The sequence below is a fragment of the Tyto alba genome, unplaced genomic scaffold, assembly GCF_018691265.1.
Source record: "Tyto alba isolate M040663 unplaced genomic scaffold, T.alba_DEE_v4.0 Super-Scaffold_33, whole genome shotgun sequence".
Classification (NCBI taxonomy): domain Eukaryota; kingdom Metazoa; phylum Chordata; class Aves; order Strigiformes; family Tytonidae; genus Tyto; species Tyto alba.
This window is the reverse complement of record NW_024881308.1, coordinates 2,794,514-2,915,343: the sequence shown is the minus strand read 5'-3', so window position 1 is coordinate 2,915,343 and position 120,830 is coordinate 2,794,514. Positions and strand designations below refer to the sequence as shown.

General features: G+C 52.6%; 3 protein-coding genes across 5 annotated transcripts; 2 read left to right on the top strand and 1 right to left on the bottom strand.

The window, feature by feature from the left end:
* The first annotated feature begins 22,270 nt into the window (after window positions 1–22,270).
* CBFA2T2 (CBFA2/RUNX1 partner transcriptional co-repressor 2) lies at window positions 22,271–84,410 on the top strand. Of its 3 annotated transcripts, none has more exons than XM_042800891.1 (11): window positions 22,271–22,352; window positions 69,165–69,308; window positions 73,120–73,361; window positions 75,492–75,581; window positions 76,236–76,417; window positions 77,050–77,303; window positions 78,006–78,091; window positions 79,155–79,350; window positions 81,279–81,347; window positions 81,706–81,893; window positions 84,029–84,410. In XM_042800891.1, exons 1-11 carry the CDS (start codon window positions 22,325–22,327, stop codon window positions 84,317–84,319), a joined length of 1,770 nt encoding a protein of 589 aa, XP_042656825.1. In that variant the 5' UTR covers window positions 22,271–22,324; the 3' UTR covers window positions 84,320–84,410. The 3 variants fall into 3 exon arrangements, with proteins under 3 accessions (XP_042656825.1, XP_042656824.1, XP_032859526.2); XM_042800890.1 differs by having other exon boundaries at window positions 81,703–81,893; XM_033003635.2 differs by lacking the exon at window positions 22,271–22,352 and adding an exon at window positions 44,937–45,245 and having other exon boundaries at window positions 81,703–81,893.
* Window positions 84,411–88,857: 4,447 nt separating this feature from the next.
* On the bottom strand, window positions 88,858–116,667 carry NECAB3 (N-terminal EF-hand calcium binding protein 3). Its single transcript, XM_042800894.1, has 13 exons — window positions 116,244–116,667; window positions 111,280–111,304; window positions 110,137–110,245; window positions 103,217–103,242; window positions 102,786–102,883; window positions 93,592–93,728; window positions 93,313–93,434; window positions 92,929–93,008; window positions 92,433–92,486; window positions 91,666–91,778; window positions 90,242–90,319; window positions 89,887–89,978; window positions 88,858–89,085 (listed from the first exon to the last, which is right to left on the bottom strand). The coding sequence occupies exons 1-13, from the start codon at window positions 116,334–116,336 to the stop codon at window positions 89,057–89,059; spliced, it is 1,056 nt and encodes a 351-aa protein (XP_042656828.1). The 5' UTR covers window positions 116,337–116,667; the 3' UTR covers window positions 88,858–89,056.
* On the top strand, window positions 94,078–96,595 carry ACTL10 (actin like 10). The gene has a single exon (XM_042800893.1). It carries the CDS (start codon window positions 95,157–95,159, stop codon window positions 96,591–96,593), a length of 1,437 nt encoding a protein of 478 aa, XP_042656827.1. The 5' UTR covers window positions 94,078–95,156; the 3' UTR covers window positions 96,594–96,595.
* Window positions 116,668–120,830: the final 4,163 nt, after the last annotated feature.

Below are 120,830 nucleotides of genomic sequence, written 5' to 3'. Positions count from 1 at the left end.
GGGATGGAGAAAACACCACAGTCCCCGGAGCCAGGGCACGGCACGCCGACTTCACCTCCCTCGGAGAAACGGCCTCAGCCCTCCGGCGCAGCGAGGCCGGCACACAGGCACGGTGGAAAGCTCGTCCCACGGCCACCGCTCCCGGACGGCTGCGGGACCGCCTGCTCTCCCCTTCCTCAGCAATTGATATTCCTTTGGCAATTGCATCAATTACTTATGTGGGATGGAGACGCAAGGCGAGTATTGCAGGCGTTGGTTTCTTCTAATTGCAAACCGGGAATCCAAAGTGCCCTTAAGACCCTGGTCCCAAATTGGGAGGCTCAGCTTGGGCAGGGGGTACGCCAGGAGGGGTGCGAGAGGGCTCGGCAGAGTGGCGCAGCGTTGGGGGGCTTGGCTCCAGGCACTGGGGGGACTTGGCTCAAGGCTTTAAGCAAAGACAAAAATCTGCTGGCTCCTCTGCACAGCTGGGTCAGGCAAGAGCGGCGGCCTGGGCAAGTTGGGTACTCCAGGACATTTTTGGGGGTCCTGGTGCCCCCCAAGCAGAGGTGCTGCTGTTTTGAGGACTATTCTGGCAGGCTTGGCTCCCCCAGCCAGGCTCTCAAGCCTGCTTTTGCTCAGGCTCCTTCGCCTCCTAGGAGCTCCTTCATGTCCCAGGCCACACGGTGAGTGCTGGGAGCCCAGCACATGGGGTGCTCCCAGCTCAATTTGACTCTCTTCAAGATGCTGTGAGCGTAATTCCCGTGCCGTGGTGCTGCAGGACAGACTGCGGGATGGGAGGGAGGAGGACGAAGGCTCAGGCCGGGGCTGGCACGCAGGAGTGAGTCGCAGCTTCCAGGCATGCCAGTGGCGTTCGTCAGGGAACCGCTGAAGGGAAGCAGGCGGGGGGGGGAGTTGCTTGAAAAATTGCTATTCACAGAAATAGAAACTTCCCGCAGAAACACGTGTGCGTCGGTGACAAAAGCCCAGCTGGGAATTTCTCCCTGGCAGCAGGAGTGCTGGGAGGGGAAGGGGCTGGGGAGTGCAGGAGGCTGCAGTGCAGGGCCTGGGGGGGGGGGGGGGGGGGGGGGCTGCCAGGACCCTGACCCTGGCCCTGGGGGGGAAATCGCTGCTTTTTAGCTGGAAAGAGCATCGCTTGCCTCCAGCTGTCCTCCAAAGGGTCCCCAGGAGGAGGGCCTGGCGGTGCGGGCAGCGGTGGGCTCCGTGCCCCCCACGCCGAGCGGGTCCCTCCAGCCGCGCTTTCTCAGCCGCCTGCTCAGAGCTCCCCCGCAGCCGATCGCCATCGCAGGGCTGAGCCCATCCTGGCTTTTTCTTTGCACAGTCTCTCCAGCCCCCTGAACTTCGTCGTTAAGCAGCTATTATTAGACTCGTTTCTTGGCATAGCCAGGAGCTGTGTCAGAGCCCACCAGCCTATTTATAGAGTGCCGTGAGATGTTTGGTTACTTGTGTTAATTAAATTAATCCCTTCTGAAGCAAAATAAAAGACCTTAAGAACTCGTGTTCAGTCCCTGGGACAACATTCCCGAACTGTGGGGATCCAGGTAGCATCTCAAGCTGCTGGCGGTGCTCAGGATGTTCCGATGGTCCTGAGCCCTCAGCACCAAGGAAATGCTGCTCTGCTTAGTGTCCCCTGGGAATTCCTGGGGGGACACAGCACCAACCCTGCCCTGCAGCACTGAGCCCATGAAAACCCTGCAAGTGATGGAAGGGAAATAAAGTAGCTTTTATTATATAGATAGATATTCACATAAATAGATAGATTTTAATATAGATAGATTTTAATATAGGTATTAATATATTTAGATATGCAATCTTTATTTAACAGATGGATTAATCCTTTGTTATGCAGGAAATGCAGTAAAATGGCATTGTCTGTCTTTAAAATCACTGTAATCTCCGAGTCCTTTAACTTGAGAGCACTTTCTGCTTGCTTTGGGACATAATTAGTCCCTACAATGTTTCCTCCGTCTCAGTCCAGGCTCTTCTCTTACCGGATGCCTGTAAGATAGCCACAATCAGCTGGGTTCTCATGGTGTGAAAATACTTTCACTACCACCTGGCAGATCTTATGTTATCAGGGCAGGATCATTTCTATCAAAGAACAAGGGACTGGATGGCAAAAAGCAGCATTCAGGAGCTAAAATAGCTTTGGGAAAGGTGAAAGTTGTCACACAATAAAGCCCAATATTCACTGCCTGCTGCAGTCTCTGGTTTTCCGACACTCTAAGATCAAGAGGCATCAGTGGCAGGGACTTCAATCTGCCCCTAGGGTAATTTAACGGACATAAATTAATCATAAAAGTCAGCACGTGAACTGCATATTGTAAAATCTAACCATCACATTTGCAGTTTCAGTTTGCCTGCTTTGCCCCACTGGCCTCTTCCGTAGGGAATGGGGCAAATGCCTTGTGTTTCGGTTAATTTGCAGCTTGCAAATGAAAATGCTGTTTCGTCCCTGCCGGACATCGGGGAAGAGGCATCTCTTGGACTGCAGAGTTGGTGGGATACACCACTGGAGACACCAGCGTATGTCCCCTGGCACTGTGACTGTGGTATCAGTGGCACCGGAGCTCATGGGGAAACTGAGGCATGTGGGCAGGTCCTAGCTCAGACCAGGCCTGCAAGACGCGCTGGGAGCATCGCTGCCGTGTTTCCTGGCTGCACAGGTGATGCACGGTGGCTCAGAGATGTTGTCTGCTGGCCAACACTGGTGACTTGGGCTCTGCCACGGGCATGGGCAGCATCTCCCCTCTGGGCAGCATGTGCCCAGGCAGTACAGCCCGCTGGGGCGTTTGACCTCCAGGTGATTTTTTTTTTAGTGATATCAAACCTTTCCCTGCTCCCCAGCTGCTCTAGTCCCGCTTTAGTTGCATCCCATACGTTTGCTAGAGGGGGTTGCTAAAATCCTGGGGTGGGCTGTGAATTCAGGGAAGCAACGCACAGACGGACAAACACACTTGCAAGCAAAACCCTCCTCCCTGGCAAATGCAGTCCCACACATGGAGAGGGCTTCTGGATACGGCCATGCAGCCAGGGACCCCCGCACACCCCTCCCGGTGCCTCCGTGCCCGCCCAGACACCGCTGCCCCCCAGCAAAGCCATGGGCTGAAAGCCCCGGCCCCTCCTGGCTGCTCCCATCGCGCCGGGATGCCCGTGGGAAATGTCAGCTCCCCCAGCCCCAGGGACCTGACAGCGTCCCGGCACTTGCAGCTCCCCTGGGCTTTTTTTAACTCAACCAACAGAGCTTCAATAAATGTCACTTCTTTCCACTGCTGTCATTTCTCTCTGATGGCCTGTCAACATGACAACACTGAGGTTGTCCAGAGCACCGTGATGGATGTTGATTTGTTCCCTGGCTCAGGGGATGCTGCAGGAAGAGCCTCCTGTCCCAAGCAAAGTGCAGAGGCACAGGAGGGATGGGAAGAGCCCTGTGTCCCAGGAAAAGGCTGTTTATGAGCCCCAAGGGATGTTTTACCACTCCTAGGTGGAAAGCCACCTTCAGCATCAGGTTTTTAAGTGTATCTTTCTACTGGATCTTCACCTTCCTTGCAAGCGCCACATCCCCGCAGGGCACTGCTGGCCCTGCAGATGCTTGCCGGATGACAGACCCATCCTCCCAGGGACAGTTTCTCCTTCCCACGAGTGGGGTGAGGAACAGCTCGGGGCCGGGTTTCAGGATCGCTCGGTGGAAAAAGGCAGCTGCAGGACTTCAAACTGACAGCAGATGCCAGCAAAGAGCCGCTCTGCAGCCAGCCGGGGCCTGTCGTAGGCGGGGGGGGGGGGTGGGGGGGTGGGGGTGGCTGGAGCCCCCCCCCCACTGGGTGCTGGGGCACCTTCTGCCCAAACCTACCCATCTGGCTGGGTGCTGCCTGATGGAGGGCAAACCCCTCCTGGGACCCCGAGGAGTACAGGCGGTGCTTTGCAGCCAGCTGAGAACCCCCACGCTCAGCTCCTGGATTGTAGCATCTGCCCTGACCCCCCTTCCAGCTGTGGGGAGCGAGTGGAGACAGAGCTGCTGCAAAACTGGTGGCACTGGTGAGAGAAGCAGGAGACATTGCTCCCTTGGGCTCATCTCACCAAAAATTACTTTGTGCCCCAGAGCCCCAGGCCAGCACCCCCTGGGGACAGGGGACCCGCTTCCCTTGGGCCAGTCACTGCCTGCTAGGCCTGTTGGTTATCACAGAGTCACAGACTGGGTTGGGTTGGGTTGGGTGGGACTTTCAAGGACCATCCAGTCCGACTCCCTGCCATGGGCAGGGACATCTTCCACTAGATCGTGTTGCTCAAAGTCCTATCCAACCTGACCTTGACATCCCAACAATGGGGCATCCACAGCTTCTCTGGACAACATGGCCCCATGTCTAACCACCCTCCTGGGTAAAAAAATTCCTTCCTTATCTGGGCTAAGGGGGCACTGGAGAGGGATTCTCACCACTTCTCACTGCTCAGTGAGTCTGGGCTCTGGCTTAGCCCCAGCTCAGGTTTTTGTGGGGTGGTGGCAAGCAGGGTCCCCCTGCACATCCTGACTTTCTGTTCAGCACCATGGGCCCAAAACCCACCCTCCCCTTCCTTACCAAATTCCTTTCATAAGGACTCGGGAGGCACCTCATGCTCCCTCCCTGCTTGGCAGGCGTCCGCAACGCTCCTGCTCCACAACAAGAGCTATTTTTACCCCCTAACTGCATGCCCGCCCCCACGGCTCAGCCTCCTGCCCTCCCCGTGCCCAGTACCATCCCCAGTTCCCAGCTGAGACCCCGCTGCAGCTGGGACCACGCTCTGCTTGCATCCCCAAGCACCCTGCAGCGATGCAGGAGGGGCCCCTTCGTTTGCGGGCATCATTTCTGCAGGCCCCATCCACTGACCTGTGCAAAGTTCTTTTTTCAGCCTGACAGGTAGCTGGAGCTTGTTTTATAGGATGTATACATATATACATGGCCCTTGCTATTTCTGCATTCCCAATGGTCTTCTCAGGTCCCTGGCCCAGATCTCTCAAGTGAGCTCAGATCTCCCTGGGGGATCAGTGCTAGGAGCTTTACCAGGTCTTTTTGACAGTCAGGGAAGACTGTTGGACATAGAAAAGCCCCAGCCTCTTGGGTTTGAGGGGTAAACAGGGTCTGTGAGCATTCCCTGTCCTTCCCTGGGCTGCTGGACCCCACGTGCCTCAAGGGGACCTGCCACAGCCCTGAGCCCCCCGGCTGCTGCTGGCCACGGGATGTACGCTGCCCACCTCAGTGCCGCTTTTAAAGGCTACCTAAACCAAGCATCAGGGCAGCAGTTTGAACCCACATGGCTCAGGGAAGGCTGAGCAGGGGGATCCATCTGCATTCCAGGGTGGATGCTCCAGGCGTGAACCCTGAGGGGTCTTGTGCAGGGGCTGGAGGGGCTGCAGCAAGAGGATGGGGGGGCATCACCCCTGCTGCGAGCTCCCCATCCAGCCCATGGCATCTCCAAAGGAGCCACCCAGCATGAGAGGGGACCCAGGGACAGTAGCAGTGGCCCCCCGGGAAAGGACACCCTGAACATCACCCACTGCCCTCGGCTGGCCCCTGCTCACCTCTGATGCAGCCCTTTTCTCCTTTCCTAAGAGAGGTTTTAATTTACCCTCCTGACTGGCGAAATCCTATCCCAAGCAATTCCCCAGCCATTCCTCCGAATCACAGTAATTACCTCATTACTTTGATATTAATAGAATTCATATGGCCTGGAGAAGATAATTGAAATTTGCCCCGCACTGCTGGCAAGGGGAGCAGGGGGAGGGTGGGGGCCTGAGCTGGGTGAGGGGCACAGAGCTGGGCTGGGGGGTGAGTTCTGACCTCCAGCTGGATCCTGGCACCCACTGTGTACTGCCCACCGTGGGTTGTGGGGCCAGCAGTGCCCGCGGGGCTGCAGCTCTGCCAGTCCCAGCTCCAGGGCTGAATTACTGCCTGGAGTTTGCCCAATGGTACCAGAGTGAGTAGGCAGGATGGACGCCCACCCCAGTCCCTGCAAGGCTCCTGCAAGTCAGACAGGGAGGATGCTCAGCCAGACCTGGACTCTGCTCTCAAGCTGCTGACCCTCTTGTTGTCCCCTGCCTTGTCCCCTGCTCTGGACTGGGGCACCCAGGGCCCCTGCCATGGGGCCATTCCCATTCTTTTTGGGGAAAAAAATAAAAGAGGGGTTAAAAAAAAAAAAAAAAAAAAGATCCATTATCTGGAAGAGCAACAAAGGCAGCGCGGGGCTGAATAGCTCTTGCGGGCGATGCCGTGGCCCCGCAGCCGGCCGCTGCCTGGCGGGGCCGTGATGGAGCCACCCCGCCGCCCCTCCGGCCCCGGGCGCGGGCAGCTCCCGCCCCACCTGCTCCCCGTCAGATGGGAGGTGACCCCCAACAAAGGCCGGGGCCACGTCTGCCACCCTTGGGCTTTGCCCCGACACGTGTCTCCTTAACCTCTTCCTTGGGACCAGCTGCTACCAGGGGACCCTCCTTTGTGGCCCCGGCGAGCGGCAGACGAGTCTCCCCATCTGGCCAGCGAGGCCTCGCCTGTTGGAGACCCCCTGCCCCAGCTTATAACGGCATTAACCTCCCCCGCTGCGCCCTGCCCCCCGTCAACTGTCACCGAGAGCCCTGGGTCTCCACGGGGCCATCGGGCTGGGGACAGCCTGCATCCTGGGTTTATCGCGCTGCTCACCCACCGCCCAGCCGGGCATCCCTGGCTGCCCCTCTAGCACTGCCCCCCCGCGCTAACCCGGGCTAACCCGTGCCCAGAGCGGGGCTGGAAACCTCCTCCCTTCTCCCCTCCTAACATCATGGTGAAAAGACTGCATGTAAATGTTGCGTGTCAACGTTGCATGCAAATGCTATGCGTAAACACGGCATGTAAGTGCAGCGCGTCACTGCTGCATGGGGCAAGCACTGCCTGCAAATGTTGCACCATACAAATGCCGCGCACAAATTCTGCTTATTGGTGCTGCATACTGAAAGGCAGGGGCTTGGAGCCATAGGGGCCGGGGGGAGCGGGGGGCAGCCGAGGGGGGTGCCAGGGCTTGCAGCAGCCGCCGTGCACCCAGCGGGATGGCAGGCAGGCAGAGCTGGCTGGCTGACCCCTCGGGAGGGCGCAGGAGATGGGTGTCAGGAGCGATGCCTGGGCAGGGACCAGGCAGGACGAGGCAGGAGGGGAATTTGCCTCCAGGGGCTTGAAAAGTTCCCGCACTCCTGTGGCTGCAGGTGGGGTGAGTCTGGCTCCCACAGTGCTGGGGCTCAGGACCAGGACTCCCAGCATGGGGGCTCCATCCCAACCCCACTGCCACCAAGCCACTTGCCCTTGCTCCTTGCTTGGTCTGGCACTGAGCTCCCCAAGGGACCTGGGGGGATGCTGGGGCCCCCCGGGATTCCCAGCAGGCAGGGGACCGTCAGCAATGGGATGCAAGGACCAGCAGTGTGCAGGGTCAGACCCTTGAGCCCGTTGGGAAAAGGAGCCGAGGAGGAGGCTGGCATCCCCTGGCTGGCAGAGGCCTCGCAAGCTCCTCTGCCTGGTCAGCGGAGTCAACAGGCCAGGGACAAAAAAAAAGCAAGACTCTGTCACTGCCATCTCCCTCGCCAGACATCCATCCCCGAGGAGGCCTTATCTGCTGCTAATGCTTCGCAGCAGCCTCCCCAAAGCTTGTGGGCTTGGCAAGATGCTCCAAGACTGCATTTGCTCCAAATGGATTGTATCAAGGGGAGAACAAAGCACTGGAGAGTTTTCAAAGCAAAGTTGCGATCGCAGCCCGCGGGAGAGGCAGTTGGTCCCCTCCAGCAGCATCTCGCTGGGGACTCGGCAGGGTCCAGGCTCAGCCCCAAAATTCACTGGGCAGTGGGCTGGTGCCCCTCACCTTTCCCTTTCTGGTCCCAGCTCCACTGTCCCATGGTGGTGACTGGGCAGCAGCCGTTCAACGGATGCTGGCCAGAAGACAACAACTCCATTTTCACCAAAAAAATATCTTGCTGCAAAATCTGGCCTCACTCCAGCTGCAAATGAAAAAATAAGGTTGAGGTTTTGTTTTTTTCCTGCTCCAAAGTTTCTTGGAAAGCTGGTGTGGGCCAGGCTCTGGAGCAAACACTGACCTCAGCATCATGCCATGGGGCTGGGGGCGTTTCATGGGTGCTTGTGCTGCCCACTTCGCTCCTCATCCCTTGTTCAGGCAGTTCCAGGCAGCAGCCCTCAGGGCAGAGCAGCTGCCAGAGTGGACTTTTTTTCCTTCACCACCCTGAAGGGCTTGGGGGGAAAAAAAGGGAAAATATTCTCTCCTCACTCGATCTTATCATAAATTGCAATTGCAGTGCCAGGAGGGTTGTTAACACGGAGGCTGCCCCTAGCCAGTCTGTGCTCCGAGCCCTGGGAGCATGGCAGAGATGGCTGTGGGCGATGCCAGGACTCACCCAGAGCACAATGGCCACGTGTGGCATGAAGCAAGGTGTGTACCATGCCCATGGTGACGTGTCCCCGAGGAAGCGATGGCATGCGGGGAGCCATGCGTGGCAGGAGGGGCTGGAGGAGAAGAAGGGACCATGTAGGCAGAGGAAGGAATAAGACCAGAAAGTCATGTTGGCTTGGCTTCCCCTCCAATACACAGAGAAGTTGGTGTCAGCAGTGAGTCAGCTCTGGGAGGTATGTGAAATCATAATTGAAGAATGCTGAGAAAACAGCAAAATCCCACAAAAAAAAAAAAAAATGTGGGGAAAAAAATCCAACAACCCTCAAGCAAAAGCAACAGTGATGGTGCAGATCCCAGAGCCTTGGCACTGGGCAGAGACATGAAAGAGGACGGGTTTAGCAACTGGACACTCTTCCGGGCACAATGGGATAACTGCAAAATTGCATCAGGGCCAGAGAAAAAGGAAAACAAACCCAAGAGCAGCGACTTTCTGCTGCGGGACAGTCAAAGGGCACCACATGGCCCTGCAGCATCTGGCCCTGCAGTGGTGGGCTGGAAGGACCCACGTGAAATCCCGGAGACTCTCCCGATGCATTCCCAACCCACGAGAAATGTTGCGGCTGCAAGGGCTCCTTTGAACAAGTGTCATCGAGAATCTGGGGAAACAATAGAGCTGCACAACGCCAGGCTCTGCAAAACGCCTGACTCACAGCACTATCGCATGTTTAACGACAAACTCGTTTGTGCCAGATTAGCAAGAGGGAGAGGAGCAGGGCTGCTCCGGAGAGGCTCAGACATCCCCTGGCCACAGCAAGAAAGACACAGAGCAAGCGAGCAGCCTTCTGCAGAAGGGTTGGGTTGGTTCACCGAGAGCCAGAGGGGGAAAGACACAGGAAAATCAAACAAAGTGTCACAAATTCAGAAACTCATAAAAAAAGGTGGAACCAGAGGGGCAAAGGGAGGTCTGTGTGCCCTGCAGGGAGAGGCTGTGAGTGGAAGAGCTTTGCTGGGGGCTGTGGGCAGCATGGAGGGGACAGTGCTAGGCGGTGGTGGGATGGGGAAAGGAGAGGTCCTGCCCATTGGTGGGGGTTGTACCCCACTCTGGCCCTCCAGCCCTCCTGGAAAGCCCCAGACACCCAGCCAAGGAGGGGAGCAGGGACTCGAAGGATGGGGTGTTGCACAGTCCTGGTGCAAATGCAGCACAAAGCAGGGAAAACATCAGTGCTAAACTCAGAGCAGCAGCGAAGTGGCAGGAGAGTGAGCTTCAGCTGGGTGTCCATGCCAAAAAGGGCTGTGAAACCTTCTTCATCTGCAGACTGGAGTGGGCCAGAGGGGTAGGGGAAACCCAGATGAAAATTCAGCGGTGACAAAAGCCCAGCCGTGGCCCACAAGTACCAGGAAGGGCTTCAGTCTGCTGCCTCAGCTCTGCAGCACCGCCACGATGGGCTACGTCAGGTGAGATCAGGTCACACACGGCACTCAGCTTGGGACAGGAACTCATCTGTGGGGACACAAGCCACCCCCACCGACCGAGAGAGCACCCGTGCCCTGCAGCATCCCCATGGGTGCGCGAACTGGACACTAAACCACAGCTGAAGAGTCCCAGGTGGGGACCACGGCTCAGTGCTGGGAGCCAAGTGTGAAACAGCAACAAAAGATGGTCTTTTGTTATCATAAATAAATCAAACAATCCACCCAGTTCAATGTACCCTTCAAAGTGTGTCCACTGGATAAGACAAAAATGATGTCAGTAAGGAATAACTATGTGAAAAGGGCTCCCAGCCCATGCTGAGGAGCATGAGTGGGTAGGAGCACCATAAACTGCACTTTTCATGGGCATCTTCAGCTGTGAATGTTGCACACTAGCAAACAGCCAGCATTGAAGAGATGCTACTTGAGATGGCTGACATATTCCCAGCACTTCCCTCCCGAGGTGGACATTGGCCGTGGCTCTGGAGTGAGCAAAGTCCCTGGCAGAGCTGGGCTAGACTATAGCTTGGTGCTGGGTCCTCACTGGGCTCCCCAAGGTTGGGACCTGCCTCCAAAGAGCTAAAAGCAATACGGGAAATGCCCATAGGGGCTGGAGGACAGTCAGGCAAGGGACGTCCTCCTCCAGTGGCTGGAGCCCCAGTGTCACCATCTGTGTGGCTGCAGATTCACACACACACACACACATACATCCCCCCCCCCCAAACTGCCCTGGCCCCACAGAGCTCTTTGCCCTCAACGGAGAGGATGAACAAAGAGGTTTGACATAATCCCATGCAATCTGCATAATGCACAGCCCCCAAAATGTGCCACTCTCACCCGCCACATCGCACAGAGCTCCTGGATGTTATTCTCTCTTCTCAGCCTGCTTCCTATTTCCCTGGCCAAGTATTGCAGCTGGGAGTGAAACCATGCGCCGAGCAGCTCTGCCAGCCCCTCCAGGCACGGGTACCCGCAGCCCAGCACGCTGGGGGGTGCTGCCGGAGGCACCCGTAGCCTGGCAGGCACCTTTTGGTCCCACACATAAGCACCTCAGGGTCAGCTGGGGAGAGACCAAACATGAAAGCGTGTTGAGACATTTTCAGAGGGACACTTTGAGGATGCCACGCTGCTCGTGGCTCATCCTGAAAGGTCCCTTTCTCTGCTCCCCCCCCCATCACTTCTATCCCAGCCCCAGAGAGGGAAACTCCTGCTGGAGCTCGGGTGCTGAGCTTCAGTTGGGGCTGAGCATTTCAGAACCACAAAATCCAGCCCCCTCGAGAGCCCAGAAAAGAAACCATCCCTTGGCGATTGCTTGCTTTGCTTTAAAATACAGAAGCAAAGCAAAAAATAAGCCCCACTGGTCCCTGCAGCCAGCTGCTGTGAATGCAGAAGATGTAATGCCTGGTCACTACAACCTGATGTGTTTTCAGGGCTGGAAGTGGCCACATCCAGCGCCTTCCCCCGTGCTAGATGCAACCCTTGGTCTTAGTGCTAGCTGCAGTGACACAGCGACAAATACCCAACCCACCCCGCTGCAACCGTGCCATGGGGGAGCAGCCCAGCACAAAAGTGGTCCTTTCCCCATAAATCACCTCAAAGGAAGGGGCCACCTGACAGCAGCAGCTCAGACTCCGTCAGGTAGCACCTGAGGACGTGCCCGGGCGCCCGCTTGCCGCAGGACAGCCACGGGCAGAGCCGGCAGCATCTCAGCATCTGCAACCGTCTCCAATAATACCACCCGGAGGCTCCAAAATGTTGGGGAAAAATAAATATAGCTCAAAGGAGACTAAGAGATCGAAGGGAAATGGCCATTAGCAACCCTCCATCTGCAGTAAAAAAGCCAGCCATGTCCGGCACTCCGGATCTAATGGGTTTTTAATATTCTCGTGGCACGCACAGTGGTATATATGGTAAGAGACACTTGGAGGTCTTGCATGAGCACCATTACTCGGGGGGCTGCTTGCAGGGTTCAGGCTCTTCCTTTCCCTGCCAGCTGCCTTGTAGATGTAGATGTTTCAATTATTCTGTCAAGCTGCATATTCCAAATTAAGGCCAGAGAAGTGTCTCTGTCTTATATAGAAAGGAAAAAAAAAAAATATATCCCTAAAAGGAAAAGAAATGAACTCAGAAATTAATAAGGCTGATTGACAATGCTGCTTTGGAAACTCTGGTACCATATGGCATCCTTGAATGGCTGCAGTGCTGTTAGGATGGAGCTGACCAGCTGGAGAGTTACTGTGGGTTGTTTGTAATTGTAATAATGGATATCAGATGGCTGGTGTGGAGCAGTTTATAAATGAGAACAGACAATGAGCCGCACTGTTTGTCAGGAAATCATTGCTGATATGGGCTTTGCGCTACCCACCGCTCCCCGTTTGAGCTGGCTGCTCCCAGGGCACCCTGGGCGGCCGGCTGGTCCGGCTCCGGCCAGGAGAGGCACGATCCTGGGGCAGGTACCGCATCGACAGCCAGGGCGGGCGGTCCAGCCGTGAGCAAAACTGCCAGAAAAACCCCCTCACCCCGCCGGTCCTCTGGGCAGAGCCCCAGGTGCCACCCGGAGATGCCGGCGAGGCTGACGTCCTCATGCAAAAATCGTGGTGCCTCTAAGGAAGCCGAAGCAAAGAGGGATCAGGCCAGGGATCCACCAAAGCCTTGGGAGCCATCCAGGCTTGCAGGGCTGATGGGGGCTCAGATGCTGAGACTTCCAGATTGCTTTTTGTGTGGAACAGCTGGAAAAATCATGATATTTCAGAATTTTCCTTTTAATGGATAATTTTTTTAAAGTTGGTAACAGTGAAATTCATTATCTCAATTTCTGTGGATCTCCAGCTCTGTGGCTTATCACATAAAACAAAGCCTGAGTTTGGAACGAAAACATCACGTGCTTGTTCCCTCATCTTTTCCAAAATCAAATTCCATCCAAATTAACACAGGGCATTGCCCAGCTGATATTTCCCCCCTGCTCCAGCAGAAACCACCCTGTGCCACATCGCCTGGCAGCCGAGGGCATCGAGCCCCAGCCCGGGGGGACCAGGACAGGAGATGGCTGGGAGAGAAGGCTCCATTCGAGGCTTAGATGTTTCGCCGCTTTTAATTCCCAAGTGTTCCTGGATTGGTTTGGTTTTTTGTGTTTTTTTGTTTGTTTGTTTGGGTTTTTGTTTGTTTTTTGTTTTTTTTGTTTGTTTTTTTTTGTTTGTTTGTTTGGGGTTTTTTTGTTTTGTTTTGTTTTTGGGTTTTTTTTTCCCTAAAACTTACAATAAAAAAAAGCCATAACCAAATTGGATTAAGCACCCTCCCACCGACACCTGGAGCCCCTTTGCTGGGGCCAGGCGATGTGGCAGGGTAGGAGGAGCACACCCATGTGTCCTTTCACACCCACACCCGCACACCCACAAACCCAAACACAGCTGGTTGCTCCGGCAGGTCTTATTCTGGGCTTGGCAGCCCCGGCACAGGGATGGAAGGGGTCCCGGCACTGCTGGTTTTCCTCCCGGCACGGCTTCAGGCTGATGGCATCTCTGGTGTCGGGGCCAGGGAGCGGTGGGTGCTTCGGGACCAGCCGGCCGGCAGCCGGGAGAGCTTTCTAGGAAAGCAAGCTCTGTGGGAAGGTGGCCAGGACTGGAGCTGCGGCCACGGCATGTGCCAAGCACTGGGCAGAGCACCCACGAGCCAACATGCCCCTCTGAGCCTCTCTGCAGGGCATCTCCATGGCCAAGAAACACCCCTACCTTGCTGTATAGAATATAATCAAATATTTCTTACATTTTGTAGGTATATATTATACATATTTATATTTTATATATTTATTTATATTTGTATGTTTTGTATGTATTCTTATATAAATATTCCTTTTCTATTATTCTTATACATCATATAAATATTTCTTAGAAACACCAGGGTATGCAAATCCTTAGGCAAAACTCACTGTCAAGCTGGAAACGGGCAGGGCAGAGCGATTAAAATCTGTGATCGAAATCAGCTGGCAGGAAAAATTGCTCTAAACAATCATCCCTAACTAAGCTCTGTGGTTATTTCCCTGAAGAAAGACTGACTCCTGTTCCCAGCTCTGAAAACGTGCCCATTTATACTGGAGCATGGCTCTTCCTCAAAACTCCTGTATTTCTTTTTTTTTTCCAGTTTGGAGAGGATTATTTGGGTCTGCTTATTTGGAGCCTTGGTTTCTAGGCTTTCACATAAAATGCAAGTAAACCATTCACTCTAATAGCAGACAATTCAGGGTTTGTCTTATTTATATCAACCACTATTTAGGGAAAATTGGCATTTGATTACCGTGCACCAAACATCACAACCAATTGGTTTTAATTAGTAAGAAGACACTGAGATGTGGTGCAGACATGAGACATGAGCACGCTTTGGACACCCACTCCAGAGCTGGAGCTGGCCCAGGAAGCAGGAGAGCTGATGGCATCCCCCAGACCCAGACGACTCGTCCCCCATCCCCACAGACCTCCGGGCGACCCGATCGCATCCTCCCGGCTTTAGCCTGAAGTTGTCACTCGATAGGAAAACTCCCCCGCTTTCTCCAGCTCAACTTTGGCTGACCTCATCAGCGAACCGAACTAATTGAAGGAAGCAAAGTCAGAAAATAGCCCAACGGCTCTTCCTGACGAGGTGATCGCTGTCAAAGCTTGTTCGCCGCATCACCCAGCCCTGGCCCCCTGCAATGAGCTGCAGGTTCCCTGTTCGACTTTGGCATCGCAGATGCATTGCTTACTGCTCGCTATCACATTTTAAATCACTGTAACTGCAAGCCCTGACACACATTGTCAGCAGTTTAAATGCAAAGAGGTTTAGATTTCAAAAGAAAGAGGTATTCAACATGAATTCTTACTCAAATACACTATTTCTTCCAGCACAGGCACTCTGGAAACACTGAGCACCCCAGGCTGGGTGCAGTCCTTCTCTGGCACCCCAGCATCCTATAGCTCGTGCGGTTTGGTGTGCTCAGCTTGGCTTGACATCACTCGTGGAGTGTCATCTGCTTAATTGGTCCCCATCACCCCCCCATTGCTCACGGAGGGGCCCCACTCGCAGCCGTGCCGGCGTCGTTGTTGGTTTTTATTTTACAGGGGTAATAGAGCCTACCCACATCCTCCCGGCCCCGGCCCGCCCCAGCTCCCACCCACGCGCTGTCGGCGTTAATGGGTTTACTTTGCCATGCCTGGCAGGTAACGGCCTCCGAAAGTGGGTGTCAGTTTGTCCTCCCAGGCCGGCAGCTGCGTGGCGGGTGAGTAGCAGGTGGCAGCCCCACATCCCCTCGCACGGGGCACGATGCTCGTGGGATTAGTGTGTCCTGGAGGGCCGGATTTGGGATCCCCAGCTCTGCTCCAAGCCCTGACACACGCCCAGCCCCGCTGGCTTCCTGTGCCCCTTCTTTCCTCTTCCAAGGGAGGTTGAAAAATGCACTCAGAATCTGCTGGGGGGAGTGGAAAATCCAAGGTAGGAGCCAGCTGAGTACCAGGACGGGCACGTGGTGGCTGTGAGCAGGACCCTCGCGCAGCCACGCCAGCCCGAAACCCTCAGGGAGCTGCCAGGCAGGACAAGTGCACCCACAGCCAGACACGGGATGCGGGAAGGGATGGACACCACAGCTGACTGGGAAGAGCCATCCCCAGCTGGGAGGAAGAGGATGAAAGCACGGTGCCAGGGATGAAGCCAAGGAGGTGTATTAGCTGCACAGAGGTGAAGTCCAACAGTGGGTGATAGCAGAAGTGGCGAGCTGCAAGACGAGCCTGAACTTCCTTCTGCTTCAGACATCTGCAAAAAATATCCTACAAAAACTGAAATCGGGCTCCTACCCCTGCCTCCACTCAGCCCCTATTTACTGAGATCCCGAACATCTCCAGGGTGACAGCTGACTTTTGCTTTGTGTCTGTGTTGGGCGTACATGTCCCATTGCTGGAAAACTATAAAAAATTATAAAAACACAGTAGCAAATCCCAGAAAAGTGCTGGGTGTTCGCATGAGGATGGGGATGGCCACAAGATCTCTTCATGGAGGAGCAGCAGAAGCCAGGGGCACTCCGGGGGTGTGCAGAGCGCTCCAATCCCTGAGCCTGGTTGAGATTTGCAAAATGATCATCCCTCAGAGAAATTATGAGATTTACCCCAGAGGTGCAGGTCTGGCTGGAAATGGAGCACAGCAGCCGGGCTGGTGGCAATGCTGTCACCCAAGCAGCATCTCCCACCACAGGACAGGCCTTCTGCTTCCCCAGAGCCCCTCCAGACAGGGGTCTGCTCCGAGCATCCCCAAACCCTTCATCCTCCAGCCCATCTGCCGCTTGAAACCCCGCTCCCCGGCTGCGACATCGGGGAGGCTCCCAGTCCTCATTAGAGGTCGCAGCCCCTGAGCAAAGATTAATCTGGTGCTTGTGTGAATTTATCTGCTTGAATAGAGAGGGACCAGCTCTGACCTCACAGTCTGGAGACTGGTGGGGATTTTACTGTCCCCTGAGCTGTCAAGCCAATTCCCTGCAGTACCAAGCTGTTGTTCTTGGCATCTGCTAGGCAGAAAAACTATGAAACACCCCAAATATCTGTTTGTTTTAAAAGGTAAATATTAATTTCAGGATGCTGTTTACATAACCAGACTCTTCGAGCTTGAAGGCATTGACTTTTGCTAGTTGTCACATGGTATTAGTGTGTATTTAACATTTATTTAACTCTACTTGGTCCTGCTTGTGCCAGATGGCAGGCAGCCTGCACGGCTAGTCACAGGCTTAGCTGCATGCTGCTCTGAAGCAAGAAAAGGGGGTTGTTTGAGACTGCAAAGTTAAAAGTTTGAGCAGTTTTGTGGCTGCAGGTCCCTGAATGACACCGAAGCACACTGTGGCACTGGTGTCCCCGAGGCTGAGTGGTGTGCCTGCACCCAAGAGCGCGGCAGAAGCCAGAAGCAAGACAACCTGGGAAACATCATCCTCTGATAAGTCCAAACCAGTGCAAAGGCTGGGCCTTCCTCAGCTCTTGCCATGCATCGGAGCCAGGGCAGGGTCTGACAACTTGCCTTTGACACACTGGCTTTGCATCACCTTGGCCTGATCCTGCCTGGCACTGAGCTCTCTCACTGCGTTCGGGGAGCAGGTCTGTGGCCCTGGCAGGGAGCCGGCGCTGCAGGGGCCATCACGGTTTGCATGCACCAGCTGGGAAACCCAGAGTTGAAACCTTGAGCTGCAGAAACGTGTGGGTGCCCAGCCAGCTGGTGATTTGGAGGAGCAGAAGACATGGGAGAGGACCTGCTTGCTGTCTCCTGAGATCCTGAATGGCAAGTTTCTTCATCTCGGTGAAGGGCTGAGAGATCTTGCAAAGTGATGCACAGCCCCAACACACAGCCCTGACTACTGAATGCTCACGTGTCTCTTTTCCACCCCTTCAGTCATTTACTCTCCCAGCACAGGGCATTTTGGGGGGAACACAGCACTGCTGGTGTCACTGCTTTTTCAAACAATAAAGAAATGCAGCCAGATGGCCTTTAGAAAACAAATATGATATTCAAGACAGTATCACCATCTTTATGGCTGCAGCAGGCACCCATCAGCTTGAATATACAAACAAAGAAGATCTGAGATGGCTTCAGGGATGGGATTACTGTTTCTAAGGTGGGCTGGACACTCTCAGGTTCATTCATGTCTAAAGAAAGGGACCTGTGTGATAAATAACGTCCCCAGATTTTATCACAGAATTATTGCCTGCTCCGGTTTGACAGCCGTTGTGCGCTCTGCCTCCCACCTGGTGAACAGGTCTCATCCCACCACTCCTCTCCTCCAGCGGTTCTTGCTCGATGAGATCCCATCCTCCTCCCACCGGGCACGCCTGCCTCTCTCCGGGCAATGCTGCCCGGCCTCTGTGCACTCGCATCGTGCCAAGAGAAAAGCTGACCAGACACCAGAACTGACCTTGGGAAACTCCACCAAGCTCCAGACCTGCCCTTTTGGCACCATCTGACCTGCTCTCCTTTCACTCAGTTCTCACCCATCTTAACAATGCTTGTACTAAATTTTCCATTTTGCCTTGCTTTGAAAACCAGTTCCCAGTGAAGGAAGCAGACAGGTTACACTGCCATGACCTGCCCCGTGAGATAAACCCTTTATCACATTTCCCACTCATTTTTATGACAGTAATTACTCTTTCTTCAGCATTTTTAGAGTTACACATGCCTGTGAGATGAGAGATTTCCAAATAACGTTCCCTCTTGCTCCTATGTTTGCTGTTCTTTGATCAGACGTGTTAATCCTTGCCACCAGATTTGCCTCCCCTGTAGAGGAAATGGGAGGACTGAGCTGGTGTGGGATCCGGGAGGGGAGAGCAAAGAGGTGGGGAAAAGACAGGACAAAGCCAAAGGAGCTGAGCTGTGGGTGTCAAGACATGGGCACATGTCTTTGCCCAAGAGAACTTGTTCTAGCCTAGGGCCATCAGCTGAGACCTCCCTCCTTTTAACACACATCCCCAGAGTGGGGAACAACCTTCAGCTGCCCTCAGATCCCTCACCAGCTGCAGGGACAGGGTCTGGGAGAGATACCTAAGCACCTCAGACCTGCTGGTGACCCACCTCACTCCATACCCTGCTTGGAAGGGCCTCCCTTGAGGTGGGGACTCACACAAACCCACACTGTGGAAGAACAGGAGCAAGGTTACAAATTTCTGCTCCCAGAGACCGAGCTTCCCACCTGCAGCCACCTTTGTCACGTCAGTGGACAGGCTTTATTCAGAGGGGGACTCAAGGTGATGCAATGAGGGAGGTGTCCTTTGGAAGGACCTCTGCAGGAGCTGGAGCAGAAGCTGGAAGGAGCACAGTGAGTGAAAGAGGATCAAACCTGGAAGGGTGCTTTATATCGGTGCTCGGGTACAGGTGAGGATGTGGCAGGACAGCAAACAGAACTGAAAAAACCTGTCTTCAGAGCACAGCTTGCTCAGCATGGCACAAGCTGTGATATGGGATGCCAGCAAATAATCAGAGCCGACACCAAGTACCTGCTCATACAGCAAGCACCGTTCCCCCATGCACCAAATAGAGAAATACACCATGGAAAAACAGTCCATGGCTTGACTGTTTGTCTGATATGCAATTAAATGTGTTAAAGATGGTGGGAGCATTTCTTGACTTGAGGAGTGCATGTATGAATATTTTAAGGGGTTTTGCGTTTTACTGGCCATAGATACACAACGTATATAGTGGCTGTGTATTTATAGACCTAAAAATGTTGTTTGCAAAACTGTGGATGCTCCGTCGGGTGTGATAAATGTATATATATTTAGACATATATATCTACCTCTCTGGGTTGTGTGTGCCTGCATACTGTACTGGGCTGAGAAGTCATCTTGTTCTTGTCCCGAATACATCACATTTAAATGATAAAAAGAAAAGGGTTCCAAATAAAGACCATGTGCCCATAGACCTTCTTCTCTAATACACAATCCTATTTCAAGGACATATAGAAATATCAGCTAACTGAGCAGGTGTTGCTCGGTTGGACACAGAACATAAATCCATACTCATAAAGGCTGGGTGGGTTTTTTTCTCTTAGAGCAAATAAACCCTGCTCTGTGCTCCAACGTACCAACAGAGAAAAATTGCAACTGGCCCCTTTGATTGATGGCTGTTGATATTTCCCAACCTCTACCCCAGCTCCAGAGGGCACGAGACAAGCTCAGCTCACTGTATGGCTTAAAACCTTTACCCTGAGCAACAGCAAAGCTGTTGAACAGAAAGGAAGATGAAAATACATTAGCTCCTCCTTTGAAGCTTTCCTCAGCATATTTCAGTGCTCTGCTTTATAGTCCCAGCTCTTCTCGCCTCTTCCGTATTCCGAGCAGTGACATGTCACACGAGGGCATGTCCTCCCAAGGTCATGGTGCCCTGGAGGGATGGGACACGGAGCAGGGCAGCAACGGCCCCACGCCACCAGCACAGCAGTTGCCACCTCCTCCTCTACGCTCAGGCACACGGAGGGCTCCAGAGTGGGTGAGCCTTGGGAAGATGCCAGGCTGCAGCTGGGGAGCACAGCCAGGTGGCTTGGGGAGCTGCGTCCATCACGCTGGTGAAGCCTCTGATGGAGCCCAGGCTGCTGCTCTCCTAAGCTTTTTCGAGACCAACTAAATTAAAACAAAGCCCTTATCAGCATCCCACACAACAGCCCTTTCAGCTTCACCAGTGTAAATTTGGCCACAGCGAGGCTGTAGATGACACTGAAATGAAGTGGTGGTAAACACAGGCCAGAGCCAAGCTGCAGCCAGAGCGGCAGGAGATAAGAGCCATGCGGGGGATGTAGGCTCAGGCCGACAGGCTGGTCCAGGGAAGCGCTGGTGCCTTGCGAGGGGAGGAGGCAAAGCCACAAAGTTAAAACAAGGATGATTGAATTAGATAGATACTCCTGTCGTTTTAGTGCAAATTTGGATCTGCTCCATCATGGGATGTCCGGGCCCAAGAGGTGCTTGTTGCTGGCCAGCAACCTCAAAATGAGCCTGTAGCTCCCTGAGCATCTTGACCTAACTGCTGCCAAGCTCACCCATAGCTGGGCTTTCAACAGGCTACTGGCCAGCAACCACCAGCTCAGAACTGGGGGAGTTCAAACCCAGTTTGTTGAGAGCATGGTCCTGCTGGGAAACAGCAGCACTGACCTGTGTGCCCTCTGCTCACCACCTGATGACTGATGCCCAGCCCGTTCCCAGCTAACAATCCCAGAGGAGAGAAGATCCCCAAACCAAAACCCCAGAAGAGAGAGAGAGAGGTTCCCAGCCAACCCTCATCTTTATATACTGAGCATGACGTTGGATGATATGGAATATTCCACTGGCCAGCTTGGGTCCATTGCTCTGGCCGTGCTTCCCCCTTACTTCTTGTGCACCTGTGCATGGGTAGGACATATGAAGTTGAAAAGTCCTTGATTTCTTAGCAACAACTGAAAACATCAGTATATTTTCAACATTCTTCTCATACCAAATCCCGTACTGAATCCAAAACACAGTGCCATTCTAGCTACTAAGAAGAAAAATTAACTCCATCCCAGCCAAAACCAGGACACAAGGACAGGAGACTGGGTCCTGGCCCTGCTACCAGGACCACAGATATATATTTTATTACTGGGAACAGAAACTCCAGCTATAACCCAATTTGCAGACACATGATCTTCCTCCTACAGCTACTTTCAAGTCTTTCAGGAAGTCCCTGACCCAGCTGGCCTACTTGAAGTTTCCCTAGCTAACATCTATCATGCCAAATCCCTCCAGGAGGGAGCAAAGTTGTGCTTAGTTTTCAGATGCTAGTTGGACTTCAGCACGAGGCTGCAGCCTCAACAAGCCACAGGCAGGACTCTGAGGCTCTCGGTGAAGCTCTCATGATCACAAACTCTGGCATTTCTGGGCTTTGAGGTACCTGCCAACGGTAAATGGCACACAAGCTTTGGACTTTGACAGAGTCAAAACATATCTCAGCTCTGACATGGATATTTGACTTAATTTCTGTTTTGTTTTTTTTTTTTTTTTTTTTTTTTTTCCATGTAAATCTAAATGTGTTTTCCTGTGGCCAGACTCCCTGGGGAATTTGTGGAAAGGCAGCAGCCCATGGGAGATCTCCTGACACACAAAGCTCCCCCTTTCCACAGGAGGACCATGGAGTTCGCTGGTCCTTGGGAAGAGCCTCATTCTTCCTTATTGCAGCCTTTCAATACATAAAGGCTTATAAGAAAGATGGAGAGACTTTTTACCAAGGCTTGTAGCAAGAAAAAATGGGGCAGTGGTTTTAAACAGAAAGGTCAGTTTAGGTTGGATATAAGGAAGGAAGTTTTTATGATGAAGGTAGTGAGACACCAGTTGCACAGAGAAGTTGTGGATGCCCGGTCACTGGGGTGTGAGGGTTGGATGAGCCTTTGAGCAGCCTCATCTAGTGCAAGATGTCCCTGGAGTTTGACTAGACGATCTCCAGAGGTCCCTTCCAACCCAAACCACTCCACGATTCTTCATCATACTTGTCCTGCAACCCTTGGAACCATCACCTCCAGGACCTGGTGTCCCTCTGGGACAACCCGGCCACCTAATTGAAACCACCCCCTCGGGGCACGGGGCTGCGGTTGGGCTGTGGGAAGTGCCAGGAGGCAGCTCAGGCACTTGGGTTACAATACCTGAGCCCGCAGCCCGGCACCTGGGCCTCAGGTACTGTAACACCGCTGGGTTGGCGGGGAGGCTTCAGCGCAGAGGGGGGAAGAAGGCGAGATTGTTTGGGGGAGGCCATAATGCACAGTTAGGCTAAAATTCATAATCGAATTCATCTGTAAAGCGGCGCCTTCGCCCAAACGGGGTCCAACTGCTGCGCTACCCGGCAGCAGCTCGGGCCTCCCGCGGCCTTGCCGGGGCGGGCCGGGTAGGCCGCGCCCCCGGTATCGTCACGGCGAAGGGCCGGGCCGGGCCGGCGGGGCCGCGGCGGGGAGCGGGAGGAGGCGCCGAGGAGCCGGGCGATGGTGGGGATCCCGGGCGGCTGCCAGTGTAAGAGCCGCGGCGCGGGGAGCGGGGGAGGCGCCGAGCCGCTCGGCGCCGGTCGGACGGGGGCGAAGGGCCTACCGGGGCCGCGGGCGGGCGGCGGCGGGGCCGCCTCGGCCTGGCCGGGCCGCGGGCGGCGGGGGGCAGCGCCGGTGCCGGCCCCGCCGCCGGGCTCGGCCCCCCCGGGGCTGCCCTGCCCGGCCGGGGGGTGCCGGGAGGAGGGCTGCGCCCCGCTCGGCTGTTACAGCCGCACGCGTTGATACGGAAAAATGTGTGATCGGCGTCTCCGGTCAGCGTGTGTTTCTCAAAATGCGCTTGGTTGCCCTCAGAGTGCCGGACAGCCGGGCCGGGAGCGGCCTGGGGGCCCCCGCCTGCAGAACCAGCCGGGGGGTTCGGCAGTGCCAAACCCGTACCGAGCGCTGCGGCGGGCAGCGACCGCGGCATGTGTGCGTACGTGAAGCCTGCCTGTGGCAGCATCCTCTGCTGCTTGGGCTTGGGAAGGCGAATAACTGGAGATCTGTTTTCATTAATTTCTCAAAACAGGAGGTTCATTTCCAGAAGAGTTGCACTCTCTCTGACAGCAATGAGGTCGGCAGGAGAGCAGGGAAGCCCGTTGCTGCTGCCAAGGAGCAGGGTAGATGGTTAGCCAGTGCCTCTCACTGTTCTAACCTCCTGATCATTTTTCTCATCTGTGCTTGTGTGCACAGCATTTGTTTGTCCAGGAATGGATCCTGAGCCATCCCAGGCTGAGGAGCGAGGTGCCGGACAAAGCGACCATGTCTGTGGGTAACGGATTTCTAGGCTGACAGCCTGGATGGGCCACTTACTCACAGGCTGGATCATGGCCTTGAGGCAACTGCATTGATAAGTCATAGTTCAGTGAAGGGAGAAAAGCTGTTAAAAGCAGATCCCAAAGCTTGGAGGAAATTTTAAAATGAAATGTGTGCTCATAGGGAAGCGATGTAAAGATAGATGCTGATGCTAATGTGGAAACTGTGCTGAAAGCTACGTTCCCGATGTGGAGAAGCAATTACCAAGTGACAGAAATTGCAGAGGGTGGGTGAATACTTTATCATGCTGCTTAGTGCAAAATGTGTGGAGATGATCGGAGTGAGGTTGTTATCCCTTCAGGCAGTTACAAATATTAGTCTGTTAAAGCATGCAGACTTGAAGAATCTGGTGGCCCAGGCAGTAGTAGGAGGAGGGCACAGCGGTGAGCAAGCTGTGTTAACATCCCTGTGGGTTTGCAAAACGCTGGTACCTGGTTGACAGGCTCCTAACCTTGCTGCTAGGGAGGGCTCTTCATTTTGTCTGCCTTGAAGAAAAGGCCCCACAGAAGGAGCTCAGGTGAAATCATCTGCTTTAACCTTGCTGCCCAAAAGTCAGCCCTCTGTGCCTGATCTCCTTTCTCCAAGCTCCCTTTGCAGTCACAGTGGAGAAGCAGGCGCTTCCGAGCCTATTCATCTCACCAGTCTTGGACACCTCTCTCTGGATGAGAGAAATTATGCACTGGAGGTGCCTGGGCTTTTTTATTGACTGCAAGGGGAGTCCAGACTTTGGCAAGAAGGAGTTAGATGAAACAAATCCCACCCAGTGTGTCTGATCATGATACAGCTTGATGGTGTATGCAGAGACTGGTCAGATTCCCCATTTCTCTTAAACTAAGCATTGGGAGGAGAGACAGGCCTTTGAAATCCTGCTTAAAAATAAGAGAAGCTAAGGGAGACAGCAATCTTGTGTCTAAAGCCACAGCTTCAGGGTGGGTACATGAAACCAGTTCCTCTCTCAGCTGTGAGACACTTACTGCAACCTTGGGCACGTTGTTTGAATGTTTTTCTGGATCGTGGCAGGACCATATAAATGTATATGGAGCTTCTCAGTTTTGCAATATTAAACCATGAGGTTAGGGATTTTTATCTGAGTCCTGTTTGACAGAACCAAGTTAGGAAGCGATTGCACTGACCTCACGCCAGCAGGTACAGCAAGGCTGTAACCCCTGGCAAGAGAGGGTGGCAGGCACCTGGGCTGCTTCGGATGACTCGGTGGCAGCTAAAGCATCATACACACCTTTAATATGCCTGTGGCTCAGCATCCATTGATGAAATGCTAATGATAATCCTGGTAAGCCATACAGGTGTTTTATAAGGAGAAGCACATAAATACGTGTTTCAGCCTGCGACAGCGTTCTAAATAGAACAAGTAACGATGTCCTGTTACTGCCAGTTATTAAGGAGAGTGAAGACTGGCACAAGACATCACTTAGTTCTTGGGCCTAGTATCTGCCCAAGAACACTGTTGGATTTTATCTTTGGTCTCAAGAAAGTGAATAATCAGCTATAGACTCCTAATTTTTATAAGCACAAATTATATCCATTGCCTTGGTTATCAGCCCAGTGATTTCTGCTGAATTATAAATAGAGTTACTGGCAACGTCAGGAGGTTGCTTGATTTCTTTGAGTATGTATTACAGAGAAGTGGTTCAGTGCTCAGTATGAAACAATGATCCATAAAGAAGAAATGTGAGACTGCTTTGAAACTTTGGGATGTTCCATATTAGTTTAAGGCACATACTGACTCTCATGAACATGTTTTTCTTGTTTATTTCCAACGAACAGAAATTTAATGGACTTAGTCTTGTTTCTCATAAGCTGTAAAATAAGCTTAAGGTGTTACTCTTCCTTTGCACTAGTGTTTGGGAGAGTGAAATAAACTGACTTTTAAAAGCAGTTAGAGAAAAGAAAAAGAGTTTTTGCAGTTTCTTTGAGGATAGAAAAGAGCCTGTACTTCAGGTAGAGCTCATGTAGTTGACTCTCTTAAAAGCAGGACTGGAGTGGAATAGGGAGCTGAGTACAGTTTCCATTGGCCTGAGCTGCCAAGTCTTTGCAGCTACCTGGAGATGTTGCCATAAACTGCTGGAGAGGGGAGGAGGACTGCTCCAATTTCCCTTTTGCTGGCAAGAATCAGAGGTAAACTCTTTGATTTTAGAAGGAGGAGGTGGCTGTAAAACTCACAAAGGTCTCTCCCCCTCTGTTGTAGAAGCTCCCAGAGGCAGTGCTTCCACCCAGACAGGCTGTTTACCTGGAATTCTTCCAGACTGAAAACCACCTTCCTGAAGGCACTTGTCCAGCCAAAGTCTGGAGCAAAAAACTTTTCGTGTGTCCCTGTCACCTTTCCATCCCTCCCTGCCACATCCTACATGTGCACACCCACGTTTGATTCAGCTATGAAGGTGTCATGGACATTATTTTGGCTGTATTTGTGCAGTCTAGGTTGATCAACGCTGACCTTAAAGGTCAGATAAAACATTCTGTACTCCACTTCATGTTCTTCTAGAGAGAACTTCTACAGGTAGTAACTTATCTGGCAATTGGACTTTGAGGTCAAAATCTGCACATATGTTTTCCACAAAGATGTGCTTTGCAGCCTTGGAATAATTTAAAGGATCAGACTATTCAGGCAGGGATTTTCTCCAGTGTAGATTTATGTTGGTATTTAAGATAATAGTTGATAATATCCCTCAACCTTGAGTTGTAAGGATATTTTCAGAAGATAAATGGCATGCTGTTGTCTTGACTTTGGGTCCATAGGTGACCCAAATTTGAAATATTACAGAGTATTACAGGTATGATTTTGAATGGAAAGTGTAGCATTAGCGAATTTTTCCTGTGGATGTCTTAAAATAATAAGATGAATACTTAGTGAAATCTTGCAAAATTACTGCTGTTTTTTTCTGAGTGGACTCAACAGACACCAGTTTGTTAACATCAATACCAGCTTCTCCCTGAACTAAATACATCAGTATTTTTTTAATCCTCGTGATCTCTTGGGAGTTGGTCTGTCACTTCTTAATAGTGCACCTACTTGCTGTAGCAGCAAGTTCCTCCAAATATGTCATCTGGGATGCTCCCAGCTGGCTTTTGTATGCATTTTATCATGCCATTTCTGACAGGAAGCAACAGGAGAGGAAGGAGGTATAACATCCAAAAGGAAGTAAAACAGGGAGTCTGTATGTGGTTGGTGTATGTGGGAGTAGGCTGGTCTGGCCAAGGACTGGTGAGGGATGGCTGGTTCGAGCAGTCACTGGCACTGGTGGTACTGGGCTGGTGGCAGACAGTGGCTCAGCAGCACTGGGAAGCTCATCCAGGGACCTTCCCTGATGCCCTCCTGGCCAGCAAAGACTCTTCAGATGCCTTATCAGGAGCAGTGAGCACACAAATGCTTAGCCTAATAACTCATTACATCCTGGCTATCTTTTATGTCTGTTAGCCAACAAATATTTGCTTTATACTTCAAAGTTGTAGTGCGTCCTGCCTGCAGAGCCTCTTTGCATCTGGCTGGAGGTGCCTCAACAAATGGAGATGGAAGAGGGGCTGTAGTGTGGGGTACATCTGTACAGTCACACCTGGTCCTGGGCAGGCAGACAGTCACGGTTGTCTGCTTAGAGCACGGTCTTTTCTTACATGAGGATTTTGGGATGCAATATTTTGTGGCTGTGTTCTTGGGAGCAAACATTTCCGTGGGTCTTGGTTAAGCAGAAATGTAATTTAACACTTTTTAAAAGGATGGGGATATCTCAGCTTGTGGCATTTCCAGGTGCAGATGAGATTAATTTGCTTATCTGAGGTGATGGCAGGTAATTGCATGTGCAGGGGAGGTACTGTAGTCAGGATGTTAAAACACAAAGAAGTTAAATGGCTCCCATGTTCCTCCCCCACTGTGCAAGCTCTTTAGCATTAAAACACCCCGTCTAGCAGATCTGCAGGCAGGAGTCTTCCCTCCTCCTCCTCGCTGATTAGGTTTGGTGGGGGCCAAGAAGCCGCTGATGAATTGTGACTGTAAAGTGCTGAACTTTGAGGGTGGATGAAAAAAACCTTCGAAATGTTTGCCGCCCTGGCAATGCGTACGCGGGTCGGTAATGGGGTTTATCTTCTGACATCATTAGGATCTCTGACATTTCTAGCTTAGAAACAATAACTTGCCTTATCCGTCGTCATGTTTTTCTAATTAAAGACAAAGCTTGGTAAATATTTTTTAAATGATTGAATTTCCCAAGTATGGAAAACACATGTTGGGAGTCAGGCTGGCTGCATCCAATGCGTATTTTCCCATAGCGTCCCTTGGAGCACGCGAGTGCAAATACAGATTTAGAGCTATGGGTGACAGGTTTATCTGGGATGATTGGCAAGGATTTATAAACCAGAGGGGATTTACTTCACTCTCCCTCCCTCTTCTTCCCCATTCTCTCCCCCCTTCCCCGACCCCCGTCTCAGAAATAGGAAATTGGGATCACATTAAACCCTAATTGGTTTGGCTCCAGCGCTAGTTCAGTGGCTGCCAAATAGTTAATTTATTGCGTGAGAGTTTGGCCATGTGTTGAGAGGCAAATTTGCTTGAAGCAAGGGATCTTTGTAAACTGTACATCCATTCATGTGCCAGGTCCTGTTTACAGCGGCACCGGAGCGGGGTGCAGGAGGTGCTTTCCATGCCCATCCCAGCAGGACGGCGAGGGGGGGACCCTGCTGCGGGGCTGCTGTTCTGCCTGCCTTGCTCCCCAGCTGAAATGCTTTCAGGAATAGTTGCTTAAAAGAGCTTAAAGTGGTTTTAGCTGGACTTGGCGATCAACGTTTGGAAACTGCCAACTAGATAAGACGTGGGAGGCTCTCAAGAGAATAAATGCATCTGTTTGGGAGATAACAGCAGGCCTGGGCTGTCACCACGGAGCGGGGCCAGGTGGGGAGTCCCTGGGGGTGGCAAGATGTCTTTTCCTGGATGATGTGAGGAGGGGCAAACGGGAAGCAGGAATATCTGGCTGGCTTCCCGTGGCCCTGCAGAAGTCCTCCTTGTTCCTGCCCTTCTCCAGGAGGTCGGTGTCTGTTGGACATCCCAGATTTGTCATTGCTTGCTGTTGGATCCCAGGCATCTAGTTGCGTTTGGCTCCCGTGAAGGTTTCTGGAGGTTGGGCTCCAGCAGAAGGGCTTGCACAGGTTTGAAGGCCAAGCAGCCCTCACTTAGGCCATCATTGTGCTCACTGGCACTTGAAAGGGAGTTATTTGGATTAAAGAGGATGCTGCAGCCTGAGTTAGACTCTTACTGCTAGTGTGGCTCCAGTTTTGCAGTATGATTTGAAAGAGGCTGTGTAACGAATAAATCCTCGGCTGTGGCATTTTCTTTCACTTCTCGCTGAGTTAAATAACAAACTTTGTGTTAGGGAGCTGCTTCCAGCTCCAAGGCAGCAGAATTATTACCGCCGTGCTCAGCAGCGCCCTTTCTGTGTCAGCTGCTGTTTCCATTGTGAACTTGATACCTGAAGGCTCAATATTGTGACCCTTTAATTTTCAGCTGCTAAACCGTACCATGCGAGTTGGCTAAAAGGGAAGTGCTCAGAGGGGAATTTGACATAGTTATGCTGTGGGAGCAGTGTGTTTCTTTGGGTATTTCTTAAGTGCTGAATGTTTAGGAGGAATTGATAGGTAGTAGCAATGCACTCTTAGCAATACTTTTCTTTCTGTAGCTCTTGCTTCCTGGGTTGTAATAAAATCCATTAAGTTCTATTTATGATCTAAGGCCCAATATAGTAATAGTTTTATTTGGGTAATTGTGGCTGTTCTACTAATAATCAGAATACTGAACACTTCCAGGTGTACTGCACAACCCAGGCTGTGTACTTAGGCCAGTACAGGGTTAGCAAGTTTTTCTGAGGAAATAGGTTCAGAAAGAAAAAAAAAAAAAGCCTGGATCAAGCCGAGCATCTTCGTAGGAAGGCAGCTCCTACCCGTGGCTGCCGTGCTGCGGCCATGCTGCCCTGGATTTCTCAGCCGTAGCATGGAGGTACTAGCAGGGTTAGGCAGGCAAAATGGAGACAGATTGAACAGGTATTGGAAGCAGACAGCAATGGTTTGTTTTGGAGAGCATCTTTTCATCCCGAGGTCTGAAGGCAGGTTAAACATTCATCAGGGAGCCACTCCCCACTTGTGCATCTCCTGGTTAGTTTGAAATGCTGCCATTTCTGGGATGAGCTCCTGTAATTACTTGAAAGTACATCGTACTTCCACCACTTTTGGCAGGGAAGAAGGAGGAATGCTGTGCTCCACCGCCAGACGAAATAGAAATCAACAATTGAGATTTTTCTCAACGAGCAGATCTATCTTCTCTGCCATTAAATCCAAGTTGGATGGAAGCCTTGTGCCCATTTTGCTATCGCAATGCGAGCGTGGTGTTCTGCAGCATGCAGCCCATGTTCATGCGAAGATTTAAAGCAGGAAATTCTAGCCAGAAATTCTTTCTAGCTCTTTGCTTTCCTTCTGCTGTTTGCTTCCCTCTTCACACTACAGATGCTAATGGATCACCTTCCCGTGGTGAGTAACGATACAAGCCGTACTTTATGTTGTGCTGAGAAACTCTGTCATCTTCAGGGATGTTCTTTCAGAGATGCATTCCCACTCCTAAACCATCACAGATCAGGCAGTACTGACAAACCTTCAAGCCTAGTTTGAGATTACTTGTGTCAGCCTAAACACCTACCTCCTGTTTGAGCCTGGGCACGTACTTGAGGCTGTAACAGGCTTGAGCCACGGTTGGGTGCATGTACAAGCAGAGGCATCCAGGTTTCTGTGCATTCTCTGCTTTCTTCTTCCTCCCTCTTCATAGATGGAAGTTGTATTAAACTTGATGTCCTCATTTTGGAGCCATCCACTTCCCAGGACCAAACTTTTTTGCCAGGAGGTCTGCTTAGATGGAGAGAAAAGGCAGCAATCTGGAGGATGGTTTCCAGAAAAAAAAAAAAAAAAAAAAACAGCAGATTTGTGGCAACCAGGAAGTAAACTAGTTTAGCAGATCTGGGAAAGCATCCCAGGGATCTTCATGGAGATGAAACCATTCAGGGCTGTGGGGTTGAGAAGCACAGAAGCAGAAACAGATCCTTAACCTGGTCTCTGCTGTCATCTGTGCATCCATTTTTCCAGCCAAGCTATGAAGCCTCAGCTATAAAGGTGTACAAAGAAAGGAGGGATGAGAATTTAGACACAGGCAGTGGCTTGTTCATAGAGCTTGTAAATCTGACCATGGGGTAAGAGGGACCACAAGTCAGCATCATTCAAAATTTAATTTTTGGTGGATCATCTGCATCCATTTACTACTGTTCATTTACTCTGCTGCAAAATCTCTGGCTACAGATTACAGCTCTTAGTCCACACAAGTCTCTACATTTCAAAATATACTGGTCGGTGCCTTTTTACCCCCCAGGGAATGATTTTTCTGAGAAAGTGTGGTCTGCTCTCTGTATCTAGGCATGCGGAGCACCTAGAATTTAATTTGATGGAATCTCCTTAGGAAGAATCTTGGACAGCAGCAGATACCCCTCTTTTGGAAAGCCTATGGATGAAGCTCTTGCAAAGAGAGCAACAGAGGCAACTTGCGCCCACTTTGATTTTAGTATTGCCATCCCTGCCGCCCATATCTAAGAGCACCCACTTAGCTTTGCATGGTTTTGCACGGCGGTACTCCAGAAATGTTCACAGGCACTTGTCCATCCTTTTTTTTCCTGGAATATACTTGTCTGATTGAACAAATATTTTTCTTTTTTTTCCCTGTGTAGTACTGATTTTAGGAAGAGCAAAAATAAAACCTCTTTTTGCATGTGAATGGGTAAACAACAGAGCACACAGACTGTTGAGCAGGTAGTTTTTAGATGTTTCTTGATTTGCCTGCTATCAGTTTTATTGAAATGTTAAGTCTTCAGTCACTGCAGCTACCATGGGTTTCATCAGGGTTTATTTCTCATTTAATAATTACAGCAGTTTCCCTTGAGCCCCATACCTCTAATTAAGAAGGCTAAGTTTGATAGAAAGTTAATAGCATGAAATTTGTTATATTTTTATGGTAAAATATGCTCACACAAATAACATTTGTAGATTCAGGCATGACTCCTGAACATGGTTTACCACATCTCCTTTTTTCCTTGACCTGCTGTCACTCCTGATGACTTTTCTAATGGTCAGAGACCAGGATCTGGTCTGTGCAGAAATTCTTGCCTTCAGTCTCACAGACAACTTGTACAGTAGTTCGGTTGGCATCGATTCTCTGCTTTCCCTTTTGCTTGTGTCGATAAGGATCGCCTCAGTTCCCACCAGCACTGCACTTGTACTGTCCTGCTGGTGCTCTCGGTGTGTACAGGAAGCCCTGGAGAACCTGGCAGCACCACACGGAGCTGGTCCTGCTTCAGGTTGACTCTGGGCAGATGTGACCCAGCCACCATCCAGGCTCAGAAAGCCCCATTTGGTGAAAGCCCGATGCTATTTCAGGAATATTTCCTATGCTCAGTGATCTGTGAGTGAGCTCTGTTAGGAAGAGCTGCCGGAGGGGCACGTCCCCGTGCTGTGGCACTGGGCTGCAGTGGTGCCTAGGTGCTTCCCCAAACACACCAACACCCTACTTTGCTCTGCACAAAGCCTCCCTTGGCAGAATTTTGCAGCAACTTGCTTTTTCCACTCCCCTTGGGCAGGATTTCTACAGCTGTTGCTGCCAGTCTGAAGGCCAGGGCAATGCCAGTTCTCCAGATAGCCTCAAAGAAAAGCAGAAAAACCCAGGTGGGATGAGAAGTGGTGGCATGCGTGGGCTTGTTCAGGTGACCACATGCAGTAGCCTTCTCTCTTCTGACTTTGCTTCTCCAGCATGGGGTGAGTGTGTAGGTTAGCAGGAACAAGTGAGGTGAGGATGGGCCAATGGACAGATCTGCCTGCGCACACGCAGCACACCAGGAACTTAATCTGTCACCAACAGCACTGTCCAAATGGCTGTGCTTCTCCGAGTGGAGATGCACCTCATTCACACCTGTTTTATAACACAGAAGCAAAATATTCAGGGCATCCAAATAGTTTATATCCCGACAAACAAATTCTGGCAGTGGGAGCGTGAGTTTCCATCTCATTAAGCTGTTGGCAAAGCTCTGGTAATTCCAGTCACTGATACAGCACAGGAATTATCCCTTGACACGACTGGTTGTGTCAGGTCAGAGCATCGCTGTTTTTTCTCAGCAGTTGCATGTTTATACTTAAGGGTAAAAGAAAGTGTTGAAATGTCAATTCATTGGGTTCTACACTGGTGCTGGAGCAAGGTCTCGTGAGGTCAGAAAACAAGTGTCTGAGGATTTCTATACAATGAACATAAAGTGGATTTCAACACCTAAGTTGTAATGAGGAATTTTTTTCAAATTAATTTTTTTTTAATGGAAAACCTAGCACTGGTTCTCAGTTTTGCAGAGTCTTGAAGGTTCAGCCTGGAGGTCGCCAGCTCAACTGCAGCCCACATTGGCTTTGACAAAGTTCCTGCTGTCTCACAGCTGGCTGTTGGTCTGTATGAAATCAGCTGGCAGTTTTGGTCCGCTTTCTTGGGGACAGGTCAGCTCTACCACGGCTGGTCCCATTTTTGGCATTCAGGAGGTGTGCCAGGAGTTGGAGAGATGCAGTTGGAGGAGCTGGAGATTGTGGTGTCTTCTGGCTCTTCCAGCAGGCAGAGGATGAGGCATTTTGTTGAAGGGGTGGCACGCAGATGTCAATAGGCATGGGAAATTTGCCTCCAGTGCTGTTACAGATTTTACGGTGTCTTGCAAACAAGAAAGAGCGGTCTGCTCTCTCAGCCTCGTGTTACGTTACACAGCTTGAGACAGGCGCATACAAAATTCATTTTAGAGGTCCGTTGTCCAGTCCCAGAAACTAAGGAATGTTTTAGTTGGGCTTTTATAAAATTTATATGGTTTATCAAAGGTCCTATTGTTTCCTCATTAAAGCAGGATTGTCCCTCTGGGATTAGCTGTTCTGCATGGGTCAAGAGGACAGCTACACTCCATTTTCATAGTAAACTTCTCCTGCCGGCAGAGATGTACTGTGAAACGGCTGAGGCAAGTGGGAGGCTGCGTACTCAGGAGACACAAGGATGCAGGTGCTTGGAAACAGGGCCCGGGAGGAGCTCTTACCAACATCGGTTTGATTGGACTTGACTCTTGAACACATGGAAGAATTTTAGTGGGCTGCACCTCCAGCACTTCTTATCGTTCAGACATCCCATCTCTGAGACTCCTGGCGATGAACAGCCTCTGTCATTGGTGTGAACCTTAGGGGGTGAATTTGCAGCTTTTCCATCTGCTGAAACAAGTAGGCAGGAAGACCTTTTAATTTGCACAAAGATCTTCTATAGTCAAGGAAAGTTGACCCTGCAGGCTTTCTTGAACTAATTCCTGTCAGTTTGGCTTTGCGAGATCTAATTTTTGCCCTCAAATTGTCTCCTTTCTTCCAAAAGTTTATTAAATTTCAGGGATGTTTTTTCCCCATATGACTATGATTCTGAGATATGTTTGAGTCATCTAAAAATCACTGCTAAGTAACAGATAGCTTCTTTTACTGATGCTGTAGTGACCAGAAGTTTGAAGCCTATTGGGAAGTGATTTTGTTTTTTGTTTTTTGTTTTTTTTTTTAAAGGAACTGTCTCTGCAACGTATAGTTGCATATGCTTGTGTTCCTAATATAAATATTGTCATCACTGAACAAGGACTTGCAGGGAAATGGTGAAAAGAAATGCTGAAGCAGCACTGCTAATCAGGTAGATGTATTACACTGCTGTTTAGCTGTAAAAAGTCTCCAAGAAGAATGAACTCTTGGACTAGAAGCCTCCTCAGACTGCAATATTAACTTGAAGAGATGCGTTATTTGAAATGGCTGCTGTAAAAATCCCTCAGAAAACTGTTTTAGTGCTTCTCTTGCTCTGCTCATGATGTTCCCTATAAGATACGCTATTTTTCTAGACGTACAGAGAAGTAAAATTCAGAGTACTCATGCTATAGCTTGGAGCATCAGGTCACATGTGAGCAACTAACAGCACGCATGCTCTGCCTTCCTCCCCATCTCTGGTGCTGAGTCCCACCAGCAGCCCTGGTTGGGCTGGTGCAACCCAAGCCTCTTGTGCAAGGGGTGCAACTAGTTGTAAGTGTACAGTCAGTGGGGCAGCCACTGGTGGTCTACAGCTCTGAGCAGGGCCCGTGGTGTATCTGTCACTCATCTCTTCCACACCTTCAGGGGTTTTTTTGGTGGCCAGTCAGTGGAAATCTGACTGTGGTCCTTAACTGTACAATATATGAGCCATGCTGAACTCAAAACTCAGCGTGCAGCATTTCGAGTTACTTGGGCTCAAAGCAGCTAGGTTATTAGCCACAAACACAGCATTTATAATCCAAATACTGATACAGCCTTAAGTAGGGCAGGAGCTGCTGTAACTGTGCTTTCCCCCCGCCCGCGGCAGCCCAGGTGTTTGCCTTTAACTGCAGCTGCTCCATCTGCAGAAGCAGGTGGAGGCGTTCAGGACTGTCAGCAAAACACAGCTGGGAGAAGTTAAGAGCAGCCCCACAACGTGCAATTTCACCTGGGCAGAGCACACCCTGAAGCAATCGCCTGCAATAACCATGGCTTCACCTCAGGGATGGCTCTGGGTAGGGTTAATGAAATGAAGAGAAAGTGAATGTATGCTTGAGCTGGTTCTTTTTTTTTTTTTTTTTCCCCTCTTTCTTTTTTCCTCAGTAGCAACACAGCCAAATCAAACGAACTATTTCCAGAATGCTGTCTTTTAACTGCCTGTGCCATCAAATCCAACCCCACTTTGGAGAAGCTTTGCTGATGATGCTGATGAACATCTCTTTTTCATCTCCTACCCCAGGTTTTTATTATTGTTTTTTAGATTAAGGGGTTTCCTTCTTATTCTTTTCCCTGAAATCTTTTTTTTTTTTTTTTTTAATAATTTGTGGTGTAGAATATCAGAATTTTGACAGCTGTTAAAGTTTCAAGATTAGGATATTTGAGTTTTAGATTGAAGGTAATTTTTGGCATCTTCCTTTTTCCCTTATATGCATGTTAATTAACTTCAACATACAGACCTTTGTTTCTAGCTTTTGGAACTCGTCTGAATGCATATATCCGGTGTGTGAGTTGGAGGACCTCTGACTTACTTGTTATGATGCTCTTGCCAGATGCTCCTTTCAGTCTATTGAAAGATCTTCTCTTTGGACCATCTCAGGTGTTTTCCAGCGTTCTGCTTACCAGGTCTGTGGGAGCAGGCAGAAGCAGGGGGTGCTGGGCACACACGAGGCAGAGCGCAAAGCTCCCTCTGCTCACTCCACTGCCGCAGGAAGCTTGCCATGAGGAGCACAAAGCACGAGCAGGTCCCTCTTTCCCCTACGTAAAAATGATAAGGGACCTGATGGCTCCTGTCCCCTTGCGTAGGGATGGTGTCACCTGGACGTAAAATGCTTGGATCCAGGGCAGACAGCTCATCGGTAACGGTGTGTTTCCTCCTAAGCACTTAGGATGGAAAAATAAGTTTTGGGAACTTTGCATGACTCTCCTCCCCATCTCTCTGACTCTGTCAGGAATTTTGTTGTTAGTGCTGCTGGATTGATACGGAAAGAGCTTGAATGCCCAGGGAGTGAGTATAAACGTGCACCTCTGGGTGAGATCGGTCACCCTAAATCTGTGCTGGGAACAGCTATGGCTGAAAGTGTTGGGTACAGACATGGTGGTGTCAGAGGGAGCTGATGCCTTCAGCAATTACAGGCTTCTTTAGCTGGGCTGGTCTTGAGCTTCTGCATGTTAAGTCCTGAAAGTTTTTAAGGATGGGTGGGTTGTGTGCTTTGTCTGCCTGGTTTTCTTCAACTGTTCTCTAGGGAGAAGCAAGCTGTATTTTTTTGAGACTTGATTTTCTGTACCTGTTGTTTTGTTGAATGGGTTTGTTTCAGAAGAATCTTGTGTTTGAATCATTCTTCTGTTGGAAACATCCATTTTTCAAGACAGAAACTTTCCCTGGGACCAGTATGTGCTCAGGAGATCAGAAACCACCCTAGGTGCTCTATAATTGTATTTACTAAACTGTACAATATGGCCTAAATAAATATCTACTGATTTGAATATGGTTCTTTGGCATCCTGGTAGATGTCTCCTTGTTTTGCGTAATTTTTGAAAGAGGGTTGGGTTTTTTGTTTGGTTTGGGGTTGTTTTAATAACCATATGGAAGGAGAAGATTTTAAGTCCAGGTTTCGCAGGATGGGGCTCTTTCTACCCAGGCCTCCTGCTTGCGAAAGGCAAATGGTGTCCTCAGCTTGAGATTTCGCATTTGAAGTTTTACTCTGGCAATGTGGCTTTTCTGCACGGGGAAGTTCCTGCGAAGTTTGGGTGTGAATTTGCAGCGTACCAGCTGCTGCGCTAACGCCGTCTGCAGGGATACGCAGGGTGCTGGAGCTCCTTCTTGCAAACCAGCTTTCTGCGCTTCCCGTTTCAGGAAGGCTTCAAGGGAGCACTGCTGCCGGAGCTCTGCTCTGCTGCCGGAGCTCTGCTCTGCTGCCGGCACGGCCCTGCTTCGGGGTTAAAGCAAGCTGCCACTGCCTACACTTTCTGGTTATGGGATGTGCTTTCACCATCACTCAGACCTCTCTGGTCACTGGTGGCTGCAGAGAAGAGGGGGCTTGATCTTGAGCTTGTGGGGAGGATGGATCCTGGTGGATCCAGCAGCACCCCCAGACACCACTATGGTCCCATGCATGTGCTTGTTGGGAGGGAAGGGACCACTCCAGTGCGACCGTGGGCCAAGCTTGGCTGCTAACCCTTGGAGGAACAGTGTAATGGGAATGACAAGGGGTTTGGACCAGCGGAGAAAAATTCATGTTAGAGCCTGAATATGATTTTTCATCCTCTTAAAATTCTTCTGTTTCTTTGAAGTGTGAATCCCAGATGCTACAAAAGTGTTTTTCCAGACATGGCTATGCTGTCTTGCTGTGTATTTTCCACCAAATTGCTGAATTACTGTTTTCCTTCTGGCCTTCGATTTTTTTCATAGCTTTATCTTTTTGTCTGGATGTTTTACATGGCTAAAACTCATTCCTGTCTAGCATACCAATCTGAGAACTCCCACGTGAGCCAGCGTTCCCACCAAACTTGCATAGGACAGGAATGCTGGCTTTTTTTCCTGGAACCTTGTAAACATGAACTTCCTGTTGACAGGAGCTGTAAATCTGCAAATAGGCTCTGCTTCCGGCAGAAGATGAAGGTAATAAAATTTCAGGTCCTGTTCCCTGTGCCTGGTCCTCTTTGAGCTGCATCCAAGCACCCCAGAGGCAGTGGAAGCGCAGAGGCACAGGAGGGAACCTGCTGATTGTTCCACACCTGGAAGCAAGTCCTTCCCTTTATTTTTTTCCCTGTTTTCTTTAGGCACCCAAATACCGACGCAATCCTAATAAAAGCCAGTTGGAGAATCTCAAAACCCTAATGACTCTAAAATGATGCTTCATTACTTGTTTTTTCCTTTCCTTGCTCCTCTGCCTCTCCCACCACAGAACTAATTTTCAGTTTTGGGGAGTTAACTCTATCCTACATCCAAAACTGCCTGTTTACTACCCATGCCACTTAATCTTGCTGTTGTTTCCACCTCCAAGAGGAGATCTGCTGGGACACATAACCCACACTAGTTGTTGGTTTTCCCTTTCTACACTTAACACTTTGCTCTTCTGCATTTCGTGCGGCCGCAGCTCATAAGCCTCATCCTGGTGGGGCTGGGGGCTCCCGGCAGCCACTGGCTGATCTCTGCCTTTTAATGAATGCCTCTGCAACGTGAAGCTGCAGCTAGCAAGCCGTATGCGTTACCTTCCTTCTCCTGATGCCAAGACAAGCACGCCCACAGCTCGCTGGGGGGAAGAGGCAGCAGCGCACAGAGAAGAGCTGCCTGGTTCCCTACGCTGGGTGGTTTTTGGAGGCTTTATTTCTGGGTAGGCAGCAGACGCCCAGCAGGTGCTCGAGCTCGGCAGATGCTGGGGGCTTGTAATGGTTGGGCATTGACCATGTTGATCTTCAGGATTGACAGTAGGGGATGCTGAGGCTTCCCTGTGCTGTCAGGGAAGGGATGGAGGCAGGTGAGGGGCTGGGAGATGGTGGAAGCAGAAAAGGTGAAAAAAGACATTAAAAACATGGTAGTGGAAAGGGAAGAAGGATATAGAAAGGGAAGAAGAGTGGTTACAGGACATGGAAATGAGGAGCAATGGGCAGGATAAAGGGAAGATCTGGATGGAGGCTGAACTCTCTTAATAAGCATCCCATTAATTAATACTTTCTCATGTGGCAGCACTGGGGTGTGGATGAAATCCAGCCCTGCTCAGCCTGACCTCGGCACTCTCCTCTCTCGCCGCTGTGTTGGTTTCTCCTTGGCTTCCCGCCCTTAGCAAAACCGCAACCTTTCCCACTTCTCCGGGCAGAATGAAAGGCACATGGCCGCGGTGTAAGAGGAGCCTCTCGCAGTCGTCTGCGCTTGGGTGGGCGTGCTGGTTCTTTCGTAAACTAATAGCTCCCAGCAGTGCTACTAAATCAGACTTGGTGGAGCCGGGAGCGGAGAGTTGGAATGCCGGGCCAGGCGCAAAGGGCTGCACTGGGTTGTTTCTCATTTTTTTTTTTTTTTTTTCTCCCCCGAAACCCACTATTTGTTAGGTCCAAAGGGCCAGCTGATAGCAGAAGAGGGAGCTGGCAAGGTTGGGCTTTGCAAAGAAAAATGTTTAGAAACTAAAAATAGCCCCCCCAAAACCCCCCGTTTAAAATAGAATTTGTTGTTGTTCGATGAGGCTGAAAGGGAGGGATCCCTGTTCAGTACTAAACCTGCAAAACCAACAAACTGGGGTGCTACTGGAAAGCCCTGCTTAAAATCCTGAATTGATGGTTTTACTGGGTAACAACTGAGGATTTTTTTAATTTAAGTGTCTTAAAGAGAGGCTGTGGTTCGGGTGAGAAATTTGGATGTTTCTAATCAAGGTTACCAGGTTAGTGGCAACTAATTAACAAGAAAATAAGCCTCCTTTGATGGCTGTCCAATGCCAAAATGTGGGAAGGTACCACCTCCTCCAAAGGGCCGGGCGAGGACCAGAGCTGCAGCAGCACTCCCAGATGTGGCAGTCCCAGGGACTGGAGGGGAGGGAAGCTCAGGATGAAGTGGGGGAAAAGGCTTCTGTTAAAAGAGCCCAAGATAAAGAAGGAAAAGCCATTATCATGGGGAAAAGCCACAGCCTGCAGGAGGGCAGTCACCAGTGGAAGGAGGTGCAGGAAACAAGCTGGGGCGTAATGACCCTGCTGTAGGAAAGGGGCTTGAGATCCATCACATGCATTTTATTGCTCATGCTTTTGATTGTAAATGTTGTCCTTTCTGGGACAAGACCAAAACCACAAGTTCTGCTGACAAGTCCTGCTTTGATAAGCTTTAACATGTGCTTTCTTAATTGTTAGAAAATTGTGAGAGAACTTCTATAGGGTAGGTGGTAGGGGGTACTGGGAGCCGAGTAGGGTGTCTGATCCAGGACACAGCTCTCAAAGCACATCATCTCACCTGCAAAAGGGAGGATTTCTGCTTCCAGAGCTTGTCTGCACCATAAACACATGCTAAAGGGGTTGGTCCTGTAAGAACTTGAGCAAAAATATCAGATCTACGCAGGTAACTGGGTTTTCTAAAGTAGGAGGGAAGTACCCGAGTCAGCTGCAGCAGAGTGCTCCATCGGCACAGCTTCCCAAGCCAGAAATGTTCCTGATGCCCCACCTGGGGTGCTGGGCAATTGATGACAAGCATCACCAAAATTACAATTGGAGGAGAGTGGGTGTATGTGTTTTAACAACTCTCTGTAATCAAACAGCGCTGCTATTGATCTGGAAAATATTGTCAAACTGCAATTGGACTAGACTTAATCCTCTTCAGGCTAGGTTTTGCTCTCTCCAAATATGATTACTCATTTTTTCCATATTTCTGTGTTTGGTTTAAATACCCATGACAGCTACAGAGGCTTGGATTTCTAATCAGAGCAAGGGTGTTAGATTTAGGAATTGATGTGTTGTTTTGGAGGGGATTTTCTGGATAAGACATCAGTTCCTGGGTGTTTTTTCTTTACGTATGCAGTCACATACCAGGAATAAGACAGATTTTGCTTAGGTGTCCCATCTCTGCCCCCCACCCTAAATCGGTGGGCAGAAGTAAAGTTTCAGTAACTTCCTTAGGTTGTGCTTAATTCCTTGTTGCACCTTTGCTCTCACTGTTTTTTTTTGCAATGTCTGGTCGTAGTTGTTCTGGGTGTAAATTCTGCCAGCTCAGTTAAGTCTAACTTTTAATACATTTTTTCCCCTCTCTGGGCAGTATCAAAATGGCACAAAAGGCAAAAAGTACTCACATTCACTCCTGAAGGAGGCAATATGATTAGATTTACTTGACAAATTAAGCTTGTTAACATAATCTGCAGTGTGCTAATTTAAATAATGGATGTACTGAAAAGAGGATGTTTGTTAAATGTGATAAATTTGCTAGGAATGGAGAGGTCTAATCTCTGTTTGGGGGGGATGCATGCCTCTCTGAGCCTGAACTCAAGTCAGCGAGCCTCCCCTGCAACCCCACCAGCATCGCTTCAAAGGGAGCAGTCCCTTCTTGGCTCCGCTGACTTGTAAGGAAGGCATAAAGAAGGCAATAAAATGTTTGCCTTTCCTGCCAGACCTGAGCCTGGAGGAGGAGGAGGATCCCAATTGGTTTCCATCAGATTCCAGTTAGCATGAATTTACGGTTTCCACTTAGCCTGATAAATGACTTTGGCTGCCCTGGTGCATTTGGATTTATTTTTCTGTGCGATGGAAAGTAGTCAGCTTAAAAAGGCAAAGGCTTTCCAGGGTTGCCGTGAATACAAGTGAAGCATCTTTCTGAGGTAAGAACACAGCAGGCAAAAAAATAAAGCTGTGACATGTCATGAAATATGGGTGAAATAGAAGAGAAATCAGAAGTAGTTTGGGTCTCTTGTGCTTGCTGTGGCAATGGGCTGTGATAGGCATAAAAATTCCACTGGAAACTGGAAAAATTCTTCAGATTTCCTCGCTTTCCTCAGAAACCACACTTAGCAGCAGGTATCAATAGCTCCCAGTGTTCAGACTTTGCATCGTTCTTTCCATGGAACATTCCCAGGAGAAGAAAGCAGAAGCAGATTAACGCGGTGAGCTGGGGAAAGCAGTTTCCCCCGTGCTGCCTGCAGTCCTTCTTCCTTCCACAGTGGTGGTGATGTCTGGGTTACAAAATCTGTTTTAACGCAGGGGAGGAGGCTAGCCTGTTGGTTACGTGGAGGTGCTGCTTGAGGCTGGTAGATGCCTTAGCTCGGTGTCTTCTGTTAGTGCATGGCCTCTGCCTCCCCCTGCTCCGTTTGCAGGGGCAGAGCAGGGCATGGCATGCCCGATGCTTTCTCCTGCCTTGCAGTAGCGGAGCTGCTGCGTTGGCGCTGCTGGAGAGAGGGGCTGGCAGGGGCATGCTTGCCTGTGGCTCCACAAACCCACCTCTGCCAGCGGGGAGCTTAGGGATGGGTCATGGTTTGGGTGAGCTTAGGCACACGGTCATGTTTAAGATACAATCCACAGGCCTTTTAAAAGAGTCTTTGCAATGGCTCCTACTCAGGGTGCCCAAGTGTCTCTACCTTTAGTGTTTCTGCCTTGAGAGCCCAAAAACACATGTGCATCTTCCTTACTCTGAGGCCAAGCTGTGAGGTCTGGCATATTCCTGCCTCTCTAGCCAGAAGTGGGAATGTCTTCCCTGAGGATATTGGATTTTTGGTAAGAAGTTGGCCTGTGCGTGCCATGGCAAAGAGTATGTACATTTTTGTAAAGGTTTATAAAGTCAAATCATTGTAACTATACTTAAAATGCTCGAAGTGGCCTGAGTTTTTGATGTTTCAAACAACTTTGGTTTGTAAAAATGAGGAAAAGATTTATTCTACCATGGGTTGACAAATGATACTTACAACCTGGTTGTCATAGTTGGGGACTGCTTTTGTTTATGCAAAGTGAAATGTTCACAATCTGTTGAGGTCTTTAGGTTAAAATGTGTTTAAAAAAGAAGGTGAGAGAACATCTAGTGCTAGTTACCCATTTAAAATAAAACCCCCAAACCCCAGGCCATCCCATGTACCTTGTAAGAGGGCTTTCTCTGATGACTTTGACCCAGAAACCTGGCAGCTCCCAGGCTGCATCTCTTGAGCATCTTCTGTTCGTCATACAGCATCCCCCTCCTCTCTTGTGCTCAGACTAATTTCAGCTTTTGAATTCACTGGCTGGTTTCAGGCTGGTTTGGTGATGTCGGGACAGGGGTGGACGAGGAACAGTGGTTTCTGATGCGAAATGCTTAATGCCTTAAGCACAAGGCTGCATCCATCTGCCTGGTACCATCTCCACTGGGAGCAAAGCTGCAACATGAGCTCGCTCCTTACAAGACATCAGAGAATCCACATGAGAGCCACCACTGTCGGCGTGACCCTGGCCGGGGAGGGCTCCCGTTGGGGACCTCACAGTGCGAGGCGCCAGGGAGCAAATCATGAGACACAAGTCCATAGGAAAATAACTTTATTAATTCTGGTGCTCGTGGAGCTGCTTGTTTTTTGTCTCTCTTCATTGTCTGTATAATTTAGAGATGATTTTTCCATCTCAGTTTATGAAATATTGGAGCTTCGGTATTTTGCGCAACCTTCATCAGAAGTGTCAGAAGCCCCAGCGAGCTAAACTTTCTGAAATTAAGTGTTTTATTGCCAGCAGCCCTACCAGCGGGGACTGGGGTGCAGAAAGATGTGGCACTGGCAGATCTGCCTGCAGTGTCTGCCGGTTCCCAACCCACTTTGCTGCCCAAGCATCGCTTCACAGGCTGCTCCGGGTATCTGTGCGCTGACACTTGACTGTGATTCACTTTTTTTTTTTTTTAACTGAAGCATATGAAATTGCAGTTCTTAGTTGAGGTTTGGAGGTGGGAGAGTAGCTGTAAATCTGTGCCCTTCTCGGAGAGCTGTGCTCACCCAGCCAAGGCTGCAGCAGCTTCATGTGCTCCTACAACAGCTCAAAGTCTCCTGCCCAGATGCCTCCCTCCAGTTACCCACCACCCTGCCTATGCTGGGGGGCCTGTCCTCCATGGGAGGAGATCGTGGCCCATGTTTCCATGAATGCATGCCGTGCCTGCTCGCAGAGTGCTTTTTAATACTTCCTTTAAAGTGCTTTTTTTCCCTCCCTTTACAGCCTTTTCCCCTCCCAAAGGGAAGCAGAGGTACCTTAAACTAATTGGGAATAAGAGGCAGAGAAGCCGGGGGGGAAGCGTTAGGGTGGGATGCTGGAGGGGCACTATTTTTAGGAGGTTTATGGACATGGCTTGGCAGTTAGCAATAGCCAACCAAAGCACTGGGAATTTCATAAAAAGAAGCATTTTGCTGTCTGTGAGCAAGTAATTATCCCGCCACTCTTATACCAATTGTGGAGAATGCAACTCGTGATTTCTGGGCTTTTTTAAAAAAAAAAAAAAAACCAAACAGCATCCCTCGGCTTGGGCAATGGCAGGCTTTGAGTTTGCTGTCCTGGCAAGGTATGTAGGTCTCTGGTTCTCAAAAAAGTAGCTGGGGGGAGAGTTAGTGTTGCCTGCAGAGATTTGGAAAGGATTATATGGAGACCTGAAGCCCCTCAGCTCAGAGGAATATGGACTAGAGTGGTGAATCCCTCCTGAGATCTTAAAATGTGCCCGTGCATGGTCTGCAAGCAAAATGCAAACGTCGCTTCTCCTCCTCAAGCGGTTTGATGGGAGCGGGGAGGAGGATGGCGCGGGGGAGGCTGGTTTGGGCCGTAACCGGAGGGGTGGCCGCCTCTGCTCCGAGGCAGTTGCGCAGGCAGCCGGGGACGCCCGGCTGCGCGGTGAGGAACGCTGTGTGTAAAGCCGCGTTTCCCCAGCGCCCGGCTTGCGGTGAATGGTGCTGGGCTGATGGGATTAGTCAGGGGCCTCCAGTTAATATCTGTTTGTTCGCACCACGTATCGGGGAGCCGCTGTTCAAAGTCACCGGGAGGTTTGTAGGTGGCAGAGCTGCCATGTCTGCAGGGGGAAAATGGTCAAATGTCATTGTGTCCAGTGCGTTTCTGTTAGGAGCCTCCCTTGCTGCTGTGAGATCCCTGGCTGAGTTTACTCCCAGCATAAAACGTTTCGGATTTACATTTTCCCTTAACACTTCCTCTTCGATCCGAGTAATATGTTACACATTTAATTGATCTTCCTTTGAATTTTCCAGTCCTCGTTTGGTACCCTTGCAACATCAGTATCTTGTTATCTTGTTGTTGCTCCTAATTGCTAACACATGCCAGCTTTCCAGCGCTGCAAACTCTGGCGCTGGGGCTTGGAGGGGAGTTTACAGGGAAGATTTACGTGCATGGGGAAGCCTTCAGAAAATTAATTCACTAGTTTACCCAACAGCTTATCCAGATTTCAAAATAGAGGGCTGAGATGAAGGCTGATTTACACCCGGTACTGCGTAAAGCAGAGCAGATTTCGGGAGGGTTGCTCTGCTGGAAACGACCCGCAGCGCCTATGTCGCGAAGCCCTCCTTTCCTCTCGCCGCCCCGCCGCCGTCTCGCTGTTATTGCCGGCCATAAACAAATTACGTGTATTTAACAAGTTAATGTCAGCCCGGCTGCGAGGCGCTGGTAGGTGTGTGCTTGGTGACATCAGCTGGCGAGCAGCCTGGCAGCAGCGCGGCGCAGGCAGGGAGCAGGCAGGGAGCCGAGGGTGTGTGCCTCTAAGCTGGGTATTCTGGCAAGGTGGAGAGCTGGTCTGTTTGGCAGGACCTTCCCATCTGGGATCCATCTGTGTTTCCCTGGAATCGGACAGGCGGCTCCAGGCAGTGAGAAATCGCAGATGTGCGGGACCTGACACATGTCCAGCTAATGAAAGGAGAAGGCAGGCTGGGCTCCGGCTGCGCTCGAAGATCAGGAGCGGAGGAGGAGGAAGAGCGCTTTTATTTGTATTTCAAAGAAACTAGGTGTATTCAACAGCAGCTGGATTGTTGCAACCTTGCTGTTTAGGGTAAGCCGTAGATGGGTCTATTTTTAAACGGGACTGGGTAGGGCGCAGCATATCTAGGGGCAGGGGGGGGATGCTCGGGGGGGGATGCTTAGCTTCTGTGCCGCCAAGTGGGTTTGAAGAGCGACGTGGGTTTTGCCGGCAGTCTGGGGAGAGCCTCAACCTTGAGCGCAGGTAGAGGGAGAGGGTGGGAGCGGCGTCCGCAGCGCTTCGCCACCCAGCCTGCCTCCGGTCGACTGCAGTGGCTCTGCCGGGGGAAAACTTCAATAGAGGAGCGGGCTGCATGCGTGGATTCTGCAGCTGAAAAAATACCAAACTCTCTGAGGAGAGCTGCATTAGAGCTCTCTCTATGTTGCTATGGAATGATTTTTTTTTTTTTTTTTCTTATTTTTATTTCCCCCCCCCCATGAGCAGAAGGCTGGGATTCAGCATTTTCTGGGGAAATGGAAAAGCAGGAAGGTTTTTGTGTATTTTAGCAGAATGTGGTTTTCTGCTGTGGCTAGCCTTACTCTCATTTCTGCATGCTGATATTGAAGCCAGGGGGGCAAATCTGCAGAGGTGGATTTCTTCCATCGGCTCCCAAATTTCCTTAATTTTGTCTGTGCTTTCAGTGCTTCTCTGCATTGTGGCAGAGGCTGCTCCCTTTTTGTCTTTGCACTCCTCAAGCAGCAACTGATGATACCAGCATCTAAATCTCTCGGATAATTTTGTGATACTGGAAAAGACCTCCCTGCCCTATATATTTTTGCTGTCAGGCTGCAGACTGCTGTATTTTCTCTTATTCCATTGTAATTCCTGATCCTGCGTATGTATTTTAAACCTGTACTTTCCTTCCTGCCCCCCCCCCCCCTCCATTTTTTGGGAAGGTTCAGCAGTTGAAATTGCTCCTCTGACCTTCTGGGGTAGCTTGTTGTAAAGATCCCTCTGTTGCATGTTTGCTGAGCCACTGCCCCAGGTGTGAGCTCTGCAAAATATTACTGGCTTTTTCTCCCTCCGCAGCACTCGGCTCCGGTGCGACAGTACTTGCAGTCCATTTTATGTACCGGAGGAATCCTGCCCAGCCAGGGGAGATGCACCAAAATCAGCACTCAAAGTTTGGGAAGCTAAAATGTGGCTGAGGGCTGTTTGCTGTGGAGCTGGAAAAAGAGAGAGGAATATTTGCTAGGCTGTCTGGTGCAGGAGGATTCCCTTTGGGGCACTTTGGTGTTGCTTTGTCTGGGTTAGTTTTAAGCGTGCCAAATGACAGGGTTTCCCCAGGGAGAACGTGATGCAGCCTGGCCGGGCTCCCTGGCAGGGTGCTGTGCTGCTCCATGGGCTGCAGCTCCGTGCTCGTCCGGCTCGGCCGCTGCACGTGCCACCTTAAGGTTTTCCTTCTTTCTCAGTATGCAAGCATTTGCATATGGGCTTTAAAAAATATATATATTATAAGTCTGTTCCTACAGACATGCCGAACACTTTCCTATGTGTCCCTCGCAGTCCCCAGAGAGGAGGCAGAAGGAGCGTGTGCTGCCTAATGCTCTGCGACTTCAACATCTTAAAGTGCTCCAGCACAAAGGAGGAATGAAAACCAGAAAATCTCCAGCAAAGCTGTACAGGGTGTGATGATATCTGAACGGAAAGAGCCGTGCTCCTCTGCTGCGGCTCTCCCAAAGACTCCCCGAATTCGTGAACGCAGCGCAGCGTGTTGGAGCATCTGCTCCTGCAGTCTCTTTGCAGGTCGGGCTCTGATTAAGCAAACGGAAGTTTTGCCGGCATCAGGGGGGCATGATTTGGCCGTTAAACAACTAATTTGCTGGTGTCTTGCTCAAGCCCTGCGGGAAACTTTTTTTTTTTTTTTTTCTTCTCAGGTTCCTTTATTTTTGGAAAGGATTTGGGGTGTCTGATGAGATAAGCGCTTAGGTGAGGGAGGTGGTTGTATTTTGGGGAAGGGGGTAGCTTGAAACCCAATGGCGAGTTGGATGTGCTGCCCCATTTCTACAAAATTATTATAAGGGAAGTCTTGTTTTCTCAGAATTGTCTGCTGGATAATCTGATTTTCATTATTAATATGGAGAAGATGTTTAATCTGATTTTGGGGACTACCTAGGCTTCACCTAAATGACTGTGGGCCTTCCCCAGCCGGGTATCCCTACCCCGGCACATCCACCAGTTAGAGAAATCTGCAAATAATGCAAAACTAAGAGACCTCAGTGTTAAGAAACAAGGTAAAAGGGGTAAAGCACAGGTAGTTTGAACAAATATTGCCAACAAGAAAGTGCAGTAAGCCGATTGAATGATTTGAAGGGTCTGAGGAAGGAGCAGAATTGCTAAAGGCAAGGAGAATAAATCGTTAATCAGAGAAGTCTGTTACACAGGGAATGCCCTGAGGAAAAGAGCAGAGACTCCATTTAATAGTGAAAAGGCCAAAACAGTGCTGCCAAGTCGGGTTCTGCTCTGCCCGGGGACTGGAGCCATGGCCCCTGCTTACTTCCAAGATGCTGCTATTTTTGCAAGTTGCATCTGCTGGTTTTTGCAGAGGCTTGTTTAAACCCGCTGAAGCCAAAAACGAAGGGAGCTTTTCTTACGTGAACTGTGGGTCAGGCTTTTGTTGTAGTTTTTGGTTTGGGTTTGTTTTTTTTTTTTTCCTTCTGTTCTATTCCTCTTAGTCTTACAGGACCAGTGTCCCCAAGAGAGCAGGGTTTCACTTCTTAATGCTGCCTTGTCTGTCAGATCGAATGGGAGTCCCAAATTATTTTACTGTTGCTTTACAGAGCTTTGTCCTGTGTCGCTCATGGTGGATTTTGGCTTGTAGAGGTTATCACTGGGGGACAGTAGGCAAGAAGGAAAGAGCGTGGTTTGACTTCAGGAGCTGAGTTTTAAAGGCAGCTAGCTGCCTGGTGCACAAATTGACCCATAAACGCAGTAACCATCAGCAGCATTTTGCGGGAGGCAGTGCTCTCCCACGGTTATGTGCTGGGATGGGCGAGCCAGGTGGCCTCTTGTTTTTTCCAGCTCTGTTTTTTTAGGGTTTGGACAAAAAACAAGATTTGTTTGACATGCATGTGCAATGTTTATAGTATAACTGGATAGCTGAATAAAGTCGTTTGAGGACTTGGGCATATGTAGCAGATTTAAGGCAGTGCTGGCGAGTTCTTAAATCTGACTGGGACATGGTCGTAATCTGTTGCCTACTGGGTTTTTTCCCATTATAAGGTTTGGCTTATCTGCACTTGTTCTGGGCTAGATTGTAAGCTTGCCTTTATCCTAGCATCTAGTGACTATTTCCATATCCGATTGCTTGTTAGATGCTGGGTATGAAATGTGTTTCGACAGACACTCCAGAGCAGTCCCTGAGGGCAGCATCACTGCAGGTCTCCGGGAGCCTGTTCAACTTTTATTTTTATGATGGAGACTGTCTTAATTCATGCAGCATTCAGGGAATGGCTGGAAAAACCTTTGTTTAGAGCAAGAGCAGAAGCTGGGAAGAACTGGCAAGCGATGATCCCGCAGTTGAAGCGGAGTACCTAGAGGCTTGGGTTCAGTTCCTGGGTCTGCAAGCAATCTTCTGAGGCAAGACCTTGACCTTAGTGCCGCTTTGTGTGTTGGCGGCTTATGTCCAAAAGGACAATAGCAATTTCAGAGGTTTCAAAGCATTTTAAAGTGTAACTATCATGCCTTTTATTGGGCTGGGCAGTGGCATTTTTATAAGCCAAGCTTAAGGTTTTAGAATAATGTGTATTGAATTTCCTTGGTGCGCTCCCGGCTGCAGGAGTCCTGTCTTTTGTGTCCGCGGCAGGACTTGTGCTGCTGAAGGAGGACAGTTGCAGGTGGCCAGAAGACTATTTGGAAGAACCAGGACTGTTGCAGGTCTGCTGCTCGGTTACTCTCCAGTCCTATGGAAACTACAAAGCGAAGAGTCCGTTTTCCTTCCAGCAACAGGACGCCACACCCTGATGGGATGCTGCACAGCCATCCCTTTCAAAGGCATCTCTCACCCAAAAAAAAAAAAAAAAAACCAAGAAAGCCCCAAAACTATTGATAACCATCATTGAGCTTGCCCCAAGTGAGGGGAGGAGGAGGAAGAGCACGCTGCAGCCCCGAAACAGCTCAAACCTGTTGCTCCGCAGCAAGCTGTGAATGTTTAAAGACCCGGTATTACTTAGGATGCTGGAGGAGCGCTGGGGGGAGCGGGTTATTGTGCGGGGAACAGATGTGCCGTGCGCTGTTGCCGCGTGCCGGCTCTGTGCCGCTGCTCCCGGCACCAGGTGCAGCCATTGTTCCGGCTGGTCCCTATTCATCCGCCCTCGGCTGCCGCTCCGAGCCCGCTCCCTCATTGTTTCTCCAGGAAATTAGCATTAAAAACCCATCCGAAACCCCCATGTCCCTCAACTGCAGGTGACTGTTATTGGCCCCAGCTGCCACCCTTGTGCTTGATTACTTCCATATGGGGTTGTGGCAAGAAGTAGGATCCACTTACTGATTTTTGTTTAATATTTTTTTCCCCTTTTTTATTCCCCCCCACCCCACACAGACACCTCAGCACTTGCAAGGCACAAAACCCTGAAATCTATTAAGCCCCCGATAGGCTCCAGTTGCTATTACAACTGGGATGAACATTTTACAAGCAAAGCTAATTACACCCTCGCCCTGCTTTCTTCCTTTCTTCAGCCCCCACCCCATAAATGTAAAATAACCAGAGGGCACTTGGTAGTAAATTAAACCTTTGCAGTGTCCTGAGAGGAGGCTTTCTTGCTAGCAGGAAGAAGTCTGCTGGGCTTTAGATGTTTGGTTATTTGGTTTTGGTGTTTTTTTGTTTTTTTTTTTTTTTACTAGAAAATGGGAAGCTGTGATGTCTGGCATATTGCTGTGGCACACCTATTAAAGGGACATATAGATCCCAACCTGGGTCTGGATAAAAAAGAAAAAAATAATTGACTAACTGGGTTGTTAATTTGTAAGTGTAGTCAGCTGTTGAGAGGAACCAAAGAGAAACTGCCCGCCAACTGAGGTTACAAAATTCTAGGAACAATGTGATTTTCTCCTGGTATGATTCATCTGCAGGGTAGCAGGTTGCATGAAACCCCAGACCCCTGAAATCTCTTCTGGGTTTCGTGCTGGCAGAGTGGCAACGGAGCAGCCTGGGTTTGCCTGCAGGCGAGACGTGCCACAGTTGGTAACGGGTGGGGGGGCACATCTCTTGCTGCCCTAGCTAGGGCTTGAAAATGAGCCTGTTCTGCAGAGGCACGGAGCATCAGCGGCGAGGAGTGCAGGTGGGTCCTGCCCTGTGAGGGGGGGACCAGCACACGCAGCCCTGACCTACTTTGTGCCCAGCAGGAAGGGAGGAGAGCCGAAGCTTGTCTCCACGCTGGAGGCATCGCTTTCCTTTGCTTCTGTCCAGGCAATTTGGGTGACAAAGCCCTGTCCAGGTCTGGAGGTCAGTCAGCTGGAGTGTATACCTCTATGAAGAAATGTTGGGGTTTCCCTTATGACGCATGGGGCCTCCCAAAAGGTCTCTGGTTATGCTGCAGCATTGCAGCTGATGAGGTCTGTGCTGGTGGCTCCTGACGGAGCAGCTTGCTGGGGGATGAGGAGCCTCGAAGCACCATGACCGAGGTGTTGCATGCTGCTGTCTGGGCCTGAGCAGGCTGCTTGAAGATTAAAACCCATCAAAGCCCCATAACCCTCAGCCGTTACGGCTTGTGAGGCTATTTCATAGATAATCTGTAGGTTTGGTGTCTTTGCATTCTTGGTGGTGCCCCAGCAGCCACTTCCATGGGATCTGTCTTGTTCCCTTGCTGGTGATGCGCTGGGAAGCCCTGGGCAGCTCGTGCTGAGACCTGGCAGGGTGCTCCGGTGTGACAGTGGTGCTGCAGTCTCATGTTGCAGTGCAGATACACGTATGCAAACCTCTAGCTAGAAAAGATCCCAGATGTGCTTCTCTCTCCTCACAGCAAGACATGGAAGACACATTCAAAATGAAGAATTGCTTTTTATTCAGATAACACAGTCCCTTAGGGCAAAGAGTCCTTCTTGCTAATCTGGAAATAGATGCTGCAGTGAGTCTTTGCTCAGATAGAGAAGCCGCTGGGAACGGCTGGGGCTTCGTTTGTTGACCTCAAGATTACAAATGCAAACTTACTTACAGATGGGGAATGGATGTGTCCTGAGACTTTGTGTCTCAGCATTGGCTCTTTGGCATTTGTCAGGTTGACTTCCACTTTGAGGTCTATCCTGCCTTGATGGGTGGGACCTGCCAATGTAGTTTGTGAGGAGGAATTAAAATAAAAATTCTCGTTGGTATCTGAGATGATGGGTTTAACTGAAGTACTTGGGTTACTTACTGCATGTACCTCCTTCCTGATACAGACCTGTCCCGTCTTGGCTGTCCAGTGTGGACCACCCAGATCTTCCTGGGGAGCAACGGTGTAGGTTGTGCACATCTGGTAGTTGACTTCTTTTTTTTTTTTTAAAAAAAAAAAGGGATAAAAAAAAAGAAAGAAAATCAGCCCCTTAGAGGTGGTGTGCAGTGTGGGGAGGGCCACCAGCTAAATCGGGTCAGAAGGATGGATGAAGGCAGCAAGACAGCCTAATAGAGTATCTTGAGCAATTTTCCTGATACTTGTTTTAAACCCTTCAAAGTCAAATCTCAAACTTAAGGGGTTTCTTCTCCCTAATTAAATTAACAGGCCATATGGTGTTTACTGTGAGCGCCTGCAATATGGAAGGAGCTACCTCCTGGATCACTTTCTTTTTTCAAAAGAAGCTGCTTTACCTGATGTCACTGTTCTGAAATGTTCTTTTCAGCAGCGGGTGCAAGGGGTTATTTCAGCCACGTTGCTGCTGCTGGTGTCACCTTCTGATCCGGGGGATGAGCTGTATCATAACCTTTTCTGTTTCTGTAGCCTTCTTTTGTCTTCTCCCGGCTTTTATAATGCCATTTTGCTGCTCAGTGGGAGTACATACAGGTCAGGAGTTTTTCATGCTTTTTCACAGGCAGGTAATGATTCTTATTCTTGGAGCTAAGGAGCATAGAAAACAACTCAGGGTTGGTGGTGGTGTTATTTTTAACAACTACTAGTGATTTTTTTGTTGAGGGTAACATTACCATCTCAGGGATGTGTGAAGCTGAAAGTTTTGTAGAGTTTTGTTCTTTATTAATGGGCTGTTAAAAAAAAAAAAAAAGTTATTTTACATGTACTTCTTTTATCTTTACATGAAATCTGGAGGAGGAAATTAAGACCTTGAGGAAGAAAACCATTGGTTTATTAATCAGACCCTTGCATTTAGATGAACAGGAAAGTAGGGTAAGAATCTAAGCTTGTAGAAGAAATGAAGGAATGAGAAGTCTCGGATTTTTCTGTTTTCAGAAAAAATTTTTCTAACTCACTTAGAAGGGCTTTTTGTAAGCATACTTCTTGTGTGTGAGTGGACTTTGCTGTGAGCTCATTCTGTATCTCTCCAGGGGTGTACGTTAACCTTTCTCTGCAATCTTAACTTATTGACGCATCTTTTCTGTAGGGCTTGGTGTTAAAAGGGAAGCTGGATGACCCTTCATCTTCAGCCAGGCTCAGCTTGCTCTGGGGTATCCGAGCTCCCAGAAACAGATACATTTGCGACCGCTGAAAACACCCTGCCACATTAGCATATTCCCTCTAACGTATGCTCGAAGGGTGTTTCTTTGCAGAGAAGCCTCTCTAAAGATAGCATCGTGAAGTTCTGTGTTGTCAACCAGGGACACTTGATCTAAAAAACAACATTTGATACACAGACAAGGTTTGCAAGTGCCATCTGGATTCTGGGAGATGAGCTAGGTTGTCTCTGTTTTGCATACACTTACCAGGAAAAAAAAGTATGTGCAGGCAGAGTAATTCTTCAGGATCACCTGAGCAGAACCGTTTAGTCCACACAAATGTCCTCCGTGACATGGGACACCAGTGTAATGCCACACCACTGGGCACCATGTGCCGGTGCACCTTCTTAGGGTGCTGGAAATAATTCTGTAGTTTACTGGTGTATTTTTTTGAAACCCAGGTGGAATCAATTTAAATTCCCTGGGGCCAGTAATACTTTAATCTACTATCAAGCATGCTGCAAGGCAGAACCTACAAATGATGCAAAGGCCCCCAGAAATGGGCATATTTTTAGGGAGGTGGGGATGCAGAGCATGCAGATGTCTTTGTCTGGCGTTAGTTCTGCAGGCTGGAGAGACCATCTTCATAAATACGCCAGTGCCAAGAGCAGAAACCTGGAGAACATGAACATCAGACACAGCCATGGGTTGAATAGCAAACTTACTGTCCACATCTTCCCAGGGATATGTAGGTTATAAAACGTATTTTACTTCAGGGCTTATTTCTTGACTTTCTAGTTATCCTCCCGTATGCAAATCTAATTTGCCTAATGGGCTGGTGAGTGTAATTGAAAGGCAGCCTGCACTTACATGATAGTGAAAAGTCTCACCTGTGCTGAAGCACAGATGGGTCTCTGCCTCGCTGCTGCATCATTAGAGGAAATTTATAGGCACTGTGTCACAGGCTTTGCTGTGACCGGGGGAAGAAAATAGCAGTTTAAAACAAACTTGGGGGTTTGCTGGGGTTCTTTTGTTTGCGGGGCGAGCTTTCTATTTCCTGGTGTTGCAATTTTGGTGGTTATGCTTCTTGGTTAACGTAGTCTTTGTCTTTCCCTTGTGCTCCAGTTGAAGGTGAGCAGGCAAATGCAGGTTACTAGTAACTAGTTTAGGACAACCCTAAGAATTACGAGCTGGAAAGTGTTTTCTATGCTGTGTTGCAGCATGATGCTTTGAAAGCAAGTGCATCAGCAGCTGAGCCAACACCTTCACTCTGTGGTCCCTGTGCATCACTAAATCTCCAGAGGTTATCCATGGAAAATCTCCAGAGGTTATCCATGGAAAATCTCCAGAGGTTATCCATGGAAAATCTCCACCTCTGCTGCCTGTGAGAGAGAGAGAAACGAGGCACAGCAAAGACAGTTACTGCTCTGCGTCCTTCTCTGCTGGAGTCATTCCCTGAAGACACCAAGAAGTAGTGAGTTTTAATGGCTCTCCTGCCCACCCCCACCTCTCCATGCCTGGGCTCTGCAGGAGATGCTGGCACGTGGTGCTCCAGCATGGCACCAGTGGCCCCACTCCTAAGGGTGTGTAGGTACCATCTACATCATCGGGCTCCTAATGCACTGCTCCAGTGCTTCCAGCTCTGTGGGACGGTGGAAGGCTTTCCACATGCTGATTGGGTTTGGGGTGAAGGGGAAGAGCCATTTGTGTAGTGATGTGAGGAATGTTTTTAAGAGGCAGGATTGTCATCTTGGCAGGGCTCCTCAGTGTGTCATTGATCGGGAGTGAATATTAGCTGGGCAGCAGTTAATGTACTTAGCGCCCAAGTGGATGAAGCTCACTCTGTAAAGAGAGCCAGTGTGAGTTACGGTGTGCTTAGCAAGTCTTGGCTGCCTTAGGTACGTCGATGGGGTAGCAAGAGGGGTGTTAGTGCCTGCAGCACTGCCAGCATCGCTGCAAGGGCTGCAGTAGTAAAGCCACAGTGGGCTGTGGGGTGAGGGACACCTGTGGTGCTCAGTTCAGACTTTAGCACTTGTAGGAAGTTGTAAATAAGGGGGATGAAAAAGACTTCCCAGGTCTTTTCCAAGTTCCTCCTTGATTTCTTGGATAACTTGCCTAGTTTTGGATAAAGTTGGGTGGAACTTTAGCCTTGGAACTGGCTGGCAGTGAGTGAGCTCCTGCTCTTCAGTCTCTATCCAGAGACAGGAGACTCCCTAATGGATTCTGTTTTATCTTTGGAAAAGAGAGCAAACAGTATGACTTCAGGAACCCAAGGAGGATTCTTTCTCTGTAGTCTTTCTTAATTGTTTCATTTTGGGTTTGTGATATAACTTAGTGGTTTGTTTGGAGTTGGAATTTTGTTCTTTCTCCAAAAGTTATCATTGTGTATGAGCTTCTGGACCGCTTTCTTGTCCAGATGGTCAGGACTTGTACCTGTTCTGTGCTTAACAGTTTTGTTTTTTCTAGTTTAATTTAGGCTTTTGGTAATAGCTTTGGGTGCCCTTGGTATTATTTGTGCCTCTTTGTGGTCTAATTGGTTGTTATGGGTTAAATGTGGCGTTCTGCCTTGAGATCCCACTCCTTTACTAAATGGCCTTGCTTTTTTTCCGTGACGTTATTTACCAGTTACTGGTAGTGATACTTGGGCTGCTGGTGCTGGTACTTTGGGTCTGCCTTGGGTATACATCGACTTTTTTATCTCAGTTCCTGTATTAGTTTGAGTATTTTCTACTCACCAGATATCCTCACCCCTTAGATGTCAGATCTGCTGTACCAGTTCTCATTAGCTTCAGACCTCCATGTGCTCAGTGACATTCATGATGCTATAAGAAATCCAGATTTGCTCTGTATTGGCTATGTTTTGAGGTCAGGGGTGTTTTTTCAGGTTGATTTATAGTGTTGGGAACCAAATCATCAAGAAGCAGGGCTTGGAAGATGGAGGTCTGAGAGAGGGATGTATTCTTAAATTGTTTTAAAGCTTCTGACTTAAACCTCTTCCTTGTACGTCTTTAGTAACCAGGTTTAAAATTCTTAAACCTTCAATTACTGGATGATTTTAAGGGGAATTTGTGGTGGTTTTGAATCCATTCTCTTATTTTAAATGAGACTATTTCCTCCTTTAATGATTTTCAGGCTCTTCCCCTTTTACCTTGGGTTTGTATGAACTTCCAAGGTGCTCTGGGATGGCTCTGCCCTACGTAGGCCTATATAAGTCTGCGAGGTGTGTCTATACTCGCCTCTCTGGTCAGGCTGAGTAGTGCAGGACTGAGAACTTTTCCAAGTCATGGACAATGCTCGTGTTTGTTGTACCCAGCAAGGCAAGTCAGGCAGGATGGCTGTGAAGGTGCAGTCTAATCTTACGGATGCTCAGGTAAAAAGACAAGCTTATATAGACAAGGGCTGTCTCTCCCGAAGGAGACTTGTGTTTTCCTCATACTGCTGTGGCTGAAGCATTTCTGGGTTCTCTGACAACACAAAACGCCAGTAAACTTTGCTGTCAGCAGCTTTCTGCCAGCCCAGGCCATGCCATGGTTCGTCACCCGTGGGTGCTCTTCCCACTGCCCCGCAGAGTTCTGACGGGGCTGCCTGGGCAGCAGCGCCCGCACCAGCTCTGTCCACTGCAGGAGTTGCTCGTGGTGATTTTTGGTGCCCCTCTTGGTTCGTGTGGGCTCTGAAAGGCAGCAGAAAGCCTTCAGTCTTGATCCCCAAAGCTTAATGTTTATGAGCTACATGGAAGTTCCCCCGTGGCGTGCTGGAGAGCAGATGGGTGTTGAACTGACAGTCTGCAGCCAGGAGCCTCTGGTTTGGGGCACAGGGATATTTTCTTTTTTTTTTTTTTTTACCTGAGATCTACTGGTCTGAAAGATCCTCTTAACAATCTAGGAGCTTCTGTACAAACAAGACAACCTGTACGCATCCCAGCAGGAACTGGTGCTGTGTGTGACCAAACTGGCTCCCAGCAGCTAACAGGGAGCAGAGGTGCAGCGGTGAGTGGGACGCGGAGACCCAAGAGCTGTGGCGTTGGGATCTGAGCTCCCCTGGTACTGTGGACTGGGGCTTTACACCATCACTTAGCTGCTTGGAGTTAGGGGTTACAGATGCATCAGGAGGTGAAATGGCCCCTGCTTGATGTGATGCTTTTCTCAAAGGAAACTCCCTAAATGATTGCCTCCAAACAGGCAGGGATTCATCCTGCCGTGAGCAGAGGAGCACCGCTGGTGGAAGCGTTTAAGCAAAGGGTCTTGCTGTGGTGACCCAGAAACAACATCCGCTAAATTTCTTACAGAATTGCCTAGAGAATTACCTCTTTTTCCACAACTTTATTTCTCCTACTGAAACTAAGAGCTGGGATAGGTGGTGAAAAAGAAGGATCGCTAGCCTGGTATCTCAGAACAGACCATCACTTTTTTTTTTTTTTCCCCCCAGCTTCCAGGAATGAACCAAACTCGCAGGATGGAAGCTGCAGGACCCAGCAAAAATCCCCCAAGGGGCTCGGGTTGGAAATGCAGCTCCCCCGGGGAAGCCATGGGAATGCTGGAGCCGCAGCTCTCGCTTGGGCTTTTTGCAGCAGCACAGCAGGGAGAAGGGGGCTGCATCGCTGGTGAGCGCCGCTGCAGTGTCGTAGCTGTGGCCTTGCTGTGGGTGCAGCCGACTGTGAGCAGAACGGCGCAGCAAAATCACAGCGCTGCTCCTGCAGAAATGCTCCTTGCAGATTCCCCGTTTCTGAACTGTTTTGCTAAAGACTAAAGTAGGGCAGCTGAGGAGGCATGGGGTCCCAGATTCTCAAAGGGAGTTTGTTGAGCGGTGGTGAGATGAATTTGTGGCTTAAATATCTTCTGTCGATGACTTGCTGATGGATTTTAAGCAACGAGCACTGCGGATGTTGTGCCTCCTTGGACACCTCTAATTGCAGCGCCTGTGCAAGAGGTTCTTGTGCAGGACTTGCTGCAGGGAAGCTGCATAACAGCCAAAACCCTCTGGGAACACTTCCCCTGGGTGAGATAACCCTTTTGCCTCCCCGAGGCTCCTCCGTGCCTGCAACCGCAGAGGCCCAGCGAGGGCTGCAGCGGCGATTGCCCCGTGCTGGCTCCTTCACGGGGAGCTGTGGTGGTGGCCTGGGTTCCCCTGGCTGCAGCGGGGTCATTCCTGGAAGCACTGGGGGTATGCTCCAGCATCTCAGCTGCTCCAAAGCCTGCTTAAATCAGTGGATGCATTTCTATTGACCATTACAAGCTGTGGAGTGCCCCTCAGAGCTAATTAGTAATAAGAGGCTGCCAATTAAACACTGCTCCCTGGGCTCTACTCCTGCTTTTCTGATACTGCTGGGTTGGAGAGGAAGGTAACAAAATGGAGCCTAGTGCGTATGTGTTTCATCTGGAGAGCAGGAGAAGGGTGGAGCTGCTTGTTAAATGGCCAGCAATACAAGTTTTAAAAGGATTTATGAGTGCTAGATAAAATCATATCCTAAAGGTTGTCTCGAAGCCTTTGTTAAGGTGGAAAATGCTTTCAAAAGTTAGAGCTTGCTTCACTGTGTTTTCCTCCTTTTGGGTCGCCCAGAATTTTACAAGTACAAAAGTTGCAGCTTTATTTACTCTGAGGTGTTTAGCCTAAGCAGGAGGAAAAAAAAAAATTCCACTCCCAAAGTCATAGCGCTCAGTTGTTCTTCTATATAGCCTATGGGATTTTTGGTAACAAATTATTTTCTTTATACCTCCGCAGAGTTTAGCAGCACTTTGGTTTAAAACCACTACTTGCAAAAGTCTAAAGTTTTAAAGGCAGTTGTGTCTGTTCTGAAGTTTTCTTTTTTCAACACTTGGGTCCTGATTCAGGATGGATTGCATTTAATGTTACCCTGTACAACAGGCTGGTGGCCTTCTAGGGAGGGCTTACACCAGGTAAAGCTGGTGGGTATTGAATAGACATCAAGGCCTAGGCCACTAATTAGGAAGAGTTTGAGTTGCTATAGTGGCTACCTCTACAGTCCAAAAGTGCTGCTGAGGAACGTTGGAAGGCAGAGGAAAGCTGTGATAAGCCAGTGCTGGGTGCGGAGTGGTAGCAAAGCTGGTGGCTTTGGCGCTGAAGTGCAGAGGATGGCTTGCGCGTCTTGCACGTGCGCTGCATGCTGAGCTGTGGCAGAAGGGAGCGTCGGTGTCCGACGCTTGGTTTGGGCAGCAATGTGTGTGCACGGGTGGCTGGAGAGGATGGAGCCTGGCCAAAACGCCTGCCTGCCTCCGTCAATGCAGTCCCTAAACTGTGGCAGAGAATGCTAATAAGAGAAATGGACTCTTGGTGCTAGCATTGCTGGGGGAGGCTGGGTTAGCATGCCCTTCAATCGTGAGTTTCCTGTGTGTAGGGTTGCTTTTTATTTTCAGGAGTAAACTTGGTGTTTACTCTCTGGACCCCAGAGGAGCACATCGTCCCATCCATGGGCTTGCTGTTTTGGGCAGTGAATAACTTCAGACCTTTTGGGGGTAACCCCCTAAAGCCAACTCTTTTAATGACTTTTCATCTCCTAAAAAGTAGCTGAGATGGTAAAAGTGCCGTATACCATTCATATAAGCATGGTTAATTCAGTTCTTGCTTTCGGTATACATAGCATTTACTGTAAGTGCAACTCAAGCTCTTTTTTTTTTTTTTTTCCCTGACACAACATTTCTCTGTATGTAGAAGGCCCAGAAGATAATCATTGAAAAAGAAAAAATGTTTGATACCAAGCTGTTGCTTCAAGTTTCTTTCTAAATGGCATCCCTTTTGTACGTGTTGTGTCTGGGCTCCGCCGGACTTGAGAGCCGTTAATCTTCCTGGTGTTTTCTTCCCTGCGGCAAATGAGAGACAGATGTTCCCATCTGGAAAGTTTGCTCCCGCCACCGTTGTTTCACTTGGAGTCGGAGGGTTTGGAGAGCAATGCATCAGGCTGAGACTTTTAAGAACTAATTTTTCCATGATTGTGATAATTGCCTGTTTGATAACTGCAACTGCTTTCATTTTTCATTCGGAGTGCTTTAGCCTAATAAGTAAATAGTGTGGAGGAGTAAATATTTCTTAATATTGTAATAGGAGTGGATGATTTTAAAAAAAAGTCTTGGTTCTGTAACTTTAAATGGAACCATGGCCTAATGAAAAATTACCAAGATACTTTAGCGGTAACTAATCAAATGAATTAGTGAGCATCTCTGGCTTTGCTTGAACACAGCTGCCCTGCCCAGCCCCTGCCCACGTGCAGGTTATAACCCCAGACAAAGAGGTCTGAGCAACCAGAGGGGGTGGCTTTGGGGAGGGAGGAGTGCTCCCCCCGATCCCCCAAAGCACTTCCCATCCTAAAACTGAAGTGCTGGCTCCTCTGTAGGCTTTGGTTTCCAGGAATGTATTCTGCTGGGATATATTCCAGGAGTATATCCCTGCCTTCGGGGTGGCTGTCTCCGGGGGCAGAGCGAGCGGCTGGCGAGGGTGGGGTGGGTTCCCTGCCCGGGGGCATCGCGAGCCCCCCAGCAGAGCTCACTGCAAACCTCTGAGACAGACGATGAGCAAAAGCTGTTGGCAGGGACATCAAGAAATGAACTTGGGTCCCCAAAACTTATTTGCGTGGGCACTAGTAGCGTGGGAAGGGAATTGCTATGGCATGTTGGTAAGAGCAGCAACAGCTCCCAGGTGGCTGCCGTGCTGTGTGTAAATGTTTTTTAGGGCAGCTTTCATGGTCTGAGTAACTATTCCCTCGCTTCTTCATGGGAAAGAGAGAAGGAGAGTGGGGAGTACCATGCTAAAGAGGCCAGACGACCAGAATTTGGGGGGCTTGATGTATACCCCCACTCTGGGGGCTGTTGAATGGACTAGTTTGTGGGGTGGATCGTGCAGCCGTGGGTTTGCGCTGCTGGCCTTGGTATGAGTTTGTGGACCAAGAGGAAACCAGAGCTAAGGAGGCAGAGATGCTGTGCAGGTGGGTTTGTGCTGATGGGTCCGACATGGCCAAGGCGAGAGCAGAGCCAGAGCTGCAACTGTCTTGTCTGGGTGGGAACGCAGCAGAAGAGAACTGCTGTGAAGTCCAACCTGTGCTACTGATGAGTTTGTAGCGCCAGGCACATTAATAGGTTTTTATAAAAATCACCGAAGGGCAGGACGGATAAAGATCTGCAGTCTGCCTTCAGAAATAAATTATTAATCTTATTTCCCTTATTAACTGCTTTCTGGACTGGTTGAGAGCGATAACATACTTTGCTCTTTCAAGTTCTTCTATCTGAGTTTCACATTGAATTGAGATTTAAAGTGAAACAGCTGTGTGTGGGAGAGGAATAGATGGCAATGGAGATACACGCGTTTATTTTTGATTTATAAAATGCCTGTCCCAGGCTCAGCAGCTCCCTCCTGTGTGATGCAAGGCTCTCCTGCGAGGTGCCGAGTCCTCTCCACTCCCACAGCATCTTTCAGCTCAGGAGCCTAGATGTGCTATAAAACCAAGCTAAACAGGGTAAAAATAGGCTGACTGCATTTAGTGGAGGAAGTAGCCGTTCAGTAACATAAGTTACCCACTGCAACAGATGCTATAGTATCATCTTAGCCAACTCTGTGCTTTGGCGTAGGGGGAGGAGGACGGAGAAGGACCTCACTTGACCAGCATTTGCTGCTGACCTGTTTATGTGGCACACTGGTGTCTCCCAGTTCTGATTGTAAATTATCATTTATGATTTGAGCAAAGGGAGACCTCTGGAAACCACCCTATGTGCAAATAAATGTCAATATTTGTATAGAAATGTAATCTTGACTGCAAACCTCTTAATGTCTCCCTCTCACCAAATTGGGACTAACCCAATCATCCTTTTTTTTCTTAAGGCTGCTGTATAGGCTGCCTTGTTTCCGATGCTTATCTTCAGTCTTCCCCCTCCATCACTTTTTGATGCAGTGATGCTGCAAAAAGATAAAATATTGGCTCTTTCCTTGACTGTGGTTTCAGTTTGAGCTTGGAGGGAAGCTGTCTGGAAGCAAGTGATGGAGGGATTGCAGTGGAGTAGCAGTAAATGGCATCTTCTGGATGTCTGAGTAATGATACTCTTGCTTTGCATGTAGATAACCTCTCATCTGCATGCCTTGGAGAACTGCAAAGGTGCTCTACAGATGGCTTAGAGCCGTCAAGGGGAGGGAAAGGCAACCTTAGAGCGGAGGAAGGATGTTAATAACATTTAAATGTAATTCTTCCCATTTCTCAGTTCCTAAATGTGAAAAATATTAGCTTGGTGGAGACTGAAAACAGATGGTGAGCAGTTGGAGCAGATAAGCATGTTATTCAAAATAAACATTCGCCAAAGCTGGGGAGGTGGCGAACCATATTTCATTTCACCCTATTTACATTATCAGGTCAGGTTACACTGATGCTGCCTCTCGTTTGCATTCAGACTATCAACAGGGAACCCTGCGACGCAACCAACTGCAGTGTGTCCTTTTCATCGTAGATGTGTTTGGGCTGGAATGGATGGGTTTGGGCCATTTCCCTGGCTTTTTCTCCAGGATGATATATTGAGCTTGTTATTTTAAAACAGCTCTCCTAGGCTGTAGACAGGGTCCTGCCAGCCAACAGAGAGGGCACTGAGGTGTGTCCTGCCTTTGTCTCCCTCTTTCAAATGGTCTCTTTATCCCTTTAGACAAGCTTTGTGGTGCTTTGTCTTAAACCAGACTCTTACCCATGAAAATGGTGGGGAAACAAGCCTCTGGTTCAAAGGACTGTTTCTAGGAAGGGTTTGTTTTGCTGAGTTATAGGAGATGTAGAATTCATGCCTCTGGTCGGAGTGGTCATCTGAGGTGGTAGGGACAGTGGAAAGAGAGGTGTGTCTGGAGCGTGGCTTATCCCCTTGCTTTTCAGGATGGGCTGAATCTTCTTTGGGAGTGTCTGTCTGTCCACTGACTCCAGAACAAGCACGGGCCCGGCTCCTGGGTGACCAAAGAATTTCTCCTGCCAGACTTAACCTCGGTTGCTGCTACCAGGTCGATTCTCCAGTCCCTTGCTCTCAAGAGGCAGGTATGAATTTGGGGCTTTTAACTTTGCAAGGTGAGGAGTGGCTTTTTAGGTTATAAGCATATTCTGCCTGTTCTAGATGAAAGTCGAAAACATCTGCTCTGATTGAAACACTTCTTTCTGTATGAAACCGTTACGTGCTCTCACCCCTGAGACTCTGAACCACTGGGCAAACCCTTGTAAACAGTCTTTTGTTCAAAAGACATCAACTAAAACCAAAAGTCTGTTAATTTACAGACTTTCAATCTAACCACTTAGTGGTCAAAGCCTTGTTGCAAGGTCTGATTTTGAGTCTGCTCTCTGTCCTGCAAACTGCAAAAGGGAAAAGGAGCAAACCCTTACCTGTGCAGAGCTGCTAGTTACGCAGTGCTGTCCCATGTTTTATGTGGGTTTCTCTTATTTCTTCCAATATGTTTCATCTTTTGACTTCTACATAAAGCTACAGTGCTCGACTCTGGCAAATGGGTTGCAAGAAGCAGTTCAGACCGTGCAGCTTATTTATAAATGGGATCTACAAAATCACTCCCAGACCAGGCAGGTTCCTCCTTCCTCCTTAACTCTCGTGACAGTGAATCAAGGGGAATCCTACACCTGCGTCAAGAATGGCTTGAAAATATTGATGTTCATGATGTACGTGCCCTCCAAACACCCAGCCACAAACTTTAAATCCATTTCCCATGAGGGAGGAGGAAAGGCTTTACTGTCTTGAGCTGACAGTAGGGTTTAGGAGCCTGCACATAGTCCATGTGCTCACTCATAGAAGTTTCTGGATGGTGTTAAATTGTGCCCATGCAGATGCTATGGTGTAAATTCATAGAAAGCATCCACGTTTTCTGCACCCATAGCAGTGGCTCTTTCTCTCCTCCCTTGCTCTCAGCAAGCTCACGGGTTCACCGTCGCAGCTAGATGAAGGCTTTCTCTTGAGCATCATCCCGCGAAGCGGAGCACTGCCAGCCTTGGGCACCTCATAACTGCCAGTTATCCTCTTTGAAATGTGGCCGTGCGTATGGGAGACGCAACCCGGGAGTCGTAGCCCCAGCCCGGATGTGAGACAGGTTCATGATCTGCTTTTTGTTAATAAATATAAATTGTCCATTCTGATAGTATTCTGCCATCTGTCAGAACTATGTTTTGAACTTTGGGGAGCTGATGGGGAGGAGACCGATTGTGTCTGTCTGCCCCCCAGGGTCATTCCTGGCTCTCTTCTTTGGTTCCTTATCTTGCTTTTTGGGGGAAGGTAACATCTGGTTTTCTTCATGCAGTGTTTTTATTTCTTTTTCATCGCTGAGTTTGTTCTCTAATTGTCAAAGGCATTTAAGGATTAATTTAAATTCCAGTGTACTTGAGATACTCCCTAACTTGTCACTATTTTTTTAATTCTGTCTTTTCCCTTTTCTGAAGCCCACAGGCATGATTAATAAAGCAGCTTCTTTATACAATTTATAACATGAGTAAATGCTAGCCATACTTTAGAGGTTACTTATCACAGTAACACCCTCCTTGTACTAAACACCATAGGTGGAAGACTTCTTTAAAGAAAATAAATATGATGACATCTGTCTCGACTGGGTGTTGAAACTGTCCCTTCCAACACGTGCTGTTGTGTTGGAGAGCTGGAGCCTCAGTCCCCTGGGAGTGCAGGAGTGGGACTTCTCTGAGGACCAGTCAAGACCCCAGGTTTTCTCCTGACATGCTCTCCCGTTGCCTCACGTAGCTCCTTCTCCTCTCCAGAAAGGAAAATCATCAGCTGCACTTAATCTTGACATATGCTCCTTTTTAATTTGTTACACTAGGATGAGAACTGGAGCAGAAAAGGAAATAAGGTGCACACTGGCAGTCAGTGCGGAGAGTCAAAGAAAACTGGGGCCTTTCGGCGTGTCGCTAGAGAGCGGAGGGATGGAGGGTTTCAGGTATACTCAAAGCTCTGGGGCTTTCTAGTCTCTTGCACACCTGGGCTCCTTAAATGGGACACGAGAATATATAGGGCACGCAGCATAAACTGATATGTGCCTACAGCTGTCCTTGCCCAGACAGCAGCTTTGCAGCATCTGAAATCTGTAACTCCAATCGCTGTGAAATCTGGTCTTCAGGCTTCATCGGCTTTTGGAGAAGATGAAATTCTTGCATCAAGCCAAGACTAAAACAGCATCCTCGTGATCAGGTTTCATTTTACTCGCAGTGAATCGTCTTCCCATGTGAAACTCCAGCACATTCAAGGCCAGGAAGGCAGCTCTCCCACCTGGCTCTGTGGCCGTGTCACTGATGCCTCTTTCCCTGGTTAACCTTTGCAGGTCCTGGGTGCAAAGTTGAACGTGTGTCACTGCAAAATTTTGGCATTTGGCAGCTTTACAGCAAAAGCATTGTGCCACAAATGTGTTCAACCTCTGTCCTGCAGGTACTGCTTGAAAAATAGTGACATACTTGTAAATGTTTCTAAGTCCAGATAGGATTTGGAAGAAGTTTTTGAAGGAAAACAACCCAGTGTTTCCAGTTTAGGTAGGTGTCCTGCTCTGACGGTTGGAGTATTCAGTCATTGACAAGAATTATTATTCTTAGAGCATCATCCAAAAATTTATTATGACATTTGACTCTTCAGCATGATTTCAGATGACTGATACAGTGGAGGGACTTGCAGGCATTTGGAGGAGCATCTCAGCATCCTCTCTGTGCATCTGGAGGCAGCGCTGAAATGTTGCCATTGGTGAGCCAGTAAATATTTCTGAACAGTGAAATGCAGAAGAAAGAGGCCGGGAAGGCGGCGTTTCTCTGGGGACCATCTCACTGGCTCATTTTTAGCCCCAGGTCAACTCAGGGCTGACTCAAGTCCTCGTTCGCTGTCTGGTTTGCTCACATGATTCTCATTAAATGGATGTGTTTCGGCTAAAAATGAGGAGTTTTAGAAAGATGGTTTTTATCTGCATTTATAGATGCCCCAGGTCATTAGCAGGAAGCTTTTAAATTTAACAGTCCTGTTTGCTTCTTGTCTGTCAGAGTGAGCTCGGAAAAGAAGGTGTTGGCTTCTCGTGGGCTTTGGTTTTGGTGTCTCATGCAGTAACCAACCCAGCAGTAGCTGGTTTTATTTTGGAGTTATAAATTCCATGTGACTTCCCCCCCCCTCCACTCCCCCCATAAATTAACCAAATCAGTTCTGCTTTCTTACTGTGCCCTAGGAGTGCTTTAGGAGGAAAGAGGAGAAACCTTAAGGCTTGGTTTCATGCTCTGTTTCTCTAGAGCATGGCAGTATCAGGTCAGTCATATGCGCTTGGGGAAGAGGGTTTCACAGAAAGGGGTGAAGAAGGTCCAGCGAGGCGGGCGGGGGGGCAGCGCGTTGGTATTTGGGGTGCACGGTGAGAAAGGGCTGGCAGCAGGCAGGGAGGGATGCGACGCTCTCCTCGGCGTGCCTGCAGCGGGGCAGGCACAGAGGTGGGCAGAGAGCTTGCAGAGAAGAGCATGACCCACATCTCGCGTCTCTGGCTGCGGGCGATGTGCAAACAGGTCGTGGTCCTCGTGTATTAGCTCACGGTTTTGCAATTATTCCCGTATTCTGAGCAAACATGTTTCTGTCCCCTGATGGCCATCAAGCAGCTGGCACCGAGTGGTGGATAGGCACAATTAGTGCTGTTTTGACTGAAAAATTTAGGTTGTTTAGCAACATTTCCCTTCCCTGCCTGGGTGAGTGAACTCAGACTTTTTATGCTAGAAACGCCTCTAACTTCATGCATGAACCTTGCTCTTTGACTATTTTGCTGCATTTATTTTGTGTTGAAGGAAAGGCAGGGGTTTGCCTTCTCCTGCTCTCGCCAATAAACTCACCTGCTGGAATAGGTACCTACGTGCATGAATGATGTCCTATTCCTACATCAACGTATTGTTATTCATCTGAACGTCACATTCACGTGTGGATGTGACAGGGGGAGTCTGCACATCAGTACTAAACCATAAGAAAGTTGGACCAAATGTATGCGAATAGTAGTTCTCAATATTGTATTAATATGGTTATTATATGTTAAATTAATAGAGCATTTGGTGGGTCCTCGCTTTGTTTATGAAAGCAAAGCCTAGAATTTTTTTTTTCTTTTTTTGAATTCAGGTTTAAATGAATAAAGACACAAACTTTCTGCCATGGAAGTATTATGGACACGGGTTCTATAGCGATTCCAGCCCCATCACCTCAGTTATTCCAGCTGCACTGAAATGGCAGGAGAACACTGGTTTTCACACGTATTCATCTTTGCTTCCCCTTCCACAAATCATCCTGCAAACAGCAGAAAAAATGCTAGGAATAATACACTTCATTTGTTACCTTGCTGATGTTAACGATGACTTGTCATAAGGAAAATAAATGAGCCAGCTCGTGCCTGGTGCGTGGTGGCAGAGCAGGTGCTGGTGGCTCACAGAGCAGATTCCAGGCCAGCGGCACGAAGGGTTTGGGTGCCAGTTTGTGTCTTCTCTGCTCTCAAAAGCCGCATTTTTGTTGTCAGTAGTTGCAAAGTAGCAGGTTTTGTGGTTGTATTTCAGTGCAAAACTTTGCCGTCTATTCAGTGCTTCTTAGCTTCTTGGGAATACAGCCTTTAATTGCTTTGCCAGAATTTGAAAGCTGAATTTCTTACAGTTGATAGATACTGGTAAAAACTGTGGATTGCAGATTAGATTGTAATCTGATTTGGTTAGATTACAGCATACCCTTTAATACCTTTCCTTGGTGGCTTCAAGTGGCATCAGGACTGATCCCAGGGGACACGGAGCCCCTGTGCACGTGTCGTTTTTTGGCCAAGCCCTCCTCGGCCGCCTCTCCTTGCAGCGATGCTCGTTTCCATGCGAGCTCCCGCATCCAAAGCGGTGCGCTTGGCTGCTGCCCTGAAGCTCCGGCGGGCTTTTCTGCTCGCCAAAAAGCCAACAGCTGCCTGAGAAAATTCACCGGTCCGAAGCCTGGCTGGCTTGCACCAGAGAGAGGTGAAAGACGGGTGCCTGCACCTCCCTCGCCCCCCCGAGCCGGGGTGCAGATGGGTGCCCCGGGAACCCGGCGGTGTTCCTGCGTGGGGACGCGCTGGAGCGCGGTCACAACTCGTTAGCGAGCTAATGGAGCGAGGCGGGCAGCGGCTGGGGGAGCAGGGAGCAGTCACCGCGGTCTTGGAGGGGCAATTTGCCGGGGGCCGTGAGCTCCGCAGGCAGGTGGGTGCTGGAGCCACCGGCCGTGCGGCCTGGAGCACCCGGGGGGGGCTTGAGCGGCGCTTTTGGAGAGGCTTAAGCTTAATCTGCTGAGATGGCTGTTTTTTAAAAAAAAAAAAAAAAAAAAAAACCAAACACAGCCCCCCCCAAAAAAATCCCCAACACCTTCCCCCCCCCCCCGTAAGGCTTTCATAAACGTATATTTCCTCCTTTTCTTTCACTTCTCCCCAAGGATGCCCTTGGAGGCTGGTTTCAGCCACACTAGAGCGGTTCAGCTGAGCTGGGACATCCCACCTGACCTTGGGTCCTCAGGAGGGACTCTCAGAGGCTGAAAAAGAACCTGTGGTGTGAGCTGGTGCTGCGTTAGACACTAGAGACTCCACGCAGGAGAGAGAGAGAGGGTGTGAATAGCCAACGTTGGCTCATTTTTACAATATTGTGACTATTTTGGGCGCTTCCAGCACAGCTGCTGCCAACCTTGCGCTGATGGTGCCCGCACAGCGGGCTGGCACCCACCTAAAATCCAGGTTGCCTGTTGCGTGGCTCCGAGCTGGCAGTTCCTCTGGGGAAGGGGTCTCAGGGCCAGGCAGTGCGGCCGTGGGGTGCGCGCAGCCATGGGGAGGCTGTGCCAGGCACCGAGGAACACACCCCAGTGCAAGGGGGAGGAGGTGCAGGAACATTTTAACTTGGGAGTTTCTTTTAAAAAGCAAACCACACGAAGCTGGTCAGAGAGCTGTTTGCCAAAGCAGCTGCTTCGAAGCGTGGTTTTGCTGGTTGGGGAGCAGGGCTGGCGGTGGGACCTCGGCACCCCTTGCCAGTGCCAGCCCCTGTGCGCCTGAGGAGTGCCGAGGGGATCTTAAGTGGTGGGGGGGAAGGAAAGCAAACAGGCAGAAATACCGTGAGGAGGCATCTTTGGGTACAAGACGTGAGAAGATGCAGTTGGGAGACTGGGAAGGTGAACTTGGGTGTCCTGAGCCTGCCCAGCAGCCTTTCGGGACACCCGCTGCACCCCGGGTGCCTGCCCGGGGCCGTACCCGGCCTCTTCCCCGGGGCAGCTCGGGGCCATGCCGAGCAGCGTGGGAGCCTCGTGTGACTTCCACACCCCACACCCCCATCTTCACCCTTGCAACTGCGCTTCACGTGCTGGGTGGGGAAATGCTTGTCCGTGACTGTCACTTAGCGTTACCACCTTCTCTTCGTACAGTTGCTGGTGAGAAGAGGGTGCCAGTGATGCCCGGATCGCCCGTGGAAGTGAAGATACAGTCCAGGTCCTCTCCTCCCAACATGCCGCCGCTGCCCCCTGTGAATCCTGGCGGCCCCCGGCCGGTGTCCTTCACCCCGACTGCACGTAAGACCCCAGTAACGCTGCTTTTCCCTGGGTCCAGCTCTGGCCAGGAGGAAAGGTTCTGCTTGCAGAAGTCACCGGGGATGTTTCAGCCGTGGGCTGGGGCCGCTCGCCAGCACGGCGAGGGTTAGCCATGCTGCGGGGCTGCAAGATGGGGGGACTGGGGCTTTCCTGCTGTTGTGCGGGATGTATAACAGGGTCTGTAATCTCCCCCTGCCCTGCCTGCTCTTGAGCCCTTTTCCTTGCAGGTGCAGCCTTGATTTCCACCATAAACTCCTTAAGAAATTGAAGTCTTTTATCAGGTCGACTTCAAACAAGCCAAGTGCCGGGCTTTTCACTGTATCTTTTGGAGGAGTTAATTCCTGCTCTTCTGTATCTCATTTTGCAGATAGTGTTTCTGCAGCTGAGATTAGAAAGCTTTTTTTTCATTTCCTAGCCTTGGAAATTCCTTGCTGACCATCCAGCTTCTCTTTTCTCCTTCTTTACTTTATAATCTTGGCTATTAAGCCGCAGTATATCCTGGCCCTGCCCAGCCACAGCACAGCCTCACACCCACTTCTAGCAGGCTGTTTCACAGAGGTGACTCTGTGAATGGGATGGACGTACAGCCATTTCTCACAGCCTCACAGCCTAGAAAGAGCACAGACTTTTTTTTTTTCCTCCCTTAACTGACATTTAGGCCATTTAATGTCTTCTAAAAAGCATAACTCTGGACCAAAATACTTTATTTTGTTGGCCATGGAGTTATCTGACCCCTGGACATGGCACGTACATACTTCCCAAGCTCTCCTCACCCCTTTTCCCCTGCACTGAGCATCTCCCTGGCTGGTTCTGCATTGCTTTGCTGTCCACAGTGGTGTCTGGGATATCTCACAGTTTCACACTGGCAATGGATTTCGGAGATTTACAGTCCAGCCTCTTTCAGGACACACACTGATGTATTACATGATGCTGACAATAGCACTAATCGCCGGGTTATCCCGCCAGACATGTTGTCCCCAGCTTTATGCACTGCAGGGTTTTTAATGGCTCTCCTTTTGCTCAGGCAGAAAAAGATCATTAGCAAAGTGACAGAAATTAATTTTTCCAATGAGGTTCCTTGGCACACTATTAACGGCCAAGGAGCCTGAATCTGCTGATTGCAGTTGACTTGATTGCTTCTCTCCAAGAGGCATGAGAGATGCAACCCGTGGTGGAGTTTATTCTTGCTTTTTACTTCTGAGTTGCACTAAAGGGTCTTTATCAGAGCCAGTGGGTGTGTCCCCTGCTCTGTAAAAGCTCATGGCTTGGGCAGGAGTGGAGGAGCACACCGGAGTAAGGCCGTGCCTGCCTGCAGATCCGTAACAGAAGGGTTGGAGAAGCAGGGAAGCCTTCAAGCACTGAGGACCTAGAACAGAATTTAACAGAGTAGCCGTAGGTGATGACTTTTATGTTCCCAAGAATTTAGCATCCTCCTCTCCCCACAGCTGTAATCCCACTGGTCTCGGTACACCACCTCACTTGCTTCATCACCGTCTTCTCACCTGGAACTAGAGGTCCCAGCCTGGCTCTGTGGTCTGTGGTGGGGCAGATCCTGGCAAGGCGCAGGATCAGATAACTGCCAGCCGCCCTGCGGTAACACCGTTTGCAGGAGGGGGGTCAGGCAGGTTCAGCCTGAAAACGCAGAGAGCGGTTACGTGGGCTGCCTCCAACGGCTGCCCCGGGCTACCCCAGCTCGCCCCGCTTCCGCGGCACCACCCAAGTCCATCAGCGTCCACTGCTCCCATCCTTGGCAGCCTCCCCCGAGGGTCCCCCGCAGCCCCCTGGCCCCAGGTGGGTCGCACAGCCCCTACTTCTCCTGGGGTATAAATAGAGCATGTTGCTCTCCCTTTTATTTCATTTGAAAGAATAAGAGGAAGCGAAACAGAGAAGGGGGCAAAAGCACCACGGTTGCGGCCGCCAGAAAGCGCGGAGTTGCGCAGTCCTCCTCTGAGAGCAGCTTCTCTGGGTGGCTTTCCCCCTGTTTATAAACACATTTATCATTAAATAAATGTCGTTTAGGAGTAATTGCCAGAAGCCTTGCCGTTTGCCAGTACTCCACGATAGCTAACCCTGCGAGTACGTGCCATCTCCACAGGACATCTCAGCTCCTTTGCTGCTCTGGGGAAGCCAGCGTGGACAGGAGCTTTTCAGGTTGTATTGCAACAAAAGACATGAGCTCGCTTTGTCTTTGCACCTTCATCCTCTCAATCTTGGCCTTCACCTTCATTTCATCATCCCTCTGTCTATGAAGGGACACATCTTTGTTATGTTCCAGAAGAAACCATCACCCTCTGGTTAGGAGGAACCACCTTTGATGGTCTCTTTAGCCTTATCTTTCCCTTCCATCTTAACTGACTCTGGTTAATCTCCTTGGGGTGCTCACCAGGGCAGGTCCAGGTGTGTGGAGCCTTTCCAGCCTTAACCCCAGCGTGCCCCAAGAGCGGTTTAACTGTTCAGGTACCTCCTGCCTTCTCCAAAACACCCTCACTGGGGTTGTGAGGATTCGGTACGATCCTTGCAAAGCTGCAGTGGAAATTTTGGCCCCTTTTTTTGCAAGCTGCTGCTCCACCACAGCACGTGCCTTCCCCACCCTGCATGCAAGGGGCAGCTCTGCCAAGCAGCTTCAGTGCTTCTGCTCTGAACGCTGTCATTTGAAGTGTTTTTTATAGCTTGTAGCCTTCTCTTCAGTGCTTGCATCCGTAAAGGATTCAGGGCTGGGCTTTCAAGGATAACCCAGTGGATCAGCTAAAATTATATTTATGATGATGTACTTTTCACCTCTCAAATTCTGGGTTTACTGAGTTGGGGCCCCAAGCGCACAGCTGCTCTTCAGACAGGGCTGCAGATTGCACAACAGCGGCACAGGGATGTCAACAATTTATTCTAATCCCTTGCCGAGTTCCCAAACTTCCAGCCTTTCAGTTTGTTTCGACATGCTCACCGCTTACAGGAGGCAAACTGGCAGATGGGACCAGGTTGGAAAAAACAACCATGTTTGCGAAACTGTCTGTAAATCCCCAGGGAGGTACAGCGGGCGGGCGCCACGGGGCGGGATGCTGTCAGCCGTCCTCGGGGCGAGGGGGAGGCACCTGATCTGCTAGTGGGACCCTGGCTGTAATGAGCACTGATGACTTGCTGTAAATGCTGGGGCTGGGAAGGACCCTTGGATCATCTGGTGTAATTTTCAGCCTGACACAGACCAGAAAACGCTGCTCGGTAATTCTGGCAGAGGACTGTAAACTTTGAGCTAAAGCACATTTAATTCCTCGGGCAGAGCATGCAGCACGACTCAGTCTGCCGCAGCATTGGCTTTATGCAGCCTGACCCCATGTCCTCCCGGGCTGCCTCACATGCGAACGGAGGTGTGCCTGCTCTGCTGAGCCCTAATCCTGCCATGTTTGATGGCCCTGGAAATGAAGCTGGCGGAGGGGAACGCTGGGAAGTCACTGACTGTGGTGTAAATCACACCTGAGCAAGCCCGTATGGAAAACTCCTGCCGATGCCTTGGCCGGGTGCGTGGTTCTTACGTGCTGGCAGCTGCAGAGCATCCCCACGAGCTCGGGGGAAGGTTGAGGAGAAGGCATACACGCTGCCTGTGACCAGCTGGGGGCCCTCCAGCGTGGCATGCAGGCTCTGCTCTGGCCGTAGCCCCTCTTCTGGCTCTTGCCCCGTTTGCTAGTGGCAGTTAACCATCGGCAGAGCGCTCTGGGGTGGAAGATGGATCCTCTTAAACACCAGACCACAGAGACATGCCCATCTGATGCTCAGTAACGCTTCTGTCTCCCGTTTGCAGTGCCCAATGGAATAAACCATTCCCCTCCGACGCTGAATGGGGCACCGTCCCCGCCCCAGAGATTTAGCAACGGTCCTTCGTCCTCCTCCTCCTCCTCGCTGACGAACCAGCAGCTCCCAGCCACGTGCGGCGCCCGGCAGCTCAGCAAGCTGAAGCGCTTCCTCACTACCCTGCAGCAGTTTGGCAACGACATTTCTCCAGAGATCGGGGAGAAGGTCCGGACCCTGGTCCTGGCACTAGTGGTAAGCCCCACGCACCGGCCCGCGCCGCCCTGCTTTTGCCAGAGCCCTTCGGCCGTGGGATCCCGGCAGCCAGCACGTGCCCATGATACACAGTATTATCTGTCTGCGTCTCTACGAGCAGAGCTGTTGATGAGCAAGGCTCCTAATGCTTATGCTTTCTGGTAAACTTGCTGGCTTCTTTTTTTCTTGTCTTCGGTGGGTTTCAAAAAACTGTTTGTCCAGTGGCTTTGGCATGAGCTTAGGTGCAGCTGAACTTATGAAAACTTGGAAGGAATTGGACTAAGCTTTTCTAGAAAGGCCACAGGTCTGGTGCCATGGGCTGCGTGGAAGCCACGGGCTATGCTGGGCTTCTCCATTTCCCCTCGTAAACGAAACTTTTCACACAATTCAGAGGAGCCTGTAGTTTTGAAGTGTTTTCTTGCTCAGGTACATTTATGATTGCCTGACCCTGATTGTGGATCAGTTTACCCCTGATCTGCTTCCACACAGAGAAATACCAGTTCCAGCCACCGCTTTGTTAGTGCTGCCCTGGCTTCAGAGTGCTCAAACTCAAGGCTGCTTTGCTCGGCAGGGCAGGTGGGTGTAATGGCAAAAGCAGGGGTGCCAGTGGGGAGCTGGGTCCTGGCGCTAGCAGGGACTTGCTCCAGAAAGCTGGTAGTGCTTCTCTGCTCTTGAGTGCGTAGAAAATACCCTGACACTTCAAAGATTTCATTTATGATACACAGCGATGTATTCATTGGGATTGGTTTTTGTCTTTATGGGCTGCTCCTGCATGTTTTAAGGCCTCTGGCACAGCAAGGTTGACTGTTGCCAAGGTCTGCAGAGGATGGGAAGGCTGCTGTTGCAAAACAGGAGGTCTGGGCTTCTGGCGTGCTGCTGCTTTGCTGATTTTCTATTTGCCCGCATTACCGAAGGTGCTGATTCTTTGCTTGTGACAGTCTGAAGGTGCAGCTACAGGAAGAAGCTTGATAAATAACCTGGATGCATCTTCTGCCCTTCTTCTGCACTCCTACCCTTAGATTTGTGAGAGCTGGGGTTGGTGGCAGTGCGTGCCTGCATAAACAGTGCGTGTGTGCCCTCATGCCCTTTTGCAGCTGTGGACAGCTGGAAACACCCTTCAGAAAACCAAGCGAACAGGTCTTGCTGAGGAATTGTGAATAATATTTGCAGGTATACAAACTGACTGGTAGAAGTGCTGTGCAAGCCAATACCCTGGAACACAGCATCACGCCGCCTGCCTGGCTGCAGCCTGGTGCAGCACCCAGCGCTGCTCCCAAGCTGCTCTCTGCTTTTTGGCAGGTTTCTTTTGAGGCTCAGCACACAGCAAAGGTACCTAGACTGCAGGCAGCCTGGAGTATTTCTGCTTCCAAGGTTGGCATGGGCAGAGCAAACGTGGGTCTGTCCATGGCTTTGGGGGCTTTCACAGTGCTTGAACACTGGATACAAAATGCTGCTGCTGTTGGAGAAGGAAGGCATATGTGTTTCCATGGGTATAGGGCAGTACCTTAGCTTACCCTTTTGGAAAGGAAATGATAAACTGCCCAGGTGCCTCTGGCTGTTGTTCTCACCACTGATTGTGGTAACTGCTGTGGGGATGAACTTTATACGTGCAGGTTATCAAATGTTGCTTGTCCCTGGGAGTACCCAGCCTGAACGGCCACGGGGGGTGCAGGGTTGGGCCAGGGGAGGACCGTGCTAGTGGGGTGAGGAGCGGGCTGGTGGTGACTCTGTGAATGGACTAAGGTGAGATGAGCTGACAGGGAGGACGAAGGGGAGGAAGGCGTGCAGCCTGGAGCAGCTGGAATCGCTGTCTGGCTCCCCGCCGCTGCCCCTGGCCAGGGTGCAGGAGGTGCCAGCTGGGTCCTGCTGCCCAGAGCCGGTCCCTGCCTCCCAGCCCCAGAGCTGGGAGGATGCTGGGCTGTGCACAGCGTTCAGCCCACGCGCAGTGCAGCATTTCCACTTGGTTGGCCTGAGTCTTTTTGGCTGTGTTAGGCAGAATCTGATGCAAACATTGTCAGTCCTGTAGTGGCAGATGCAGTCTTTCTTCCAGTTCTGTTCATTTGGAGCCGTTTCCCCTGTGTCTAAAAATAAGAACAAATTGTCATTTAATTTCTTAATTTCTTTTCTCAGAACTCAACGGTGACAATTGAGGAATTTCACTGCAAGCTGCAAGAGGCAACGAACTTCCCCCTCCGGCCGTTTGTGATCCCCTTTCTGAAGGTGACAGGGACCTGGTGGGGCTTGCCGACGCTCCGTGTGTCAGTCTGTGCCGCTTGGCAGCATGTCCTTGCTGGGAAAGCTCTCGTTTGAAGCACCCGGACAATTTTGTTAAAAGTCCAAGACAGACTGTACAGACTGTAGCAGTGGCCATGTGGGACTGACTTGCGGAAAGCTAACGTTGTAACGAGTGCTGCATATGTCTGCTTGTATGTTAGGGATAAAGGAGGCTAAACCAAGCTCCATTCAGCAGCTTCTGATCTTATAATCTTATTTGCAAATGTTCAGATCTAGAATATTTGAAGTATTGGCATACAGAGCGTGTCTGGGGCGGTTCAATGCTGGAAGCACAGAGTGCTTCCCGTGATGCTTGGGGTTTGGGTGCACTGATGTCGGGTCATTCTCAGCTCTTGAGAAAATACAAGTAAATCTGCCTGTGCAGACACCGGGAGCTGGAGGATCCTGAGGGGGGGGCCCACAGGCTGTCGGTGTTATGCTCTGAGGGATTAGGTGCGCAGAGCAAACCGCCTGCCAACGGCTGGAAAGGCCGGCCCGCAGCCTGCAGAAACCAGCCCCACAGCCTGCAGAAACCAGCCCCACAGCCTGCAGAAACCAGCCCCACAGCCTGCAGAAACCAGCCCCACACTTGTTTTCCAGGCCAACCTCCCGCTGCTGCAGAGAGAGCTGCTGCACTGCGCCCGGGCTGCCAAGCAGACGCCGTCCCAGTACCTGGCGCAGCACGAGCACATCCTGCTGAACACAAACACCACGTCCCCCGCCGACTCCTCCGAGCTGCTGATCGAGGTGAACGGCAATGGGAAGAGGCACAGTCCGGACAGGTACAAACATCTTTCATCGCTCTGCCAAGTTCTTGAAGTCACGACTTTTGTTTCAGCTTTGCTCCCGTCAAAGCCTCGAGCAGCGTCCAGGGCTAAGCCGTAGGATCTTATCGCTCCCAGCAGCTATTGTGGCTGTTAATAAGACACCGACGAGTGCTGCTCCTGCACTGTGAATGCAGGTTGGGGTCCTCTTTCGGGCAGGCTCTGTCCCAGGAGGCCGTGTTGGGTAGCGCCTGAGCTGGAGAGCTGAGCAGTTCTCCACCTCTCTGGGCGGCGAGAGGAGGCACTGTCAGGGCTGAGAAGGATGCAGTTCATTTTCACCACTTTTTATTCCAAGTGAAAAGTTGTTACGTAATTATGTGGAGCATGCTTCAAATTTATAAAAACTGTGAAATTTTAATTTGGTCATGCTCGGAAAGATGAATCACAACACTCGGGCATCTTGAACTTTTTCTTTGACAGGGTCATTTTGTGGATTTGTTCACAAGTTGAGCATGTTTGTTTTAGCTCCCTGCCTTTACATCCTGGTAAAATCATTGCTGCCCAGACTCTGCTGATTCAAAATCTGCGTCTTTCCCTTCCCAAGTACCTGGTGCTAACAAACACCTCTCTCTCTGCTGGTGTGGTTGCAGAAGGGAGGACAACAGCTTTGAGAGGGAGCCGCTGCCAACGGAGCCTCCAGCCAAGAGGGTGTGCACCATCAGCCCCGCGCCCCGGCACAGCCCTGCCCTGACAATCCCCCTGATGAACCCCGGGGGGCAGTTCCACCCCACCCCGCCGCCCCTCCAGCACTACACCTTGGAAGATATTGCAACCTCCCACCTCTACAGGGACCCCAGCAAGATGTTGGAGCACAGAGAGATTCGGGACAGGCACGGCGGGCTTGGTGAGAAAGCCTGGAGGGCTTTGAGTTGTAGGAGCTGTGAGGGGCCAGCAGTTGAGCTTGGGCATTGGTCCCTGCTTGGCCACTCGCACCCAGAGCTGTGTAATGCTGGGCATGCCCTCGGCAGAGTTTTTTGCATGGAATTCAGAGAAAACAACTGGCTGTGGGACATTAAAAATGGGAAAATTGAGAGTTTGTATTTCCCTCTACACGTGTAAAGTCTGGAGCCACAGGAGGAAGGACCCGGTGAGTTGAGTGTAGCCAACCTGGCAAGCAAGAATGGAGAGCAGAGAAATAGAAAGTAACTTTTCCGAGGTCACTAAAGCAGGAGAGCAGAGCCCGACCCCCCTGCCCTGTTTCTCTCCGGGGGTGTGTGGGAGGTACACGCTGTGTTTCCAACAGGGCAGCCTGAATCACAGGCACTGAGCTCCTGTGGGTTTTTAATGAGGGAGCCAGCTCCCCAGGCAGGTCAGATCCAGACCCGGGAGGGGGTTGTAGCACTTCGGAGATGGGGCACAGGGAAGGGTAAAAGCACTGCCATGGGACTACCCCTGCAGAGCCACCTCCTGGAGATGTGCTTTAAAATCCCAGCTGTATGTAGGCTGGCAATACAGCTCTTTGTTGCCGTTTCAGGGCCACCTTCCCTCTCCACCGCTGAGAGCACTCAGTCCATCTAATCGCTCTTCTGGCCGTGGTTTGTTGCAGGTTTGAATGGAGGATACCAGGACGAGCTGGTGGACCACCGCTTGACAGAGAGGGAGTGGGCTGACGAGTGGAAGCATCTCGATCACGTAAGGAGCTGCAGGAAGTGTGGGATGCAGCAACCCGGTGTTCCACCTGCTCCAGTTTCTGATTTTCTCGTTGGTGATATCATATCCAGCCTTTCCTAGGGGCTTGGAGAGGAACGTGCCACCAGAAGAAGGTGGATGGTGGGGAGGGCAGGTAGGAGCAGTAGCTGCTTTCCTGGCAGGTTTTCTCTGCCCGTGGAAGCCCAGATTGCTCTGGATGAAGCGTCTGGAGCTGGGGAGCTGCTCCCGCAGAGCCCGGCCAGGCAGCCAAACCCAACCTTGTCCCCACACGCGTCTCTTCCGCCTCAGCCCTGGGCTGACAGGTGTGCAGGTGTGCTATGTGCAGTACGGATACAGAGCTTACAAAATAAGTAAATCCGTCATTATTTTTTTTAAAGACTTTTTTTCCTGAGGTGCCAGCCTTTTTCGGGCCCCAGCTCGGCACCGACAGCAAGACTCGCTATGTCTGGCAGACTTTCTGCCCTTGGCTTTTTCCCTCTGAGCAAGGCTGCTCCTCCAGGCACTTCGCTGGAGTGTTTCCCCCAAAGAGGTGGGATCAAAGGTCAGCTTTGTTCGTAGAGGCAGAGAGATCTTATGCCTTCTCATGCTCGAAACCCGATGTTTTTTTTTGTGGGGGTGCAGGGTGGACTAGAGGCAGTGTAGATTAATACTTGCAAGCTGGGATGTGGGTGTCGGAGAGCTGGCCGCCGCGTCACAGCCAGCCCTCGCCTGGGCACCCTACTGCCAGAGAGGAAGGGGGGGGGGGGGGGGTTCCCCCTCCTCTTCGGGAGCGTGGCCTGAAGGTGTTCAGCCACCTCCCGTGGTGCCCAAGGCCTGACGGGGCAGGAGCACCCGCTTCCCGCCTGGTGCTGCGCGCACGGGTACGGGCCCCAGAGCTTGGGCACCGCGTCACCCGAAATACGGCGCCGGGAGCCCCGCTGCTGTGAAACCACCTCCCGGTTCATCTTCCCGGGCGCGGGCCCCCCCCCGCGGCCGCCTCCGACGAGAAACTCGGGCGGCGAGCTCACGGGTGAAGCCCTGAGCACCCGCCCGTTCCTCCCTGCAGGCCCTGAACTGCATCATGGAGATGGTGGAGAAGACGCGGCGCTCGATGGCCGTGCTGCGGCGCTGCCAGGAGGCCGATCGGGAGGAGCTCAACTACTGGAAGAGGCGGTGCAGCGAGGCGGCCGAGCCGCGGAAGGCGGGCGGCGAGCTGGTCTCCAGGCAGCACAGCCCCAGCAGCTCCGACTCCATCGGCAGCGGTAAGCGAGGGGTGGGCGTGCCGGGCCGCGGCCTCCCGAAGCAGGTGTCTGATCGCGACAAGGCTGTCTTGGGCGTGAAGAGGTGACGATCTCTTCCCGTTATAACATAAATTAAACGCTTCAGCGCTGCACAGCTGTTCTGGAAGCTCTGAAGAGAGGCAGGTCCTCGGGCAGGAGCTGGGTGAGCTCCTGGAGGCAGCGTTTGCTGAGGGCTGGAGGCACCTTCGGGCGGCAGCGGCAGCTTCGGCTGGTGCCAGGGGAAGAGCATCCTCCTCGTCAGCCAGCCCCGCGCTTGCTGACCGACCTGAGACGAGTTCGTTCCAAGCTGAGAAACTTGGGGGGTGAAAAGGCGGGAGAGGTGGTTGGTTCCAGCCCTCTTTCCCTTCCAGGATTTTAAAAGTCAAGGTCTGCTAATTCTAAAAACACCAAAGACCGCTGTAAGTGTAAGAGCTACTACCCGAGTCATTAATTCTGCTTTTGTATCATGAGTCGACTTAACTTTATTAAAGATGACTATTTTTCCTCTCCAGTACGGAGAAGTTTTGACCCTTTACTAAAAACAAGTCTGAAATGCTGATTTTAGGCGTTTGGATATAATTCTAATTTCCATCCAAATAAATTTGCTACAAATCAAATACTGAAAAAAAACCCCAAAACAACTCTGATCATTCAGTAAGGAAAGTGGATGTTTTCTAACAATAATAATAAATGTCAAACTAAACCTCACAATTTTATATACGTTCAACTTATTTTTATACGAAATAAAGGGTGAATCCTCCTGCATGTCAAAAAGAACCAACTGAATCAGAGCCCAGCCCAGATTCAGCTGCAATCGAACAAGTTTTGATAGTTCCCATACAGTGAGAACGAGTATTTCCTGGGAAAACAATAACAAGTACACAAACAAAAGGCACTAAAATAGACTTTATTAATCTGAGTTTCTCAGAAACCAGGCACCCGTGGCTCGAGCCGTAACTGCAGTGGCATGCAGCAAAGCCCGTGGGGAGGCTGGACGTGCGTGACGACAGACAGGTTTTAGCCCTTCTGTATTGAAGTATATTGTGTATAATACACTTACAGCCCCATGTATTAAGGTGATATAATTTTTTTATATATATCTATATATATAAACCGGGAATGTTGTTGATGGTTTCTCCCCTCGTGGGATTTGAGGCTAACTTGGAAGCCCCGTTGCTGTTGGAAGAAGGTGCAGTTAGACATCAGGAAGCATCCTCAGGTGTACCGAAGGCTTAAATAACCTCACTGCCTTCCTGGAGTGCTTTGGTTCTCCCACCAGCCTTTGACACGAATCAGTTTTTGTTTGGACCCTTCACAAAGTTACTCTGAAGCCTTAAAAAACTGGATGCAGATAGAACACAGGATGAGGCTTCTGAGAAGGTTCCCTGTGTGACTGCAGCCTGTGCTAGGTCCTCCACGCCCGTCCCGCTCTGTCCCGAGGGCTCTGCACAGGCTTGTAGGTGCTGGGGAGTGTGTGCCCCTCTCGCCCTAAGAGCTCTTGCAGGACAGGTTGTCAATTCAACCCTCTGAATTGCCCCTGGGAGTGGAAAGTGCCGCCTTTAATGTGAACTTCTGGACATCTAGATTGATGCTGAAAGTCGCTGGGCAGTGCAGATGTTTGATGGGGTATATTTACAAGCATTGGCTGTTGTTATAGAGTACCAGGAGATGGAAATGGGTTATACAGTGTCATGAATTATGCAAGGCACTAATTAAATGTTGTAATCTATCATCTGAGCATTTGAGGCGTGGCTTTAACTGTAGGAATCCTCTGCTTCGAGTTTTAGCTGGTTAATTCTGCCCTGCCCCGCGACGTACTGAGGCCCCGCCAGGCACTTGCCGGGCGCTCAAGCAGCAGCCGGGTGAGAGGAGGCTTTGCCAACCTTACCCCGTGTCCCTCACTCCAACAGATTCGTTGCGGGAGTTCAGCAGCAGGTCAGGAACAGGCTACGTCACCGAAGAGATATGGAAAAAAGCTGGTAAGTGTTTGCTAGGAACCTCGGCGAGGGATTCTGCGGGATCGGTTGAGGTAAACACAGATGCCGCAGATTTGCCCTGTGGAAACCGGAGGAGCCCAGCTGCGGGAAAGCCCCGGGGTCTGCACATCTGGCTACGATGCCCCCGGCCTGGCTTTGCTCCTTCTGTACGATGCTGGAGGGGGGGAGCCCGTGGGGCCGAGCCCCACCGCTCCCCGGGGCGGTGCTGGTGCTGGTGCTGGTGCTGACCGTGGCACCCCAGCTGCGGGTGACACGCCGCCGTGTTGGGGCATCTCTGTCGGCTCTCAGGCTCGCCCCGCTCCGCGGGCGGGGGGATGAAGCTGGGTTTTTCTTCCAGAAGAAGCTGTGAATGAGGTGAAGCGCCAGGCCATGTCGGAGGTGCAGAAGGCGGTGGCAGAGGCCGAGCAGAAGGCATTTGAGATGATCGCCTCCGAGAGGGCTCGGATGGAGCAGACCATCGCGGACGCCAAGCGCCAGGCCACCGAGGATGCTTTCTTGGTGATAAATGAGCAGGAGGAGTCTACAGAGGTAGGGTGCCAGAGGACATGCTAGGAAGGGACTTCAAAAGACTCACAAGGTCCTGCCTGGCAGTGACTCAAAGCCTGCAGGTCCTCTGTCCCTTTTCCCTTTTAAAAGTCTCTCTTCAATCAATAACTGAGAGGGTGCACTGATACCCTAAAAAAAAACCCTTTTTCTTTTGCTTTTCCTCTGGGGGAATTGGCCTAAGTAAATTACTAAGCCTTGTAACACCTAATGAGACATTTGCACATTGGAAAAGAAGGGATGACTCTTAGTTTGTCACAGCCGGTGACATCTGATGAATGGGGGCCTCTCAGAGAAATTTCTTTCTGCTCCTCAATTGTTAATTGCCTTTACTGTTCCTTAGCTGGAAGCTCACTTCATTAAGCTTTGGAGATCTCAGCTGGACTGGGCGAGGAGAATTGCATGGTTAATTCCTGCATCACCACAGCCCAGCCATGTGTGGTTTGCTTCTTGTTTTATTTTTTTCCACACAAATGCAAAGAGCAGAGTCTTTGCCTCTGTTTCTGCCAAGCAAAAATCCGATGGGAACGTGGAGTTAATGTCTGCCGGGGCTGTGCGGGCAGCAAGTCTGTTTCCCTCCTCCTGCAGGGTTTCAGTTCACCCTTCTGAGCGGAGCTTGGGAAGGAACCGTGTAAATATTGGGTGTTATTAGAGAAGTATGTCTGTACTCTGATATTTCCCAATTAAATCACTGAAGGTTGAATGCATCAGTCAGCAAACATATGATGGGAGTGGGTGGAACTGCTCGGGAAGCCATGGAAGAAGTGAGACAAGCAGTGATTCTCTGTAGGGGAATACCAAAGGAGTGTCCTCTTCCTCCTCCAGCTGTCCCGGGGAGCAGCCGAGCATCCCCCCGGCAGCACCCTCCCGTGCCAGCCCCAGAGCTCTCCTCTAAAGGCCGTGCTGAAAAGCCATCGTGTATTCTGGCATGCCATGTAACCTTTGGGATACGGTTTAGAAACACCGCTGGAAGTATTAACAGCTGGAAAGCAGAGACCCAGTTTTCCAAGAGTCACCACAGGCTTCAGTGGGGTTTTTTTGTTTAGTTTTTTTTTTTTTTTTTTGTCGGTCGCGAGTCCGGCTTCTCCTGGAAGAACGTGGAGCCTTGGGGACGCGCTGGCTCTGGAGCAGCTCGCTCCCGACCAGCTCGCTCTGGCGCTTCGCTGCCCGCTCGTAAATCACCGCCCGGAGCTGGTGGCTCCTGTGCAGACCCCCGGGAGCGGGGGATCTCGCTGCCCGATACGGGCCAGCATCTCCCCCCCGCCCCGCTTCCCGGCTCCCACAGCTTTTTTGCTCGTGGCCGCGGGAGCGGCGGCCGGCGGAAGGTGCGGGTCGGGCAGGGTTAGGGCCGGCGGGGGGGCTCGGGCAGAGGCGGCTTTTCCACAGCTGAACTTGCCCTCCCCAGTGCGTGGCTGCGAAGGCGCGAGCCCAGCTGCAGGAAAGCTAATCTGCCGGCTCCCCTCCTCGCAGCAGCTGCAGCCGCAGCTCCCGGTGCTGGCCCCTTGCCCCTGCGCTCGTAAGGAAGCGGTGGCATGCCGTAAGCCCACCAGCTGACGCCTCTCCCAGCGGCCAGAGGGGCTTTTGCTCCGCTTCCAGCTTGAAGCTCGGGCTCTGGCAGTGCTTCCACCTGGCTGGGAGGCTTTCAAATGAGCTTTTTCTTTTCCAAATTAGCCTGCTCCGACCTCTTGTGCAGCTAGGCAGGGTGCAAAGCAAATGATGCCTGTGCAGCACGCTGTAATCCCTGCAGAGAGCACTTGGCTGGGAGCGATACCAAAATAGAGCTGCTTTAAAACAGGAAATAAAAAGACCGAACAGCAGCATCTGCAGCGTGTTTTTTAGTCCTTGCCTGCTGTTTCTTCTATGCGTTTGAGTGGATCTAGGGGAGAGGATGTGACCGGCGCAGTCTGGCAGGCGGTTTTGGGCAGAGCAGAGGAGTTAGGGGTTAGTACCCTTGGCAAAGGGCTGTGAAATAGCAGGAATTAATGGATTGCTCATTTTAATATTACTAAATCCAGGCCAGAGGGGGATGAACAGTCCCCTCCAGAGCTGTTGAGTCAGCACTGTCCCGCAGCTCTTGGAAACCAAACCCGTTTTGAAGTGTGGCGTCTTTGGTCTTGCAGAGTTGCTGGAACTGCGGTCGCAAAGCCAGCGAGACGTGCAGCGGCTGCAACATCGCCCGGTACTGCGGCTCCTTCTGCCAGCACAAGGACTGGGAGAGGCACCACCGAATCTGCGGCCAAGGCCTGCACGGCCAGAGCAAGCCGCTGGCTCTGCCCACGGGCCGATCGGCGGCAGCCGCCACCAAAAGCCTGGACGGCGTGCCCAGCCCGGCGCTCGAGAAGACTTCGGCGACCACCTCGCGGTCCTCCACCCCGGCATCCGTGACAGCAATAGATACGAACGGGCTCTAAAGGGGAAGTGTTGGTTCGGTCCACTTGATTCGTTTCCCTGGGTTTTTTTAAGCAGGAAAAAAAGGAGGGAAAAAGGAAAAAAAAAAAAAAAAAAAAAAAAAGAAGCCCACAGCAGCTTGTATCACTTGACACACCTGACACATCGCGCCGCCTCCGAGGAGCGACAACACTCGGGCTTTGCCGTCTCGTTCTGCCTGTTTTCTGTCGTGGCTCGTGAAGAACTGGGGCCGGTCCTGCCCGCGGTGCCTCGGGGCCCGTCTCTGCAGGGAGCTCCCAGAGCAGCTCAGGTCCTGGAGGAGGCCGGGCACTCGCTCGGGGGTCCGGGGCTCGGTGGGGAGCGCTGCCGGCACACGCAGGAGATGCTGAGCCCCGTCCTCACGGGTCAGATGTGCTCGAGCTCCTTCCCTGAGGTGTGTGAGCCGCCGCCTCCTTCAGCTACCTTTCTTCCATAATACGCATCTCTCTATTTTTTTATTTTTTTTCCTCCTTGCTCCCGGACAGCGGTGTCTCAGATGGCCGTGCTGGCCGGCTCTTGCTGTGAACCGACCAGAGCCGGTTTCCCGGCAGGAGCGTCTCATCCCTCTAGTGCAATGGCAAAGGCCGAGCCCTCTTCTCTTTCTCCTGCCTGCCAGGCTGGCAGCTGAGGATTGCAGAAAGAGGGGAGAGGATTCTCTAAACCAAATGTCAGTACCCGGGAAGTACGGCTGGCCACTGCCCGGTTTTAACCCCGTTCTGTGACGGGACAGACAGCTGCACGTTACCCTGGGTGGGGCCTCTGGGGGACAGCGCAGAGCAAATCTGGCCTGGTCGGAGGCGGTTATTGCCCTTTCCACCTGGGTACCATTATTTTGCTATGCAGAAAGTGTGTTTTTTCACTGCATGGAAGTTGTTGGTTTGAGAGTTCCTGCCGTTGTTTTTAACCACAGAGATCTTCACACGATTGCGATGGGTTATTTACAGTCTGTTCTCTTCGCACCCGTTGGCCAAACTATTCAAATAAATGCAGGACGCGGCGTCCTGCGTCGGTTCTTGCCCCCCCTGCCCCCCCAGCCCTGGGGGGCTCCCGTGGTGCCGCTCGGACACCGGCTGAGCTGCCCCGGGAGGCGCGGGCACCGCTGCCTTGTCCCACCCTCGGAGACCGTCCCGAAACGGCAGCGAGCGAGGTGCCGCGGGGACGCCGGGGCCAACCCGGGGCCATCCGGCGCTCGGAGCGTCCCTGCTGCGGTGGGGCAGGGGGGTTCGGGGCGGCGCGGACCCCCGTCAGCAGCACCGCCCCCCGGGGGGGCTGTTTCGGGGTGCAGCCGGGCCCGTCTCGGGGGCTTCGCGGAGGTGATGGGAGCGCAGCCCGGGCGCGTGCCCTGCGGGGGGCCGCGCCGCCTGCCCACGCTGCACACAAAGAGGCTCGAGAAAACCCGCCTGTTCAGCAAAGCCGTGTTTCCGTGACTGCTTTTGTGCGATTGCTGGGCCGGAGCCCAACGAGGCGAGTAATTCCCAAATTATTTTTGATCACTTTTTCGGTTGGAGGCAAATAATAGAGATGTAATGAAACGTCACGGAGCCTGCAGTGGTGGAGCTGGCTGCTGGGGATAAACCAGCAACCCGCTGAACCAGCTTTGCCCCTTAGGGAAGGCTGTTTGGGAAGCTGCTGTCATGGGGTGGAGTGGGTGATTCCCGTGTCTGCAAGGTTTTATTATGCAAAAAAAGCCACGAGGTCGCTGGGTGTTTGAAGACAGCTCTGGGGTGGCAGGTGGGGCTTGTCCCCCCGGGGGCCAGGGCGCCGGGCTCCCGGCTGGGGGCACCGAGCGCGCCGGAGGCGAGGGCAGCTCCCAACGGGGGTGACACTCAACCCCCCCAGCACCCGGGGGAAGGTGTCACCCCCTCCCCGGAGGTGTTCACCCCAGCAGTGACGCCGAACTGCGGCAGCCCCTTCGCAAAGGCCGAGCGTCGCTGCGCCCAGGGCGGCGGCGGGCAGGAGCGGCCGAGGCTGCGGGCTTGTGAGAGCAGCAGGGCCGGGGGGTGCCCTTGCCCCCCCTCCTCCCCCAGGGGGGCTGAAGGGGTCTCCCGCCCTGAGGGGACACGTGCAAATTCGGAGCAGCCTCAGGTAACTAAGGGCTGGTCGGGACGCCCCGGTCCGCGGGGGTCGGGGGGGGCCGCCTGCCGCCGGGACGGATGCTGAAAGAGCAGGGTGGGGCTGGGCTGGAAGAAATTGCTTGTAAATAGATTGTCTTCCATAATTCTCATGCAACTTTGATGGCCGTGTATTAAAATTAACCCCAGTGTAAATGAATGAAATACTAACAGTCATGATTAGAACGATTGCTTTTTTTTTTTTTTTTTTTTTAAACATGGAATGATAAATGTGAAATTTGGACATGGGAAGACATTGGGTTGAGGTTTCTATTTTTTTCGACATTTAATTCTGTAATAGAAATTTGTTACTTCATTCCTGTGCATAACTTATTTAATGTACTGTATAAAGGAACCCAAACTGTTACAGATGTATTTAGTTTGTTCTACTCAAAAGTAGTCAATAAAAAGACTATATTCATCATACAGCTCCCCTTCTTTTCCCTGAAGGAGCAGAGGTGTGCTGGCCCTGACTGTGGGATGAAAACCGCCCCCCCGGGGTGCTGCTGCTGCTGCAGGTCCTGGGGGGAGCCCCGAGCGAAGCCCGGGAGCAAGCGCAGGCAGAGCTGGCAGTCAGCCCCTCGCTTGGTAATTTTGGATGTCTTTGGGTTCATGTTTGGGTCTTAGTTTTTTGGGTTTGTTGGTTTTTTGAGTACGGAACAGCCCTGTCCCGCCCCCCCCCCCCCAGCCACCTGAGGCTGCCCACTGCGCCCACCTTTGCCTAATCCGAGGATTTCAGTCTCCAGGCTCCTACAACCGCTAATCCGGTGGTTAAGAAATCCAGCAGTGGGGGCCAACCCCCCCCCCCCCGCCCGCCCCCGAGTCTGGGGAGGCCGTGGTGGCCCTGCAGCTAGCCCAGCCGGCAGCTCGGGCATCCAGAGGCCCAAAGCTGTGCCCCGCTGCAGCTCTGCTGTTCGTTTGTGGGCGCACAGCTCCTCCCTTCCCGCTGGCCCTGGGGCGCAGCTCCTGCCCCCCCGGCCCTTCCCGCTCCCCTCATCTGTGGGTGCCCGAGCCCTGGGCTGGAGCCGCTGCCCCGCGGTCACGGCGAATTGTGGCTTTGGCCAGGGAAAGCAGCAGTTCTCAATAATTAGGTGAATTTGGTGCTGGCTGGGGTCAGGCTCAGCACTCACCCCCGTCCCCGGGAGCCCCCCCTGCTGTTCGGGGCCCGGGGATGGGTGTGACGGTGCCCACCGGAGCTGCCAGCAGTGGCTGCTTTTCCCCCCCGCCCTCAACGAGGCATTTTCCTGAGCCCATCTCTGCTGATCGCTCCAGGTCACCCTCCCTGCACCCCAAATGCAAGGAGCCCCTAGGAAGCTCCTGCAAGCCCCCCCCCCCCCCAAACCCAGCCCCCCACCCCCTTCCTGTGGCCCCACAGTACTGGGGCTGGGGGCAACACGGTGCCAGACACGTGCCAGGACGTGCCCCCGGGGATGGAGCTGTACCCACTGCCCCTGCAGCCACAGAATTTTAATTACTGCACCCAGGGATCGGGGAAGAAACAGACACATTAATGTTTCTGGGGGTGCTGTTGGGGAGCAGCACCCACGGGGGAGCAGAAGAGCCTGGGCAGGTACCCCAGCAAGGGAGGGCTGGGGAGCGGGCACCCCTGGTGAGCCAGGCAGGGCGCGAGGCCAGGGCTGGTTTCCATGCCAGGGGGCATTTGCCTGCGGGTCCCTGGGCAGCGCTTGCCCCGCGTCAGCGGAGGAGCTGCTGCTGCAGCACCAACACAGGAACCCCGGGCGTGCGACCCACGGAGCAGGCGGGCTTTGCTCCCTGCCAGCCTCACGCCATTAATTCCGCTACAACCTCCCTCTGAGGGCACTGCAACTGGCGCTGGTTTATGTTAATTGAGCCGCAGGACGAAGCGACAGCGCTGTCAGCCACGCTCGCCTTCCGCGGGAGCTGTGCAGCGGCTCACGGGGGGGGGGACGTGCACGGCTGGGGTGGGGGCACAAGCCCACTCTCAAAGCCATGGCAGTGGCAGCACAGGCTGCTGGCATGGCCAGGGCTGGCCCTGCCACACCCTGCCAGAAATGCTTAATGAAATTTTTTTTTTTTTTTTTTTTTCCCACAAGACACTGTTCACAGTCCCCACGAGGCGGCCTGGCTCCCTGGGCAGAGGCGCTGCTGGCCCAGGGTGGCTCTGGCGGGCCAGGCAGGGGATGCCACAGCTGGCCAGAGCCGTGTCCCCCCAGCCCGTCCCCGCACCCCGTGGCGCTTCAGCCTGTCCTCAGAGCCAGGAGGAAGAAGAGCACGGGGAGGAAGAGGAGCCGGGGTGCCAGCGGGCTGCCAGGCCGCTGCAACCAGACCAGTGCTCCCCCCCAGGGCCAGGCTGCCACCCCCCAGACGTGGCTCCCACCAGCGCCGCTGGGAGTGCCCCGCTCCCTCCCCGGGCAGCACGGAGACCGTCATGGTGGGGGGGAATAAATAAATTCGCAGGAAAAGAGCAAAAGGGTAAAACACTGCCAGGGCCGCCGGGCAGGCAGCCCCCGCCGGACGGCAGGAGGGGAGAGGGGCCGGGAGGTGACGAAGGCGAGGGAAGGCGACGGCTGTGCCGGGGGCTCCGCGTCCTTCGCATGCCGACGGCGTCCTGGAGGCGGCTGCCCAGGGTCAGTTGCTGTTCATGATCCACCAGGAAGCTGGGGAGGGAGAGGGGAAGGGCTGAGGGCCGGGCAGGCAGCGTTAACCAGGGCAGGGGTTTTGGGGTGGCAGAGACAGGGGCAGCTGAGCCCGTTCTGGGGGACCCCGGCTCCAGAGCACCCACCACCCTGGGGCGGGGAGCGTGGCCAGGGCACGGCCCGAGAGGGGAGATCTGCTTGAGCTGCAGGGACTGTGTGGGGGGGGCACAGGGAACGCTGTCAGCGGGACCAGCCCGTCGGGAGGAGCACCAGCAGCGTGGCATTTCAGATGAATCCACATTTCATGTTATTTTAAACAAGACCCAAAAGCAATAGAAAACCGGGGCTTAATTTGGTTTTAGCTGTCACCGAGCTCTCCCAGTTCCTCACGTCTCGGTCAGATTTCTGTTGGTCCCGTGGGGAACGTGCATTTTCCCTGAGTGGGTCTCCCCCCCCCGCCGCCTCAGCACCACTCAACTCCACTGTAAACCTGGAGGCAGGCACTGGGAGCAGGTTCAGGACCCAGGTGGAAAAAAAAAAAAAAAATGAGGCCTCAGGTGTATTCAAGACAGGGCTGAGCTTATCTGCTACCTGGGAAGTGCCCCCCGCTGCTTGGCTGTCCTGGCTGCAGAGCAACCCCCCCCTCCAAACCTGCCCTGGGAAACGGGTCTCACTTGGGTTTGAAAACCACAATTTCAGTCACCCCTCCCCAAACCTGTGCTCTGGAGGGACCGAGGCCCCTGTTCCCCACACTGCTCCTGTCCTCTGCACAGCACCCAGAGCAGGAGCATGGGACTGTGGGGGCCCCCCAGCCCCCCTCACCTGGGAAGAGCATGGTGGTCAGCAGCTCCGGGGACTCCAGCAAGCTGATGATGGACCGCTGGAAGGTCTTGCTGCAGCTGGACTGCAAGTGGCTGTAAAGCAGCGTGCGGGGTCAGGGGGGCGCAGGGCTTGTGCGTGCCACGCGGTGCAGGACATCCAGAGCAGGACATCCCCTCCTGCCCTGCTCCCCAAACCCCCCAGCGAGGCGCTCACCCCCTTTCCGCTGCAAACGGGCACAGCGGGCTGAGCACCCAGCACAGGACAGGCTGCGCAGGGTGAGGGAGCAGCCGAGAGGAAACCCCTTTTTTAGCACCCCACCACCACCACCCAGCCCCGCACGAGGGAAGCCTCCAACCTTCTCCACGAAGTCACATCCTGCCAGAATTCGTAAAGGATGAAGCAGGCCTCGTCCGCCAGCTTGCAGGCAGACACGCTGTGGGGACAAGAGCGACCCTGAGACGGGGCCTGGCCAGCCGGCACCGTGCAGCCGGGCCCCGGAGCGAAATGGAGGCACCGAGTGCAAGGAGCCGAGAGCACAGCACAAAACCCCAGCTCCCGGCACCCTGAAGCGACGCTGCCTCGCCAGGCGATGCTTCCCACGCTCCCTCCTGCCAGAGGACGGGGCTGGGGCCTTCCCCAGCCCATGGGAAGATGGAGCGGGGAAGCAGCAGGGAGGCGAGAGAGCAAGGCTCGGGGTGCAGGGTCTGGGGGAGCATCTGCACTCAGCTGCAGCATCATTTATTCTGGCTAAGGATGAAAGTTGCCTCCAGCTGCGGCGAAGGGCTGCAGGAAGGGACCAAGCCCTGGTGGGGGGGAGGAGGAGTAGGGGGGGTGGGCAGAGCAAAGCAAAGCTCGGAGGCTGCGTCCCCTGCGCGCCGCGATTCCCCGGCGCGAAGCAGGACAGCAGCGTGTCCCCAGGCTTCGCTCCAGCTCTCCACTCACATGGAGAGCCTGCCCATGCAATGCTACTCAGTTGTCTACACTAATAGTTCTCGTGACAGAAAAGCCCATCAGCACCAGAGAAAAAAAACTACCATTCTGTCTGCCACACGTGTCAAAATAAGTATCTTCCTTTTGTCTGGACTGAAAATGCAATTTTGTGCTGTTGGAACCGAAGAGCTGAAAAATGACACTTTAAATGAGAACAGCACGAACATTTCCCACTGAAAGCTGCTTGAAATCTCCCGCGGGAGAAGGCAAGCGCCTCTCAAAGAGCAGCTGTGCAATCCCCAGGGCCAGGCCGGCAGTGGCGTGTCGCTGGAGCCAGAGCTGGGCTCCATCCTCGGCTCCGTTCGGAGCCGCGGAGCGGTGCTGGGGGCAGAGCCTGGCTCTCGCGGGGGTGCTCACGGCTGCTTCCCACCAGCACCTCCCACCCTGTATGTAACGCCACGCTCTGACGCGAGCTCTCGCCTTGACTTTCCCCCGTCACTTTCAGGTCCCTCAGCGCTGGAGGGACGTGTGGATTCACCGACCGGCGCGTGCCCCAGCCGTGCCCTGCTGCCATACAAACCACCCCCCTCCCCGCCAGACGCTGCCAAGGGGTTCTCCCTGGGAGTACCTGCAGCAGGAGATGGGACGCTACCGCAGGCGGACGCTGCTGCAGCTGTGACGCTGTCCCATCCTCTACGCAAGGCCAAACCTCAGCGCACCAAGCCCACCCTTGCACTGACCAGCACACCCCGCAAAAACCCCTTTTGCCCCCCGAAAGGGCGCCGTGTGGAAAGCCCCTATTTCCAGGTGAGCCGCGCCACCAACCACCCCGCCGCCTGCCCCGCTTACTGCAGGCAGCTGCTCTGCCCGGCCGTGACCTCCGTGTAGGACCTGAACGCCTGGCGAAACTCCTCAATGCTGCTCGTCGCCACCGAGATCTGCCTCTTCGCCACCAGGATGTGCTGCAAAGGGACAGTGGGTGAGCAGCATATGAGACTAATCCGTCCCCTCCTGCCCTCTCCCTGCTGCGGGCCAAGGCAGCGCCAAGCAAGCGCAGGCCAGCAGGGGAACCCCGAGAAGAGGCTGGCGCCGCACGCTGGGGACAGCGCCAGCGTGAAATGGCTTCTTCCTACCTGGGCGGGCTGCCTTCGCAGCAAGGCCTGCACCAACAGGAGATGCTCCATCCCCCGGTTTTGGGGTCCTGCTTTGGGGCTGCCGCAGTTCCCTGCGTCCTTCCCCCAGCAGAAAGGGGCCTCGGGACCCCTCCGCTGGGGCTCCGCATGGTCCGCAGGTGCTGGGAGCAAACCTGGGGGGCTTGGGCCCTCACAAGAGGAGCGTTGCCTTCCTCCGGGCTGGCCGCGGGGTGCTGCCCGGGGCTTTCAGGGACCTGATGGAGCCGCCTTTGTCCTGTGGATGGTCCCACGCCCAGCTCACAGCTCTGACTCCCACCCTGCTACATCACCGGGCAGCAGAACCCTCGACCAGACCAGAGCCAGCAGCTCACCCAGTCTCGGGGCACAGGGGCTGCACAAGCACACGTGTGTGTGTGTGTGTGAGGGGATCTGTGCACGCTACGGGGTTACCTGCAAACAACAAGCAGCGGGACAGGGACTTACTGCATCTCGTCCTTTGCACATCGCTTCCTCCTTCAGCGGCTCCAGGCGCGGGCTCTGCATTTAACACCACAGGAAACATCATCATTACTGGGAGAACTCTGCAACAAGGTAAAACGTGGCAGCGACCCACAGCCCAGCCCAGCTCAGCCTGACAGATGGGTACCGCTCTGGGGACGCTGCTTGGGGTACCTGGGGGAGAAGAGGGATGTGAGCTGCACATCTGCGGGGCTCAGCGGGTCCAGACTGACTTGTCAGGTCAGCACAGAACACGGAGAAGCCAGAGGAGGGGCAGCAGAGCTGAGGGGAGGAGCGGGGGCTTTGGAGACGGAAAGGGGTGAGCAGCTTTGCAAGTCTGTGTCTGGTGAGTGGGTGCAGCTCTGTAACCACGCCAGGACCAGAGCCCAGCGCCACTGGCACGGGGAGAGGTCCCAGCACCGATCCGGCCGGTGCCGAGGTGCGGGGCAGCCCCCAGCCCACCTCCCCCTCCACCACACACCTTGCACTCTAGTTTCTCGATGAGCTGCTGGAGCCTGTTGATCTGTGCCATCCACTGGCTGTTGTCTTCGACACAAATACCTGCATGGGGAAGGGCGGAGAGGTGTCACTGAAAATCCTTACTTTTGCCATTGCAAAAGCTTGCTCAAGACCCAGAAAACTGCAGAAGCTTCTAAACTGATTTAAACCAAAAAAATGATTTGTTTTTCTCCCGAAACTTTTCCCACTGCTCATGAGATACAGCATCCCACAGAAGCTCCAGCTGGCCCCTGGGTGCGATGCTCCAAGCTCCGTCCCAGACGAGCCCCCGCTGCCGCTCCCCCACCCGCTCCAGGCTCCACTGGGGCAGAGACACCAACCCAAGGGGCGGCCAGGCTGCAGATACCTGTCGTTAGCATCCCAGAATAAGGGTCCGTCGGGGACAGAGAGACGTTCTTCTGTCCTCTGCGCCCACATCGTCTCCCTGACCTCAGGCCAAGCGAGGTCTCAGATTTCTTTATGTCCTTTCTGAAAGAATAAAATGCGGAAGGAGGGGCTGAAGTCGTTCACTGTAGGGGTCAGCTTCACAGGGGGCTTGGAAAGGGGGGATCCTGCCCCCAGATGTCCCTCCCAGGGAGACGCGCGAGTCCTGCCCCGCGTTCCTCCCCACGTCCCACCTCATTACCTCTCCCGTCCCGCCTGCTCCTCCACGGTGTCCACGGCACACTCGAGCGAGGCCTGCAGGGACTGCAGCTGGTGCATGGTTTCCCGCAGCAGGAAACGGGTCAGGAACTGCTCCATCTTTGAGGAGGTCTCATACCTCTGCAGGGAAGGGGAGAGGATCTTTCGGATGCTTCCTGCTCTGAGAGGGGGGAGCAGAGCCACATCTGGAAGGGCTTTGGCCCTTAAATAAACCCAACGGGGTGGATTCCAATTATATTTTTAGTTCTTGTCAGGAATGACGACACTGTAGGACACAGGCATCCTCTGGGTGCATGCCTGTGAGGTCGCCCCGGGGAACACACAGCGTGACAGCCCCATCCTGGCCCCAGGAGCCGTGGAGGACTGCAGATGGACACCCCCGAACCGCAAGGTAAGAGCCGCTTGCAGAAATAGCCCCCCAGCTCCAGGGCAGGCAGAGCATCCCTTGCTGCACCCAACGGTTGACACGCTGCTCTGCTTGCACCCGGGCTGCTGGGACAAGGAGGCTGAGAGCCTGCAGCAGCCCCCCAGGGGCAGTCAGCCCCTTCCAGGGAGCACCCCAACACTGGCAGGACAGGGCAGCGGGTTGGTTTCATGCCCTCTCTCCCTGGGAAGACAACGCTGAGCCTCTCTGCTCCGACAGGACAAGATCCCTGCTCAATCTGCGATGTGTGCTTGCGCTCAGGGCCACCCTGCAGCCTGTCCCCATGTCACCTGCTGAGCATGACAGCCTGCCCCTGCGAGCCCCAGCCTACCTGCCCCTCGGCACTGGAGGGGTGGCCGGCGGGAACAAGGGGCTGTATGCCCTTTCCTCACCACCCTCCTGCCCGAGCACCACAGGCATTAGTGCTGGGGGGGTGTAAAGGCGGGTCCAGGGGGGCACACAAGAAGTGCTGGGGAGAACGAAGGGGCCACTGTGCATCCTGGCAAGATGGCCCAGAGGGCACTCAAACAGCGGGTCAGGATGCACGCCCTGCCCCAGGGCACGTCTGAGAAGCATGGATAGGCAGGGAAGTGCCTGGGAACACACGCAGGCACCTCAAACTCCCTCCTTCATTTTCCAGCTATGATCACAGATCCTCCTGGGCAAGAATCTGGGTGTAATGAACAGCCGGAGCCTGGAGCACGGCTCCCTTCCATGTGCTATGGCTTCTACTGGCAGCATCATTCCCTCCTGCAGCATGGTCCAACTCCTCTACTTCCCCATCCAGTTTTCACTTGCTTTCTTAAAACCACCTGGAGTTTTATCCTTGCACTGTTAGACATGCCAAGGGCCTGGGGAAAATCTCCACGCCCCCAGGGATGGAGACAAGGTACCTGAAGAGTGATGCTAAGCAAGGAATGGAGCGAAGAGACAGGAGGAAAGTCTGAGGCACATATCGAGACAGACACTTGCAGAGCAGGCAGAGTTGTCCTCCGCTGGGGCTGAGCCACAGTCTCCCTTGCAGAGCAGGTACCCATGCCTCGTTTGTCCCTGCCAGACTCCTGTTTTTCCACTGCAGGGTGAGGCTCTTCCTCCCTTCTCAGCGTCCCTCAGGGGCGTCAGTCATGCCAGAGCCTGCAGCCATCACAGACACCACCAGCAGCTTCACCCAGGCAGGCTTTGCAGGTCAGAAGCAGCCCAAGTTTGTGCCGAGGACCGTGCTGCTGCACTGCTGCAGTGCAGGCACGGTGTGGGAGTCCCAGCAGCAGCCCGCTACTGCTGAAAGCACAGCAGGCTTCACCCTAGCACCCAGGACTTACCCACTCAAGCACAGCATCGTTGAGGACTGCAAGGGCATGGAAAACCTGTGGAGACACCTCTTCTTCTTCTGCGGCCTGAAAGCTCTCCCAGAGGAACAGCCAGCGCTCACGGCTGACACCCTGTCTCGCCCCTCCACCAACAGGGAAAAGGGGGCGGAGGTGCTTTTTCAGAGTTTCAGGGTGCCAGCCCTGCACATGGCTAACACGGGGGGTTCCTCTCCCTCTGTGCCTATGGCAGTCACCGGTCTGGCCGTGGAGGCTGGGGCAGGAGTGTCCCACGTCACCTCCATCTGCCTGGGCCGGACCCGGAGGGAGGGGACCTACTGCCTCGGGGTGCCCGGTGGCTTCCTCTCCAGCCCCCTGCCCAGGCTGCTGACAGAGAGCCCCAACCACCCCTCAGTGCTGAAGGCCTTGAAGAAGACAGTGATCCTGCTGACGAAGCAATGCCGCTATACCTCCATGGACTATGGAGGAGACCTCCACGGCCCAGGTTACCATCAGCCAGCCAGATTTCAGGTCCCCGATGGGCACTGGATAACCCTGGACAAGGAACAGTTCTGCTGCCTGGAGCCGCTCTTCCAGTCAAAGCTACTCCACCAAAGCTCCCCAGGGCTCCACCACTTGGCCTTGAAGAGCCTCCAGAAGGTACCCGACCGTGCCAGGAGGGACACGGTGGGTAACATCGTGCTGTCAGGGGGCTCCTCAATGTTTCCTGGCTTTCCTGAGGCGCGCTTAGAGTTGAACTCCCTGTTCCACAGCACAGGCCACCACACTGAGGTCCAGGCGAGCCCGCAGAGGGGCGCAGCAGCCTGGGCCGGGGGCTCAATGGCAGCATCGCTCACATCCTTCCAGCACGTGTGGGTGGCGAAGGGCGAGTACCAGGAGCACGGTGCCGAGTACGTGCAAAAGATATTCCTGTGGGCCGACGAGAGCTGTGCAGTCAAAGCATCCCCCCGGCGGGGCACAGCTCCTGCTGCAGGAGGAGGGTCTGAAACGCCGCCTTGCTCCGCGCAGAGCTGCGGCGGCAGCGGTGACCCAGGGCCAGCTCCTGTGCTGCTGCGGGGAGGCCAAGTCAATTCCAACACGCCGAAAGAAGTAAACTGCTTTACATTTACACCCCGGGTTACTTCTGTGCCTATCTACCATCACCCTAATAAAGACGTGCCCGATCAGGCTGGCAACACAACCGCGGGCCGTGCTGTGAACTCGGGCCCTGTCTGGGTACAGCTGGTCGACAGCTGAGCCCCGGCGCGCCAGGCTGGAGGCCGCGCACATCTAGAGCGCTGCAGCAAAGCCGTCCTTTCCCAATGCACTGCCTGCAGCTGCCAGCACAGGGAAGGGGTCTGCTCCAGCTCCGGCCAGCAGTCAGAGCAGCAGGACCCCCCCCGGTCTGCGGGAGAGGAGCTGAGGAGGAGAAGGTCCAGGGGCGGCTGCACTGCAGCAGTTTTACTACAGGAGGCAATTTCTGATCTTGGCACCGAGTACAGACGATGAGCTGGTGGGAACCAGACAACTGAATTTGCTTTTTGCAGTTTTGGTACAAAGGTCATTTGGTACTTCAGGGAGCCGATTCAGCTCACTGAACGGGGCAGAAAAGCATTCACCTGACTTTGCTGCTGCTGCTTTAATGAACTGACTTAGTTCAGCAGACGAGGAGGAAAGGATCAGAGGTTGCACAGGGGAAGCAGCTGGGAACCACTGCCCAGCTGTCACAGCAGACTTCTCCCCATGGCCAGCCCCCCATGCCCAGCTCCTCAAGGGACACAGAAACCCTGGGACACCACTGGGAGCGTTATGAGAGACAGGACTGGAAATGGGAGGCCAAGGAAGAAGTCTCCACATGACACAGGAGGGCTGGTTGCTCCAGAAGAGGTCAACCCCTTTCCTTGACAAGGCAAGACGACAGACTGGATCAGTCACCTCTGCCTTCCTCATGGTGTCCTCATGCGTTCCCAAGGCTGCAGCACAGACCAGGAGCCAGGCTGCCTTCACCCACCCGAGCACCATGAACTCCCCCTTTCATGTCCAAAATACAGTCCAGCAGTGCTACCATATTATTAAGGTCAAATATTTCCAATTCCTACTGTGTTTCTCTCTAACACATGGAAGAACTGAGGATCCTGAATTCCAGAAGCTCAGCACAAAAGTACATGGGGGTAACCTTTCCAACGCTGGTGTCAGGAATCTGTTGAGGTGGCGGGGGCAGTGGGAAGGGTCTTGAGCCCCACATGGTTTTCTGGTTCCTCTGCACCACAGCTGAGCCACTAGCCCAGTCCCAGAGCTGTGTCTGGGACTGCTGGCACAGCTGCAGCTGGCCGGGAAGGAAAGGTAAGTGGAAGGGATGCTCATCTACTGAGCACTGCCCTGGGCTCATGCTGGAGTGGACAAAGGACACCACAATCACTCCCCACACCCCCCACCACCTTGGCCAGCAGCGCCCTCTGCCCAGTGGCTGTGCTGCCAGTGGGTTTTCATCCATGCTTGAAAACTAATCTTTCTGCCAGAGGAAGATGGCAGCAAAGCTGATCTGATGCAACAGTGGGAAGCTGAGCTCCAGCTCTGCATCTCTGGGCTTTCCCCAGCCAAGAATCCCACCAGCTCCCACAAACCTTCCCTTCCCCACGGCCCCAGAAGATGGAGATGGGGATCCCAGGCAGGGCCCCTGCTGCTCCTCCTGCCCACTCCTGCCCCTTCTCACTCCCACGGGGTGCAGGCACCAAAATCCCCACCAGTACTGCTCCTCTGTGCTTGCTCAGCTCCCGCCAGCCCGGACACGCATCCCCTGCTAACAAGGGAACAACCTACACCCAAGCCTCCACAGGACAAGCCCAAGATAGAAAGGTGAAAAAGAACAGTTGACCGAGTCCCCGCCACTGGGGTGCAGCAGGAAGGAAACATTATCCACTCACCCCACGGCTGGGCACAGGCCATTCCACTCTGGGAGTCGGCCCAAATCTAAATGCTGGCACCCCTCTTCTGCACAGAGAGCACTTCCCACAGCAAGCAGGCTCTGCAGCCGTGTGGACCCGCGCAATGAGGTGTGCTCCCATCTCTGATCCAGCCTCCCCAGCCCCCCGCCGGGGCCGGCTGTGGCCCCCACAGCCTTGGCATATGGACGCTTCCCCTTGCGTGGGGGCCAGACGCTGCTCCCCAAGGGCATCGCTCCCCTTCAAAGGGCCAGGTGCCGGGAGAAGCCCCAGCATCAAGCCAGCCTCCCAGCGCTCCCCATCCTCTCAACTTTCATCCCGAGGATGGCCTAATCCTGATGTCCTCTGTGCACGACATCGGTGGATAGAGTTTTATCACAGGAGCGGGCAGCTGCTCCCACCGACATCGTCACAGCTGCAGGGGGGCACGTTCAACCTGCCCTGAGCCCCACAACTTGCCCCAGCAAAGTTCTTACACCCCAAACGTGCAGGCACAGGCGCCAGCCTGGGGTGTCACCCCCTCAAGACCCAAGTACCAGCCCGGCGCATGCCGTGCTCAGAGGGGACTCGGCTCTGAAGCTCACCGTGCAGAGCGCTCCCCGTCCTCCTGGTGCCAGCACGCCCCAGCCCACCTTGCAAGGGCAAAGCAGGATCCCGCGCAGACACGTCAGCATTTTGGGCAAGCACTGCACACAACGAGCCAGCTGCCTCCTGTCTCTCGCCTCGTCAAACACAGCACGCCCAGGGGAATACACCAGAGAGAAGGATGGAAATAACCATCTCTCTTGAGAGCCCCAAATGCTGTTTCACCCTTCTGCATCAGCTTGGAAAAGTTCATGACAGGGGAGGGAATCAATTGAAAAATGCACCTTCCCTTCAATTCAGCTGCCTGGCCCCCTTCACACTCCTCACTTTGGGGCAAAGAAGCAAAACTCCCTTGTCAGCTGTTGTACCATGCAGTTCAAACCCCTCTGTAAACAGAGGCTCAATGAAAATGTGTTCTGTCTCACTGAGCACAGCATGTTCTGCTCATAGCAAAGACTCATGGAAACGAGTCACAGAGGAAATAACTCAGGAAGCATAAGACAAGACTTTTTGGTCATGGACTGGTATTTCAGCTCTGTTGACCCAGATGAAAATCCCAAAGATGCCAAGAGCTGCTATAATTCTGCTTTTGCAAGGCTTTACTAGTTTCTTATGATGATAGGTAAGCTCAGGACAGAGTAGAATAGGTGACCGTGTAATTCCTGCCAAAGGAGAAATAAGAGTGCCTGACTTGGAGAGGTATTTACGGGCTAGTTTGCAGTGTCTGCAAACTGGAGAATGGGAAGATTTTAGCACACAGGTCCCCCTGTGAGAAATATCATTTCCCAAGATATCTCTCTCCACAGTTCACTTCTTACTCTGATGCTATTATACTGCAAACACAAAGTTTAGCCACACGATAAGCTTTAGTTAGTGTACTGCAGCATAGCTATCAAGTTATATTTTAAAAATTTAAGTGGGAACGACAGAATTTGGAGAAAAATCTTCCTTTTCTTGAAAAGGCATCTCTTCTTCACCATGTTTCTAGCAACTCAGCGAGGAACCCCTAATTATTTGTTTTTCTCCTGCCAACCTGTGGGTGCATAGCAAAGACCATGAGCAGGTTTGCTGCCCACACATGCACCGTTTCCTACAGTAACTGCGGTCGCTTACACAGCGAGAAGGACGAACCCGCCTCGCGTTTCCCATGCTTCGGCGCAGCGTTTATCCTGCAGTCGGCAACGGGCACGGCTGCAGCAGATCGAGGAGCCTGCCAGCGAGGAGGCAGCGGCTGAGACACATCACTGATCCACTCCTGGCCCGCAGCGACCGCGGCGGCACGCGCGGAGGTGGGACTCCTCGATACCAAAAAGGCTTTCAGCGGCACCGATTCAAACCACAGCTCCCAAACAGAGCCACGGCGTATTTCCTCCAAGCTTTGGCTTCCTTATCCCTCTCTCTGCTCCCTGGAGCTCATTGCCCTGGCATGTTCTGAGCAAGCCTAGTGCACCTCTGGTTTTGTTGGGCTACCAAAGCAGCCCATGCTCTCTGCCCTCCTGCTTGTAAAGTGGGCTCATATTTACATGAGCTTATTTACAGCTGTGGTAACTACCTGGAGGATGCAGGGGTGAGCAATTCTGTGGCAGCAGAAGAACTACCGGAGGTGGACCACGCTCTCATCACCATGAGATGCTGTGGTTCAACTGGTGAGACCCAGCTCAAGTCAGAGATCCCTTTCTCCATCTGGCTAGCCCCAGGTATCACCGCCTCCTCGGGAGTCACACGAAGCTCTCTTAAATACAGTGGGGGAAAACAGGCAGGGACTGCAGATCCTTCGATGTCTGCTGACTCCACAGCTCTGGAAGAAGAGCTTTATGGTGCGGGATGCTGGAACAGGCAAGTCTCTTCCAGTTTGCACTGCACGGCTGCATCACCAGCAAAAGCAGCTCCCCAGGATGAAGTTTTACTCAGCTCTTCCAGGAGGGTGGTCTCTGCCAAACTGAGGCTCTCAGTCCCCAGCCATGGTGACATTAGAGGTGTTTGAATCAACAGAAGTGAGGGACAGATGTGTAATAGGGGAAATCTCTGTTCTCTGTCCCCTCCCCCGGCTCAAAGAGGTGTGAGCTTTGGCCAAAATCCAACCTAATAAACCCACTAATCCCATAATAACCAAAGATCAAATCTCATTCTGGAAATACAAACGTGGGAATACATTCAGGTCACAGTAGGTAAGAATGCCAGCCTCTACCAGTGGCAGATTTCCCACAGCTCCATGAGAGCCCTAACCGCAGGGCTGGAGCATTGCCCTCTCCTGCCTTCTCTGTGGCTCGGAGCCCAGAGGACCAGGAAAGCATGGGGAGGTGCTTCCCAGGAGAGTCAATACCTGCCCTGGGGCACCCAGTTGCTCAGGGCTGGGATCAGAGCTCCTGATGAGCACAGACCTTGCCCGGGTGAGAGCAGCACTGTGAACATCAGGCTGTCCAGGCCTCCTGGCTCCAGGCGGATCCAAACAGGGATGGAAAAGTGAGTCCACAAGAATCTGTTTCAACAGGGAAAACCTGCTTCTCTTTTCCAGGGAACACTTGTGGCACCAGAAACTATTATGCAAAGGAACACATCGTGCCAATACGGTGAAGCAGATAGTAATTGCACTGTCCTTTGGAGACATACATGAATATACAAATTCATTACCAAAAAAAACAAAACAAAACAGAAAAGAACTGAAATTACACATAGCGCTCTGAAGAGGATTCATTCTCTCCCTCTGGACTTGCACTTAATAACTATGAAGGGGGCCGGGCAGCTGAACCAAAGAGAAAATTAATTTTCAAGTGATTCCCTCTCTGGGCATGAAATTTCCCAATGTACAGGGAGATGCTGATGAGGCTGGAAGAGGAAACTCAAAGAGAGGGCAAGATCGTGACTGACACTCCAGAGGTACAAACACGACTTCAATGACTCTGCAGAGCTGACAGCGGGACCGGTCCCCCTTCGCTTCTCCGTCCGATCAATAGGTCAGTGGATAGTGTGCAGGGGATGATGCCCTTCATCCATTTCCTACCAAGCATCAAACCATGACATCGAAGGGAAAGAAAGAGCCAGCCCTTCCCACGGCTGTAAAACAGCATCAGCCCCAACCACACAGCTAAACCATTTAATACATTTCAGATGCTAAGGGGGCTGCTGGTCCCTGAGGAAGGTCCCTTCCAGTACTGGCCCCTGCTTTTACACATCTTTATTTAGCCTGTGATCCTGAGCACTGCAGACCTCTGCTCTCTGACAAAGACACAGGGGGGCTCACAAAGCAGGAGGCTGCTTGCCCTAATTAGCAGCCTCCAATCTGCCTCACATCAGTACAAGCTACAGGGAGAGGGAGAACATTCACCGCAGGGATGAACTCAGGACAAGGCTGGAAGCCAATGAATTTCACCATTTCCTACCTTCTCCCAAGCACCTCGCTGTTTCCCAAAGCAGCCCTCCTGCTGCAGTGGCTCCTGCCTCCTCTCCAGCAGCCAATTTTGTGGCTGTGAGCACAGGCTGCGCTGAGGATAAGCTGCTGGGGTCAGTCCAGAGCAGGCTCAACCCCGGAGTCCCCATTTTGCGCCACGCTGCTTTGTGGAAAAGACCTTGCTTTTGCTCAGAGACACAACAGATTACCAGCCATGCTGCCAGCAACAGTGTCCCCAGACAGGACCTTGCATGTGGTCTGCAAGGAGCTGTTGAAACAACCACTGCCAGAGCCCTGCGAGGAAGATATCTCCAGAGCACAAAAGCACTAGCTCTACCCTTCTCCTCCAGGCACACTGCAGGCTGTGTTGCTGCGGCGCTCGCTGCACATGGAGACAAGAGAAACCCACACAGCCAACCCCGGTGACCTGGGAGGTACCATATCTGCTGCCTCTTATACCCAAGTTTAACACTAAGCAAGCAGCTAAGATCACCACAGCTTCTTTTACGCACCCGCCCACGGTCCCATCCTTACCAGCTTGGTTTTGTCCATGGCTGCCAGGACTGCAGAGTTGAGGGCTTCCAGGGCAGAAAGCACATTCCTGTATTCTCCAAGATACGCTGAGAAATAATCTAAAGCAGGAGAAAAGACCATGGTGAGCTTTCCGAGTGCTTCCATCTCTGCCTGCCCTGAACCAGCTGCTTCCCGCACTTAGCCCAGTGCTGCAGGGGGGCATTCACATCCCTCTCCAGAGTCACGCACCCACCCGGACTGAAATGAAGAGTTCTTCCCTATCTCCAGGGACAAAATGTCCCATTCCCTTGGAAAAAAGCATGGATGCCCTCTGTGCTGGGATTGAGGCACAGGGACTGTCAATGCCACTTGACTGCTCAGTCTTTCCCCGGTCAGACATGCACAAAGCCCCACCACAGACCCTCAAGGGGCAGGATTATCACCCGACTTACCACACAATTTCTCCGTGTCCACATTACTGCAAAAAAAGAGAAAAACAAACTCTTGTTAGACAGTGGGGCTGGCTGGGGAGAAACAGTTGTGGTGAGCAACGTCTTGAGGATTTACTGCTCCTCCCACATATTTTCAAAAGCTGCATTAGGAAAACAAAAAGCTGCAAAAGTTTAGAGCCAGCAGTTCAGGAGCCATGCCCAGCACCTGCAGCACCCAGGCACGGCTTGCAGAGCATTGCCTCTGCTTCGGGGGCTGAAGAAGAAAGCAAAGCTGCTCCACCAATATCTCCTGGAGCTGCAGTGTGCTGGGAAAGTGCCTGTGAGAGCAGGACGGGGCTGGGAGGGAGGTCAGGGGAGGCGGGCAGTGTCCTGCACCCCTGGGCTGGCAGCCCCGTTTCTGAGCCCTGGAGCTGACAAGCCCCAGAAGCTGCTTCTTCAAGCCGACCTCTTCCCTCAAAGGTGCAAAGCATTCAGCCACAACTCCCTCCTCGTGTCTCCCCTGACCTCAGCCCAGGTCCTCTCTCGTGCCTGCCCCGTGGCACCAGGGCCCCTCCTCTCCCACCTGCCCCATGGGAGCCCCCGGCTGCTCCTCCTCTTCCAGAGCATCTTCAGAGCCCAAGTGATGTGGGGCTGCCTTCAGGCTCCCTGGGCAGGGGGCTGGGTGGCTTCACAGCTCCTGAGAGGGGTTGTTCCTGCTGTGAAGGCCATTAAAGCAGGGAGCTGGGTCCAAAAACCTGGAGGTGGGGGCCACCCCCACGCCCCTTTTTGGTAACAGAGAGCACTGCACTGAAGAACTAAGGCTGGCATCCCTGCAGGGCTTGGACAGATCCATCCTGTTGCTAATAAAGGTGCTGCTGTGGTGGAGAGGGAGGAGGAAATGTCCAGAAGCAGCCACATTTTTGGGAAGGGGTGTCAAGCAGAACCATGGGTTCATGTGGGATCTGCTCAGGTGGCCAAAGCCACAGAGGCAGAGCTGCTTGCGATGCCCAGCATCACCTGCAGGGAAATGCCCCAGGATATCGTGTATTCTAATCAGCCTCTGCTCAAGAAATTCTGCTGTCTCATAATCCCCTAAATGATTAAGACCATTTTTAATCCTGATTGGGAAAGTGGAAGAGAGCATGAAAGAGAGTTTAAGTGTTTAAGTGGTGTCACACATGGAGGAACCAGTGATACCTGGAGTTTGCTGGGCTCCAAGTGTGAGGAGGGCTGCAGTGCTGCTGCCCAGAGCAAGTCCAACCACGGCTGCATCGCCCTGTCCCCCCTCTGACACTGCTCACAGGGCAAAGAGGCAAAGACACCCCGAGGTAGAAATCAGAGGAGAGTGTGTGAAGTGTCCAAAATGCCATGCCAGGTGTAATAATTTAAAATCTTCCTACAGTTTTTTTTCCCCAAATATCAAAGGCTGATTTCTGTCTCTCTGCTGGGTTTCCGCTTTTAATAACAGGCAGTGCTTCAATCATAACAATATTTTGGTGCAAGACATCATCGCAGACCCGCAGCGGTGGGGCTGCAGACCCCTCTGTTTAGTTAATTGCATCAGGCACCACCTTAGGCAACGGAGCCGGGAAATTTTAGGATGTGATTTGGCTCATCTATTTTAAACACCTACCGCAGGAGCTGATTGAGGCAGGGCTCTGGCGCACTGTCCTGGAACTGCAGACAGTTTTTAAAGTGGATTAAAAAATAGTGTTTCCCTTGAGACGCAATACAGATAATCAGCAAAACCACAGTCCCTTCTTCTGCCAACACCACTCCATCAAACTTTGCTGATCCCATCTCTGAGCAGCTCCATGAATCCAACCACAGCCCTGCTAGATAGAGTGACCGGGGTCCGAAGTGCAAATTTAAATTGGAAAGATGTCTTGCTCCTTCTTAATTTTTCCACTTCTGAAAGCTGCCTAGAGCCTGCAGAGCTACTGCTGCTGCACTGCCACAAAAGACTTGGCACCACAGCATCCGCAGCGCTGCTGGTTAGACCTGTGCCCCGGAGTAGTAACTGCAACCACCGGTTCCCATCCAAGAGATGGGTAAAAATCACAAAAGAGGGCATATGGACATGAGATAACAAAATACACAGTGAACCATCTAATGCATGTGTTAACCGGGCATTCACATGTGTCCCCAGTAAGAACCTGGGGCTGGGACTGGTTTCACCAAGAAGGGGCCACCAGCTCTGCCTACTGCCCAGTTCCCCAACTCGGCTCTTGTGAGCAGGCGCCCATGTCACAAAGAGCTACGATTAACACCAACTCTATGGCTTCTAAGGAAAGGCCAGAGATTATTAGTAACTCTATCTTGTCTGTTTGCTGCTTAAAAACAAACATTAACTCATCAATCACTAAAATACTGAATAGTTAAACACTGAACCAATTGCCAAGATTTTGTGGCAAAAATCAGCCCTTTGGGAATTGTCCGGTGGAAGATCTGCTCCCTCCCCAATGCAGCCTGCTCCACTAGCAACCCTGCATGGCCACCTCTTCCCACGTTCCACACCCTGTGGCAGCCCCCAGGGCACAGTTAGGGGCAGGACAGAGCACAGAAAGAAAATCATAGGGCCAATGGTGCTATTTTCATGCTACCAGAAGCTACTTCATACCAGAAACCAGGAGGAGCTCATGTAAAGAACCTGCATGCCAAATCCCAACCCATTCTGCAAGGCTGCCACGGGGCAGCAGGCTTTGCTCCACTCCTCTCTCTGCCATCCCTTCTCCCACTCCAAGAGAAGGGCCATCCTCTGCCTCCAAAGCACTCCTCCCGAGACTCTCCACATTTCCACATAGCTGTATTTTGACTGTGCTCAAACCACTGATTAACTGTAATTAAGCTTGAACTGATGATGAAGGATCTTGTCATCATTATGCTGTCGGGATTCTGTCAGAACGCACCTGGAATTTATGCAAGAAAACAGCAATCAGCTTCAGCAAAGCAGATGGGAATTCTTTTATCATTTATCATGTTGGGAACCTTTGCTGCCATCACAGATCTGGTCTCCCAACCTCTCCAGTGCAACCCAGTGTTTCAGTCACTCTGTATCATTCAGAGACTGGCAGATGCTGCAGCTCTGAGTCTCTGGCTGAAGAGAGGGGAAGAAAGTTCACACAGGTCCCTTCTTCCACAGAACCAGATGCTTGAGGTTATTTCCACTGAGAGTTTTTAAAAACCAGCAAGTCAGCACTCCTACCTCTTTCACTTGTCACTCAAGGTCAGACACAGGCTCTGGGCAGTCTGTACCCAATTCCTGCCACCACTGCCTGACTAGTCTCACGCAAAGAAGGATTTGCCAGACCTTATTTTTCTAAATTTTCCCCAACAGATGCAGAGCAGAAGGACACACGAGGCCCATGCGACACTCTCCTGGGCAGGCTTCATAGTCCCCTGCAAAGAGCAGGAGGCACACAACCTATGCAACACTACAACGTCCAGGTCAAAGCCCTTTGTAGCCGACTCTCCGCTAAGTTGTCCCTGTGAGCCCCTGGGATCTGCTGCCATCCCACCAGGCTGGGCTGCAGATGGACCCGCAGCTGCTCAGAGGGCACACTGCACTGTGCATCTCCCGAGACGCTTCTGCAGCAACGGAGCTTTTTCATCCCTTCAAACACATTTGTCTCTTTTCACTCAGGCGTTTCAGTGGATGAAAATGCATTTTTTCCAGGAAGATGAATCTTTCTGTTCTGCAGCAGTGTCACAGCCGGTGTGGAGCTTTCTGAAAAGCTAAATGAAGCAGTGAACCTAGATGTTGTACCAAATTGCAATACAGAGTTGAATTCAGTTTCAACAATTTTTTTCACGTCCAAGAATCAGAGGAAGGAGATATTTTAAAGCCAAAATGGAACAATTTTCAGAAACGCAGGACAAAGAAGACTCATGGGGAAAATCTGAACCAAGCACAACAGAGGTGACAGACACACAGGCCACGGCATCCCACCTGAACTGTGGGTGGATGGGAGGTGGAGCAAAGATTGCATGGGAAGGATGGGGAGAAAAGGAGAGTGTGGTGCCACGGGCTCTCTGGAAGGGGAACAAGTAATGTACGAGACCTCTGAAACACTCATCTTCCCAGATGTCAGCTTTGGGACCCAGGGGAGCAACTGCAGGTTCACAGTGCTGGGTGAGGGTCAGGATGTGTCTGGGCAGCACTCTGTTACCCAGACACGGAGAGCGCCTGGGTATAAATGTCTCTGTTACTCTGTCTCCTTGGGCCAGGCTGGCACTGACAAAAACACAAGTTTCAGCCTAGACCTGATGAATACAGCACCCTTGTGGCCAAATCCACCCACTGGATTAACAGTCAAACTTTCCCACCACCAGAAAAGCTACAGGACATGAAAGCAGCACACCAGATATGTCTGTAGAGCTTGTAGTTGCTTTCCAGCTTTGTAATACTTTGAGTGTTACCTCGGGTCATAACTCTTGAATCTGGCAGCAAATTTCAGCCACCTCTTTAAAATATTAAGTTCCTGCAAGTGCAAGGCAAGCAGGCAGCCTGGAGGTTGTCCTGGAGGGCTGTCCAGACCAGATCCCCCATCCAGTGGGCAGCAGGGCACCAGCACAGCCCTTACAAGACACCAGATGTTGTACAAAGGAGCAAGTCCCCCCGCACACCCCAAAAACAAATGCCAGAAAGTCCAGCTCTACACGCAGAGCTACGCAGACCTCTACAGGGCCCAGCATGATGAGCACTGCTTGATTTCTGTTACCTGTCACTGTGCAGTGGGCAAGCAGTCCCTGGGCAGCTCTGAGGACAGACAAGGTCATGTGTCTCTGGGGACAGGCCTGTCGCCCCGCGTCCCTCGTCCCAGCAGGCACACAGCTCTGGGTCAGGATCAGAGCACTCTGGCAGACGCAGTGCTGCCTCACATTTGCAGGGGGCAGGATGTCTCTTACCAGACAAGAAGCTGAGCGCCAGGCTCCCTCTCTGGGAGGTCCCATCTCCTCCTCCATGGGCTGGGGATGAAGCTGAAGAGATCATGTACAGTTCCCTGCTGCCACCTCCCATGTCCCATCCCACTCCCGCCTGCTCACACTGAAGCTGTCCCATGCACTGACCCTACAGACGTGTGCACGGACCATGTCCCAGCCAGGGACAGAAGCAAGAACCACACCTGGCATGGCCTCGGGGATGGACTTTCCCTCCTGCTCCTGCAGAAATGAGAGCATCCTTGCAGGGCTGGAGGGACGGGGTCTCCTGCATTTGCTTAAAGTCACTGAATGCAGGAATTTGGAAAGCAGCTCTGCCCGCAGGGTCCCTTCCGCTCTTCATGTCAGAGAGAGATCAAAGACCCGATGGTCATGCCCTGCTAATAGATGTCACCAGCTCAATGCTGCAACTGCCACGTTGTCATAGCTACCACACCGTCATTATGGGTAATGAGTTATAGAGAGCACTGCTGCAGGCAGGGCCGTACATGGCTCTCAGACAGCCCACTCGCTTCGGTCACTCCTATTTATTTGCTCTAGATGGATGGCAGAAGCCCACCCTGAAAGCGATGCTAAACCAGGAGATCTTCACTATTCAGTTAAGGGCACAGTTAGAACTCTCTGCTTTGCTGCAACACGTGTTTTCCAGTGCTACTGTATGGGGGGTGACTCCCAAGTCACCCCAAATCTGAGGGAGAGGAAAGGAGCATTTGCAGATGAAAGGGAACAGCTCACTGCTAACTCCCTGGGATTACAGCCCAGAGAGACAGAGGTATTTTCAGGAGACACCTCCTGCTGCCCACATCCAACAAGCCCAACTGGCAGGACAGGCAGCAACAGGCAGCCAGGCTTAAAACAAAGCGGCACCAGGGGCTGCACACACCAGCCCACTTCTCTGCCCCATCACTAAAGTGGGAGCTTCAACTAAACCCACCACCTGGCAGGAGTCAATCGCCCCCACTCCCCCAGGCCTGGGTGGATGATGTGGGGACTTGCAGCCAGGGACCACTGGGTATCTGCTGTCAGTGGCTGTTTGCATCTCGACATGGCACAGGCGCTCCGTGCCACTGCCCTGGCTCCCTGCAAAGCCCTCGGACCAGTGTGTGCAGCTAAGGCTGCTCTGAGTTACCTCTCCCTGGTGGGGACCTGCTCAGACCCTGCCCTGGCCGAGGGGCGTCCGAGAGGTGCGGGAAATGCTTCCTGGGGTGCCAGGGAAGTGGCACAAGCCAGAGCCAAGCCTGCTGCCTGAGACTGGCAGTAAGCCGCAGCCACCTTCTCTCCCACCAGCACCCCCCCATTTGAACAGGCAGTCCCCAGACATGCAATTTATCAGCAACCAGTTTCTCCCAGTGCCAAGATACGCTCACCCATGGGGGGCCAGCAGGGCAGAGGGACCCCTACCTGAAAGACTGGAATGAGAAACCCAGCCAAGCCCAACACACTCCTCTAGATAGCACCAGTCAAGAGGAGACTGAGGCTAAGTGCAATTACTTTTCCTGTTCTTTGGGGGTTTCTTTTTTTAAAAGTAGCTGGCCTAAATTCACAGTTACACTCATAAGGCCCACTTCTGGTGGAAAGCAGCTCTTATGTAAGTGAAAAGCAGTTCCCTGTGTCAGCAGTGGCAAAGTCTGCAACTTTGCACAGTCTGTGCATCGTCCTCACACCACCACACGCTCCTCCTGCCGACACACAACCTGCTCTACAGAGCGTATATTTCTGGAATACATTTTTCAAACTAACTTCATGTAATTTTAAATGGATGCTTGCTTTTACAAAACCACAGTAAATCTGATAACAACTGTTCTCAAAATGTCTGGCCTCTCGCATCACCAATGCTTGTAGCTGGTGTTCAATGGATTTTAACATCTGCGTGTTACAAGAGATAGGTTTATCTCCCCCCTGACTATTTATCACACCCGCCTCCAAATGTCCTCCATCTACAGTCAAGCAGTTTTATATCCTCCTTCGTCTCCTCTCCTCTGTGCCACCACAGTACTTACTCTGAATGACGCCTGTCAATGCCACTGAACAACTCCCACAGCTCCTCCGAGCTCAGGATCCCATCAGCGAAATAGTTCTTGAACTCCTCAAATGACAGCTTCCCATCATCTGCATTTAAATAAAAGGGAAGAATAATTATATATCTGCAGAAAGAAGCACACAGGCCCCAGCGATCCTCCCAGCAGCCTCCCTACCAGGAGCGTGGGACAGTTGGGCGTGTTGTGCATAATAATTAGAGCAGATCTCTCATTGAAAACATGTCCCACCCATCCCCATCAAAAACCCAGGAGTGCCGGTAAGCAGGACCACTGCTGCTGGAATTTCAGGTGGGAATTTTAGCCCCTTCCAAAAGGCCCCACTGCAATGTTTTCCGAAACACATGCAGACACTCTGTACTCAGGTGACTGTCCAAGTAGAGTCCATTACAAATAGCACAGTGAGGACAGAGTCAGGTTTTTTTGGAAAGAAAATCTCTCCATTGACTCAAAAGCTTTTTCCTTCCTCTCTGTGGATGACTTCAGCTCCTGGGCTGCATTCTGATCTGCAACAAAAGGAGCTCCTGGAGCCTGCAAGCTACTGTGGAGGAGAAGAGCCCAAGAGGGGGTGGGAAGGCTCAGAGAAACGACTTGTGCTTGTGGACTTCTTGGTTTATGGGTGCCAGATTAAAAACCAAGTAGCACAGCCTAACTCGCAAATGCCAGGGGCTCCACTGGGCATCCAGGAACAGGGCCACACAACCGGGGGCACCTGGAAAACGCTGGACTGAGCGCAGAGACTGAAGAGATGGAGCAGAAGTCTGACTGTCCCTGGGCTGCCTGCTGCACAGCCTTCCCTCCTCACTGCTAGCAGCACAGAGGAGAGATCATGTGCATGCAGGCAGGAGAAGGGCTTGGAGGGTCTGCCCTTTGTGGCACAGGAACAGCAAATTGGGAGAGCCCACTTCCCCAGCCCCTGGCCAGGCCCTTTGCTCCAGTGCCTTTTCCTCCAGGTGAAGCAGAAAAGCTTTTTTCCTGCAGCCAGAGAGCTGCTTGCCCTTAGCCTCCTTCACCCTTTCAGCCAAACATCCCAGCAGTGACAGGCCATGCTGCTTCGCCCAGGCCCAGGCAGGGAAGGGGAGGTAGCAGCAAGAACAATGCACTCACCGTTCTTGTCAGCTCTCCGGAAAATCTGCAAAAGAAAATGCAACAGGGTTTAGTGAGGCAGCAGGCAGAGCAGCACAGCTCAACGGTGAGCCAGAGAGCCCCCGGCACTGCCACCACAGGAAAACCACCTCCTGGAGCCTGGGGGACTGTGCGGAAGCCCCTGCTGCCAGGGCTGCACAGGCCAGTGCTGCATAGGCTGCTCTGGGGAAAATCTGCTTTGCAAATGATTAAAACTATTTCTTGCCTTCAATGTACAAAGCTCTCGGCACAGCCGCTGCCGCCTGAGTGAGTCCACACTCACAGCAAGCATCTTTTAGAGAACACAGAGGGAGACAAAGCAGAAAAGGCTTCGCTACACCCTTGTGATGGAAAGTGTGTTTAATTTTTCAGATCTTTTAAACGAAAGAACATTAAGCATAAAACCACTTCATAACGGGAGTACTTTGTGCATTACCACTGACACTTCAACCATCTGCACCGAGTAGCAGCTCTTGTCCTGGACTTTGTCATCACCCTTCACAACAATCCTTCCCGTGACACCTCGACGTGCACGCCCACTGTAATTAATAATTAATGAATTAATTAATCTGTAACTAGCTCTGCCACAGAGCACAGTTGGAGAGCTGCTCCAATTCAGGTTCTCAACCTGTGTTCCCAATCACAAGGCTTCTCCCTGTGGCCCACAAGAAAGCTGGGGCTTCTCATCCCTGCCTGGCTCCTCTTTCACCAATAATTATCGGAAGCTCTGGGGCTGATGCTGCTGAGAATCAGCATCATTTCCGAAGCCCGGGAACATCTTGTCAGACCAGACAGTACAAGGTTTTGGCCAGCACATCCTAACGGAGTCAATGACAGAAAGTTGTGTGGCAACTTTCTTCTTTTTCATCGTTCTTCTTAATTGTCCTGGTTGATGAAGAAATCTGAAGGTCTGAAGAAAGATCAGGAATGAGGAAAGGGCTGGAAAAGGGGAAAGCGGACTTTGTTATATTCTTTTTCACACACCTGCAAAGCGGAGATTGCTGCTAGAACCGCCCCCGGCCCAGCTCTGCTCCCTGCCGCAGGAAGATGCGCTGCTGCCAGCTGCCCCCTCCACCCCCAGCTCCCTTCTGCATCGCTCACTGATAGCTTTGCTGCGCACTTTGAGGGCACAAGCCCATACCTAGCCGCTGAAATGCTTCTGAAAAATTGCTTTGAGGTAAACAGCTGCCCAGAGAAACTTCCGCTGCTCACTCCTGAGGAAGCCGCTGGCTTGCAACTGGGCAGAGGCTTTTCAGATGCTGGTCCCAGCAGGGAGCTCCCTGGTCCTTCCTCATAACCGAAACCAGGAGCAGGGACACCTCCTCAGTGGACGCTCTTCTGAGCAAGGCAAGCTCCTCCCGACCCAAGCTGCTGCAGGGAGCAGAGGCTGCCCAGAGCTGACCAGTGTTAGGTAACTGTCCCTCTGGGGTGCGGGCTTCCAGCCGGTCAGGCTGCTCCCCTCGCAGGAAAGCAGGCAAGACGCTCTCTGAACGCCCCGTAGGACTCCCTGGATGCGCTCTGGATCTTTAGTGCTACCAGCTGAGACAGGAACCCGCAGCTCCCAAACGCTGGGGATTTCTCTGGGTTTTAAAGCAAAACTTTCTCCAGGCGAAAGGGTTCGCTTGCGCATCAGGGGTCTGAGGGCTGCAGGGTTACACATGCCGGGGCTCCCCGGCTGCAGGGGCAGCTCTGCCTGCAGGCAGGGGCAGCACCAGTGAGTCCCACATGCCCGTGGGACCCTGCCACCAGCACGCCACATCAAGGCAAAGGTTTAGTCCTGCAGAGCTCTCTGTCACCAGAGGGACACACAGCCCATGCAACGACATCTCTATGACTCCAAAAGTCACTGAGGGCAGCTAGCTCATCCCAAAGACAGTCGAATGTCACCCAGGCACAGAGCAAATGCAGATTCAAGTGGGGCCAAACATTTCCCACTTACAGGCTGGCCTTGCTCAGCAGCGTCCGTCTGCTGACTAAGAGGGAGAACACAATTTCAGGGGGGATCTTATAGGGCTGAAAAGGTCTCTGATCTATGGTGAGTCCATCCTGGATTCAGCATGAACCTCAGCAAACAGAGTTGATGCTTCTTCCTCACACATGGGATCTTCTGCTCCAGGGGTGCATTACAAAAGCACTGCCAGTGCACACCTGACACCTGCCTGAAGCTCAAAATAAATGTGGTGCAAGCAGCGGAGCTGCGAGAGCCCTGCGAGGTGAGGCCACATCTGCTCCATGTCTCCCAGGGATGGCAGGGCTCCTCACCGCCTCCAGCGAGCCCGTCCTCAGCCGACCCCGGCTGCAGAGGGGTGCCTCGGTGAGCCCTGCACGCACCAGAAAACACTGATGGCTCCTGTGTGCGAGGCAGGATCCAACTCCAGCCAAGCAAAAATAGTGCAGAGCCACTTCCACGCTCCACGGGGCGAATCCCAGCCCCCGCAGGGTGCAGGCACATGCATGGCAATGACAGGTAAGCACTGCTCCTGGTGCAAGTACCCAGTGCAGATGGCAGCCCTCAGAAAAAGCCAGGGAAAAGTGATGCAAAGCCAGGGAAAAGTGATGCAAAGCCAGGCTGGGAATAGGATCAGGTTTGCAGTGGCTGCTGGAGAGGACCTACAGGGTTGCACAGAAACCCAGGGACACTGCCTCAAGCGTGAGACATTTCCCTTAGCCCTCGGCTCCTGGACTTGGGTCCAAGCAGCTGCAGCCCCACCGAGTGCCTTTATTTGGGGGTGGAACCCCCCCCACCCTGGGAAGGAGGGACATTATAGGGCTTCTCCCTGTCTGCAGAGTTGGAAGCAAGTGTGGCTGCTGGACATGCAGCCAGGGACACACCAGCTGCTGGGGAGGGCACAGCCACCCTGGGGACACCGTGCTCATCCACCCACTGCAGGCTAATGTGGGCTGTGGCTGGGAGCTGGCGATAAATGGCGGGCTGTCCAAGCAGCTTTTCTGAACCTCTCATACACCAAGAGGGGAGTAAGCAAGCCTCAAGCACCAGCCTTGGGGGACGAATCTCCCAGAGGCTTGAGATGTCTGCACAGAGAAACAATTGCAATGGCAGCACTGCAGTCAGATGCTTTGCTGCAGGCGCAGTACTCAGGCAAAGCCCTCCTCCTCCTCACCTCTCCTGAAGGCAGGCGATCTGCTGGCAGGGAGACAGCAGCTCCAGTCCCAGGGGAAGCACCGGCTGCCACCCAGGATCTGTCGTGGGCAGCTCTGCCTTTCCGCTGCCCTAGGAGCAGGCTGGGATCCTGCCTCGCTGCAACGGGGGGCAGCTCATCCTGACAAGCCGGGAGTGGGGCAGCTGGAGACCAGCCAACTGATCAAACCCAAAAGCAGAGATATTAAACTCACCCTGCCAATCTCTGGAGCTGAGGCAGGAGCAAAGAGAGCCATAGGGAAGAGGAAGGGAAGACGCCAGAACCCGGAAAGCAGCCGCTAGTGCTGTTAACACTTCCCATTTTAATTGGCTTAATGATGTCCTGAGGGATAGATGTGGGATTCGGCGACTGCCCAGAGGAGCTGAGCTGGAACACAGCTGTCACCACCAACTCCTCTCCAGCCCATCTTCCATCAGCCAAGTAATTAGTGCGGTTAATGATGCTGGCTGGAGAGCCTTGCAGTCTGAAATCCCCACACGGCAGGAGAGAGACCCTGACCCCCAGCTGGAAGCTGTGAGCACCACTGCGGCCAAGGGAGCTGTGCTTTCCAGCTGCTCCCTAGTGATGCCAGGAGGTCTCCCAGACAGAGGACCGGACTAGGCATTGCATTCACTTTCCCAAAGTGCTACCTGAGATCTCCTGCTCCCCTCCTCCAGGATGAACTGGGACATAGGGGTGGCACCACCCGGACTGGGACAGGACAGAGACCACACCTGGCACCATCCTGTGCTGTCCAGATGGTGGGGCACCACAGCAACCCTTGCCCTTAACCCTCACTTGCTTTCTCCTCCCCAGTCCCTGCGGCAGGGCAGGGGCAGCACCTCCACTCACACATTTCCTTGGCTCCACAAGGTGACTTAGACCCCAGCAGTGCTGGATGCAGGGGAATGCAAGGATTGCTAGCCCACCAGGGAGATTTGGGCACTGCCCACCCGACCCAGGCACCCTGCAGCTCACACAAAAGACAACCAAGAACAAGGGGGTTGAGCACCTCTGATGTGCTTCATGGGGGGAGCTGGGCTTTGACCCAGGCTGTGCCACTCGCCCTGGGAGGTGGCCCGGCCCACAGCTGCCTGCCCACCCTGCTGGGTGCCACATGGGGAGAGATGCTGCCTCCCTCAGAGCCCGGGCCCCAGCGCGCACACAGGTACCCTCGCCACGGGGCTTGAGGGGACACGGCGTGATGGGAAGCACTGTGCCAGGACCTGTCCTGTAAAAATGAAGACAGCCACTATCCGCGTCTTCAATTTCCCCAAGCCACGCGTAGACACAGGGATGCCTGGCTGCCCTCCAACCTGCGCAAAGAGCATCTTCCTCCACAACTCCTGGTGCGTTAGGAGCGGGCAGGGATGGGGGCTGCAGCGGGAAACATACACGCTCTGCCTGTGGGATCCCACGGCTTTTAACAGCTACACAGAACCTTCTGCAGCTTTCCTGCCAGACACACACAGCTCCCGCTCCAGGAGTCACGACAGCCAGCTCCTGATAAGGAGCGGGCTATTTCTAGCCACTCAGAGGCCCACAATTCAGAAAAAAATATACAACACCGAGTATTATTTAAGACATCACGACCCACGCCTTGATTCACAGCTTCAGGCCCAAAGCAGCAGCCGGGCCCACTCACTTATCCCCTGGGCTTGGCTCCTCAGCCAGGGCAGGCGGGAAGGGCCTCACCCTGACACCTGCGTGTGCAGCACCAGCACGGCTCCCGCTGAGGAGGCAGCGGGCCCGCCCGGCCCGGGCTCGCCGCGGGGGTGGGACGGGGGCTCGCCCCGCGGTACTCACGTCGTGGAAGATGGGGAGCGGCTGGCGGCGGGGCGCGGGGCCGCGGTCGGCTGAGAGCAGACACACGGCCAGCAGCTCGGCGCACGCCATCATGGCCCGGCCGGGCGCGGGCGCTGCGGTGCCCCGCGGTACGCTGCCGTAGGGAGCGCTGCGGTGCCGTAGGTTGCGGTGCCGTACCCCGCGGTACGCTGCCGTAGGGCGCGGTGCGGTGCCCCGCGGTACGCTGCCGTAGGGCGCGGTGCGGTGCCCCGCGGTACGCTGCCGTAGGGCGCGGTGCGGTGCCCCGCGGTACGCTGCCGTAGGGCGCGGTGCGGTGCCCCGCGGTACGCTGCCGTAGGCTGCGCTGCCGTAGGAAACGCACCGAGGAGCTGGGCTCACCCGAGCGGCCCCGCAGCCGCCCGGCAGTTTTGCCTCCGCTGAGGGCCCGCCCCCGCGGCAATCCGGTTGGCCGCGGCTGGTGATTGGCACCTCGGGGGCGGTGCCTGTCGTTGGCGGAGGGGAGAGAGGGGCGGGGCGGCGCGGTGAGGGCCGCCGGGGGCGGGGACGCGTGGGCACCGCTGGGCCGTGGGGCCGCCCGGGGCTGGTCCCGGTTGGGTGCAGGGCACCCCACTGTGCTTCCAGTTGGCTCCAGTGCAGCCCTGGGTGCTGTGACCACCCTTGGTTGCCCCAGTTGGTCTCAGTTTGGCCACAGATGGTCCCCAGCGTGGTCCCTGTTAGCCAAAGCGTAGCCCTGTTTGCCCCAGATGGTCCCAGTGTGGCCATAGGTGGTCCCAGTATGGACACTGTTGGCCCCAGGGTAGCCTTGGTTGCCCCAAATGGCCCAAGCTGGCCCTAGTTTGGCCATGAGTGCTCCCAGTGTGGTCGCTGTTGGCCCCACGGTAGCCTTGGTTGCCCCAGTTGATCCTAGTTTGGCCATGAGTGCTCCTACTGTGGTTACTGTTGGCCCCACGGTAGCCTTGGTTGCCCCAGTTGACCCTAGTTTGGCCATGAGTGCTCCCAGTGTGGTCACTGTTGGCCCCACAGTAGCCTTGGTTGCCCCAGGGTAGGCCCCAGCTGACCCTAGTTTGGCCATGGGTGCTCCCAGTATGGTCACTGTTGGCCCCACAGTAGACCTGGTCGCCCCACTTGACCCTAGTTTGGCCATGGGTGCTCTCAGTGTGGTTGCAGTTGGCCCCACGGTAGACCTGGTTGCCTAGTTTGCCATGAGTGGTCCCACTGTGGTTGCAGACAGCCCTGGGGAGGTGCCCCTGCCACCCAGGCTGGTTTCAAATGACTAGCTGGTGGTGACAGCTCCTCCATGCCCACAATGCCATGCAGCCTTTGCTCAGTGCTGCTTCCCTCCAGGGTGGCACGCCAGGCCTGAGGGGGTTGTTCCCATGGCACTGGGTCCCCAGTACCTTGAGCAGATGTAAAACCCCTTCCTGCCCCAGCACGGGCCGCAGGAGTGGGGGACAGACTGTCTGGGGAAGAGGAGGAGGAGGAGGCAGGAGCTGCCTCATTCCCTGCCCGGCACAGGCACCCAGAGGCTTGTACATGCAGAGCGAAATAGGACAGACATCCATGTCTGTACCCCAGCCTGTCCTCAAAGGTTTTCACAAACAAGAAACGGATAATTAGATAAATAAACTAGGTAAAGCCATGCCTGGGCAGAGCTTCATGATGCTCCTGGGGTACATGGTGACTTCTTGGGGTGGTGGGCTTCTTCCCATTCCTCTGAGTATCCCAGGATTTTACTTCCAGAAAGGGACATGGACCAGTTTCACTTGGATGCAAAATACCAGTCAGGCTTGCCTCCATCTGCACCACCTCCCCCTACACATGGACCTCTTGAGGGCAACCTGTTTTGCTGAGCTTGGATACTCTTAACACAAGTCTCAAAATCAAGAAGCTTCCCTAGCCCAACGTGACTGAGCTGCAGCACGTGTAGTTTGCTCATTCTCCTCCCCCAGGGAGAACCGGCTGCAAGCTGAGCCCGGAGCAGTTGCAAGGATGCATCACAGTTATTTTTACCATCTCCCAGCTGCTCCGGGTATGTGCAAGGGAAAAGAGGCAGAAAAAGTGCACCTGGGACCTGGTGAGGGTATCCGAGGGCTCTGGGGAGCACCCAGCCCACGCAGCACGGGGCTGTCCCCTGCCCCTGGGGAGGCAGAAAGAGGTCCAAGAGCTGGAGCTGTCGAGCATGGCCAGCATCAAATCAAACTAAAATGGAGTCAGGTACTAGAGAAACAGGTAAGGGAGGCCCTACGGCAGTGGGGACAGGGGAGTACCTTGCCACGGAGCGTGGGAAGGGGCTTGGGCAACAGCAAGGCTCTGCCATGGATCAAAGCAAAGCCCTGGGGGGGCTTTCTGCACCCTTGTGTTGCTAAAACCTATTCTCGGTTCCTATCAGGACACTTCGAGGTCAGCATGAGTGTCAGCGTGGGAAGGAGCAGCTGAAAATTCCTGAGGGCAAAGTCCAGGGCAAAACTGGCAGCAGCAGGAGGCAGGGGGTGCCCCCAGCTCCTTCCACAGGCGATTCCAAAGCGCACCCCAAAAGCCGTGGGCAGTGAAGGGGGATCCCCCGACTGTGGGGGGAATGCCAGGACTCTGCTCTGCTCCTGAGGTCAGGAGGGCACAGGGCCACAAACAAACAGGAATTAAATGAAGCACCCACTTACCAGCATCTTGTGAATAAACGATGCTGCTCTTCACCTCCCCAAGTTAATTCCTTGGGGAAGAAACATGCGTGGGTTTTGGAAATGGAAATATTGAAGCATGGGATGGGATGCAGAAGCAAGGCGGGCAGCAGGCAGTGCTGTCAGGGGCACGGCATCCCAGGCCAGACACCACAGGGACCTATAGAGACCCCAAAACCTGCCTGGACCCTCCAAGAGGGATTAGATTAAAGGTATGAATTTTGGCTGATGTTATGCTGTGTCAGCATGTAATGCTGCCCCCCCCCCCAGCCACTGCCAGTCTGTCCCAGAGCTCATCCCATTGTTGGTGTGTCCTGACTCTTCTGAGTCCAAACCTCGCAGTGTGGGGACAGGAGACCCCACAACTGCCTGGGCTCAGCACCACGTCTGCATCCAGCACAGCTCAGCCTGCAGATGCCTGCCTGCCCGCTGAAGAATTTGCTGGTGGCAACGGAGCTGCCACTGCAGCCCGATGGCACCAGGCACCCCCAGAGCTGCATGGGCACGGTGCCTGCGGGATTGCTGCCAAGGAATGGGGCATGGGAGCGAACAGGAGCCAAGGACCCGTGGGACACACAGGATGCGTGCAGGGTGCCCATCTCCCAGACTGTGTCTGCTTCGCCTGGCAAAGAAAAGCATCCGTGGTGCAGATAGCTCATAAAACTGGGCAGCGCCCAGGGCCGCTTCCCAAAACCGTCATGTGCTCTTCGGAAATGAGAGCCCCTACACGAGCTATCATCAGCTCTTCCTCCAGCGATTTGAAATAGCAGGAGGGAAGCCCTTCAGCTGCATCATGAATCATCTCTGGGAGGCAGAGCGGTTATTTTTATGGTGCTCTGGCTTGTGTGGAGCCGCCAACGCATTCCCCCCGAGATGGGCTGCGCTGCCGCAGCGGGGGACGCGTTCCTGTCGCTGCCAGGAGGTCTGCTTTCATGGGGACCAAGAGTCCCAAGGGCTCATCATCCCATGAGGCTCCCGATTAGGGGAACGTGGTGGTGAATGCCATCAGAGAGGTTCGCCTCTGCTTAGGGGAAAAGGGAAAAGCTGTGCTGTGACTGGGGGTGAGCTCGCTCGCGGGAACAGCCCTGCAGAGCTCAGGACGTTGGCGTGAGTCCTCTCCCCTCTCCCTGCTCCCACTGGCTCCCGTGAAAGTCAGTGGCTACTTCTCCCTCGCCAGGGTCTTGGCAGTGCAGATCTCCATCACCCTCCACGAAAACAAAACTAAAAGGGGAAGAGGAGGAGGGCTGGACCTTGCTAAGCGCGGGGATGAAAATGTGTTGGCATATGGCTGGGCTGGGCACCCCACAGTAAATCATGAAAGCTTCAGCACCCCTGGCAGCTCAGGTGACAAACATTGACCTTGGGAAGAAGGATGCAGCAGACAGGGGACTGGGGGCTATGCCCACCCACCCTGGTCGCCCCGTCCCCCTGTCCCTGGCTCATTGGGGCATGGACCCATGGACTGGAGCAGTAGAAGAGCTCTTCCAGTTTAATTGCCTGAAAAAGCCCCCTTTGATGGGGTGAAAGTGTGACACAAGCCACCAGATCCTCCCCCACAAACACAGGGGACAGACAGGCCGTGTGTGCCATTGCCCTCCTGGCTGTTGGGTTTGTGGGAGAGCATGGCACGCTCCCGTCCTCACCAGCGCCCCGGCTGACCCCACTCCCGAGCCCTGGCCAGTCCCAGGGGGCTGTGGGGACAGCGTGGGGAGCTGGCACCATGACGGGGCTGAGCAGTGGGGTTTGCCACCCTACACCAGCACACCGCTACCCACACGTGTCCTGCAGTAAGCACAATCCTGTGGCGGCACAACGAGCTGGGGACTGTGCTGGGGTGCGCGGGTGGGGGCACGAGGACGGAGGCCAGGCAGCGGTGATGGGCTTGCCGTGCCACCCCAGCACCCGCTGACGG

Excerpts from the sequence above, each read along its gene's own strand:
- CBFA2T2 (XM_042800890.1), top strand. The coding sequence starts at position 22,325 with ATGGTGGGGATCCCGGGCGGCTGCCAGT. Across the intron at positions 76,418-77,049 it reads AAGAGGCACAGTCCGGACAG|AAGGGAGGACAACAGCTTTG; the intron begins GTACAAACATCT and ends GTGTGGTTGCAG. Across the intron at positions 81,348-81,702 it reads AGAGATATGGAAAAAAGCTG|AAGAAGCTGTGAATGAGGTG; the intron begins GTAAGTGTTTGC and ends TTTTTCTTCCAG.
- ACTL10 (XM_042800893.1), top strand. The coding sequence starts at position 95,157 with ATGCCAGAGCCTGCAGCCATCACAGACACCACCAGCAGCTTCACCCAG.
- NECAB3 (XM_042800894.1), bottom strand. The coding sequence starts at position 116,336 with ATGATGGCGTGCGCCGAGCTGCTGGCCGTGTGTCTGCTCTCAGCCGAC. Across the intron at positions 93,435-93,591 it reads GAGCAGGCGGGACGGGAGAG|AAAGGACATAAAGAAATCTG; the intron begins GTAATGAGGTGG and ends TTATTCTTTCAG. Across the intron at positions 92,487-92,928 it reads TCGAGAAACTAGAGTGCAAG|AGCCCGCGCCTGGAGCCGCT; the intron begins GTGTGTGGTGGA and ends TGTTAAATGCAG.